The 144,179-nt window shown below is 39.9% G+C and overlaps 5 long non-coding RNA genes and 1 pseudogene across 8 annotated transcripts; 3 read left to right on the forward strand and 3 right to left on the reverse strand.

The window, feature by feature from the left end:
* Positions 1-7,699: 7,699 nt before the first annotated feature.
* Positions 7,700-11,678, forward strand: LOC121033366 (uncharacterized). Its single transcript, XR_005791854.1, has 3 exons — positions 7,700-9,130; positions 9,933-10,044; positions 11,481-11,678. It is a non-coding gene; the product is annotated as an uncharacterized LOC121033366 (long non-coding RNA).
* A 5,568-nt stretch (positions 11,679-17,246) lies between these two features.
* LOC121033367 (uncharacterized) lies at positions 17,247-18,405 on the forward strand. The gene is made up of 2 exons (XR_005791855.1): positions 17,247-17,346; positions 18,095-18,405. It is a non-coding gene; the product is annotated as an uncharacterized LOC121033367 (long non-coding RNA).
* Positions 18,406-24,583: 6,178 nt separating this feature from the next.
* Positions 24,584-81,153, forward strand: LOC121034046 (uncharacterized). 4 transcript variants are annotated; one of them, XR_005792260.1, is made up of 7 exons: positions 24,584-26,149; positions 26,574-26,653; positions 29,340-29,386; positions 31,355-31,460; positions 39,192-39,333; positions 68,183-68,393; positions 80,779-81,153. It is a non-coding gene; the product is annotated as an uncharacterized LOC121034046 (long non-coding RNA). The 4 variants fall into 4 exon arrangements; XR_005792261.1 differs by lacking the exon at positions 31,355-31,460; XR_005792262.1 differs by lacking the exon at positions 26,574-26,653.
* LOC121034044 (glyceraldehyde-3-phosphate dehydrogenase-like) lies at positions 69,799-71,930 on the reverse strand (annotated as a pseudogene).
* Positions 81,154-82,901: 1,748 nt separating the features above from the next.
* On the reverse strand, positions 82,902-85,590 carry LOC121033368 (uncharacterized). The gene is made up of 2 exons (XR_005791856.1): positions 85,235-85,590; positions 82,902-83,725 (listed from the first exon to the last, which is right to left on the reverse strand). It is a non-coding gene; the product is annotated as an uncharacterized LOC121033368 (long non-coding RNA).
* Positions 85,591-99,496: 13,906 nt separating this feature from the next.
* Positions 99,497-111,671, reverse strand: LOC121033369 (uncharacterized). The gene is made up of 3 exons (XR_005791857.1): positions 111,076-111,671; positions 101,767-101,904; positions 99,497-99,936 (listed from the first exon to the last, which is right to left on the reverse strand). It is a non-coding gene; the product is annotated as an uncharacterized LOC121033369 (long non-coding RNA).
* Positions 111,672-144,179: the final 32,508 nt, after the last annotated feature.

Consider the following 144,179-nt stretch of genomic DNA (forward strand, 5'->3'; position numbering starts at 1 on the left):
TTGATTATACGGTATAACTCAAGTAATTTTACATCACAGGAAGAGTTTTTGTTTAAGTGCTTGCAGGTATACAGTGACTCTAGAGCAACATTCCAGCTCACAGTACGGTCAAAAGGGAATTATACCAGTGTTTTAAAAAATATTTTAATTTTTGTTTTTAATTTTTTTCCTCAGAGGAATCTATCAAACATTTATTTTTATTTTTTAAATATAATTTATTGTCAAATTGGCTCACATACAGTGTATATACAGTGTGCTCTTGGTTTTGGGGGTAGATTCCTGTGATTCATTGTTTACATACAAGGCACAGTGCTCATCCCAACAAGTGCCCTCCTCAATGCCCAGCACCCATTTTTCCCCTCTCCCCCGCCCCCCTTCAGCCCTCTGTTTGTTCTCTGTATTTAGGAGTCTCTTATGGTTTGCCTCCCTCCCTCTCTGTTTGTAACTATATTTTTTCACTTCCTCTCCCCCATGGTCTTCTGTTCAGTTTCTCTTGGTCCACATACTCACAAGTATCTGCTAGACACTAACGATTTCTAGATTATAAGAATTTGGGGACACAGAAGGCATATTAGTGACTGAATGTGGCTAACACCCATTATCCTAAAATATTCCTACAGTCTTACTTCTACAGGTTTTGAGCTTTTTGGGGACATAATATAGGGCTCTACTGTGATGAGACACATTTAAAGGAGATAAATAGTTGGGTCGAAAGCCCAGTCCATGGCACGTAATTGACTTCACTGGAGTTCATGTAACCAAATTTCCTTGGTCACATGTAGCTCAGAATAACTGAGGCCAGCTACCTCCATATTCATATCGTGTTTTCTCTAAGAAAGATTCAGGATAGTGGCAGGAATATAAATAAATATGCTGTAACTTCATAAATCTATGTATGTGTATATATTTGTGTTCATTCAAGTTTGGATTAAAGTAGAAATTATTGCAGTAAATAAGTCCATCAGCAAAGGGTACCTTTCATCAAGTAACTGCAGCATTTAAAGAAGTTAAATATATTTAGGCTTCTATCCATTTGAAGGCAGATTCTGAAGTACTGACACGAGGCCCTAAAAATAAATGTGAAAAGACATATGTACTAAGTAAATAAGATTGCAAATTTAGTGAGATTTAACATAAGCATTTACAGAAGCTGATGTGGAAGGAGCAGAGGCAATCTATAACTCAGAATATGGAGGGAAATGTCTCTTAAGTGGTGTTATGGGCTGAACTGTGTTTCTCCAAAATTCGTATGTTGAAGCCCTAATCCCCAGGATGTGATTATATTTGAAGAGGTAAATTTTAAAAAGATAATTAAGTTAAAATGAGGTCATTAGGGTGGCCCTAATCCAACATGACTGATGTTCTTATAAAAACAGGAGATTATGATACATACATGTACAAAGAAAAGACCCAGGGGAAGACAAAGAGAGAAGACCATCTATGAGTCAAGGAGAAACGGTTCACAGGAAATCAACCCAACCAACAGATGCTTTGGTCTCAGACTTCTAGCATCTGGAATTGTGAGAAAATTCATTTCTGGTTTTTGGTTTTTGTTTTTAAAGCTACGCATTCTGGGGTACTTTGTTATGGCAGCCCTAGGAAACTATACAAGTGGTTTTTACCACTTCTCACCCCTTGACCCTCTTGCTTTGTTTTTGAAGACACAAGCATTGTTTCACTTCTACTTGATTTGGCTCTGAATATGATGTGACTCTCAGAATTGCTGATGAGGCACAAGAATTTCATTTCTACACGGAAATGCCGTGTTAGCTAAGTTTGATGCTGAGAGACCCTGTAAATATCTTCAAGTTTATCGTTGAATGGGAACAGAGAAAGATGCTTACTATATTTGTAGCTAACAAGAAACCAGACGGTACGGGCCAACCCGAATCATCTTGGTTGGTTGAACAAGGAGCTGAGCGGAAGTAGAGGAAAATTCAAAAAAGATAAGGATAAGCTCTTGAACTTGGATTTAAAAATGTCAATTGCAGGGGCACCTGGGTGGCGCAGTCGGTTAAGCGTCCGGCTTCAGCCAGGTCACGATCTCGCGGTCCGTGAGTTCGAGCCCCGCGTCAGGCTCTGGGCTGATGGCTCAGAGCCTGGAGCCTGTTTCCGATTCTGTGTCTCCCTCTCTCTCTGCCCCTCCCCCGTTCATGCTCTGTCTCTCTCTGTCCCAAAAAAAAAAAAAAAAAAGTTGAAAAAAAAAATAAAAATGTCAATTGCATAAGCACAAGGTAGGAGAGAAATTGTTAAGCAGTAGTATGTATTGAAAGCTCATTATGAGTCATCTGAATCATGAGAATGCCCTCATACCCAGTATTCTTATAAGCTATCATTTGTGGATTCCATGTTTTCAGGGGTGCCTAGTAAGAACATGAGCTGCCTTAGGAAGCAGGACTATGAATTTCATATGGCTGGAGGTGTCCAAGCAATAACTGGGGAGCCACAGGGATGTGGCAGAGGATACCTAGTTAACTTGACACACTGGTGGTTGAAGTTAGACTCACACTAATTGCTGCCTGAGGAATTCAAGACCACCTGCCCCCACATAATTCTGAGTTTTTGGCATTGCTATCTTTTAAATATTAGTGCTTGGGAAAGCTGGTGGAGAGAAATGGAGATAGCCCTGAAAGCCAATGACACCGATATTAATTGATTTTTAGCTCCGTTTGCTTACATCTTCCTTTGAGATAAATCATTTATTTAAATGGGGATTTGGAAACAGTGGTCTTTGACTGTATCGAGGGTCTGTCCAGCTTGACAACTCCAGATATTGGGTGAATTTGATTTATTTGGAGGTTAGTATCTTAAATGATGGTATGTTGATCTTGGTTTCACCTCTATCCTCTGTTGCTTTTAAGATAAGCAGAAACAGATTGATCCATAAACCATGTGTTTACCTGTATACACTAGTGAAATCTTATGCTGGGAAAAGTCCCCATTTTAATAAGCTTTAAACAAAAAATTCTACCTTAGGTGCTAATTAGAATCTAAATTCAGGTGTTAACCTCTTTGACTGAAAGTGCATGTTGAGTAATTGCAGGAAAGGGGCCAATTTCAGGCACAGCAGTAATTACTGAATTAGTAGAAAAGTTCAAGTAGGGCTTCGGATTTCAGATCATTACTGAGCTTTCTGAGGAACAGCTAATCCTGGAGTGGTTGGGCTTCTCACACCTGTGCGCGCGCACTTGTTTGTGTGTGTGTGAGCATGAGTGAGTGTGAAGGGAGCTCCACTTAGATTTCAAAGAAATAACCTCACAAATGACCACAGAATTGGATACCGATATTTCCTATTATTTAAAAATATAATTTTAAAGACCTCTGAGTTGACCTTTACTGCTTTTTTACCCTTTACTTCAAAAGCAGGGGGAAAAACAGAGTCTGTTTTATCTGATAAAATGGTTTTATTCTTAAATTTTAATCTGTTGCATTATTTACTTCCTTAATGTCCTGGGAATTAGCCTTTAATACGCCAGGGAGTATGAACCTCTGACGTACACTCTTCATTGAATTTAGTTGTTGCCAAGGGTTGATTAAGCCCTTAAACCTACTGTAGTGATACTCTCCAATGATGTAGAAGAGGAAAACGTGAGAGACTACAGTTGCCTTGTTGGTACATGGGGTGCTGTTCAATCACAACGTTATCTTCCACCTTCAAACAAAATCTAATGGTCCTAAGTAGAAACAAGATCCGTAAAGACAAAATCAACCCAAATCTTCAGGGCACAAAATAGCTTATGCCCTCCTTCACTATGGTGACTGTTTCTTTACCTTGGGTGTAATTTCAAGTGTTAGCTCTGATTTATAAAGTGTTAAATGGTCTGTAGTCTTGTAAAGAGCTTCTCGCTTACCCTAGGAACAATGGTGAATTATTAGCATCTATTCACTGACCTCAAAAGTCAAACTGTGGAAATTCGCGGTACCTAACTGTTTATGAGCATTTTTCAAGGAGACTCCGCACACATTATTTTTTAGTGTTTACAGCGTGTGATGTAGAAAAATATGCCATAGGCTTCATGCCCTGATGAAGAATTCATAATCAAATAAGATATAAATATGGGTAGAGTTAAATAGTAATACCAAATAGAATAAAACTGAAATAAGGGTAGCTATTCATCAATATGGAAATTGATAAATAAATTATGGGACATCCATATACTGAATGGGATACTGTGTACCCATTAAAAAATTTAGGTAGGTCTGCATTAGTATATAAAGAGCCTCAAGATCTATCTTTGAGATTAGAAAAAAAGCAGAATAAGGATATAGAATTAGCTTACCTGTACGGTTTTTTTTTAAAGAAAAGGATGTCTATAAATAATGTGTATGCTTATTACTTTTTCTTAATGTTCTATAAGAAATATGATAGTAGTTATTTTTAGGTGATTGGGGATAATTATGGGAGGACAGGAATGTGTGAATAAGGAAAGAATTACTTTAATTTGTATCTTTTGGTATGTTTTGATTTTTTTTACCATATATTTATTGATCTATTTTAAAAATATAAGTAATTTCTGAAAGGCATGCAAAGTCAGACTATATTTAAAATAAAATAAGGTGGTATATTATTCATTATCAAATGATGTTATACTCAGTGGGCATCACAGAAATTCAAGAGAGAGAGAGATCAGTAAATGAGCTCCTGCGTAATTACTCTAATAATTACTCCATTTATGGAACTGTGCTAACATCATATTTGATGTTTCTATCCATTACAGTTATTTTTTATTTATTATTTTTTAATTGATTAATTTTTTTAACGTTTATTCATTTTTGAGAGACAGAGAGAGACAGAGCATGAGCGGGGAAGGAGCAGAGAGAGGGAGACACAGAGTCTGAAACAGGCTCCAGGCTCTGAGCTGTCAGCACAGAGCCCAAAGCAGGGCTTGAACTCACGAGCCGCGAGAGCATGACCTGAGCCAAAGTTGGACGCTCAACCGACTGAGCCACCCAGGCACCCCCATTGCAGTTATTATCTTTATTGATTCTCAAATTATCTTTTCTTAAGCCAGTGGAAGCCTCTTCAAGTTGGGTCCCACATCCTTTTGATATAACCTTGGTAATCGTTGATAGTTTCTTGCAAGATATTCCAGGATCATCTTGTACATTTTCTACCCTACATCTGGAATTGGACTTCTCTCCAAAGAGCACTGGTCTGTTTTACTGAGACATGGTGTTTAGAGAAGATGTCTGGACACTAGTAGTACTTATTGCTACAGGGTTGGTCGCTTTTTCTAAGCCTTTTCAGTGAACATACTTAGGAAATTGGGTGTGTGTGTGTGTGTGTGTGTGTGTGTGTGTGTGTGTATAATACATATTTATTTACATGGTAAAATACACATGAGTTCATACTGATATTTTCTATCAATAATTGCTTTAAACGTAAATGGTTTAAATGCTCTAACCAAAAGACATAGGGTGGCAGAAAAGATAAAAAAACAAGACCCACTTATATGTTGCCTACAAGAGACTTATTTCCGACCTAAAGACATGGCAGAATGAAAATGAAACTATGGAAAAAGATACTGTATGCAAATGGAAAAAAAAAGTACCGATATTTTCAATTCAGATTCAGAAGTTTTTCTTAACCTCACTGATCTTACATATTTATCTCTTTTTATTCACACTGGAAATTCCAGTTCTCATAACATAATTACATAACAGTCTCACAATAACAATACCAACACTGCTACTACTAATGTAATTATGGAAAACAGAATTAGTGAAAACAGTTGTCTTTAGAGTATGTCCTCCCAAGAACATATGGTCAAATAGCTGTTGTAAAAGTCATTTGAACTAGCTCCTCTCTGTGATGTTAGGCTGTCAGCTGGCCACACAGTGAGGTTCATTTGTTTTACCTTACTTTTGATTCTTCAAAGATGGCATTTTAAAATTTAATTTTGTTTATTTATGCAAAATATTAACTTGGTGCCAAAGTCAAAGCTATAAAACAATATATATCCAAAAATGTTAAGCACTAATGTCCCCTGCCCTATAAGTAACCTTTAAATTTTTTTTATTTGCTGATTTGCTTTTCCTTTGTTTTATTTTTTAATTTTTAAAGTTTTGTGCCCTACCACCCGCCTGCCCCCCCCCCCGTTTTATTTTTAATATAATCAAATGGGTATTTTAGGGAAATGGAAGCACATAAAATATAATGGAGATCACACCATAGTAGGAGGTAAAGATATCCTTTATTTCTTTTTATAGCATCTTTCATAGCTTTTTGTTTTCTTTGAAGTTTTTAGTTCTCAATATTCCATTTTACCTATTTATTTTTTTACTTTGCTTACTTTTTCTAGGTATTTAACACCAATTTATATATCACACTCCCTAATTGTCTAAATCTTTCCTCAGTGTATTTGAGCACATCCAGTATTTCATCAAGTTCATCTCTGAGTCTTTCTCCCAGAGGCATCAGACTCTGATGGCTATCTGGTTGGGTAACTCCTCCAGCCTACTGCACAATTGCCAGCCCATCCTTTCCCATCTCGCTTCACTACCATCTTGGGAATTTCCTCCTTTTTATTGAGTAAAATCACCTGCTTATTGATTCCCCTGTCGCCTTCCTTCTTGTTTTCCTCCCTCATTTTGATAGTGTGTCGTTAACTCCTTTGGCTTGATATTGTGATGAGGTTCATAAGTATTGTTCACTCTGTTTCATCTCCCATCACCCAAAACTGGGGCTATCACTGGAGATTATCCCAAGGAATCATCTTGACCCATCCTGTGTTTTCATATGGCACTTAAATCATGTAATGTATAAATGTTTCACAACTTGATTTAGATTCTACCCTTGCTCCAGAAGGCCATTACTTAAGGCTGTGTCCATGACAATTAACTAGGGAGTCATTTGCTCTAAGTTCAGATAAGCTTCTTTGCCTACTGCTGAGCAGTTTCTGATATAATTGGTTGAAAGCTGTTTTATGTACATGGTAGAAGTATGTGACACAGCCTAAACAAAGCCTTGAATAAGTCCAAGGATCTCAGAGTGTGGTTGTTTGCATCAGATTATCAGTGTCTTTGTGGGGATGATGAGAGTCAATGATAGGTGTGATATCTTCATGCCCACAGAGCATGATTCTCTCATACAGGTACAGTGAAATTCCCAGGTTGAGTTTGAAATAACGAGAGGGCATAAGCTACTTGAATTTAAAGCAAGTAAGCAAACAAACAAATAACAGTAGCAAGATTATTGTAAAATGAGAGATGCATGCATGCATGGATGCTGCAGAAGAAAAGAGGAAAGACATTCATTGGTAGGCTTTTGGTTATGTATTTCAATAATGTACAGGGTTTGTGGCTTATAACATCATCAGAGTTATACAATAGCATTATATCCCTGAGAGTTGTGCAGTTATCTCTCCCTTTCTCTTTCTTTTCTTTGTATATAATGGGGGATCTAAGCCTGGATCCATGCCCTACCCAGGACATTTCCTCTTTGTGGCATGTGAGCCGTTACCAATGCTAAGATTTACTGCTTTGGGGATCGGTTCAGAACAAATGTTCCAAACAGCCGTCTGCCTCAGGCAAGGTAATTTTGGACAAATTCAACAAGACTTCAAAGGAAGCCACCTACTACAATGCCTAAGGAGGATAAAGACCTGATTTAAATGAATGTATTGCAATTAGTGGGTATTTACTTTATATGTTGCCAAGTTCTGATAGCTTTCTCTAACCCTCAGGGAAATAATATATATGTCTACTTCTGGTGAGCTGAAGAAACGGGATATGTGCTTTCCAGAGAGACAGGTGTTGTGAGCATACACAGATCTAAAGGAGAGAAAAGACAAAAAGTCCATGAAAGCTGGAGACAAAGAATAAATGCGATGTTTGTTTTGAACAGAAGCGGAAAAAAAAGGTGCGTGTAAGTGATGTGCTCCCAGCATCCCCTTCCCTGGAAAAGGGGTAGCCCGTCTTCCGCAAAATTCTGTTTTCTTTGAAAACAGCTTGTATTAACTAAAGAAGTAAGGAGGAGGAAACATTTATTATCGGCAAATGTGGAAAAGCCACGTATCAACTAAAGGAGTCTTGGACCACCACGCTGACTTAGGTCCATCCTGAAGGGCTGGAGTTTAATCCAATCATTCAGCATGAAGCATTCCAGTAGTGGAGGAAATGAAGGATTAAATAGTGGTGGAAGAATGAGAAAGTAAGACGTTGGATGTATAGCCAGAGTGGACTTTAATCAAATCAAGCCAGAAACAGACTGAAATGGAAATCTAATAGCCCCATGTTCTCAGATTCATGTTCCCAGTTTCATTCCAGATCTTATTCTTAAAAGGGAGGTTTAGCGTAAGAATTGTTACAGGAAGAGACTAGCATGTTCTCTCAGCATTTTTCGCAGAAGGGATGTTGAGAAGGTCAGTCCCAAGTTTTGTCAAGAAGTACAAATAATACTGTATAGATACTTCTATTTGGGGGTGAGGGGAAAGTAGAAGGGGCTCCATGCCAAAGTCTCCCAATCTGACTTCTCTTTGCCCCCAAAAGATCCCAGGAGAAGAGAAGCAAAATATACTCCCTCTCCTCTGTGCTTGTGTTTATTTCAGGCAGTACACAATTGAGCAAAGAATCTCTCACTAAGAAATCTACTCCAAGACACAGATTTAAAAGCAGATCTAGAGTTATTAGAAGTCTGTTAACCAGTAAGACTACCTTACTCAGATTTCCAAACCCTATTTATCTAGACAATTGTCAACCTTCTCTTCCACTGGAGATACAGCCATGTATTTCCATCATGTTTATCACTAAGCTCTTCCTGAGTTTTGGACTCAAACTCATACTCCGATGTTTAGAACTTATCTGACAGATGAAGACGCTTTGTAAAACTAGCCTCTAGAAAAGACTGCTCAAATATCGTTTTGATAATGGTGCTGTCTCTTGCTATCCGGAACACATTTCCTGATCTTTATCATTCGATATTCTGTGAACCAGCTGAATGTTTTTCAGTCGGTGGCATATGTCCTCCTTGATGTCCTGCACCATTCCTAGTCTGGGAGCTTTGCTGTTGCCCCTGAACTTTGGAGTTCTCTGAGAATGTTGACTCTGATTACTGGTGTTTCTGAGGAGGTGGAAAAACAGAGGAACCGTTTAGGAATGGAGAGTGGAACTTCAGGCGGCATGAGACGAGGTATTTCAATCAGTCTTAAACCATCTGACATGCGCTAATGGTTGAAACGGAGGTGTCTTTTAGGTGTGTGGCCTGGCGTTGCTCTCGCCTCCTGTTTACGTTAGCAGCTTGTCTGTCTGAAAGTTATGATACCACAAAGCCTCTTTAGGGTCTCAGAGCATGATGCGGCACGCTGGCTCCGAGAAACAGCCCCCAGGGCCAGCTCTCTAAGCCGCTGCAGGTAAACGTCAGAGGTGTGGGCAGGTAAGCGTTCAAGGGAACAATGAGGAGGAGAGCAGGTGAACGCAGCCTGGCTTCAGCTGGACGTCCTGAAACAATTAGGCAACTTCTATCAGAAAAGGCTCTCCTTTGGAAAGATAAAGGCAAATCTGTTAAGTGACTACTGTCACGTCCTGAAATGCCATGCGATGCTGATTTCTCACTTCCTGGGCCGGCCATTCCACCCAAATCAGATCTTGCTCAGCACACTTGTTAGCAAAGTCAATCCTGTTGATTGGTGCCTTTTAAGTAAGGAAACTTTCTAATTTTTAAAAACACATTAGCAAAGGAATTTATTCTCAGATAAGGCAGCTTGAAGTGGCAGTGTAAACATAATGAGCTAAAGGAAAGCAACCTTTAAACCACGGGGGGGGGGGGGGGATAAGAGATTTGAAATGATCAATTTCTTTAATCTGGCGGCCACACTTTGGCAAATATGTTTTTGACTGCATCATTTCTGAAACAATTACTTGTAACACAATTTAAATTGTTTATCCCCCCACCCCTTTGACAGTCTGTTCATTTTTTTTTTTTTATTATACAGGTAATACACAAATACAGCATTATTGTAAAAGATTCAAGGAATACTTCTATCCTGACCCCTTCCAGCCCTGCCCAGTCAGACATAATCATGCACCCTGTCTCTCCCCTTAGAGGTATGTGACTACTGCTAGAAGTTTGCTCTGTGTCATTTGAATTTCCTTTCACTATTTTTACATATAAATATAAATTCTTCAGAGGTTTAAAAAAATAAGCATAAATAGAAATGTATCTACTTTATTTGAAATTCTCTTTTTTTTTTTTTTTTTTTTTTTACTTTAAAACACGTATTGGAGAGTTTTCTAAGTCAGTGCATATTTGATCCTTTGCATTTTTTTTTAAATGTTTATTTTTGAGAGAGAGAGAGCATGTGAGAGCAGGGTAGGGGCAGAGAGAGAGAGAGAGGATCCGAAGCGGGCTCTATACTGACAGCAGAGAGCCTGATGTAAGGCTCGAACTCACAAACTGTGAGATCTGGACCGAGCTGAAGTCAGACACTTAATCAACTGAGCCACCCAGGTGCCCTGAGCCTCTGCATTTCTTAATGGCTGCATTAGTGTGGAGTTACCATTAACTCATTTACACCTCCCTCTGTTGATGGACAGTGAGGCTGTCTCTCTTTTTTTCTATTATAGTGAAACACTTTCTCTTCTCCCCCCCAACCCCTCCCACAGGTGTGAATGCATTTTTCGCGGAAATTTCTACAAGTAGAATCTTTGGGTCAAAGATGTCAATTTTGCTATCCTTTCCCAATAAAACTCATCTTTTAATTGATAAATCAATTACTAGCATATATTGTATACCTACTATGCTCATGGGGCTTTAGACAAGACATAAACATATATGTCTTAGTAGGGGATATGAATGACTCCCATATGAGGCCAAGGCCTTTTCAGACAAAAACCACCTTTTAATTAATTTTGCTTTCTTTGGTCACAAGACTGTCCTCTAATGTAATTAAAGACTGTGGGCCTTTGTTGTAAAGCCGACTGAGGCTACTTTATTATAACATAACAGTTTTCCATTTAGGACCTTGCATCGCAAGTTTTAATTGATATTTAAGTACAAGATTTCAAAGGACTAGTGGCTGTTTTTGTCTGGGGACTCCCAGTCTCTGAATATCTAACTATCCCTCATATATCTGGGCAGTGCAATCCTTAAAATACCTTGTGACCCCAAATCAGGGCTCAGGGACTAGACTGACAGCCCAGCCACGATGTGCAGCAGACTCAGATGGGGGTAGGAGGCGTGAGTCTGATGGTGTCCCTCCAGGACAGCTTGATATGATGGGACATCAGCTCTGGGTGAAGTGATCTGCCTTTAGCCAGTGAAGAGTACAGCAGAGACTAGAATTCAGGTATTCTGACACCACAGCCTGAACATTTCACTACTAGGTTATCCTGCAACTCCTCCGTTCAAAATGGGATTTTTGTCTCAACGGTGTGGCTGTATCCTTGTGTGCTTGCTTAGGGGGCCTCGTGCTCCAGCAAAAAGAGTCTGAGTTTGAAACCAGAAGGACCTGGATTCACATCTTGGCTCTGCCACTTTGTAGCTTGGAGCAAATTCCTGAATGAAGAGTCACTGGTCCCCGGGATCAAGCGGGGAGAGGCTGAGACCTGGTCATACTTGAATGCCTGGCTAATGAGCTTTGTAAGAATTTTTTGATTAATAAGTGAATGGAGTTTTCTGAGCCTTTATCTCTTCATCTGTAAAATGAGGATCATCAAGCTTATTGCATAAAGTCCTGCCTCCCATAAACCAAAAAATTGTGAATACTCTAGGCCCACACTAGAGACAGAGGCCTGTGCCACAGTATCTTGCTTTTCTAGGAGTTTGGTGATTAGGGGGGAATGATAATTCCTGGCTGGTTGTTATTTCAAAAGATGATTTTTTTTTTTTTTGATTATTGGAGTAGTACACATTCATTTTATAGAGAATTTGGAAAAACTCGGGGAAGTTAAGAATAGAAGATAGAAAGTAAAAATATGTCACTGTAGGGCACCTTTTGGGATGAGCACTGGGTGTTGTATGGAAACCAATTTGACAATAAATTTCATATATTGAAAAAAATAAAAATAAAAATAAAAATGAATGATTACAAAAAATAGAAAATAAAAAAATTAAAAATATGTCACTGTAAGATAATAGATATCAGCGTTACTGTTTTGGCCAATCTTCTTCCAAACTTTAATTATTGCTTTTCCTGTCTGAATCTATTTTATGTAATGTAAATGAATGAATAAATGAATATAATGAATATAAAACTTTCTAACCTGTTTTTTTCCAAGTACCGTTTTATTATGAGAATTTCCCCAGACCTTAACTAGTCATTGAAAACAGGATTTTGAATGTCTGTCTAAAATTTCATTATATAAAGTATCCTTACATCATTGAAACATTTTTTTATTATTGAGCCATTTCTTGTTTTACAGTTTTTCAGGATTGTCAAGAAATGGCAAGAAACCACCTCACTAGTGGTGCTCTGAGGTTGATTCCGGGCTGACAACATTAGAATTACCTGGGTAACTTTTGAACTGGACCTTTCTGTCTTCCACCCTGGGGATCCTGAGCAGTAGGCTTATGGGGAGGGAGGTGTTTTTTAAGGGGGTTAAATAAAAAGGTTAGTGTAGGGTACCTGAGTGGTTCAGTCGGTTGAGCATCTGACTTCAGCTCAGGTCATGATGGAGCGGTTCGTGAGTTCTAGTGCCACATCAGGCTTGCTGCTGTCAGCCTGTCTGCTCAGAGCTGGCTTTGGAACCTCTGTCCTCTGCCCCTCCCCAACTTGCACTACAAACAAACAAAAAGGGGTTGGTCTCTCTAGGTGTTCCTGTTAGAGATGAGGGACCACTGACCTTGAGTTCCCTGAAGACTGGCTCATGCACTGCTGGAGTCCCCATGTCCCAGGCAGTACCTGGCACATAGTGGGTACTTACTAAATCCACGTCAAACACATTGTTCAACACGTTTTGATATTGGTTACTATTTCTTTAACACAGAAACTTGAGAGAGAAATTAGCAGGTTAACATTTTAATTAAAAATATCTTGAGAGTTTATAGTGCCTTCTTAAGAAATCAACACATATTTCTTTTTCTTTTAAAATAAATAATTTTCAAGAGCAATATAGGTTCATCATAGGAAAATTATAAACTGCAGATAGGTAAAAAGGAAAAAAAAAACCTTTCTATAATTCTACATCTTGGGATGTAAACATTCTCCATCTAGTTCTTTTCCTCCATGGGTATATATATAGAATATTATATGAAAAATACATATTAGACACATATCTAAACATAGTGTTTTATAATCTGCTTTTCCCCCCCTCTTTATGGGTACCATAATCAGTGTTTTAAATCTTGGTTTCCAGTTTTTGTTACTAGCCTGTTCATAATTAATTCCTAGTCTATTAAATCTGCATTCAATAAGGATCTCCTTTGATGGCTGAATTTAAATATTTCCTAAACAATTAGCAAACACATTAAAAAATAATCAGTGAAACATTTTGTTTGGCAAGGTGTAGATTGAAAGTTTTCATAATTTTTGTACTTAAAAAACTGGTAAATACCTTTTTGGGACCAGTGTGGAATTGACATGAGTAAAGGTATTTAAATAACCTAACTACCATCTACTACTGTATCACCAAAGGAGTGACATTTCAATGTAAAAAAAAAAAAAAATTAAATACTGGGGCACATGGGTGGTTCAGTAGGTTGAGTGTCCGGCTTGGGCTCAGGTCTAGATCTTATGGTTCTTGGGTTCGAGCCCCACATCAGGTTCTGTGCTGACAGCTCAGAGCCTGGAGCCTGCTTTGGGTTCTGTGTGTCTCTCTCTCTGCCCCTTCCCTGCTTATGCTCTCTCTTTCTCTCAAAAAAATAAGTAAACATTAAAAAAATTGTTTTTTAAATATGGGGCACCTGGTTGGCTCAGTCAGTTAAACATCCAACTTTGGCTAAGGTCATGATCTCATATGTTCCTGAGTTCGAGCCCCACATCGGGCTCTGGGCAGACAGCTCAGAGCCTGGAGCCTGCTTTGGATTCTGTGTCTCCCTTCCTCTCTGCATCTCCCGTGCTCATGCTCTTTCTCTGTCTCTCAGGAATGAATAAATGTTAAAAAAAAATTAAAAAATAAAATACATTTACTTTTATGAAAATTAAGACATGCTCTCTGATGAGTGTCACCCTAGAATCACAGGCTTGTGCAGTGAGATGGTGTGTAGCCATTGCAAAAGATGAGTTGAGACTACGAAGGATAATATTGAGAAGTTTGCTCATTTTGCTTCAGACTGGCAAAAATATGGTCATTAAGCAGCTTTGGCCCCTCAGTGTCACCAAAGCAAACCCATGTTTTTTGCTTTTCAGCCATTTTTTTTTTTTTTTTTTTTTTGCTCGCTGATTTGTGGGCTCCTAGAAGGCAGAGACCATATCTACTTCATCTTTCTTAGTTTTAAACATTTAAAAAAAAAATCAGGCTCCAAGCTCTGAGTAGTCAGCACATAGCCCAATGTGGGGCTCGAACTTGTGAACTTCGAGATCATGACCTGAGCTGAAGTTGGATGCTTCACCAGCTGAGCCACCCAGGCACCCCTCTAACTCATCTTTCTAACCTCAGTGTTTAGGACCATGCAGTTAGAGTAAATGAAACAGTGGCTGAGGGGACGTGCTAAATAGTGGATTCCAATGAGAAAGCATCACTTGTTTCGGGAACTGCTTTCTTTTCACCTTATCTTTCAAGTTTCCTCAAGTTGCTGTTTAAATTGTTGTTAACAATTTGAGCAAAAGACGTAGGTGGTAGAGTTGGGCAATAGGAAGTTTTGATACAGTATAAACTTGATTTTCAAGCTCTGGCTGAATCAGGGAAAGGTGTTTGACATGTATTATCTTTGTAGCAACTTGAACCATTAAAGAAAGGGACGTCTTCAAGAAAGCATGAACACATTGCTATTGTGCATAGAAGGTTGAAAGTGCTTTGCCAATTTGGTCTCTGTTGCTTACACACTTCAATGTCTCCTTGCTATTTTGTTGTGTTTCCTCTGCCAGAGGGTCCAGGCTTTACCTTCCAAACTTCCTCCTCCTCCTTGAAAGCCCAGCTCAAATGACACTTCCTCCATGGAGCCTTTATCTCCTTCCCCTTCGGTGTCTCCAAACTGGCCAGATGTAGTCATTCTCATCTTTGTTCTCCCATAATGCTTTGTTCATGTCTTTGTTTTAACACATCACTGTGCTTTTTGTGTTAAGTGTATGTTTTAGTCCGTTTATGCTGCTATAACAGAATACCACAGACTGGGTGGCTTATAAACAGCAAACATTTATTTCTCACAGTTCTGGGAGCTGGAATTTCAAGCTCAGGGTGCCAGCATGTCCAGGGAGGGTTACAGACTTCTCATTGTATTGTATCCTTACAAGGTGGAAGGGAGCTCTCTGGACCTCTCTCTCTCTCTCTCATTCTCCCTCTCTCTTTTTTAAGTCTTTCTTTTGATTCTAGTTAGTTAACATACAGTGTTATAGTAGTTCCAGTTGTACAATATAGTGATTCAACACTTCCATGCCTCACCCGGTGCTCATCATGATAAGTGCACTCCTTAATTCTCAGGCTTCTTTTATAAAGGCATGAATCCCATTCATAAGAGCCTATCCTTATGACCTAATCACCTTCCAAATGCTCTACCTCCTAATACCGTCACACTAGGGACCAGAGTTTAATAGAGGAATTTTGGAGGACACGAACATTCAGTCTCTAGCAGTGTATATGGGTCTATCTTGGCTGCCAGGTAGAATTCCCTGAGGGCCAGGAGGGTTATTATTTATCTTTGTGTCCTCAATATCTGGCACAACACATGATATAGAGTAGGGACTCCTGAACTTTGACCTTTTCAGGGCTCTTCCATTCAGCATCACCAGCTGTAAATATACTCGCTTTTTTTTGTCCTCAGTGGTGGCTGAGCTGAACCTGCAATGATACACAGCAAAATCAGGATGTTCTTTGTGAATGGGCTCTGTTGGCTGGGTGGCTTCCCAGGCATCTTCTGCCCATTGTTAATCCCCATGAGAAGGCGCTGTGGGTGGGGTGGGATGGGACTCTTGAAGCAGATGCGGGGCTCAAAGTCTCTCTCCCCCTACACTGTTACCAAGCAGGGAGGCTTGCTTCTCACCCCATTGGTCTTCCAAACCCAAATGTGTTTAATCACCTACAAGTACCACTCATTAGCTGCCCCTAAAAACAATAATTAGGTAGCACTTTTTAATGTGAAGTGATCCATGTTACTATTGTTTCCTCCACATAGTGACTCTCCCACTGCTGGTATTGTGACAGCTAAATAAAAAGGCCAGTAATATGTGGGTTTCTGTTGTGTGTGTGTGTGAGTGTATGTGTGTGTGTGTGTGTGTTTTACCTTGAGGAAACAAAGACTACCCTGACGTAATGAGATACTAGGAATCTCAAAAGAGTCAAGCAGAACAATACAGATTCTTTTAAAAATGTTTTATAAAGCCACCAAGAAGGAATTATTCAGCAATAATATATTGGAGACTGGTTATTGTTAGAACTTACAGTCCATGGGGAAGGGTGGGGCTTGGGGAGAGAAACCAAGCTGTTCAAGGCAACCTGTGAAGGGCGGGTGACCACACACACATGCACATGTGTTGTTAGAGTTGACACTGTCTTCCAAGGACAGACTTGAAAAAAAAGCAAGATTGCTAATAGGAATTGGCCAATGCACCTTTTCAAGAAAGCTCTCTAGCTTTCTTGGTAAAATGTTAAACCAACATTTTTACAAGAAGCAAACCTCTTGATTAAAAAAAGTGCTCTGGCAGCTCCTGGGTGGCTCAGTCAGTTAAGCGTGGGACTTTGGATTTTGGCACAGGTCATGATCTCACGGTTTGTGAGTTCGAGCCCTGCCTCTGGCTCTGCACTGACAGCGTGGAGCCTGCTTGGGATTCACTGTCTCCCTTTCTCTGCCCCTCCCTTGCTCGTGCTCAGACTTTCTCTCTCTTTCAAAATAAATAAATAAATAAATAAACTTAAACAAAAAGTGTTCTGCCAAATGCCACTCTGTATAACATGAGTTTCAGAGTCCTCACTGGAAACCTGCTTGCCCTAATCTCCCTGGAATTTCTCCATTTCCTGGTTGGAAAGTTTGGAATATGTCAGCACCAAGATTCTAACTCATTGGTCTGAGGAGTATGCCCCTCTCCCTCAAGGTTCCTGCCTGTGCTCTATGGGGAAGACCCTCCTAACGGTCATAGAATGCTCGGGTGACAAAGCTGACATCTCACCATCTGATTGGCTTGGTGCCCAGAAGCACTCGGGGAAAGAATTTGAGTGTTCTAGGTGGTTGAGATTCAGACCCTGACAGTTGTAACTGATGGACTAGGCTGGGCACTGCTGATGAACCTCACATTCCTGAGAGAAAAATCATCCAAAGTAAGGCATTTTGCATGATAGACTAGACTCGGCATCAGAGCTTGTCACTGGAAAGATGTGGTATTTCCAAGGACTTGACCCTACCTAGACACCATACCTGAGAGGGCTCTGTGCCTTGTGAATGAGAGGATTACGAAATAAAACTGGAAAACAAAACAAAACAAATATCATTTGGGTTTCCAGTCACTTGAGAGAGTTTGGCACTAAAAGGGACAATGTTTCCATGTTGGATGGAGAGAGGTGTTAGGACTGGAGATTAGGTGGTGGGTGATGAAGAAATAAAGGCAGGGGGAGAACAGATAAAGCAAGGTCACTGGAGGTCAGGAGTGGGTCAGTACTCCCTCATGGGGCTTTCGGTTGGTACCAATCTTCACATTACAAGCCACTGCTCTGAGGGCTGTGGAAATTTTCTGGAATTAAGAGGACGTTCTTAATTTTAAAGTGAGAATAACCTATATGAAAGGGTGGGACATAATGACCAACATAGGGCATTGACATTTTATATTAGTACCAATGGTAAGAGCACTAAGGATCCAAAGGAAGAAGGGATTTCTGGGAAGTCATTTAGAGGGGGATTAGAGAGCCTTAATAAAAAATCAGAGACACCATTTAGGTAGTTGGAGGGAGAAACAAGGGGGGCAAGAAACTGTCCTAGGAGCTGAGATGTACCTTGATTCTGTGAGTGATTTGGGGTGCCTTCAATATCCCACCTATCTTAACCATTGTGTTTACTTTTTTTTTTTTTAAGAGTATTCTTCAACTTTCTAGAAGTCATTATGAGGGGCCCTGACTAACTGAGGAGACTCATACAGAAACCCTTGTCCCCATCACAGATACCTGGTTACCATGTTCCTTCAAGATGGCCATCCCTTGGGAGGATTACCCTTGGGCCTCAGAGAAGAAAGAAAACCAAAAGGCATAAACAATAAATTGAAAATTGAAGGTGAAAGTCAAGTCTAAAGATTTAGAAAGTCAAGTCTAAAGAGTTGTAGGTAGTATGAAGTTATATCCTCAAAGGGAATAAACTCTACCTGAGGTAGTAGGACATTAGTTAGTTAATGAATTTTGTCAGTGTGGTTATTCGTATAATTCATGTGAGTGCACATTTACAACCTGAGATGAATTCCTTTACCTTGGTCTGCTTTTGGCTCTATCTTGGTATACAAGGCTGCTATAAAATGGAAGATGCAAACTAATTACAAGATTAGGAGAATTTTCAGATAGGTGCTTATCCTTGACCTGGCCCTACTAGAAAATGAGGATCACTTCAACATGCATTGGAGAATTAATATTCCTGGCAGGCTAATTCTACTTCTTTGCTCAATCCAGGAGAAAAGAGAATAAAATGAAAATAACAAAAATAATTTTCTCTCAAGGCCATCATTGCACTTTGTCCAAGTCTAGCAAGCACCATGTGACAAGTAAGGGGTCAGGTATATGGCTTGACACCTGTTCCCAGGCAGCCTGCTTAGGTGCCCACACTGTCCTGCACTGGAAGTTTTTCTCCCTGAATGATCCAGGCCGGCTCTCAGTGCAACATGAACTCACTGATTCTTTGCCAACCTCTCAGTTCCCTTGAAGTGGCAGGTGCTTAAAAGCCTGCCTCCTGTTGCAAACCTCTGACTTCCAACAGCATCCCCTTCTTGGCTACACTTCTGAATCTGGAGTTTTAGCAACCAAATATCAGAGGCTGGCAGGTGGGTATTTTTGAGTTTTGACTTCATGTTTGGACCAAGATGTCATATTTGAAAGGAAAGGTGTTTCTTTGGTATTATTTTTTAAAAATAAAAACAGCATTACTAGCATCTCAACTCTGCCATTCCTGACTAAAGATTAGCCCCAAACAGGCTTCTGGGGTTTCCATCAGGTTTATCAAAGATACTGACAATATTAAGCTGTAATTTATGTTAATTTATTTCATATTCTGCCTTAAGATAGTTTAATCCATCCTTCCTCTCTCCCTCTCCCCTCCCTTCCTTCCTTCCATACTTTCCTTCAATTCTTTCTCCTTCCCTCCCTCCCTTTCCTCCTTCCTTTCCTCACCCTCTCTTTTTCTTTTTTGACAATCTGAAGAAATCTCAGACGACGTTCTCCTGGAGTCACCTAGCCTGAGGGGTGCGTCCTTATGAGGTCAAGGCTTTCAGAGGTATGTGTGGCCTATGACTTGGACCACCAGGTGAATATTGTTGAATGGGCCCTGACTCATTTCAGGTGGCCACCACATGGACAGTAGGTATTAGGAGGATCTTTTCTGTTCCAGCTGCTCCATGGACATAATTCCCCCCACCCCACTTTATACCCATTCAGCCTTTTATACCCGTTGCCTGAAGGTCAGATGTAGAACCCCAGGGGCAGAGGGGAATTTTGCCTTCCATTCTCCCTTCCCTCCCCCAAGGAGGTCATTAAGAGCTAAAGGAGAACTGTGTCCTGGGAATAACCTTGGACTCTGAAAATCCTGGGTCAAGTAGTTTAAGAAGGGTGACTACTGATTTCTCTGGAAATCCTTTACCCTCAAGACTTAGGAGATGGGCTGAGTGAAATGCGTGTCTGCTAGTGAATGGAGCCTAGAGCTACAAGCTTCAAGCTTGGCCACTGGCCGGGGGATGGGTTGTTGCTAAAATGTTAAGGGAAACAGTTTAACATCAGTAAGGAGTTCACTTCCACACAGAGGAACATGTATAGACAAAAGATCTAAAGTAAACTGAGGCATTTATAGCTGCATGTGAGATTATAGTTGATAGCTTCCTTCTTTGTGTTTTGTACTTCCCAACCCACAAAGAGCATTATGTAGGGAAACAATGTAGGGGTAGGAATTGTGCTTTTTCATTTCATTCTTGCGGTTAATGTCTTCTGCAGTGGACACCTGGCCTGGCACGTGGGTTGTGACTTACTATGGAGACAATCTGGGGTCTCCTCTAGTGCTCCTGGGGCAACAGAAACAGTGGTGTCTTGGAGACCTGGAAATGGTCCCAAGATAATTCCCCGAAATGAAGTCCTTAGCTAGGGAGTCCTATGGACTTGTCATGATAATGAAGTTACGCTGCCAGCTTGCTAATTGCAATGGTAGAATCATAAAGTGTTAGACCTAGAAGGATCTTGAAGAATCATCTACTATGTGTTCTCATTTTTGTGGCAAAACCAGGATGAGAGTTTGATAGTAATGTTATCTTTTAGTAAGCATCCACTATGTGCCAGGAATGGTACTGGGGACTTTATGCGGATTAATCTTTAGTCATACTACTAAGGTAGGTATGTAATACCCCTATCTTGATTTTTATAGAGGAAGTTGAGGAATAGAGATTTAGAAGTTTTCTATGTCTCAACTTCCTCATCTATGAAGTAGCTTGTTTCAAATTATCCAACCAGAGTCCAAGGCAGGCTACCTGTTTGGCTCCAAAATGGGCTCTTGTACATAGTTCTGCCTTATTTTCAGCATGGGTTACCTGATTCCCAGTCTTAGAACTTTATCTCTCCTAGCCACTTAATTATTTTAAATTATTATTAATTATTTTAAATAATACAAGTCTGTTTTTAACCTGTGTTAGCCGAACAGATCAATCCCCAGATTATAGTCCTCTTGTTGGGGTAGTCTGGTGCCATGAAGAAGCCCACTTCCAAATTTATAGGCAAATGCAATATGAGAACAGGCCTTCAGCCTGAGCTCAGATACACTTTCACTTGCTCACCCACTGCCTTTCGTTTGTGAGTGTTCCCATGTATAGGCTGTGGGAATGCCCAGCCAGAGTGAGGGTGTGGTGACCAGGAGATTTTCACCAGAGCCGGAGCTGTAGGAGGGGAGCTGGGAAGAAAGCCTCAAGGCTGTCGCACCCTAAGGCCTCTGTTGGCGGTAGTTCAGGCTGTCTCCTCCTGACCCTTCTGCCTTCCCACTGTTGGAAGGTTGGGCTGACGTGGTCTTTGGTGAAGAGAGAACTGAGGGTTTTCTGAGGTGAAGGTTGAGGGGAGGTAGGGCAGCGAGGTATTTTCTCTGTCAGAGGAAAGTAAAGACTTAAATCATGAAGTGAATCAATGTGGAGTAAGTTCTCCATGTTTCAGCCATGCCAGAGGCATTCTGGTTAATCACATATTCTGAACTAGGGTGATGGTGTGTGCTATGCGTGGCTGAAAACCTTTCCAGGGATTATAACACAATAAAGTATGGGTAAAACCCAAACTACACTAAATATAATTAAAACTTTCTTTGATGATTCATAAGTCCTTTAGGATCCTGTAGTGCCTCAGGGTCACCATTATGTATATATCATCATCCTTGATGAGGCAGGCAGCTGAATAAAAATATAAGATTTTACGTTATAGGCCTCATTCTCACTCTGCCTATCTGGGTGGTCTTGGGCAGTTCTTGACCTCTTGAGCTTCAGAATCCTGTCCAAAATAGGGGTGGCAACATCACATCATAGGGCTGTCGTAGTAGAAAACTATGTGCATGTTGTAATTATTATCATTACTGGTAAGCTACCAGGATATCAAAATGCTGGCTGATAGACAATTCTATTATATGCTTTTGTTTTTGTTATCCAACACGATTCAGAGTAATTTAGTCTCCTTTTAAGGAAAACATGGTTTTCCCAGAAGCAGGTATTTCTAAGAAATGATTATTTAGTCAAAGGCTAGCAGGTGCATTTAAACTGTGTTTTTAGATGGCAAAAGTGGTACATGTTTTTGTGAAAAAATTAGAATATTACAGAAGAACATATTAAAAAATAAAAGTCCACTCTGTCTTCATTGTCTCAATCTTCCCTAGAAGGAAACTTAATGTAGTTTAGTATATATATACTTGTGTGTGTATATTAGATGTAAATTATACTATTTGTTATTGTCCTTATGTCCCTATGACTATGCTTTTTTTCCCCCCACTTAACAGCATATCTTGGGGATCTTTTCATTGTTTTCATTACAGCTACATCTGCATGATCTTTCATAATATGGATGCTTCATCTTGTTTAACCATTGCTCTGTTGATAAACGTTAGTTATTTCTAGTTTCTTTTTCTTAAAAAAATTTTTTTTAATGTTTATTCATTTTTGAGAGATGGAGAGAGACAGAACATGAGTGGGGGAGGGGCAGAGAGATAGAGGGAGACACAGAATCCGAAGCAGGCTCCGGGCTCTGAGCTGTCAGCACAGAAGCTGATGTGGGGCTTGAACTCAGGAGCCATGAGATCATGACGTGGGCCGAAGTTGGACACTTAACCGACTGAGTCACCCAGGCGCCCCTATAAATATTTTTTTCTTAATCCATGGCTTATCTTTTCATTTCATTTCTTAAGTGCTGATTTTTGAAGAACACGAGTATTTAATTTTGATGAGTCTAAGTTTTTAAATTTTTTCTATTATGGATGATGCCTTGGGTATCATATCTAAGAAATCTTTGCTCACCTCAAACTCACAAAGATTTTCTCTTACATTTTCTTCTAGAAGTTTTATAAAAACAAGGTGATTTTATAAGTTATTTCAAAGACTAGATGAAACTAATGTTTTCTATCGGCTCTTTCTTGACTGAAATTAATGGGTCCATGGAGTTTAACCTACAGAGCAGGTCTTTGCTACTTTTTCACAGTTTTTACAATTTGGCTACATTGTGTATCTACAGAATCAACTACTGTGGCCTTTATTACTGACTCCTTAAAATGTTTTCCCAAGAGAAAATGTAAGATCATATTCATTTAGCAGGATCAGGATAGGTTTCCTTTGAGGAAATTGTATTTATTTCCTATACCATGAATAGAATATTCTCTCTGTTGCATCATTTAACAAATGTAGGGCAATATCTTTCAGTACCAAAGCAGTAAAGTCATTTCCTATTACTAGTTGTTTTGATATGGCATATTTCCACTTGCTTCTCTTTATTCCTTGGAACTCATTTTATTTCTCTGGGTAATGAAGCTATTATCTGTTAGCTCTTAACAAGGTTCTCTGTGTGTGTGTGTGTGTGTGTGTGTGTGTGTGTGTGCATGTGCATGTTCAAGCACTATATTGCTCTTGATTATTAGGAAAACTTCAATCTCATTTCTTTCAAAGCTTCGTTGATCAGAGCACATATAGTTCTTCATCCCTTATTGGAAACTCTTAGAGCCAGATATATTTAAAAATTAAAAAAAAATTTTTTTAACATTTATTTTTGAGACAGAGAGAGACAGAGCATGAATGGGGGAGGGTCAGAGAGAGAGGGAGACACAGAATCTGAAACAGGCTCCAGGCTCTGAGCGGTCAGCACAGAGCCCGACGCGGGGCTCGAACTCACAGACTGCGAGATCGTGACCTGAGCCGAAGTCGGCTGCTTAACCGAATGAGCCACTGAGGCGCCCCTTAAAAATTTTTTTAATGTTTATTTTTGAGAGACAGAGAGACAGAGCATGAGCGGGGGAGGGGCAGAGAGAGAGAGACACACACACAGAATCCAAAGCAGGCTCCAGGCTCTGAGCTGTCAGCACAGAGCCTGATGTGGGGCTTGAACTCCCAAGCCGTGAGATCATGACTTGAGCCCAAGTGGATGCCCAACCGACTGAGCCACCCAGGTGCCCTGAGCCAGATATATTTTTAAGTGAATAGTTAAAAAATTTTTTTCTTTGAAGATAGTATACTGAATCTCCAGAATGAATATAATTTCTCTTGAGGGTCAAGATAACTACTATTACATAACATGGATATATTAATATTTTAAACATACTGAATATTACAATATGTAAAATAAAGACTATAAATGGCTTCTATTAGTTCACATCGGGTTTTCTACCACTTGAATTCAGGTCTGGTTACTTCTGGGGGCAAATGAATTATTTACCAAGTTTCCATTTTAGAGCTTTTTTGGATTTCAAAATTGAGAGAGTAAGTGCTGGTGGATTTGTATCGCCTGGGAGCACACTACATCAGTGGCTCACTCCTTAGTAGTTGACCAATGCTGGTTCTGCACTTGGAGCCATGGTAAGTGGGTTCACATTCCAGGACACACGGGCAGACTTTGGCAAGCCTTGGTGAGGCTTTCAGCCTGAGTTTTCTGAATGAACATTTTAAGGAGAAAGAATTTCCACTGTGTACCACGTTATGGTTCAGATGATTTTCTAGGGGGAGGTATTTTGTCATTCAAATCAATATGTGCTAGAAAAAAAAAAAAAAAAAAAAAAAACAAAACCTTCTCATCTCCCACTAGTTCCAGTGCATTAATTCCATCTGCCTCACGGCACAGCCTCTCAGATCTGTTATCTAGGGGGTCTGGAGTCCTGGCTTGGGGTGAAATTGTATCCTATAAAATGGAATTGAGTCAAGCTGTGATATATTTGAATCCTATTGAGAACTAGATTATATGGTCAATGGCAGCTCAGTAGCATGTTTTAATCACCAAGCGCTGTGGTGCTGACCTGACAGCACTTGTGGAAATCTCTGGCCCATGTCCCTGGGGAAAACGAGAGCTTCATTGTGCCCACAATTTTTTTCCTCATGAATAGGACATGTCATAGTGACCCATCAAATGGCACTTTATGAAATAATTGTAGGAGTAGTACCTACCTGTCATGAAATATTTGTACAAGTAAAGGATAGACAAACACTTCCATAAGTATACGGAGCTAAAAAGCAAAGGAAAAGCCCCTTAATGCCACTGTCCCATTCCATCCCTTCTATCCTCCTCAAGGAGGAGGGGTGATACCAGTGATAGCAATTTGGTGTGTGTCACGCGAGACCTCTCCTTTGTCACCACGTGTGTACACACACAAACACACATGATCGTACCTATAAACAGATGGGTCATACTCTTCAGATTGTTTTTAGCAATTCCTCAGAGACATCTCTTGGACACTACTATCCTTTTGATGTCTGCAGAGCATTCAGTGTCCTAGTGAAAAACCTGTAGGTAATTTGGGGGGTGTTATAAACTATGCTTTAATAACCTCCCTTGTTCATTTATTTTTGGGCATATATGTGTGTTTTTATGGACTAGATAGAAAAAGGTTCATGGTTTTTGGTTTATCTCTAAGGTCTCACTCTCAACAATTGCTTTTAGTCAGCCTAAATGTCAGCATTGTCCTCTGTCCTTCTGCTTATCTAGAAAGCCATCTGGGGCACTGGTCATCTTTGCTGGACACATGGTGTCTCTTGCAGTGAGGATGGGGGGCATACAAAGAGGAGAGTTGTTTATGTTTACAGCCTTTGATACTTTTGATTTTGTCTGCCAGCTACTAACTGAGTGTTGTGTTCTTTTATTCCCATATATAGGACAGGTCAGATAAAGTAAGAACTTGCCTTCAGTTATGTACATTGTTACAAGCTTTTTGGAGAGCTCTTGACAATATCTACTGAAATTTAAAATGTTCATGCCTTTTGATCCTGCAATTCTGCTGCTACACGGTACTATAGAAATAACCTTATTTTGAGACCTGAAAGATTTTGTTCAGATATGAATCTCAGAAACTTACAGGAAACTTATTATTTAAATAGTTCCTTCAATGGAGTGAATGTTTGTGTCCCCCCCCCAAATTTGTATGTTGAAATGCTACCCCCTAATGTATGGTATTAGAAGCTTTAAAAATCCCGTGATCTGACCCTATTTTCATAGTTTTTACTAAACAAGTCAGTTGGTAGACATACAGCCAAACTAAGAAACAGGTTGTACTTCTGAACAGGAAAAAATGGCTATTAACTTTTAAATGTAAATATGCAGTATTTTCCCATAGAATTGATGCTACTAAATATTATTTAAGACAGTGTAGTACTTGTTGAACACAGGTGCTATAGTGGAAACTACGGGTCCGGAGAGAAATGAGGTAGAGCGCTTGTCCTCAAGGAAATTACCAGTAAGTAGATCATATTTTGGCTATTTTTTAAAAACCCAGTAATGCTGGGACAGAAACAGGGTCAAAGGATGAAATTCCATGGAGAAAGCTTTGGGCACAATTTATTATATTATATTATTTTATTTTATTTTAATTTTATTATTATTACTTTTTAAATATAACTTATTGTCAAGTTGGCTAACATACAGTGTGTACAGTGTGCTCTTGGTTTTGGGGGTAGATTCCCGTGATTCATTGTTTACATAGAAGACACAGTGCTCATCCCAACAAGTGGGCACAATTTATAGATCACCTAAATGGATCCAAACTCTGTCCACCTTTGAGTATAAGTGAGGCCTTACTAAGATTATGGACCAAATTGTGATGACCCTTGATGCGCCCTTCGATAACTGTAGAACCATACCTCCCTTAATGTCTCTTCCAGTTTCCAGAGTAGGAACAACTTCACGAATGTTTTCCTAGTCTGGTAACCTGTCACGTCACTTGTCTCTGGCCCAGCTGCAGGTACCTGTGATAGCATGCTTCATTGGCAAAAGGTTCTTCTGCTGAGATTCTAGGGTTCCACAGAGGCACAGAGTCTGTGGCAGTGTCTGGGGAGGAACTGTGTTCTCCCAAGCCCTCTAAGCACTTTGTTCCCTCGACCCCACAGGTGCTCTGCTTGTGCCTCGAGTGTTCCAATGAGTGACTTTCATGAGAAATGTTCTTCAAATTCCCACTCTAAAATCTCCCTCATCATGTGGATCTAAACCAGTGCCTGTGTGTGTGTGTGGGGGGGGGGGGGGGGTTGGGAGGGAGGTGGGATGGGGTAATGGACTGAAATTGAACTGACTTTTCATGTCCCTGACAGTATTTCCCCATTTTTCCTCTCCAGTCCCTGGTAGTTACTACTACTCTCTCCTTTAGAGAAACACACATTGTCCACACACATTCCTTAGGCAAAGATGCACCCAAGGATGTAACAAGCCCACCAGCTCCCCCAAACTACCTGACCCTGACACGGACCATGTCTTGTTTGACTTTGTATCCCTAGTGTCTAGCCTAGTGCTTGCCACAAAAGTGGACCTTTAATCCTTGTGGAATTAATGAATCCACGTTGTTAAAGGGGGTAGATTTAAGTATAATCTATGGATATCAAACAGAGGTTTCTCCAACTTCATGGTCACACCCATGGGAGATGTTAGCATATGTTTGTTAACTTAATGAACAAATTGGTATCTTTCATGTTCCAGATTTAATGACCTCATGATTTGTGCTGCTCTGTTTTCTATATTCTTACCCTGTCACCTTTGTGACCAAAGAGATATATTTGTAAACCGTTTGGCCAGGATTAAAGGAATATATTTTCTGTGTCTGTAAAATGATTTAAAAGGATTAATAGTAAGCGTTTATTAAGAACAACATGTGCAATTCAAATGCAGAACAACTGTTCTAGGCACTGGGGACTTACCCATATTATGGAAAGCAGCAGGCACAAAGGAATGAAAGGAAACAGGGAACCTGGGTTGGGGGTGGGGGAGGAAAGGAAGGAAGAAATAGAGAGAGGGTGGGAGGCAAGGCAAATGATGACCACAGATTCCTATCAGAACTCCTGGTTATCTAGATTCCAAGTTCTAATACTGGCACCGAGGTGAGCATGTTCACTTTTATTTTTAAAATGGAGTTTTTGAGGAATAAGTAATAGATTCACATGGTTTGACAATTAGAAGGTCTCAAAAAAAAAAAAAAATCCACTCATTTTTTTCTAGTCACTTGGCTCTTGGATAGACATCTTATCTCTCCCAATGCAAATGTAGCTCAGATTGAAGTCAAAGAGGAGATATAGAGAAACTTACAAAATTGTTTCGTCCCTTAGGCAATGTCAGAGCTGACAGACTTGTTTAGGAAGAATTTGTGATCTTGGTCTCATTAGTTTTATGTTCTAACATACGGAGCTTATTAGCCTGGAGAGGAGCCCCTGATTGTTCACAAACCAGCAAAACCTCAGAAGTCTTGCCCTTTGTTTTAAAATATTTCAGGGGTGTCTGAGTGGCTCAGTCAGTTGAGTGTATGACTTTGGCTGAGGTCATGATCTCGCTGTTTGTGAGTTTGAGCCCTGCATCTGACTCTGCTGTCAGCTTCAGATCATCTGTCTCCCTCTCTTGCCCCTCCCCATCTCGCTCTCTCTGTCTCCCTCTGTCTCAAAAAAAAAAAAAAATTATATATATATAAAATATATATTTATATAAAATAAATATTTGTATAAAATAAATATCATTTACATAAAATAAAAAATACATATACATCTATATAAACATTAAAAAAACCCAAAATATTTCAGTAACATTTGAATCTGGTGTTGGGTTGCGAGGAGGCTGTGACCATGCTAGGGACTCCCCCATGATAGTCCAGAAGCAGAGCAGAACCAAAGGCTAAGAAGGAGAGGGGAGGCTCAAATGCCGGAAGACCAAACATAAGCAGTCTGTGCACAGGGCCCCAGGCAGGTAAGTGGACAAGTGTGCAGGGCCAGAAGGTCAGAGGTAAAGGGTCAGAGGTCAGTGAGGAAAATACACCTCCAACATTTAACTTAACCAGTGAAAGAGCTAAGACAGCTGAAGTCACTGCTAACCCGGCAGCAGAGCTGGGTGTTTTGGTGTGACCAAAAAAATCTTTCGAGCTTCAATAAACATTTTAGCGAACTTTATGTAGTAATGTAGAAAAATGATCAGTTTAAAGGATTGCCACTAATTAGAAGGATTGACAGAAAAGTGACAGTCATGATTTTCTTCTAGTGAATACTTTGTTTTCTTCTTTCTGTGTGACATATTTTATTTTATTATTTAAGAAACAATTTTTTTAAGTTTATTTCTTTTGAGGGAGAGAGCAAGCAAGGGAGGGGCAGAGAGAGAAGGAGACAGAGACTTCCAAGGAGGCTCCACACTGTCAGTGCAGAGCCGGACGTGGGGCCCAATCTTTTGAACGGGTGAGATCGTGACCTGAGCTGAAATCGAGTCGGATGCTCAACCGACTGTGCCACCCAGGCACCCCCATGTGACATAATTTAGTAATTGTTGTTTGCCCTGCCTTATTTTCCGAAATACAAATTTATTTAGATATATAGCAATAGCCTGATTACATTTTAACTTTCAGTTAAATGTTTAAAATTTTACAGTGCAATTCAATTTTAAAAACCCCTGTTTTTGCCGTCACGTAGCTTACAGGATGATCCTGTACCTTCTCTTCCTGGCAATTACTGCATCTGTGAGTAGCTAATGTTTGGTTTCATTTGTGTTTCCCTCACTTATCTTGTAAGCATCCTCAGGACAGAGCCATATCGGTGTTGCTCATTCAGAAACAATTTCTAGCACCTTGCACGATGTCTGGCACACAATATGCATATAGTGTTTGCCAAATGATGAAGAGAAAGAGATCAGCTGCGGTGAAGTGGTTAAACCATGGAGGAACCCCTCATTAGAGGAGGTCCTGGTGTTACTGGCATACAGAACAGAGGCTGTTGACCCTGGCGGGAAGGCGGTCAGGGGAAACTTCTGAGAGGGCTGATGTCTGACTGAACCTTCGCCAGGTGGGGAAAAGCATGCCAGCGTGCAAAGGGAAGAATGGGAATATTGGGAATGCCACTCCTTTGACACTGGCTACAAGAGTGAGGCTCTGTGGTGAGAGGAGAGAGACAGCGGATGCAGTGAGCCACACTGTGGTGTAAAGGGACCCGTGTGTCAAGAAGCGTGGCATTCGCTGAGAGATGGTGGGGAGCCTGGAGGGCGCGGTGGCCAGGAAGGTCAGACTGAGGAGAGGGAGAGACTTTAGGGAGGCTGCTTAGAAGACCAGAGCCATACCAGACACCCTTTTTAACTTCTTCTAAGTCTCTCCCTGTCACCTCCTCACCTCTCACCGACGCTTCTCAGAGGAGCGCTCTGTCCCCACAATCTCTTTCCTCCGTCCATTCCCTCCTTCACCTGCTGCAAGGGGCTTCCCCTCCTCCCATTCCAGACCTGTAGCCCCTCTCTCCCCATGCCCCCTCCCCTTACACTGCTGTCACCACACTCACCAGTGACCTCCTTATCCAGCTGTAGTCTCAATCTTTGTTTTGTGGGACTTCTTGACCACCATATTCCCCTTAAAGTATCTTTTCTTTTTTAAAGCTTATTTATTTATTTTGAAAGAGAGAGAGAGAGACAGAGAGACAGAGAGACAGAGATAGACAGAGACAGAGAGAGCCAGCGGGAGGAGCAGAGAGAGAGGGAGAGAGAGAGAGAATCCCAGGCAGGCTCCACACTGCGAACACAGAGCTCGATGTGGGGCTTGATCTCACAAACCGTGAGATCATGACCTGGGCCGAAATCAAGAGTTACATGCTTAACCGACTGAGCCCCCAGGTGCCCCCAAGTATCTTTTGAATCATACTTCATTTATGATCCAAACCCAGAAAGCGTAAAAGGGAGTGAGTAGGGTCTTTCCCATCCTTGTCTCTCATTTCTCCACCGGCAGCCACTGCTCTTAGTTTCTTATGTATCTTTCCAGACATTCTTTATGCATATTTCAGCAAATCCAAATTTATTTGTATTTAGTGACAAATAGGAATGTGGGTTCTTATTTTTTCCCCTTCCTTACACAAAGAGTAGAATATTACACATCCTCTTCATCTCTGTGCTTTTTTCATTTAACAAACGAAAACAATACACATGCATGGATGCTGGGCATCTGATGCTTACCTTGTTCCAACTACTCATTACTTCCCAAACTTGCTTCTCCTACAGTCTTTCATACACTTGGTGTTGGTGGCGGTAGGGAGGGGTTAGGGCCATTCGCCGAGTCACTGAAGCCGGAAACCTGAGAGTCCTCTCTGACCACTCCTTCAGTGTCATCCAGAATATCCACAGGCCCATCATTTCCTTTTCTTCATTCCTACCACCACTGCCTGGATTGAAGAACTTTGTCCTTCAGGAACCCTTTGCCAAGATACTCATTATGATTCACCCAGTTGTTCATTGCCATAGCATTCTGTATATACCCACAACACTGAACATGTCATGATGACAGATTTGTCTGTTCTCTCACTAGACTGTGGGCCCTTGAGGGCAGAGATGTATTTATCTCACGTTTTACCCATAGAGACATAACGGATGCTAAATGAAAATATGAAAGAACAGATGTCCAGAAAAAAGTTCACTTGGTAAACTGTTTAGTGACTCTTTGTATGTTTTGGAGCAGTGAGGGAGATGGATGTATCTCAGAGGATCCCCGGTTTTGGGGCTGGACGCAATGAACAGAGATCCAGGTTCCAGGCAGAAGAACAGGTTTTCATTCTTCAGACCTGGTAATTTGTGGGTTATACATTCTGTAGTTACATATATGATTTGGTGGGTCATATACTTGTGTATGTATCAGTCACAGCTTAGAATAGTCTAGAGAAGTAAGTTCAGAGAGTTATAAACACAGAGTGGTTGAAGTCAGGGTGTGATGAGATCACCTAAAGGTAATCTATAGTAAGAAGATGGATAAAGAGAGAATCCCGGAAGGCACGATCATTACTTGGTGAGTGAGAAAGGGGAGAAGAACAAGCAGTAAGTGAAAGATAAAAGGTAGGAGTGTTGTCGTGGAATCCCAAGGAGGGAAGGGTTTCAAGCAGATGGCGTAGGGGCTGACAGTGTCACTTGCTGCCAAAATGTTCAGCCAGATGAGGACAGAGAAGTAACCATTGAATGTGACAACTCTGAGCTCTTTGGTGATGATAGCAAGGCCAATTTTAGTGCAGGGGGGTGACTCTCAGGGTGAGAAAAGGAAGGCCAGGGATTGGGAGGACGCTTCCTTGTAGGGAGAAGAGGTGCATGTATGTAGAGTAAATGTAGGGTTTTGTTTTTAAGCTTTCTTTTTTTTTAATTATAGGCAGAATATATATTCATTGCTGAATATTGGAGCGGTATGGGAGGGTAATAAAAAGCCAAAAAGATCTATAATCCTACCACTCTAAACACTGCTGCTCTTTAAAACAATTTTTTGGGAGGGCATGTGGGTGGCTCAGTAGGTGAAGCGTCCGACTTCGGCTCAGGTCATGATCTCACAGCTTGTGAGTTCCAGCCTTGTGTCAGGCTCTGTGCTGACAGCTCAGAGCCTGGAGCCTGCTTCGGATTCTGTGCCCCCGTCTCTCTCTGCCCTTCCCCTGCTCACACTCTGTCTCTCTCTTTCTCTGTGTCTTAAAAATAAATAAGCATTAAAAAATTTTTTAGAAATATTTTTTAAGTTTATTTATCCATTTTGAGAGAGAGACAGAGGGTGGGGCAGAGAGGGGGAGAGAGAGAATCCCAAGCGGCTGTGCACTATCAGTGTGGACCCCGATGTGGGACTCCTTGGGGGGGCTCCGTGTGGGGTTTGAACCCACCCATGAACCATGGGCTCATGACCTGAGTCAAAATCAAGAGTTGGAGACTCAGCTGAGTGGGCCACCCAGGCACCCCAACACTGATGCTTTTTTTAACCATTTCCTTCCAGTCTTTTCCATGCATTTTAACCAAGCTGGGAAGAGGCCAAATTAGTGATTACAGGTTCTGTTTTGCACATACAGAGGACTGGCGTTAGCATCTGTCCTTGCATTAATTACCAGGGTGGATTTGGCAAGTCTAATTGGCTAGACCGTTTTCCTCCCTCACTGCACCCTGGGTATTTCTCCATATGGAGTTATTTAATTAGACAGAGATAAAACTTCTCATTCATTCATTCAACAAATATTTGTTAGCTGTCTACCATGTGCACTGCGTTAGTTGCTGAGGGATGGAGCAGTGAAGCAGACAGACACTTATCTCATGATGCTTGAATAGTGTCACTTGCAGAGGACCTCTACTTCACCCTGTGGCATACCCCTATTGCACTCACCTGCTAGATCTTACAGACAGGCTTTCGATTTCTTTTGTATAACTTTTCCACTTGATATTTCCTCTAACATTAAAAAGTCTTTAGAAAGCTTCCTCTTAATGTTAAATATTTAGCTTTTCTTTTCATATTTCTCCTTATAATGACACCTCCAGAAGTGTATTTGAAGTTAAGCTTGGTCCATAATTTGTACCATTTTTCAAGAATTAATTTTTGGAAGAGGAATTTGTCGAGTCAGAAGACCTGAACTTTTTATGGTATTTAGATACTTATTGTGAGATTGCTTTCCAGAGAGGTTTCCACTAATTTAAACTTTTTTTTAATTATTTTTTTTATGTTTATTCATTTTTCAGAGACAAACAGAGAGAGACAGAGTGTGAGTGGGGGAGGCACAGAGAGAAGAGGAGACAGAATCTGAAGCAGGCTTCAGGCTCTGAGCTCCCAGCACAGATCCTGTCGCCAGGCTCCAACTCATGAACCGCAAGAATCATGACCTGAGTTGGGTGGGACGCTCAACCGACTGAATCACCCAGGCGCCCCTCCACTAATTTAAACTCTTAACAGTGGAAGACAAAGTTACCTTTTTCACCTGAGAGAGGGTTCATTTGTTTATATGCTAAGTTGACTCAGCCAGTATAAAGGGAAAGGTTGAAGATAAAGAAGAATGAACAAGTTTCCTGAGAAGTAGTGTTGATGAGATCTGGAGAAGGTGCTAGAAGGTACTCTTGAAGAAGAAAGCTCTCCTGTTGAGACAGGAGTTAAGAAGGGTGTTTGTATATGTGTTGTGTTGAGAAATGGGGAGCTGAGGGAGTTTCTATTAGATGGACTCCATTTTCTTTGTACGGTAGGAGGCAAGTGCATCTGTACAGAAAGGAGTAGGGATAAGAAGAATTAGGCTGATAGCTGTGGAGAATGAAGATGGCTTGGAAGGGCTATGTAGAAAATGGGACACCCCTAAATGGTGCAGTTGCCCAGATTATGTTGCATTTTGTTTATAATTGTAAGTGAAGGCTTGATGCTAGGACTTTGTTTACAGGGTATAGTGAAATTGAGAATTGGTGATTATTTGATTAATTTGATGAATGTTCCAAATTAGGAATACCAGGTCAGGGTATGTTTCCGACCTAAATTATACAACGCAGTTGTCTGCGATGATCAAATTAACCAGCTGATTGCCAAATCTCTATTTCTCTCTGTCCCCTGTGGACATAGCCTAAAGGACTAATAAGTGAACTGGACTCTGCCCCAATCTATTTTGGGATAATTGATGTCTTTGTACTTGCATCCCAGCAGCTTGGTATTAAACACTGAAGCTTTGTGGAGAATGTCAGTAGGCGATTTACTACCTCAAAAAGCAGCCTTTCTCTTAAAAAGCTTATCAATCAGAACTTTGGAGAGAATTTTCCAAGCTCCCTAAGGAAAATCATATTTTACTGCTATGGAAAAATATTTGATTCCATGTGTTTTGCTTCATAAAATGAATTTGTTTCAGATTCCGAATGCTTATTTGTGATTTTTATTTCTGCCTTCGTGAATCACTTCAAACCAATTTCAGTTTTACATTTAAGTGGTTTTTGTTCTTAAAAATATTTATGTTCACCGAAAGTTGCATTTGTTTTTTTTTCACTCACTGAAAAGTATCAGTGATTTTAACCTCTTGATAAGGAAAATCAATTGCGGTGAAGAAACATTTCATTTCTTACTGTTTAAATATTTCTTTCCTAAATTTGGTGGTTGATGTAATGCAGGTTATGAAATGCATGGAGCCGGTTACTAAGGTAATTTGGGCTCCGAAATCCATTTTGTGAAATAGCAATGTAATCTGAATATTTTAGGAATTGACCTCAGTGTTCAAATTTCCTTTGTATGTCCTTAAACGATGCTGCGACAAGTCATTCACTTATGCATGAAAACAAAAGTAACTGTAGTTGCTCCAACTTGGACTCTTCCCTCAGAGGCTCAGCCCACCTCCCCTTCTCCCATGTATTCATCACCCCACAGGGCTGTTGTGGTGTGAGGTGCTGGACGAATAGGCCTGGTGTAACGTTTCCCTCCTCTCAAAGATCTCCCAACCTGTTGAGGTTTGCTAGCAGACCAAACTTGAACAAAGAATAATTCTGTTTCAGTGTGAATATTGGGCTGATTAAAATGTGGCCATTTATGCTGAGAACAGCTTTTGGCATTTTAGAGATTTGTTATGTGCTCTTACCAATTGTAAAATGGATAAGTAAGCAAAAGTTCAAGATGGTAGAATTGTATCCTTTTGTATCTGGATTTTTCTCTGTTCCTGGTCTAGGTCTCAGGATTGACAAGAATGACAAGTTGGGCTTGGCCTACTTATTTCTACAGTAGCTTGAAGGAAATGTGTGTAACTGAAGATACCTGGGAACACCTAGGCTTCCTCAGTTTTGACCTCCCACCTAGAGGGGGGAAGCCTCCAGGTCTGAGGAGCCCAGAACCCACTTCTTCATTTGTTTTGTTTTTTGAGAAAGTAGTAGAAGTGTATAGTTTTTATAGAAAATCCATGATTTCTTTTTCTTTTTTTTTTTTAATTAATTTATTTATTTTGAGAGAAAGAGAGCATGCAGGGGAGGGGCAGAGAGAGACAGAGAGAGTGAGAATTCCAAGCAAGTTCCACACTGTCAGCACAGAGCCTGATGTGGGGCTCGAACTCATGAGTTGAGAGATCATGACCTGAGCCGAAACCAAGAGCTGGACGCTTAACCAACTGAGCCACCCAGGCTCTCTGGAAATCTATGATTTCTAAATATTGGTATCTCATATATACATGTTGGCCTGTTGTACCTGGGCCAGTTCAGCCTCAGGGTGTTGGTCTGTGACCTCTGAGTTTCCAAGCTCTCATTTTCTAGGTAAAAAGCTAGACTTCACTAGTCTCCTTAGAGGTCAATGCTTATGAAACACAAGGTGGAACATGCTCCTTTTCATTACTTAATCTGCTCAGCCTTTTTATGTTTTGAAGAATAAGAAGGGACCTGTACTTAAATAAAAAGGAAGGCATGACTAAAATGCATTACACTGTTTTATTTCAATTTTTTGGTTAAATTAAACTGAAAGAAAGCATTTACTACATAGTCCATGGCATTTTTTTTAATGAACATATATTGTGATTTTTAAAAATTTTTTATTTTTTTAATATAATTTATTGTCAAGTTAGCTAATATACAGTGTATACCGTGTGCTCTTGGTTTCGGGAATAGATTCTTATGATTCATTGCTTAACTACAACACCCAGTGCTTACCCCAACAAGTGCCCTCTCAATGTCCATCACCCATTTCCCCCTGCCCCCCATAAATCCTCAGTTTGTTCTCTGTATTTAAGAGTCTTTGATGGGTTTGCCTCCTTCTCTGTTTGAAACTACTTTTTTTTCCCCTTCTCTTGCCCCATGGTCTCCTGTTTCTCAAGTTTCTCAAGTTCCACATATGAGTAAAAACATATGATATCTGTCTTTCCCTGACTAATTTCACTTAACATAATACCCTTCAGTTCCATCCACATTGTTGCAAATGGCAGGATTTCATTCTTTCTTACTGCCAAGTAGTATTCCATTGCATATTTAAACCACATCTTCTTTATCCATTCATCAGTTGATGGACATTTGGGTTCTTTCCATGATTTGGCTATTGTTGAAAGCACTGCTATAAACATTGGGGTACAAGTGCCCCTATGAATCAGCATTCCTGTGTCCTTTGGATAAATTCCTAGTAGTGCTATTGCTGGGTCGTAAGGTAGTTCTATTTTTAATTTTTTGAGGAAACTCCACACTGTTTTCCAGAGCAGCTGCACCAGTTTGCATTCTCACCAACAGTGAAAAAGGGTTTCCATTTCTCCACGTCTTCACCAACATCTGTTGTTTCTTAAGTTGTTAATTTTAGCCACTCTGATTGGTGTGAGGTGATATCTCATTGTGGTTTTGATTTGTATTTCCCTGATGATGAGTGATGTGGAGCATCTTTTCATGTGTCTGTTGGCCATCTGGATGTCTTCTTAGGAAAAGTGCCTATTCATGTCCTCTGCCCATTTCTTCACTGGATTATTTGATTTTTGGGTGTTGAGTTTGGTAAGTTCTTTATAGATTTTGGATTCTAACCCTTTATCTGATATGTCACTTGCAAATATCTTTTCCCATTCTGTTGGTTGCCTTTTAGTTTTGTTGATTGTTTCCTTTGCAGTGCAGAAGATTTTTATCTTAATGAGGTCCCAATGGTTCATTTTTGCTTTTATTCCCTTGCCTTCAGAGACATGCCGAGTAAGAAGTTTCTGCAGCTGAGGTCAAAGAGGTTGTTGCCTGTTTTCTCCTCTAGAGTTTTGATGGTTTCCTGTCTCACATTTAGGTTTTTCATTCATTTTGAGTTTATTTTTGTGTATGGTGTAAGAAAGTGGTCCAGTTTCATTCTTCTGTATGTTGCTGTCCAGTTTTCCTAGTACCATTGGCTAAAGAGACTGTCTTTTTTTCCACTGGATACTCTTTCCTGCTTGGTCAAACATTAGTTGGCCATACATTTGTGGGTCCAATTCTGGATTCTCTGTTCTATTCCATTGGTCTATGTGTCTGATTTTGTGCCAATACTGTCTTGATGAGTATAGATTTATAGTAGAGGCTAACCTCCAAGATTGTGATGCTTCCCACTTTGGTTTTCTTTTTCAACATTACTTTGGCTATTTGGGGTCTTTTGTGGTTCCATATAAATTTTAAGATTGTTTGTTCTGGATTTGAGAATAATGCCAGCGCAATTTTGATTGGGATTGCATTGACTGTGTAGATTGCTTTGGGTAGTATTGAAATTTTAACAATATTTTCTCTTCCAATCCATGAGCATGGAATATTTTTCCATTTCTTTGTAACTTCTTCAATTTCTTTCATAAGTTTTCTTTAGTTCTCAGCATACAGATCTTTTACATCTTTGCTTAGGTTTATTCCTAGGTGTTTTATGGCTCTCAGTGCAATTATAAATGGGATCGATTTCTTCATTTCTCTCTCTCTCTCTTTTTTTTTTTTTTTGCTTTATTATTGGTGTATAGAAATGCAACTGATTTCTGTACATTGATTTTGTATCCTGCGACTTTGCTGAATATCTGTATCAGTTCTAGCAGCTTTTTGGTGGTATCTTTTGGGTTTCCTATGTGGAGTATCATGTCATCTGCAAAAACTGAAAGTTTGACTTCTTCTTTGCCAATTTGGATGCCTTTGATTTCAATATATTGCGATTTTTATTTGTTACTTTGCCTGTTGTTTTAGTTAAAAAGAAAGGAAATAACTTATTTTGGGTAGTATCTATTTAAGGAATAGTTAACTAAGTAATGGTGAAACTTTACAAAGTGGGGCCTTCATTTATCCTGGGAGGTATAACACTTGCCATAGGAGGGAACGGCTCTTTGATTTAGGTGTTGAGTAAAACGACCCTAACAGTAGGATCAAATCATATTGGAATGGACTTTAATGTCACTGTCCTCTCTGAACCATTCAGTTCCATAACTGATCCTGTTAAGATCATAGCCTGTATTTGCTTCAGGTGGTGAATACCTTAGAATGCTTGTTTCTCTCTGTTTGTGAAGTCGTATAAAGCAGTTGAAGTTCATGCAACAAACTTCCACTTATATTAGAATGATGCAAGATTAGATGTGCTGGTGAATGAAATCTGCTTTACTGACTTTGATTTATTTATGACATAAACATTTATTGAGAACCTACTATTGTATTGAGATTCAAGATCACCAAAATAGCTGATAGTTGTGCAATTTATAGCACATATATGATAATTAAAATTATATTTTCTCTCCTCTGCTCTCTTGCTGATAGCAAACTATGTGTCTCAGGTGCATGATTTGGGAATAAGAGAGATAGGAAAAGCGCTTTGTGGGAAGCTCTTCTTTCCTTGTCTAAGCCTGCTGAAGTCTCTTAAATAGTCTTCCACTGCCAGTTGGAGACTCATTTATAGGCTTGCAAGGGTGTCCTGAGAAAGTCTTCATGACAAGTTTGAGGAGCATCACTGCAAGGTGTCAGATGAGCTCATTCTGGGTGCAGAAATTTATATAACATTAATATCAGCGAAAAGAAAACCAGTGAATACATTATTATCATTAAGGTTAAAAAATCTAAATGTTTTGTTAATTGAATTCAGAGTATTTGCCTAGAGTGCTATGTGCTTTTTGATTTTCCAGTTCACACTTCAGTGGTGAATACAGAAGACAAAATTAGTACAGATCAAGTAACATGGAAAAGAAAAAAGAGACAACACTAGATACAGAAGCAGACAACAGGAGGAGAAAACTCAGGCCTTGGCAAAAGCCACATTACCGAACAGTAAGTCTTGCCCATGACACTCTGTGTTACAATAGTGAACTCTTACATGGCATGTAATAGATTCCAGGCAGTTCTACAACTTTATATTTGTCATGGGTGGATGCATAAAGAAAGGTACACAGGTAGATAGATAGATGAGAATTTAAGTTAGTTTTACAAGGGTTTTTTTCATTTTTTCCCAATAAAGTCCATTTAGAGATGAGTAAAGACCTCACTCAGGTGTCATTGAGAAATCTCAGTTCTCAAGCATCTGTGGACATTCAGTCACTAAGCATGTGCCTAGAAGGAGTTAAGCAGTTAACCATCTTTCAGGATTGAACTGCCAAATTTCACCTGATTCAAATCCATTGGCCATTAAAACTGTTCAGAAATGATTAATCTTTGCTCTACTGTAAAACACATGAATGTCTTGCATTGTCAAGGGCTGTCAATATGAATGGAAATCATCATAGTGCTGTACTATAACAAATAGTCATTTGAGTTTTTAGACATTTGATATCAGGGAAATGGTTTTTCAGCGTCCATAATTGGTTATGCAAGATGTGTGTGTATGTGTATGTGTGTCTCTGTATATGTACGTGTATACATTAACATGTATACCCATGCATATGCCCATGTGTGCATGTTTACATGTAGCTGATGACTTGACCAAAGAGATAAAGATGAGAAAACTGTTGTAGGGTCTTAAAATCATTCAAAACTTACTGTTGCCTTGTAGACAGAGCACTGACAAGAAAGCTGGAATTTCTTATGCCTAAGGTACCTAAAACAGGAAGAGGGAGGCAGCCTACATGTGAGGATCAAAAGGTTCTAGGTGGGGTGGAAGGAGAATGCAGAGACCCAAAGCTAAGCAAGGTGTGACACATTAGGTATAACAGTGAATGATGAGGGGAGAGTAGCAGGGCTTGCCAAAGGCTGTGAAAGGTGGGAGAATGACATTGGGCAAAGAGGGAAATAGAGGCGATTGACCAGCATGACCTTCTCGTACATGAGATTTGTTTTGTGTTCCTGGCTCTTTTCTCATTGTTTTCTTGGTCCTGTTAGGGCTTGACTTGGTAGATACTGGCCCCAGGTGATTCTGAGAACTCTGATGTACATATTTTAAAACGAAACATTATGAGGGAGATAACTTTATTAAGTAGACATTAACTACACATTGAATTGGGTTTTTGGACCATATTTTGACGTGTAGTCCCCTTTTCCCTCTTTTCCTCTTTGTGCTCACACGAGATTACACAGTTACAGACTGTATTTTTTTTTTAAAAAGAGCTTTAAATAAATTCTTCCAGATGCTAAAGCCTCTATGCTTCAAAAAAAAAAAAAAATACAAGTATACCAGGAAAATTCATACATCAATTCATTGATTCAATAAATATTTTCTTAGACTTTGCGCTAAGCCCGAGGGACATGGCTGTGAAGAAGTCAAGGGGCCTGTCCTCCTAGGGTTTACAATCCGGTGGGGGAGGGTGAACTTTCTATTTCTATTCTTTCCCAGGTCCTATCACACACACTATTTGAATCAGTCTTGCCTGTTTCAGAATCACACATCCAGTATGGGAAATTCAGAAATTCATTTGGGAGTAGCAGTATTAGAATTTGAATTTGTCTCTGCATCCAGTCAATCATAGAATTCCCAAATGTAGTGTCTCTTTTTGACAATGGGATAGGCTTTCAGGACCAGATGTCAGTGTTGATAAGCCTATAGGCAGTGACTCAAGACAGTGTCCTTCATATTTATGGGGGAACATAAATGTTACTTTATTCCCCCATCTTTAACGCACTCGACTGAATGAGGGGATACTTTAATAGCTAAAACAAAATTGTTTCCATACTTACCTCAGCTCTCATAAAAAGTTTGGGTCATTTTTATCAAACAACTATATTTCTTAATAATGTAAGTGAAGTATAGAAAATTTAGTTTTGAAGCAGGATAAGAAAGAAATATAATGCAGTTTTTGAAATCAAAGGAGATTTTCTTGTTTCTGTCTCTCGACCACGGCTCTCAACCCAAGTGTCTTGAAGGAACACATGATCAGCTTTTCCATCTCCACTTAGTTCAAAATCTACATGTAATTATTAATAATGATTTATAATTCTAAAGAAAATTTTTCTGATAGTTCAAGGTACTTTTAAAAGACAGGCAACTTGGGGCGCCTGGGTGGCTCAGTCGGTTGAGCGTCCGACTTCGCTCAGGTCACGATCTCACGGTCCGTGAGTTCGAGCCCCGCATCAGGCTCTGTGCCAACAGCTCAGAGCCTGGAGCCTGCTTTAGATTCTGTGTCTCCCTCTCTCTCTGGCCCTCCCCCCATTCATGCTCTGTCTCTCTCTGTCTCAAAAATAAATAAATGTTAAAAGATAGGCCACTTTCCAAAACCTGGGGAACCCCTTACTAGAAAGGATTATAGTTTAAGAGACCAACCTGCCTTACCCTAGTTGATCCATGTTTTCTCTTTATGTCCATGCCTGATTTTTAAGGCACAATAGATCTTCAAGGTCTCTAAACATAGCATACATTTATGATGATTCCTTCATCATAATTTGGGCCATATGACCCTTCTGCACCCATTGAGCTAATAGTTAACTGATCATTTGGCTTAAGAATTTCATTTAAAATAGTTCTGGGGTGCCTGAGTGGCTCTGGTTAAGTGTTAAGTGTTCGACTCTTGGTTTTGGCTCAGGTCATGAGCCCACAGTTTTGTGGGTTGTAGCCCCACATTGGACTGTGCACTGACAGTGTGGAGCCTGCTTGACAGTCTCTCTCTCTCTCTCTCTCTCTCTCTCTCTCTCTCTCTCCCTCTCCCTCTCTCTGCCCCTTCCCCACTCTCTCTGTCTCTGTCTCTCTCAAAATAAATAAATAAACTTAAAAAATTTTTAAATAGTTCTGAAGATAAAAAGGAATAGAAGGAGATGTTACTTGGCTCTTTTTGTCAGATATCCTCCATTTATTTTAGAAGTGCTTTTTCAAGGAATGGCACCAGGAGTGTGGCCACGAAAATGTATACAAGCATTGGCTGGTGGAACACTGAGGGGTTGAGGGAGGCAGGCTCTGACTCTGTGTCCTGCTTCTGCTACAACCTGGTCAGGCAGCCTTGGGCATACTTAACATCCCTCTTTCCTAGCAACTCATTTTGTTTGTCTTGACAATGTAGGCTTATGAAATGGGGTCCATCTATGGCTGTTAGTGTTTCAAGGATTGGGTTTTGGGTGATAGGTGTCTGTAAATCCCCATAAATAGCATGCATAATTCTGTTTTTGGACATTATTTTCTTCCCACTGGGTCCATAACTTTATTCAGAGTCTCCAAAGGCTCTGAGATCCTTAAAAGAACATTTAGAGGATCACTCAAATCTTTTCAGTAGGAACATTCTATGGCCATTGGCTGTCTGTGTTCATGTGTGTGCACGTTTTCTTCTAGACTATAAAAATGTGTTTGGCCTATTTGAAGGAAAGATTCTGATGAGGATATGGCTTAGAAATCCTTCTAGAAGGCCAAAAGCTCTGATGCTGAGACATGGCTGGAAATCCCAGTTCCATCATACATAGCATATATAGGTATATATATATACACGTGTATAGGTATATAAATATATATATACGTGTATATACTCATATATGTAAAAGTACTATATACATTGCATTAAAGGCAGCTCCAAGTTTTCCAAAGTGGTTGCTTAGAATGTCAGTGTCAGACCTGACAAAGCTTTAACAACTTCAGCCTCAGTATTAAGCCAGTATGTATTTAAAAATCTTTCCTAATAACAATTTGTTTTAGATATGTCTCTTATAAGTAGCATATAGCTGTTTTTCCCCCCAACTTGACAACCTCTGTGTTTTAACTGATTAATTTAATTACATTTGTAACTTATTTAATTATATTTATTTATTTAATTGCATTAAATGCATTTATTTAATTGCATTTATTTAAATTTATTTTTATTACTTGTATATCCTGTTTACTATGCTTTGTATGCTTTTTTCTAATTTCTTATTTCTTGCCCTCCTTTGAGTCGACTACATTTTTAAAATTCTTCTTACCTGGGTTAAAAGTTTTAGAATCTATTTCTAGAGTTTTAGTCACTACTCCTAAAATTTTAACACCCAATTTATATGCTTTTAGTTTACCTTTGGCATTCTACTTCTTCCATTTGTATTTCTTTTTATTTCAGTAGTTCTTTCAGATTTCTTTAGCATTTTTTGAGTGATGATTTTTGCATATTATGACCTCTTTAATCCTTATTTGTCTTTCACTTTTGAATGACAGTTTTGTTGGTTATAGAATTCTAGGTTGACAGAATTTTCTTTCAACACTTTGAAGATACTATTCAATGATTTTCTTTTGCTACTGATGAGCAGTCCATATAGTGCTAAGTAGCTAAGATGTCTATTTTCCCTGATTGCTTTTGATATTTGATCTTTTCCATCGCTTCTCGGCCTTTTGGCTAAGATCAAGTGATCTTTTCCTTTGACACTCTACAGTTGCACTCTGAAATGTTCTGGGTGCAAATTTGATTACATGTATATTGATATTGATATTTATTTATTTTTAATTAATTTACTTAGTTTTAAGTAGACTCCATGCCCAACATGGAGCTTGAACTCACGACCCCCATATTAAGAGTTGCATGCTCTACTGATTAAGCCAGTCAGATGCCCCTATGTATTTATATTTTCAGTAAAGTGCTATGCTGTATTAACTGTCTTGACATCTCCCCCAAACAATAAGTATTGATACAGAATATCTTCCCATGTCTATAAATATTTGACTACTCTGTCAATTTCAATTATTGCATTTCTGGGGCCCGTGGGTGACTTGGTCAGCTAAGCATCCGACTTTGACTCAGATCATGATCTCACAGTTCATGAGTTTGAGCCCCACATCAGGCTTTGCACTGTCAGTGCAGAACCTGTTTGGGATTCTCTTTCTTTGCTCCTTTCCCACTTGTGCTCTCTCTCTCTCTCAGAATAAAGAAATAAACTTAGAAAAAAGTTAAATCATTGCATTTCTGTATAGTTTGAGATTAAAGTATTTAATCTCATTTTTTATTTGCATGAAATCATACATACACATATGCCAGAAAAAGAGGTCATAATGTCTATGTAAGTATTGGACACTGCTGATGTGCTGAGTAGCTTACCCATTCACTGAAGCCACTCAGGCTGTGTTAAGGACTGCAGACTGTATGCATCTCCTCCCAACTCTATATTCAGTAATATCACTTTGGTCACAGTGGGAATATTTACACTATGAAAATCGACTAATGCTGCAAATCAGGGATTTTTTTTTCTGGAGAATTTTTTCTTTTTTTTAATTTATTTATTTTGAGAGCGAGAGAGAGAGAGAGCACATGCATGAGTGGGGGAGGGGTAGAGAGAGAGAAAGAGAGAGAGAGAGAGGGAGAATCCCAATCAGGCTCTGCACTGTCAGTACACAGCCCAACATGGGACTTGATCCCATGAACTGTAGGATCATTACCTGAGCCAAAACCAAGAGTCAGAGGCTTAACAGACTGAGCCACCCAGGTGCCCCCTGGCACATTAGTTCTTAAACTTTCACCAACACACCACTAGTTATCGTCCTTCTAGTAGAAACTTGTTACCTTTTGCCAGCATCGATCATACCCATCTTCTGTAAGCTCAGCCTTGCTGAGATCCAGAAACACTCATGACTTCTGCAAGAAGTCTGTTGGTAGTCTCAAAGTCTATTAACGAGTGGGCCTTAAAATCATTCATTCATCTGTTAGTACATTTGTCTAATGAATATTTTTGAAGGCCTAATATGGACCAAGGAGCACGGTGGGCAGGAAGAACACAGATGACCAAGAACAGGACATCTAACAAGTCAAAAGTCAGTTTTAATCGCCAGTGTACCTTCTCTCTACCACTTGGCATGATCATTCGTTGGGCTGTATTGCTAAGGCCTAATGTGCCTCAGCCTAATCTTCCTGCATTATGACATCCATGTCAACTAAATGGGGGGGAAGATGTGGCCAGAAGTATGGCATGGGTTGGTTGCTTTTGTTTATAGGCATGAACTTCTCTTAGCAAATACTGCTCTAGCCTTCCAGAATAAAGAGTAGCAGAACCCACTGTTTATCCATAAGCTCTTATAACCTCATCAGGCGTCTCCAAGTAAACAATTTTAATTAAGTTTTCATCTATAGAATTATACATTTTGAAATAAATTTTAGAGGTTTGGGAATTGATTCCTACTTACCATAATACCAAGAAGACTACTTAAAAATTTAAATTTTTGAGACATCAAGTACTCTTTCAAAGTTATATTTTGATGAGTTCAGGATAAATTAATAAAAAACAGATGAATGAAGTTATTCTGGAGTTCACATGGGCTTAAAAATTAAGCTAGATATATTGGCAAAATATGTTTTGGCTTTTGCCAACTTTCCAGATTTTTTTAAGAAGTTTGAAACATTTTGTTGAGCTGAAAATGTGACTGAAACTACTAATGGACTATTTAACCAGCATAGTGTCTGTTAAAACAATATTGAATTTTTAATTGAATTGATTATTCCACTTTTATGAAGATATGATAAAGTTAGTATCTTAGTTTACTAAATTAAAAACAAAAGGAATTACATGTTTCATAGATTAATTATAGGTGTCTCACAATTAATGTGTTAGTAACATAAAACATCAAAACTAAGATCCAAGTTTAGTTATTTATGAGGCCTTGTAAGCTCTTCAAAATATTAAGCCGTTATGTAAATGATTGCATAAATTAAGAAAACATGAAAATTCCAAGATGTATGTTACAATATTTCCTAAACATCCATAAACCTGTGAAGCAAATCTATCTTTCACATTCAAAGTGGTTTGAGACAAAAACACGAAAAATCTTGTTCAAAAATCTTGAAGAAGCCATTCAAAATATTAGGAGAGGTGTCAGAAGAGAAAAATGTGATTGCCCAGAGAGTTTTTCAGTGAGCTCAAATGGTAACGAGCCATGGAAGAATGGCCGAATAAATGAGGATTAATGCAAAAGGGGCACAGTTTTGTTTAGAGGCTAAAAGAAGGGTTAATTTTAAAATGCATTAAGCTTCATGAAACACTGAAGACCTCAAAAAGGACGTTGAAAGCAAGAAGAAAAAGATGTCTAGCTTGAGAATGACAGACTACCAGTGACCCTTGAACAGCATGGGTTTGAACTGCATGGCCCACTTATACACAGATTGTTTTATAGTACAGTACTATAAATATATTTTATCTTCCTCATGGTTTTCTTACTAACATGTCTTCTCTAGCTTATGTTATTGTAAGAATACAGTATATAATACGCATAACATACAAAATATGTGTTAATCGACTCTTTATGTTATTGGTAAGGTTTCTGGCTGACAGTAGCCTATTAGTAGTTAAAGGAGTCAAATGTTACATGTGGATTTTTGACTGTGGGGGGGGGGAGGGGTTGGGAGATGGTGTTGGCCTCCCTAACCCTTACATTGTTAAAAGTTCAACTGTAATATTTATAGAAGGTGGAAAGAAGACAGATAAAATAAATGCCTTTCTTCCTTATCAAAGAATATAGTATTCAGATTCAAAAATGTAGGGTAAATATTCTAGACAGAACACATGACTTAGGATAGGATAAAAAGTTTAAACAAGTCCATGCCTTTAAGTAGATTTGTGCCTCAATTTTTGAGTGATAATATGCAGGATGATCACTAGGTCTACAGATGTGACTACCAGTCCATTCTGACAGAAATTAAGGAGATGTTGCCAGGAGTGGGGCCAGGAGAGAAGAAATGAGCACATGCTGTTGTTGTTAACGAAAGGAGAAACTGTTGAGCTACGAAATTATAATGCTGATCCTGGGCAAGAATTGAAAACAAACTAGAAATCTAATGATTTCTAAGCACCTAATGGAAAAGCTGAGTTATTAGTTGTCAGAACCAAATACAGAAGAAACAAATACATTGACAAGCTGTTACCTTATTCTCCGCAAGATGATACAGTCTGTCATTAAAAACCTGGATGGCAGAAAAGTTGGCTGGATTAACAGCATGTCTCTGTGATTATGGAGAGAGATTCTTTAGAAGACGAAAGGGTCTTAACCTTGATCCTGTTCTGTTCAGTGTCTATTAATGACTTAAATGAGGGCATATATAATATTCATCACATTTGCAGAGAAGTCCAGATTGGGAGGGAAACAGATGACAAGTGTAAAAAGATAACCAATTCCTGGAACTATGGGTTTAAATTAACATGATGAAAATTAACAAAGAGTACTATAAAGTTATGGGTTTAGGTTAAAAAAAGAAAAAATCAAAGCCTAAAGGAGGGGTTGGGAGTTGGGCATGGCAACAGTTTGTGTGAAATGTGGCTGGACCATCTCAGTCACTCTGTTTCCTTATGAAAAGTCAAGTCACCCCGTGTTGCAATGGTCAGAAAGAACATTTTGATTAGGGTGTTCACTTTGGGGGAGGAAAGTAGTAAGGATGGGGATGATTCTTGTAGTTAACTAAAACTGGTGGCTGGTTGAATGAATGGTCGGACCTACATCCAACAGGCCAACTTACCTGTGAAAGCGTGGAACAGGCAAAGGATTTTGAACAAGTAATGTTCTGGAACAATTCCTGAATTAGACTGTTGGGTGCCTCTGTGTTTTTGAAGAAGTCCCATAACTTCTGTTAGCCTCAGTTTCCTTGGCTGAAAACTGAAGATAAAAATACCTGCTTTGAAGAGTTGCCATGAGGATTATTGACGTGTAAGAGACCTCTCTCGGGGTCTGCCAGGTGTGTGCTTGGGAAATAGTAGCTATTAGTATAATAATGACCACTTCACTGATTCTGGGCCATAGAATTATGTGTGGACTTCACAGATTAGGATGCCCTCATAGTTCACTGGTCCCCAGGAATAGGGTACATATAAACAAGATTAAGAAGAGTATGAGGACACCATCTTTATGAAGACTGCACTCAGTATCAGATTTTTAAATTTTGATGAAAGTGGTCTCTATTGGAAGCAAATGTTATTTGATACATATATCTTAAAGGAAGAGGACACCCAAACTCTGAGGTTTAAGGCTGCAGATGATGGCGACTGATTTGAGACTAGGTGCTAATGCTAATAGAGATTTAACTGCTAAGGATTTTTAAAGGACCATTAATGTTTTTATTAGTGCTCTGTTACAAAGCTCTACGGTTTTTGAGGGGTCTGCCTAACCTTATTTCCTGCATAGTCTGTTATTTTTCTTTTTTTCTTTTTTAAAAAAAATATTAAATTTTTTTCTTTTTTTTTTTTTTTTCGAGAGACAGAGAGACAGCACGAGCAGGGGAGGATCAGAGAGAGAGAGGGAGACACAGAATCTGAAGCAGGCTCCAGGCTCTGAGCTGTCAGCACAGAGCCTGATGCGGTGCTCAAAATCACAAACGGTGAGATCATGACCTGAGCCGAAGTTGGACGCTTAACTGACTGAGCCACCAGACGCCCCAAGTCTGTTATTTTTCACTTGCAATTTTGCAAAAAACAAAGTTTTCTTCAATTACACATACATTGTACTATAACAGAAATGCTGTAGATGGAACGTAGGAATGTAAGTGAAACCTGATATTTACCTGATACCTTACACAGAAAGTAGTGAGAGAGAACCTTGGTTTAAACCTTTGAGTAGCTGGGTTCTAATCTGAGCTCTTCTCCCCTTGGCTGTGTGTCATGGGCTGACTTGTGTATCCTGAAATTATAGTACTATCCCCAGTACCTCAGAATGTGACTGAATTTGGAGATAAGGCCTTTAAAGAGATATTTAAAGTTAAATTAGGTCGTTAGGGTGGTCCGCAATCCAATGTGACTGATGTCTTTAGAAGAAGAGATTAGCACACCTACAGGCTCAGAGGGAGGACCACGTGGAGACACAAGGGGAGGAAGGCGATCTAGAAGCCAAGGAGAGAGGCCTCAGAAGAAACCAACCCCTCCAGCAACTTGATCTCAGACTTTAGCTTCCAGAGCTGTGAAAAAATACATTTGTGTTGTTTAGCCTGAAAGGGCGGGCCTACGCCAGCTGACTCCATCTTGTTCCGTGTCCTTCACCTTGACCACACCTCCTCCCCTTGAGTAACCCCCCCTCACCTGCCTAACAGGACTCGGACCCTTCCCCAGGACCCTTCCCCAGCCAATCGGCTGAGGCCACAGCCATTACCTCACCAACTGCCCCTAGGCCCCAATAAAACCTTTGTCCTTTTGAAACTCGCTCTCTTTCCCTGGTATCTCACCGCTGCGTCGGTGCAGGTAGGGGATTGAGCTCGAGCTAGCTCGAATAAAGGCTCTTTTGCTTTTGCATCAGACTTGGCTCCCTAGTGGTCTTTGGGGATCACGAATTCTGGGCATAACAAGCCAACCAGCCCATGGTACTTTGTGATGGTGGCCCTAACAAACTAATGTACTGTGTAACTCTGTAAATTTAACCTCGTCGAATTTCATTTCCTCATCTTTAAAATGTAGATTATGACATAAAAATTGGTGGCATTTTATTTTTTTAGGTTTATTTATTTATTTTGAAAGGGAGAGAGAGCATGAGCAGGGAAGGGGCAGAGAGATAGGGAGAGAGGGAAAATCCCAAGCAGACTCCACACTGTCAGTGCAGAGCCCTACTCAGGGCTCAAACTCATAAAATCATGAGATCATGACCTGAGCTGAAATCAGGAGTCAGACGTTTAGCCGACTGAGTCACCCAGGCGCCCCTAAAATGGGTGGTACTTTAAAATAAACAAATAAAATAACCTATTTCATATGGGAGGAGGGAGGGGAGATGAGCAAAAAATAGTACTGAATCATGGTGGCTTTTATATTTTATTTCCCTAAATGTCTGAGAGGGAAAATATATGTATATCTTGACTTGAAAAGACCAAAAATGCTGTGTTAAAACTAACTAAATAAGTGAATGGTAATTATTTATAGGAAAAATTCCCAGTAGTGTGATGCCATCAATTAAAGAGTACTCCAAGGGAATTTCAATTATAATTTGATCCCCTCGCCCCCCCAAATTTCAATTTGCATAAATCAGCTCTTCAGAAACACACCTATTGCATAAATCAGGACACACCCGCACTTGTTAAATACTCGAGGTTTGATTTATTCAAAGATTTCAAATGCTAAGAGCGGTCTAGGCCTGCCATTATTGTGATGCATGCATCGGCTGCAGTTGATAATCAGAGCTGTGTTGGGCATTCCACTTTGCACCTCCTAGGGCACCAATTTTCAGCGACTGTTAGAACCCAATAGAAAAATCTCACCTAAGATTCATCTGTGAGCTAAATTACAGGGAAGCCATTATCATTCATTTTACATGCACTATTGTTCTGGGGTGTCAGCCGAGCACCTCTAGATCAGAGGGAAGAATTTTGCTAGCTTTGAGAATCCTGAGTTGAAATGGTCAACCAAGGTATTTCTTTGTTCTTCTGATCAAAAAATCTTCTTAATTGAACCAAAAGGGTAAATTGAATCCCCACTAGATGCCTCGCCCTGGATGCCTGAGTTCTGGAGTGGAGATGGAGGAGTAGATATTTAAAATCTGGTCGGAAGAGACCAAACAAATACCAAACAATTAGAAATCAATGAAATGTTAAGTTATATGGAATTAAGTGAAAAGGGATTTCAGAGAAGGGCAAGAACGGTGTAAACTTGAGGAAGTGGATGAGGCTGAGGGAGGAGGAAGAATTTGGATATGGAAATTTGAAGTAGAGGATACATTGGAGGTTATTTTGGGGTGGGTGCAATTTGAGGGGAAGGTTGTAAGCGTGTGTTGCATGTATGTGATCAGGCGCTGCTTTCTGCAGGGAGTGGTGAGGGAGCATGAGCAAAGGCATGTAAGTGAGGAACCTAGATTCCGTGCATAATGAACAAAGAAAAATCTGGCTGTGAGAAAAAGATGTGCAGTTCCATCCCATTTATTGCCAGGATTAAGAATGTGTTCTTTCTAAATCCTGAGAATAACCTACAATATTAAGCATTACCAGCCTCATTTTGCAGATAAAGGAACTGAGTCTTAGAGAAATTAAGTGACTTGCCTTCAGTCACACGTATTAAATGCACAGCCTCCAAAGTCTCCCAGAGGTTGTCTAGGCGTAGTGGAGCGTATGTAGGTCCGAGTGGGAATCACAAATGAATGGATGCTGCTGGTCCCCACGGTAGCATCCACTTTGCCAGCTGCATCCCTCAGCTGCATTCATTCCCCGGGAGGATACAGCCCTCGAGACCTTGGCTAATGACCATTATGCATGGGGTACAAAAGGCCGGCCCCTTTGTTCAAGCTGGAAACCACTTTGTGATGTGCTTTGTGCTCCAGAGCTTTTTCATGGGCTCCGACTGAAGCTCATCTGAAGCTGAGATCACATTCTTGTGTTCTTCTCCCTCCTCTCCATACACTCTGTATTTCATCCTTTACTCCCTTTCTGCTGAGAGCACTCCCCTGATATATCAAACCTTACTAAGACACAATCATTCAGCAGATAGGTCTCAAATCGTGTTTGGGATGCGCAGTGTTATCACTGCTGCAAGTGCTAACACTATGTTGTGCGACCATCACCTGTCCGGCAGCCTGTGCCGAGCAAACAGTGGGAGTGGTGATGGTGACCACCTACAGCCAGCATGGATATGTTAAGCACTGCACCTGCATCTTTGCACCTAAAGCTTACGACTAACCCTGCAAGTTAGGTTCTATGATAATGCCTGTATTCATATATATTCATAGATGAGGAAAATCTGGTCCACAGAGTATATGTATGTATGTATGTATGTATGTTACCTGCTTGTGATCACACAGCTTGTAAGTTGCACGGTCAGGATTCTAACACACTTGTGTTTAAAGTCAAAGTTATTTCCAAAAACTAGTTTGTGCACACTGGCACGTGTACCTTACTAAATGTGTAATTGACTGAAATGCTTAGGAACCATGGCTCAGCACAGACAGAAACAAGTAGTTCCACTCCGTATTGAAGGGAGCACCAAGTTATAATGGTGGGTCCAATCTAATCCCTGAAATGTGTCACTATAAATACAAAATGATTTGAAGTCTACAGAGCATAACAGAAGATGGTAAAGTGGGCAGAGGGGTATGAAGTAGTCAGGAGATACAGTGACCACATAACTGATTGTTCAAATTGGAACACTATTGAGGATGGTAGGAGAGGCCATTAGTAATCACACGAGGATAACAAGTGTAAGCCAAGACTGTAGCAAATGAGGATGTATGATCACCGCAGTAATAAGAGGCAACAGGGAGCTATAGTAGGTTCTTGAGCAGGGGCGTGAAAGAATTCTTCTGTCACTGGTATGCAACATGATGAAGACGAAGCCTTGGAGGTGAGAGAACAGCAGATAGTAGATTGTTCTAGCGCTACAGTGTGTGATGTGTCTGGGTTTCTGTCCTGGCTTCTCGTTTTTTCTCTAGTTCATCGTTATGAAAATAGTCATCCTTTCTGGACCTCAGCATGCTTGGCAGAAGCTATCAGCCAATTGTCTCCAGGTGATCAGAACTCTGTCCAGGTACTTCTGACCATTGGATCTAACCAGTGGACTCTGCCTTAGAACCAAAATATCCTGGCTCTGTTCCCTGGAACACTGCATCCCCATGGGGTGTCCCAGGCCCTGCAGGGACTTGTAATTGTCCCCACGGACACTTTTGCATGAACATGAAGGGGAGGATGTGTGAGGATGCACACCTGCCATGAGACACTCAGGGTTTCTGCCTGGATAGATTTGTCCTAAAGGTCATTTCCCTCTGGGCTAAAGCAAGAAAGTAAATGGAAAAGGTTTGTATGAAAGGTCTAGGGTTTTTGGCTTTATGTTCCTCAGAGTTTACAGCAATCCTGGGTTAAATGATGAGGCCTCCTACCCTCATGTAGGGCCTTATTGCTGTCTTTTCACCTGGGGTTTTAAATCCATTGTGTTACCTTTACAGAGTTAAGATTAAGGTCAAGAGTTCTAATCATGTGGGTTTCAGAGGGGGAAAATGAATAGAGGACCTGTTATTATCGATGGAGAACTCCTTTGTAAAAAGGTAGACTATGGACTTGCAGCATTAAAGAGAGAGAGAGAGAGAGAGAGAGAGAGAGAGAGAGAATGTATCTCCAGCAAATCTCCAGGGTCTGAAGAGATCAAAGGAAAAAAAAAATTAAACATGTAGCCTGTGTCATTTGGAATTGAAACACAGGGTTTTTCATGAAGCAGCATTCTGTGCCCTGGACCTTGGGAAAATACTGTCTCTTGGTCTGCTTTCAGGGAGAATAGAAGAAACAAGGAAACCGAGGAATAAATGAAGCAAATTTAGGGAAGTGCCCTTAGGGTGTGAACGTGGGAGTTTGCCTCTGAATGCAAGTTGATGGTCCAGGTATAAAGAACTTGAGCTTGCGAGATGGGCCTAGAGTGTATTCGTGTGATTTACAATGTAGTGAAATGCACCCAAAGCTTGGAATCCTACAGATGAGGGCTCAAATCCTAGAAATATCATTTAATGATCTTGGGACTTTGGATAAGATCCCTAACCTCTAAGCTCTATATTCTGTAGCTATAAACTGTCAGGGGCAAACAGCACCCCCGAGGTCATCAGGCCATGTAAATGAAGTGCTGTTTGTCACGTCTGGAGTGTGGAGCCTGGTGCTCAGTGAAGGGCAGCTTTTGCTCAGACAAGGCACTCATGGGCTGATTTCTGCCTCCTCTATGCTCCTGTACTACTCTGTATAGCCCACTCTTTTTTGTTTTTTAATTTTTTAATGTTTATTTATTTTTGAGAGAGAGAGAGAGAGAGACAGGGAACGGGAGAGGGGCAGAGAGAGATAGAGAGAGACACAGAATCCAAAGCAGGCTCCAGGCTCTGAGCTGTCAGCATAGAGGTGGACATGGGGCTCAAACTCACAAACCATGGGATCGTGACCTGGGCCAAAGTCAGGCATTTAACTGACTGAGCCACCCAGTTGCCCTTCACAACCCACTGTTAGGGCACGTATCATACCATCTTATACTAGTTGTCTTGTGCCTCCTCCATCATATCACTTGTTTCTCCTTGTATTCCAGAGCCTGGCATACAGGTGCTCAGAATATATTGCATACACATATATATATATATATTAATATATATGTATATTAATTATATATTATATATATGTATATTAATATATACATATGTAAATGCATATGTATATACATATAAAATATATATACATATATGTTTTAATAATAGCTTCAAGGCAATATTCTCTTTAAATCTTGAATCAATAAAGTTTTTGTTCCTTTTTTAAAGAAGAGGCTATCTAAAAGTATAATTGCATTTACACGTGTTTTTTTTTTTTTTTTTTAAGATGTACACTTCCAACGCCATTTCCCCATAAAAAACAGGAGAAACTCACAGAGCTCCTTTTCGTCTGGGGTCCCTGTGAGGATTAAATGACTCAGGGTCTGTGAGGGGCTCGGCACAGGCCTAGTTCTGAGCAGGTGCTCAGTAACCACTTGTGGTCATTTATGTTCAACTAGCTGTGTATTTGCTATTATAGAGAATAGCATTTGAGGTCGCTTGATTGTAATTTTTGTTTTTTAGAAGATACGTTTATGTTAAGAAACCTAATAACATGCTCACTACTGATTATTTGGAAAATATGGACAATACTGATTCCTCAGCTTACTGAAGGGCTTCTTTTTTGAGGCTCTCGTGGAGTGAGTTTGGTGAGCAACACTCATCTTAGAAGACACGAGAGAATCGGAGGCCAGAACTGGGATCCCCAGACAGACCTGTAGATGTAGAAGCCCTCTGGTCCAGGGCCTTGGTCTGGGCTTGGAGCACATTTTCTGCTGGGATTCCTGAATGGCTTTGGAGAACATTATCAGTGAGGGGCCCAGCTACATGATGTCTTTCAATCCAGTCTGTGTTTCCGAAGCTGTCTTAATGGAACCCGAGTGTTGCTCTGGAACCTCTGGTACGGGCCTGATTGTCCTGCCACTGCTAGAGTCCGCATCTGCACTCAGACTGCCTGGGTTGCCATCCAGCCGTCTGCTGCCTGACCCCTGGTTCGGGCGAGGTTAGTCGAATGTTGATTTGTAAAAGCCTGTAGGGTCAATTAGGCTATGCCCACATTTATGACCACTCTGTTGTCTCATCAGCTGTTTTAAACACATTCTCTCATTTTAAACCGCTCAACCAAATGGAGACCCTGCCCTCTCTCCCACTCATCAAACTGACCCTTTAGTAGCGGAACCAGTGACTGCATAGGAAATGTCCCATTTGGCTGTGTGGCTGCAACAAACCCTCACTGTCTTCTCATTCTTTCCACAAGTGAAGAGCATTACCAAGGATAAAACAACAATTACATTCTCTCAATTCAATCTCAGAAGGAGCTTCCAGGGGTGCCCGGGTGGCTCAGTCGGTTGAGCACCCAACTTTAGCTCAAGTCACGATCTCATGGTTCATGGGTTTGAACCCCGCATCCGGCTCTGTGCTGACAGCTCAGAGCCTGGAGCCTGCTTTGGATTCTGTGTCTCCCTCTCTCTCTGCCCCTCCCCTGCTTTCACTCTCTCTCTCTCTCTCTCTAAAACAAATAAACATTAAAAAAATTTTTAGAAGGAGCTTCCAGATTGGCCCTTCCCATCCATCCTTATTGTCTAGCCTTCTTGAAGCCGTATAAATGTGCTCATGCCACCTTACAAAGTACTGGCCATCTTGTCCCAGCTCACACTTCCCATCTCACTTCCTGGATGGAGATGTGGCCAGTATCCAGCTGCCCCAGGCATTTTGCTGCCCAGGAATTTATCACAGTTGTCCGTAAGTCCATGTCTTTCAAATGTTGTTCTCTTTGCCTAGAATATTCTTCCATTTTGGAAAAATCTTGCTCATCCTTCATTGCCAAACTTGAAAGTCATAGCCATGGCACTCTTTGTTGACTCTGGAAAAACAAAGAATTATCCACTCCTTCTCAATGCTCTCAGAGTTCTCTTTTTTGTCTCTGTTAGGGCCCTTATGGTGTATTTACACGTGTGCCTCCTCTCACTGAACTGTGGGATTGAGAATGGCAGAGATAGCTCAGATTCAGAAGGCCATCCCTAGAACCCAACACCTATTAGGTGCGGTGTTGGAGGAACAGCTACTGACTGGATAGAAGATTCTTTTGCTCATATAAAATGGGCTTTACACTGCTGTACTTTGTGATTTAATGTAAAATGGTAAACTTTAAAGAGGAAAAACTTTCCTGACCTGTTGCAACGTACAGCAAGAGATTTTATTGCTTATTTCTGTTCTCATCTGCCATATGGCTTTCCATTCACAAACTGCTCTAGTGAGAATTACTTTTGCAGGTAATTTTCTAATGATTGTCTTGGGATAAACAAATTTATCAGACTTGTTTGGCTAATGTATTCAAGGAGGTTCACAGGGGAAAAGATTAATCATCTAAGAAGCAAGCCGGTGTCTGTCATTAAGCGGAAGAGTCCAGAGATGATCAGAGCTGAGCGGGTGGTTGCTATGACTGCAGATACTTTTCTCTCCCTTTGTGAGGTCAACGGCAGCTCCCAAGCTGATTGGCTAAAATTAGATTATCCTGCTGACCAACCATGGGGAGTTAATTTCATCAGAAAGAGTGAAATGGTGGGAAATCCTGCCGTGATGCTACAAAGGAATTTTTTTTTCGAAACCCACAGAGTCCAAGTTTGCTTCTATTATAATTAATATGTACTTTGTAATAAAATAATTTAAGGAAAGCAGACAACAGCATTTGCCTATTATTTTGTATATCCATATAAGCTTTAATCTGGTTTGTCCTCAAACCAACTCTAAAAGCTAAAGTAACTTATTTTTTCCTGTATTACCTCCATAACCGAAGACAGTCATGATGTGTGTGTTTATATGATTGGAGATAAGCTAATTGCGGAAAACAAAAAAGGAGCTGGCACAGTTAAAGGTATTTGCTTACAGGGCTCTTGCCCTAGGGAAATAGCATCACAAAAAACTTTAAGCAGAAATACCTACCTTTGGATGGAGAGCATCATTCAAATCATTGAAGGGAATCCTACCCTCCAAAGGGTTCCCTCCTAGAAGTCCTATATGGCCTATCCTCCAGCTTTCCACTGGGTACATCTTTTTTCCTAGGAATTAATTACCATTGGCCTAGATTATTTATTTCTGTGCAGGAAAGATACAGAATGAATCTTAGAAACAAGACTAACTTCAGGTTCTGCTGAGCTGTAAAACTAAGTGGATGTGAAATACAAATCAAGGAAAACCACCCCAGCATTTATTTGTTTCTTTAGCTCCTGTGTGACTATGGAAATAAAATATGATTAAGGAAGAAATGGAAAAAGAACTAATGTTGAAATTATGGGCAATATGCATGCTTCTATCTGTGTGATTGTCAAATCAACATATTTTAAAAATCAAATTAGCTTGTGGCACATTCTGTGCCAAAGGGTCCATAAGGAGGGACCCAAAAGGCCATATTCCTAAGAGCCACGTTGTGGGGAGTCGGGGATCATTATGTACATATAAAATGTAATGAAGAACTCCAGGCAGCATAAAAACACTGTCAAGCAATAGCTTCAAGCAGGAAGCACTATAGGAATTTCTAGGAAGGAGAGGACAATAGCACCATGGCTGAAGTCATCCAGATCCAGGCATTTCTCCCAGGGAGAGAGGAGAAAGATAAATAGATCCCCATTCTGATGTGTGTACTATTAGCACGTCACTGAGGATTTAGAAAACAAAGACAGAGCACCACAGTTCCATCACCCTTATAGTAATCATTATAGTAAGCTTATCTGTTCGCTGCTTATGTGGTCAGCCATAGCACTCATTTACCTCCCTACAGCACTCCTAAGGCATCAGCTATTTTGTTGTTGTTATTAAATTTATCATCACATTATAGTTAATATGAGGAAATCGGTCAACAGAGATGAACCCACGTAACTTTACACAATTTACAATCTGGGAAGCCAGGATTGGGAAGCCAAGTTTCTCTTGTTAGCATTTTTCTGCATGTGTCTCTGAATGTTTGACATAGGTATTCATCACAATGTGCGTGTTTTGTTACTTTTTCCACTTGTCATTATATAAATTTAATAATCATTTTTGGTAACTGCACACAATTTCGTTGAGTGGCTGTACCACCATTACTGCACATTTCATGATCGCTGAACTTTTCATATTTTCATATTTGAAAAACATTTTCTATATAAAACTCTTTTATCTGTCCAATATTTAGGCCATTAAGGTTAATTAATTCCTAGGAAGGAAAGAGTATGAAGGCTTTTCAAAAAACTATGTTGTCAAATTCTCTTGTCAAGAATATAAGGATGCTCTCCGTTGACCACATCCCTGCCAGCACTGGGAAGAATCATTAATAAACAAAACCAAAGATGTAAATGGATAAGCAATAATGAACTTCCTGTTTTAATATGCTTTTCCTGACCACTGATTAATTCATTTATCTTGGAATATATCAGTGGGCAAAATAGGTAAGCGATCATTGTAATGCCCGAAGTTCCGAAACCTCCCACAAAAGTCCACCAGAGTGGTGAGTCAAAGCCAAGCGGCAAGGGTCGTTTATTGCAGGTTCCAACCTGGTCCCCTGCGCACTCGTCGCCGGTGACGCAAGAGGCCTCGATCAGGGTTGGTACAGCGTTTTTATAGACAGAGACAAATAGCACAGGGGAGGTTTCAAATTATGAGGGGCCTGATTGGTTGATTTTAAAGTAAGGACATTTGTTGTTCTCTGATTGGGCGTCCTTTGTCCGTCCTTTGGCGGGAAGGCTTTGTCCGTTACTTGTGGTGGGAGGAAAAAGGGGGAAGGGGGAAGAGGGTAGGGTAGGTGGGGAATGTGCTTAAGCAAGCAGGTTTACAGAAGCGAGAAATGCCGGCTAGTTTATGTACAATTACTCATTCCATTACCTATCAGACTACATTTAGGAAGGTTTACAACCCATTCTACTACACAGCGGGTTACATTCAGGAAAGGCTTCACAATGCTCGTAGCAAACAGCAAGCAAAACAGACTTCTCAGCAATTGTATTTCTTATCAAAGATCCATAATAAGCAGAAAAGAGAACCTAGCTTTAAACTAAGGCAGGGCTGTCATTTGGATTGTTCCTTTCAATCATAAGTCTGTTTACTAATTCCACTCAAGTATTTTTATTGGTCATACCACTCTGGCGGCATGTGGAAGGAAGACCAGTTAGAGGGGGGAAAGAGTTGAGGAAGGGAGGCTGGTTCCCATTCTATCTTAATAGGATGAATAATCTAAACGTTCAACTGAGTAATTTAAAAGTGACAACTGGTGCATAGAAAATATAGTGTCACAAGTTCCACGAGTTATTTAGATATTTAGTTCTAGTGGAATTTCCTTATGAGGAAGATATTATCCAAGTCCCCAACCCAGGCAGTTACATTTGATAAAATCTTTGTAGGTAGAAGTGAGAGATTTTCAAAGCTCATCTTCACACTCATTTCTCTTCCAAACTCTTAAGACTGAGGCTGTTGGGTTGTCATGTTGAGTAGCTTCAAACTGAGGTAGCGTGTCAAGCAGGAGTGATGTGGTTCTGGCGAGAGATGTTGAAATCTGAGTTTTGTAGCATAAGAATAAAATTGATGCAGCTCTGTCTCATGGCTCCCTCCCCGGGAGGGAGGGAGCTACATTTCTGGCTACAGTGCAAGCATCATACAGCCAGATGGTTTGTTAGAGTGTGGCTGTCACACAATGAGGGGCTACTTGAAAGCAGTCAGATGGTAACACAATCGATTATTGTCATCTTAGAGAGTAGACAGTATGAAACCAATCATACTCTGTTTCTAGACAAAAATAGCTCAGAAGATGTTTTTATTCTGAGATCATGCATGCTGGATACACACACACACACACGCACACACACACACACACACATATTTAGCTCAGTGCCTGGTACAAAGTAAATGCTCAGTAAATATTCACCACTTTTGTGATTTACATTATGATTGTTTTATTTTTAAATTGCTGAAGTGAGATTTCCCCCTCATACTCTAAAGGCACCTAGAAATGAAAGGAAAAAAGGAAGAGCACTGTGGAAGATCATGAAAGACCATGAATCAGCAGGCAGGATGAAGGGGGGGAGCTATTTTTAGGATGGGGTTGCTGCTGGAAAGCTCAGAGGAAGGAGCAAGAAGAATAAAGAGGCTGATGAGGAGGGCAGAGGGGAGATCAACGGTTAACTGTGTGGAGTTTCAAGAGCAAGGAAAGGTCCTGGACAGGAAGAGCACTTCTGTGGAAAAAGGAAAGAAATGTGAGCAAGTCAGAGCTCTGAAATCCCTAAGGACTCCAGCTGCCTCAGGCTAAGCCCTGGTCTGTTTCTGAAGCCACAAGGTGCTGAACCGGGCTCACAGGCTGCCTGCCAGGGTGTGTGCGGATTTGCAAATGAGAGCAGACCACTCTACTGTTATCAAGACTTTAAAGGCTGAAGCTTGGGGATGATGAGTTGATGGACCATTCTTTTGTTTCATTTAAAGCAAGATTTGCAACTTAATGCTGAGATTTCAGTTTGTTAACTGCACAGAGGATCATGTTCTGTTCCGCACAAAAACCGAACTACAGGTTCCAAGATTTGGGGGCTGGTCTAACGAGGTGGCCAGGACCAAGTAAGCTCAGATACTGAAGAGCACTCCCCAGGAAAAGATGCCTTCTGTCTTCCTTGGACAAGTTTGCTGACCTTTGCCCCTGCTGAGGGGAGAGGAGGTGGCATCTCACCTGCTGGTGGGCACACAGTTTATTCAGGGTCCCCAAAGAGATTTGGCAAGTGGAATCTCCACAGACCAAATTGTGTTTCAGCCAACGTCGCTGGCTTTGTGCTTGTAGTGTCGGCGTCTGCCAATGGAAGGGACACCATGATGGGTTCACGTAGGACATTGCCAACCACCCACATGGCTTGAAGCCAGCACCTTCACCCTGCTGTACTTCGGTTTCCACATCTGTAAGGTGAGGGGACTGGGGAAAGAGCTCCCTGGGTGTTCAGTCATGACCGAACTTACGCAGGTGTAAAGATACGCCTGCAAGATGTGGGCCTGGAGAACAGTTGAGAAATGTTCAACAGAAATGTTGGCTGAAATAGGAGGAATATGATCTTTTCCAATTGTATTTTTCCTGGCCCAGGACCAAGTATTTGTTAAACCCCTCTCTTACCTTCGTGTTATAGCCTATTAGATATTGTTAATGAGCTCTTGCCTGTTGTGCGTGTGTTTACAGTTTGGGCCGTGAGCTATTTAAGGACAGGGACGGTTTTGAATAGGTAACACATTTACATGATTCAAAAGGAGCAAAAGAGGAATATAGTGAAGCCTCCTTCCCCTGGCTACCCACTTCCTACTGGCTACCAAATATTATTGTTTTCTTGTGTCTCCTTCCAGAGTTGTTTTATGCACGCACACAAAATTACATATGTATTTCCCTTCCACTTGCTCCCAGTATCTTTCAGGGAAAAATGATAGTGTAGTATATGCACTGTTCTGCATTTTCTGCTCAATACTTTGTCTTGAAGCTCTTTTTACATAGTAAATAATGAGTTCCCTCAGCCTTTTTTATAGCTTCATGGTATTCCATTTTATATATATATATATATATATATATATATATATATGTATATGTGTGTATATATATACATATATATACAATTAATATATATATTTACCATAATTTATTTAAACAGTCCCAAACTGATAAATATTTAGGTTTTCATCTTGTGATAACTAATACTATAATGAATAATCTGATGTATAGGTGATATTGCATGTGTGTGTGTGTGTGTGTGTGTGTGTGTGTGTGAAATTTTGTGCTAATGAAAGAAATGGTAGATATCGTTTAGCGTGATTTGGGAAAGACCAATGGAGTCTCTCACATCTGGGCACTTAGCCCACCAACACCAATTTCATTTGATTTCTCCTAGTTCTACACTGGGACTCATTCTTTTGCTGAAGATTTTGTCTCTTATTGAAACACTAACCAGTTAAGCCTCAACAGTCATTTACAATCTATGATGAAATGACTAACCCCCTGAACAGCTTTGCTGTGGTTGTACCATGCTCCTGCTTAATACACTTATTTCTGTGGTTGTCCCCACCTTCGGTCAGACACATTTGGCAAAGCACGCAAGGCCTTTCACAGCTGGCCCCTGCTCATGTTTACAGACTTAGCCCTTCTGGTTGCCATCATACTTCACTTCTGTCGCCTCTCAAGTGAGTGATGGCTTTCTCATCTCCAGGCCTCTGCTCACCATGCACCTCTACTTGGATTATTTTCCCTACTACCTCTAGACCTGCCAGTGCCTTAGCTCAGTCATCGCTTCCCCTGGCTATCCTTTGCCATCTTGCCTGGTTTCAGCTCTTGAGGGTCATCCCGTGGACTCTTACTTCCATCCAAACAGAAGTTCCCTAGCATTGCAATTGCTTTTAATAGTTTTTTTTTAATTCCTGTAACTTAATAGGCAATAAGTTCCTTATAATTAAGAACTTTTTTTTGTGATCCTTTTATTTCTAGTGCCTATAGCACAACAGGGACTCAGAATGTTTTGGGGATGATAAATGAATAGATTATCTTTCAGTCCAAGGGATGAATTAACAGTCAACTGATCAAAAGGAATATGGGTAGAGGAACTAAAAATCGAATTAGATTGCCATCTGGATTATTGGACCTGGAGTGTCCAAAATCTGACTGTATAGTTAAACATATACACTGGCTGGAATCCCTTACAGAACTAGCACAAGAGAGTCGTGTTTTACCAGTTCCTGCATAGACTCACTCAGTCAGGGGATTGACTGTGTCCTTTAACCACAGCTGTCCGAGGTAGATGGCGTAGAAGTTGTCCTTTTGGGCTGCATTGATACTGTCAAGATGAAGATGCAACCGGATCGTTTCCCTTGTGGTCACATCGAGGGAATGAGGCTGAGGGGGGGTAGAGCACAGACATGAGCTGGCCTCATCTGGCATGACAGAGACATAGCTGAAGGAGTCACTCTGGTGTCTCTCCCAGGATATTTGGCTTTGAGATGTGGGTTTGAGTTGGGGAAGTTTGTTTTTATAGCCCTTGGAACTAGGCCTTGGAACTATAAGGTGGAAGTAGGCATCCCTAAGCAACTTACTGTAGGAAGATGTTTAATTTGCATGTGCTGAGGGTTGGGATGACCTTCTACCTTGGATATGAGAGTTGTGTAAGTTTCAGTAACAGAGCATCACTTCCAAGTAGACCCATGGGACCAGCCCCTGTCATAATTCTTAAGCCATCTTTTCCTAGATATTATTTCCTTGATTCTTGGAAAGCTGGATAGTTCCTTAGATTTTTGTACAACTTACGTGGCTTTCGGTTAAAACTAGGCAAGCTAAGGCCCCAAACATCTTTAATTTGCTTATGTAAGCCCACAGGACCTCATATCATGTTGGTACTAGGATAAAGTGTTTGTTAATCTCATAAAATATTGGTGAGATTTCCCTGTATTACAGTGTGTGTATATGTGTGTACATGCATGTGATATATGTAACCTGAGTGGTGGCCAGGATATCTGCTGAAGATTACAGCAATTTTCAGGGTTGGGTTAGGTTGATATATAGTTGACTTTCAGTCCTGGCTTCATATTGGCATTATATGACCCATGGCAAATTATTTAACATTTCTGTCACTTGTGTTGTCATCTGTAGAAGAGGTTGATGATAATAATACCTTCTTGAGACATTTTGAAGATGAAATGAGGAAGTAGACGTAAAGTGCTTCAACTGGTGCTTGGCACACAGTAAACATTCAATACGTGAGAGCGATTATTATTATCAAGGCACTTTACGTGATCTCGGGCATGCTTAGTGGAGAAGACACAGTGGCCTGTAGAGATCCTGGTAGGGGTCTGGTGTTGAGAATATGCACCAGCTCTCACCATTCTCTTACTTCCTCACCTCTTCAGAGGAGCTTGGAGATGCAATAGCCAGATCACGGTGACTTGGACATCCGTTGGACAAGAATAGGCCCTGGGGGATGAACCCAAGATGTGGATGGGAGCTTGGCAAGGCCACAAGTAGATTTCAGGAGAGTTCAGGTGCGGATGGGTCAACATGGGTCAGCATGGGGACAGTCAGGCTGCCAGTGCCATGCTGCCACTGTGGGGCTGGGTTTCTCAGTGGAAACTGACGGGAGAAGGCAGACTGGTGGGTGAGGGGAAACTGTGTGGCTCAAGTCTCCGACAAAGGGCTGGTTTCTGTACTCTATAAAGAACTCTGCAAGCCAATGAAAAAAAGCCCCAAACCCTATAAAAAGTAGGCAAAGGATATGGACAGTTTGCAGACACTAAAAGAGAAATGGCTTTTAAGGACATGGAAAAGCTACTCAGCCCCACCCATAGGAAGAAAAATGCAAATTACAACAACAGTGAAATTTCATTTTTCACCTGTCAGATTGGCAAACTGAAAAGAGTTTGATAATACTGAGAAATGGCTTTCTGCCAATTGGTACAACTTCCAGAGAAAGAAATTTGTTAATATCTGTCAAAATGTAAATGCAAATGCCTTTGACCTAGCAGCTCTACTTGTGGCCATGCATCCCACATACATATTGTCAAATGTGTGAAACGATCCATGTAAAGGATTATTAATTGAGGCATTGTTTGTAGTAGCAAAGTTTCAGAACATTCTGAGAGTCCACTAATAGGATTGGTTAAATAAATAATGAGGCATCAATTTAATGAAATACTAACAGCTGTCAACAAGAATGAGGGAGTTGTTTATAGATATGAACTCCAAGGTTTCCTGTTTAATGAAAAAGAGCAATGTGCAGAAAAACACGTCTAGTGGGCTACTATTTGCTTAAAAAAGAAAAAAAATTACTATATATATACTTGCTATCATATATATATATACATATATATATGTATATGCATATGCCTAAAATAGGTAATAATTTGCTTAGTGAGTAGGGAATTGGGAATTGGGGGCTTGGGGATGAGGGAGGGAGAAACTTTCCACTTTGTATTATTGATAGTGTTTGAATTTGAATCATATTAGTTCATTACCTATTCAATCTTTTTTAAAAATAGCAATATTGCATCTTGCTCCCTAATACAGCCATTGGATTTAATGTGAAAAATGTTATAAAATATTGATTAATGCAATTACTTAATCCCCCACCACCTTACTCCTCCTGTTCCATTTGACACTCACTAATATTTGAACAGGTTTGATGTCCCAGGAAAATGCTACAGGTTTATCCCATAGCTCCCCTCATCCCCTGCATCCATACTCAACTATTGCTGGACGTGCCCCCTCCCCAGGGAGAAGAGGTTGTGGCGGCACGAGCACAGCTTTGCGAAAGACAAAGCTGGATTTGAATCCTGCCTGTGTTATTCACTGGCTATGTTAACTTGGTTGAGTTGCTTTACTTCTCTAAACCTCAGTTTCTGACCTGTAAGTAAAGTAAAAAAAAAAAATTAAGAAAAAAAGGCGTGTTTACTGTTGCATCCGAAATCGATCGTGGCTATAGGATTTCAAGTATTTAAGGATCAAATTCATTAATAACAACAACTTTATTGTGGCCCGCCGCACCCATATCCCAATTGGCCTTTGCCAGAGTCATGGTGGAGCTGGCCAAACTCGGCGCTGCCCCTGGTTTCACTAACGCACTCCATAATGACCTGGGACCACTGCTATCCTGCTGGAGTTGGTCTCTGTCCTTCCCAGCTCAGCCGGTTCCCCCTCTAAGGTACCGTCGCCACCTTGGCCCTAAGAGTTCCTCTTTTGTGTCCAAAGTCTCTGGCTGCTTTTGGACAGACTTGGTTATTTTCTCATGGTTGAGAGAAAGTTCCTAAAGTTCCTTTAGTATTGGGGTATGGGGGCCAGTGTGTGATGTCCGCAGCACCAGGGACCTGGTGACAACCACACTTCTCTTGTGGGGATTTGTGCCTGGTGCATAGGCGTAGGCATTTCAGGGGGGTGAATTTCAGACCCCTATGTGAACTTTTCATCTGCGTACGTACCTGTGTCTTGCCAACTGTTTATTTAAGCAACTACTGAGCCCTGTTAGTAAGTGATATCAAAAACTCTGAGGTGGTTGTTTTATAGTCAGTCTAAGCAATGGTAGAAGGTTCAGGTTTACATGTGCTCATATACTTGAATGGGGAGGAAAATTCATATAGGGTCAATAGCTTAGTTGCTATGGTGAGATAGAATGCTTTTTGAGAAAGTTTCTCTTTAAAGTCGAAGCTTAATCACGTTTAAGGCGGAGGAAAAACAGGAGAAAAAAAAAACCAGACTGTGGTAGGCTAGATTTCCCCCAGATATTATTGCTGCTTCTGTCTCTACAGCCGAACATAACAGCTGGTGAGTAGAGAGAAACTGGAGAAAGATCTTTTTTGCCTTTAATCCAGTATGCTGTTTTCCTGTGCCCGTTTTACTGTAATTCTCAGCGGCTGCAGGACAAAAGCTGTTGACTGATACATGCAATTACCTCCTCTAATATTGCTCTCAACTGTCGGCCCTGACTGACAAAAGTGGATGAGGTTTAGTTAAGGTCTGGGAAAACACTCTTTTAATAAAAGCCATTCCCATCTCTATGATCACCTCCCTCCCTCAGACCTTTTCATCTGTTTTCTGGAAAGATAAGGCCTGGTGATGGAAAGTTAAAAAGTGGTGCTGAACTTGGATGATCACGACACCACCATTTACCTCATAAAAACTCTCACAGTGTGTGTCTCTGTGTGTGCCTGTGTGTGTGTGTGTGTGTGTGTGTGCAATTTGCATTTGAAATAAGGAAAATCAGTTTGGGTCTCTGGGCAAGTCTTTTCCCAAAAAGAATAGGAGGTGAATTTAGGAAATTACACCACATCCTTTTTGGGCTCAGACCTCTTTTGGTTTTTGTAGGCAAAAGTAAGCCCTGAGGAGGTACTTTCCTCAGGGTCCTTTGGCGGATTGCTGGACTTGGATGCTCTACTTCCTAATGGAGGATGTGCACAGCAAAACCGTGTTTAATGAACTGTAGGTGGAAACCTTCTCCTTCCCGCTGATGCAATGCTGTACGTTGAATGCTCACAGAGCACCACAATCCGAAGGAGTCAAGGCCCTCCCAAGGAGCCCTGGGCAACCCCAAGGAGGAAGAGGGGCAAATCTAGGGAGAGGGTTCCCCCGCCCATTCTCGGCTTAGAAGAATTTATAGTTCACACAGGAGGAGTGTGAGACACAAAAGTGAGGATGACACCCTATTTACAGGTGTGGTCTGGGAGACTGAAGTGGAAAGTACGGGAAGACGTCCTTATACAAAGCGAACACTGTGTGGATTGGGCTGTGTCCCTGTGTTTTGAAAGGCCTGCTGGTTGTTCTGAATGCAAACTGCTGGCCATGGTGCAGGCATAGGGGGTTCTTTAGGAGGCAGCACTTGGCACAAAGTCCTCACTGATCCCTTTGATTGGTGAGAGCAGAGCAGACGGAGGGGGTTGGGGCTGAGGAGGCTGCAGTTTGTTCCCATGCCCAGAAGGGACCTAACTTCGGTCCGAAGGAAGTCTGCTCCCTTATCAACAGAATGAGGTAGCTTTGTCCTATCAGTTTTCCCCTGTGTTGGCACTCAATTTTCATAATACAGTTTGTAATGTGATAAGGTCTACACATTATTAATAGTAGCAATAGTATGGCAAGATTATTCCTATGCAGTTTTGGTAAAGAACAAAGGGCCGGGCTGCCGATGAAGTATAATTACCTAGGATTTTAGAACCAGGGCACAACATGTTCCTCTTTTTCAAGTATCTGCAGACTGTTTACTAAAAAAATGCTTCTCTTGGAGAGAAACCCACTTTCTACCTCCACCCCACCCCACCCCACCCCACCCACATTGATATGGAGACTATACATCAAGTTAACACCTTGGTTGCTTTCTGTAGGGGTTGCAGAGAGTGTCAGCTGGGGTCAGATGAGAACAGCAGTCTGACTCAACAGACATTTATTGTACTCCTGCTGTATGCCAAGAAATGCACCGAAATCTGGAAGTGTGTAACACAGGAGAAGAAAAGGCTTATCGCCAAGGAGCCCTCACCTGGAAAGAGAGATGGCATCTCAGCCTAAGGTGGTGAAATGTTGACATGCTACCAGGAGGTGAGTCCATGGACAGAGAGCAGGAGATAGTTAAACTCAGCTAGGTCAAGAATGGCTTTCTGGAAGAAAGGGATGCTGGAGCTTTGTAACTAAGTGGCTACTTCCTTGGCATGCTTTACAGGCACTCAAAGGCCACTGCTCTATGTCCAAGGGACAACAAAATATTAAAGGGGCAGCAGGGTCTCCCTTAGGGCAGTAACATCCCAGTAATGCAGACAGGCATATAACCAAACAATGGCATTATGGTGTGATTCCACAGGGCAGCAATATGGCACCACAGGGGCACAGATGACGAAGGGGGTGATCTGCTTCAACTTTCATGATAACGAGGGGCTCACCTGTCACCTGTTTGTGCTAATAGTGATTGCACTGTGCTTTTCCCATGCCAAGCCTGGCTCTAAGTACTCTGGATATAGCAACATGTGTCATGTTCACACAACACTAAATGAGGACACGAAGGCAGAGAGAAGTTCCTGGATGCACAGTTAGGGCCAGGACTTAAACATGGGTTGCCTGGCTCCTGAGTCCACACTTGTCACCATTCACTACTCGCCCTCCAATAGGGAGCAAGCTTCATTCTGGCCTTTCCTTAGGGGGAAGCAATTGAGCCCACTGTCTCATCTGGCTTCTGGGGAGAAGGCTGAGGAAACTTCTAGGCAAGGAATATTGAAGGAATTTTTCAGTTGTGGAATCCTGCCCCCAACCCCCTCCCTGCCACACAGAATCACATGTGCATTCACACCTACACAACACACATACACCCTCTTTCTCTCCCTTGGGCCCCAATTCTGCCTTTGCATAAAAATCACCCAAATTTTGGGGCGCCTGGGTGGCACAGTCGGTTAAGCGTCCGACTTCAGCCAGGTCACGATCTCGCGGTCCGGGAGTTCGAGCCCCGCGTCAGGCTCTGGGCTGATGGCTCAGAGCCTGGAGCCTGTTTCTGATTCTGTGTCTCCCTCTCTCTCTGCCCCTCCCCCGTTCATGCTCTGTCTCTCTCTGTCCCAAAAATAAATAAATGTTGAAAAAAAATTAAAAAAAAAATCACCCAAATTTTAAATAAAATACCGATGCCAAGGCCCTTTCCTGGATATACTAAATAATCGTATCTGGGAATAGACCTTGAGGATCTGTTTTTTCCATTTTTAAGAAAATTAAATGACATGCATGCCCAAAGTAAAAATTCACAGTACAGAAAAGAAAGTGTCTGCCCCTTCCATCCAGCTTTCAGTCCTTCCTTCCACAGACAAACACTTCCAACAGTGACTTGTGATCTGTTTCCTTCTAGAAAGCAATGATCTCACATGCCCATCTGTTATTTTCCTCTCTCTCTCTCTCTTTCTTTTTGGCTGGGTATTTATTAATGGCACATGACAAGGCAGGTCTCCCCAAGCCCCTCCCCTTTATCAAGGGGTCTGGGATGGAAACCATATAGAGGTCAGGATATTCTCAGTGTGTTGGGGGATGAGTTGGGGCAAGGACACCCCAGCAGCTGAGGGCTTCTTTTTCCTCTTACTCTTGCTGGGACTGGTGATCCAGGGGGCTCTTACTCTTTGGAGGCCATCTGGACCACAAAATCTACCACCCAGTTGCCTTAGCCAAATTCATTATTATACCAGGAAATGAACTTGACAAAGTGGCCATTGAGGGCAATGCAGCCCCGGCATCAAAGGTGGAAGAGTGGGTGTCACTGTTGAACTTGCAAGAGACAACCTGGCCAGTGTAGCCCAGGATGCCCTTGAGGGAGCCCTCCGATGCCTGCTCCACCATCTCTTGATGTCATTGTATTTGGCATCTTTCTCCAGGTGGCAGGTCCGATCCACAACTGACATGTTGAGGGTGGAGGCATGGAAAGCCATGTCAGTGAGCTTCCCATTCAGCTCAAGGATGATCTTGCCCACAGCCATGGCGGTGCCAGTAGAAGCAGGGATGCCGTGCTGGGCCCCTCCTCAGTCATCACACCACAGCTTCCCAGAGGGGCCATTGACAGTCTTCTGGGTGGCACTGATGGCATGGACTGTGGTCATGAGTCCCTCCACGGTGCCAGAGTTGCCATGGATGAACATGGCCTGAGGGTCCAAGCAGTTGGTGGTACGGGAGACATTGCTGACAATCTTGAGAGAGTTGTCATACTTCTCATGGCTCATGCCCATCACAAGCATGAGGGCATCAGCAGGATGGGCAGAGATGATGACCCTCTTAGCTCTACCTTTCAAGTGAGCTCCAGCTTCCTCCATGGTAGTGAAGACACCAGCAGACTCCACAACATATGCAGCACCAGCATCACCCCATGATGTTGTCGGGAACTTTCTCCTAGAAGACGGAGATGGGCTTTCTGTTGATGACGGGTTCCACATTCTCAGCCTTGACTGTGCCATTGAATTTGTCATGGGTGAAATCATACTGGAACACATAGACCATGTAGTTGAGGTCAACGAAAAAGTCATTTGTGATGACAATATTTACTTTGCCAGATTTAAAAGCAGCCCTGGTAACAAGGTACCCAATAAGGTCAAATCTGTTCACTCTGACCTCCACCATCATGTCTTGAGGATGCAGCCGGCACTGCACAAGAAGATGCTGCAGTCTATTGAATGGGGAGGTGCAGAGAGCCCCTGTCTGTTATTTTTTAACCTCTGTAGATGATTCTGATGAATAGTCGGGTGAGAATCTCTGACCTGTGCCCTGCTCTGTCCACCTCAAAGATGTTTCATCTGTGGGAAAGGAGGGCAGGAAGAAGGAGGCTTAAGAAGTGGGGACTTTTTGAGTAGATGAAGTAGAAGGAGAGCCAAAAGGGCAAAGCTCAGAGAGAGCCTACTCAATGTAGCACATTGCTTCAGAGTGAAAGAGGTGAGAATTCCTGTAACACACATTGAGTGCTAACTGCTGAGAGAGGCACAGTGGCGAGACACAGTCAGAAGTGAGTGGGGATCAATAAGGAAATGCCTTCCAGAGGAGACTTGAGAAGTCTCAAAAATGAAAGGAAAGGGTATTTGGTGTGGAAAGAATGGCATGGGATGTGAATGCTCATTCGCTCATGTATTCCGGGTATTTTTTCCTTCAGTCCTTTGGGATGCGGTAGGTGTAATTGCAAGAATATGCACTGTGGTTTCAGGCTGCCCTGGATCACAGGGGTTGAAAATATAGTAGGTATGGTGACGGTCATACAGGAGGCACTGGGAGTGAAACATGAAGTAGATATATCCTTATGTTCAGTCTCCGGGGAGACAGACATCTAGAAACCCACTAGTGTGATAAATGTTTTCCTAATGGTGGGTAAGTAAGGTATGTGAAGGGTGGAATAGGACTAGTAACACTTGGTAATTTTTTTTTTACTCTTGGGATTTTTTTTTTTTTTAAGAACTTAAACAGGACCTTCTTGGTCAGAGTCTTGAAATAGATCATCTTTTTGGTTCTCAGATTCTGGAAGGGGTCAAAACTGACCTGTCACAGACAAATTTGGGGACATATAAGGTTTGGTGGACTTGAGCAAGCACTTGGTTATAGTTTTGTGGTCTGTTTGCTTTCCAGAGTCTCCATGAGTCATGGGAAGACACAAGTGGTGTGCCTGCATACCTGTTTGATAGCCCTTCCTCTTCTAAACGCAGGCCAAGTCTGAGTTAGAAATCAAAGGCTTAACTGAGTTTTATTATTTCCAAGACTTTTACAATTTCTTTTCTAACTTCCTAATGATACATTTTCATTTTCTGAAGACAATCTGGAAAGGATCATTAAGGATGCAATTTTTTTTTTTAATGGATCAGAAGGAAATTTTCATGTTGTACCCCAGACTAGCCCAGATTAGGTTCCAGGATTTTTTCTGAATAGGATAGGACTGTCATAGGAGGGACTGTGAATCTTTTTTTTTTTTTTTTCTTTTTAAGCTGGAAGGACTTTTAACAGTCAGATCTTTTCCTTTTTAAATTCCTATCTCATGCCAATATGGTTGTCTATGCTTTGTCTTTGCAGCAGCACCATAAGGAAAGTAGGGCCCTTGCCATCATTTTACAGATGAGGGAAATGAAGACATCAAAATATTCAAGACTTTACCCAAGATCTTTTTGTTCTGATAAGTGGCCAGGCTGGTATTTGAACTTGGGTAACTCCACAGGAAAGTCCAGCTTTTCATTTTGCCAATGAGCCAACTGAAGTCCCAAGATGGCTCACTTCATTGGTTGCAGATCTTGGAGCTCAGGGCTTCCGATTTTGTGTGTTTTGTATGACACGAGGGTCACCCCTGAGGAGCGACCTGTATCTTGGGTCTCTTTCTTCCCAATGCATCTCATATACAGTCACCCTACAGCCTGCTCCCCCCTCCCCTACCCCCACAAATCCATGCTTGTGGCTTCCCTGAAACTGCAGATGATGGTCCCAGCCTCTGTCTATCTTGACCTCTAATATCTCTGGCATTGACCCCACCATCCAGCCAAACCAGAGACCCTACATTCCCCTACAAGAACTCTAGAGACATACTTTCCTGTCTCTGTCTTTATTCACCATTTCCCACTTTCTGGTATGCCCTCTTCTTGTCAGATCCACAGATCCCAAGGCTACTTGTCTTTTAGACCCATCATCCAAGTCACCTCCTCTATGAAGCTTGTGAGGTCCTACAGTTATATAGGATCTGTCACTGTTGCTGAAGGATAAGGGACAGGTTGGAGAGGAGAGGGAGGGGAGAAAATTGTTGGAACTCAAAAGACAGTAGATATGAAGCTTGGAGGTGGATGCAATGATGGATGACCCCAAGGCTAATCAACAGCCACGGGAGTTGTGGATTGTTGAGTGCTTGCCATGTCTTGGAGCAGTTAAATGCTGTCATCTCCTTCAATTCACAGCAAGTCATTGGGTTGCTGCAGCTGGGAGGCAAGTCTAGCTCTGGGTGAAGTCACAGCTTGTGCTCTTTCTTGTTATCATGTTGTTTCTGGACAGCTGGTTGTGGGGCAGGAGAAGAACAGAGCAATCTCCGAGATGGAGGAGTAAAGGGATGAAACAAAATTGAGGTCATGGATTGAGACAACGCAGTGAGAGATACTGGAATCAAAAGGGTTGATTGAGGGCCATGGCAGAGTGGAGCTCTCTTAAGGATACGGCTCTCGGTCCCTGCACCTTTGTCATAACAAGCCAGCTCAGCTTGTGGTGATCATCTGGGCACTGGGGGCTGCACTTGTGGCTTGGGTCTTGCTCTGTGTTTCAGGGCTTTTGGTTCCCAAACTCCTTGAAGGCAGGGACTGTGTCTATGCCTTTTTAAAGTAGAAACATAGTCCATCCTACCAAGTGGCCAAAAGGAGGTGGGCAGAGGGACAGAAGGACAAGCACCTTGCTCTGCCCAAGGATGTGGGGAGGCTTCACACAGAGATGAAATGTCCAGGCAGAGAAGGGAACAGGGTGAGGGAAATTGGAGGCAGAGGGCAGGGCACGTGTTCAGGAGGGAAGGCCCAGAAAGGCCTGGGAGTGGTGTTTAGGGATGTGAGAGTGAGTCAGGAGCAGCCAGAGGGGGAAACACACACACAGGAAGCAGCCAGTGTGTGTATCTGACACACACACTGCAGACTACTCCCAGCAACTTGTCGTTTGACACATTACCTTGTTTGTGAGCCTTGTGTAGGCCCAGGAGAGACCCTTCTTACTCCTCTTTCAAGGCATTTTAAGCACGCGTCCTGTGAGGCCTGCGTCAGCACTCTCAGCTAGAATTCACTGTCTTCTGGCAAGTGTCTTTTCTCCCTCTCTGTTTTAGCGCTGGTCACGCTGTTTTGTCTATCTTCCCTACTATTGGGAGAGCTATTTCCGGGGGAGGAATTTTGTCTTCTCTTTGCACCCCCGATGCTAGCGCATAGTAGGTACTCAGCACGTTTTGATGATCGAATGGCTCTGGACTAGCATTCATGTTTTTCCCATAGACAGTGTAAGCGGTCAGTGGGGCCCCACAACTCCGGGAACAGTAGAGGGGAATTTCCCTATTTGCTCCGTGAAGGCTAGTGGGCGGCCAGCATCCCGCTCACCCTGACTCCCTTCAGCCTCCGGTACCTGCCTACCCCGCCATGTCATTGCTCTGCATTTTCTCCTTTATCACTTTTTTTTTCTTTCCTTCAAGGAGTGTAGCAACCCCTCAGGAGTTGGATTATATTGCAACATGAATAAGATATTTGAATTATGCTGTTTAAATGAGTCATCGCACCCCTAGTGTAATTGTTCGCCCCCTGTCCCGCTAAAGGTGATCTGCATTCCCAAAAGAATGCTTTGGGCCTGAATAGGGAATTGCTGAAATGGTGTGTTCCAGTTCTCTGGCTTATCTTGTGCATTGCAGGGTGTGTCATTTGTTTTACCCCTGGGCAGATGTGAACTTTTAAATGGTTACTCAGTGGAGCTGCTGCTATTTACAGAAAGACGTTGAATGGTAGGTAGCGTCCAATGTTCGTATATGTGTGGTGTGTGTGGAGGGGACAGAGAACAGCAGAGCACAGGCTGGTGTGGAAGATGGTGTCCGATCTCCGCGAGGCAGTTTCTCAACATAGAGGAAAGCTTAAGCGGAACCGATTTAGGTTTTGGATTTGTGGTCTGAAGTCTCCCTGTTCCACATTTCCTTCATACGAATTTTGGTCACTCTAAAATATTAGCCTGCCCTGATGTCCTCACGCTGGATGGATCACCGAGGTAGCTCGCTATGCCTTAGCACTTCTTCATGTCGAAGCTGAGTTATAGGATAGGATTCATCTACTCCCCAAATGGAGTGGGCACATTTCCCTCCATTGTTCATTTCTTTTAATGAAGAGAACATGATTGATTGTCAGACTGTCAAACATAACTAACTCCAGAGCCACCACTCATAGTCTGTGAAGGTCTCAGGAACTGGTGGTTATGTTGTCTCAGACATTTCAATTACTCAGACCTCTGTGCATTTGAGTCGGGGCAAGGCCCACACTGAGATAGACAGGAATTAAACTTTCCAAATTAAGGGTGAGCTCTATTCCTAAAATGATAGGTAAAGTCAGGTGTTACATTCATTCAGCATGCCCATGAGTCAGAAATATGCTCAGGGACTGGTAATATAAGAGAAACAGGCCCTGGAGGCCCCTGCCCTCAAGAAGTTCACAGTCTAGTGTGGTCGACTGGCATGCAAATGGTAACAATATAATGGAGGCATGTACGAAACACTGCTGGAAATCGGTACAGCAGAGCTGACCGAGGAAGTTAAGCAAAATTTTAAAAAGGAGGAGATACTTTTGTTGGAACTTGAAAGATGAGTAGTGGTGTTTATGAGGGTGCACAATTTGGAGGTGGGCATGCTAGGCATAGGCTAGGGTGACTAGAGCCTCATGGATGGTGACTGAGATGAGGCAATTAGATCATGAAGGGCTATGTGTACCAAAAACTATATGCTAGTTTTGCACTGTAGATGTATTAGCATGTGTTCATCTGCACGAATGGAAACCTCCAACACTACTGACTTAAACACTGAAGAAAATTGATTAGCATATATAATGTGCTTAAAGGCAGGAGGTTCTAAGATGGCTGAATTCAGTGGCTCAACTCTGTCATTAAGGACCTAGGCTCTTTCCACTTTTTTGCTCTGCCATTCTTGGTATGATCCTTTATCCTCAGACTGCTTCTTCTTTGGATCGCAAGATGACCAAAGAGGAAGAGAGGTTTGTTTGTTTGCTTTCTGACTTGATCTGTGTCTTTCTAATCAGGGAGGAAAATCTTTCTTAAGATGCTCCCCTGGCAGACTAATCCCCATGCCTCAGTGGCCAAAACTGCATTACATGCCCAACCCTAAACCATTCACTGGCAAGGGGAATGCAACCACCATGACTGGCTCAGACAGACCTGGACTCACCCCCTGGAGGAGATAGACCCACTTCTTCTGAAGTACATGGCCAGGTAGAGAATACTGGAACAAATTTGGGCCTCTGAGAAAAAGTAGGGGGAACAGGACAAATGGCTGCTGAGTTGGCAACTGACAGTGTTTGCTACAGTAGGTGAAGAGAAACTACCAGATGATTGAGCAGGGGGTGGCATGGTCAGCTTTTCATATTTAAAAAGATCACCCTGTCGGGGCGCCTGGGTGGCTCAGTCGGTTAAGCGTCAGACTTCAGCTCAGGTCACGATCTCGCGGTCCGTGAGTTCGAGCCCTGCGTCGGGCTCTGGGCTGATGGCTCAGAGCCTGGAGCCTGCTTCCGATTCTGTGTCTCCCTCTCTCTCTGCCCCTCCCCCGTTCATGCTCTGTCTCTCTCTGTCTCAAAAATAAACAAACGTTAAAAAAAAATTATAAAAAAAAAAGATCACCCTGTCATTAGTGTAAACTTTGTTTTTATAGACAGAAAACTGAGAACAAGTGGAACAGTCTTATGAGATAGAACGTCATTGGTCAACACTTGTGTTGAACTGGAGTTCAAATTTTCCTTGAGTCACGCTCTCCACCTTAAGGGTGGGAGGGGGTGGAGGGGTGGGTTCCGTGCAGAAAAGAAGCTTTCCATTCTGGATTTGCCAAGAAGTCCTTTATGGTATCATGGCAAGCATGCCATCTCTTTTAAATCCAGATAATGTGGTCCACTCAAAAGGGCCATTATAATCCTAGAATCCCAGCATGTTGGAGCTGGAAGTGACTTTGAAGTGATCTAGTTCAAGACCTTCACTTTACAAATGAGGAAACTGGGGCCTAGACAGTGAAGTGACTTGTTAAGTTCCAATGTCTGGTGCATGGCTGAGCTGGAACCACGCCCGCAGCTTTTCTTGACTCTAGCCCTGTGCTCTTCGTAATGGTTTCTCAGGGCCACCTTCTATGGAGGCTTATGTATGCGCTCAGGAGTGCCAGAAAGGCTCTGCAGGACTTCTTCCTGTGTTTCTATTATCCTTAAAACTACCCTATTGGATTTTTCTTTTTAAAAATAATGCTTTGGTTTTTATAAAATTGCAAACAATACTGGTACGTATGTTGAAGTTCTCTTATTATTCATTTATGATATGATATTAGTGTGAATGTGTCCCTCTGGTTTTTTCTTTGAAGCAGTTTTAATGGGGGATGAGGAGAGACCTTCTGGGCCCTGGCAACCTCAGAGAGGAAAGGAGACCCTAAGAAGAAGCTTTAAGGTGTGAAGTGGGAGGGGCACCTGGGTGGCTTAGTCAGTTAAGGGACCAACTTCGGCTCAGGTCATGATTTCACGGTTCGTGGGTTTGAGCCCTGCATCGGACTCTGTGCTGACAGAGCCTGCTTCGGATTCTGTGTCCCCTCTCCGTCTGCACACTCCATCTTTATTTCTTTTAAAAATGAATAAATGTTAAAAAAAAAAACAAGAAATGATTTTTTTAAAAAGATATGAAGCGGGAGACTTGAGGGGCTCATTACTTCGCTGGGACTTTTCTTATGACACTAAGCCAAATAAGGCACTAAATAAGATCTTTGATGTCAACTGAGACATTAATACGTGGCAATTGGTTTGCAGGTGTTGGATGGAACCTCTGGCCCATTTTTCTTGGTAACTCAAACATCCATTCACGGTGGCCGATAGCACCCTGCCTCCACTCTTTCCTTTGACCTTCAGGGTGTATGTGCCCACCCCCCCCCCCCCCCCAGAACATACACATGTCTTGGCTAAAATTTTTACCCAGAAACCTCTGAAAATTCATCCCTGTAGACAGAGTGGTACCAAGAAGGGGGGCGGGGGGTGGGGGAAACAAGTAAAAACTAGAAATAGTTCCAGAATCAAGATTTTACTGACAACGTGCTACATGCAAAGCACCAAGCTTAACCAAAGACTGATAAGTCCATTTATCTCAACTTCGCTTTTGAAAATGGTTCTACAGTATATTGGTTTATCTTTCTAGTAGCATGTCGAACATCATACAACTTAGTTCTTGATGTAGAAGGTGGAGAAAGATTAGGCTGAAGCTGTAGAGACCAGGGCATCTTTGGATTTTGTGTAAGGTGGTCTCATTTATAGAAGGATAGATGGAGTTGCTAACCTAAGTTATTTTGTTGAGCAAAGTGGGCGGGAGACAAGGGCTGGCACAGGCCATAATGTAAGAGAAGAAAGGGACTGAAGACACATGTGTATGGTGCCATTTATATCAATTTATCTTTATATGTGGGTATGTATACAAAAAAGTAAATAAAATGCTTTTAAAAAGTGACCTGGGTAATCCGGAAACAAGTGACTGTAATCTTCACGTGCATCTAAAGTGATGACATGCTTCAGGTGATTGGCCGGACTGTGGGATTGTTAAGGGGGCCTCGCTCAAACTGGCAACGTTACAATTCTCTAAAATCGGAAGTGTGAACATGTGGCTGGGGATGCTGCTCCAGCTTGATTTACATTTTTGTTCTACTTTCACCTACCGATTAAACAGTTTTTCATTTCATTTCATTTTTGCCATCTTTGTATCAGTAAAGGCTGAATTATAATAAAAACGTGAATTGCAGATATAATTATATACATAGTTATATCTAAGTTTATTTCAAAATTGGGTATACTTTGTTCTACAGTGTGAATTTGTCCATCGTAAAAATCCTCTAGTATTTTTATAATGTCCTGATTTAAAGGAACCCCTCAAAGTGTTATGGAGAGATCCCTGAACAAGCTGGTATCATCTGACATTTTTAATTGAGCTCTTGTGAACCCCTTTCACAAAGTGTGCCTAATGAACTGAAACTGCCTTTGGGATCACCCAGGACATTCATCTGACACCGTGACTGGGCAGAGGCTAGAGGCAAAGCTCCCTTTCCTCCCAGCCACAACCTAAACCACCTCCCAGAACACACAGGAAGGCCAACACCATTTATTAAGCACTTATGTGTCAGATACTTTCCTCAGGGTAAACCAGCAAGGACGTATATTTTATGCCCATTTAACAGATCAGGAACCCGAGGCCCGAGGGGTTTAGTAATTTATTCAGGGACAAATGAACTGAGCCAGTGTTTAAATCCTTAGCTCTTTAATTGAATAGGACAGTTTTGTTGTTTTCTTTTTCTCTTCCCAAACCAACTCAGCCAATCAGGAAAAAAAGCAAACTGGAAGGGTTTCCTTGCTCTGAAGACTTCCCCTTTTTTTGAGGTTTTTTTTCCCAGCCACGGCTTTCAAGAGGTGGAAGAAGAGATGGGAAGTGAAAGAACAGGTGGGGACAGATGGGAACAATCTCTCTCCATTCAAAGGTTAGGTTTTGCTAGGAGAAATGCCAGTCTAGAAATGACTGTTCTAGAATAGCTCAAACTTGGGGTAACTTCCCTCTGAGAACCACATCCATTCATTTCTGGAACCAATGCCTGGTATCAGTGACCTGGCTTCCAGAGCTTTCTGATCTTACTTAATACCATTTCATTCTTAGTGTGTTGGACAGGGAGTAGAGCTTCTGAGTGTTCAAAGACAGAAAAAATAAGAATAAAACAAGGGAGGGGGTCTTGATGTGAGCAGACAAACCTTTCCCAAATCTTGGCTTCTTAGAGGTAAGCTTCCTTTTGTTAAGTAGCAAGAGTTGAAAGAAACTTCCACTAAAAGGAACATTCACTATAATCTCCTATGGCCTACCATATATTTTTAAATTTATTTATTGTTTAATTTACACCCAGGTTAGTTAGCAAGTGGTGCAACAGTGATTTCAGGAATAGATTCCTTAATGCCTGTTGCCCATTTAGCCCAACCCCCCCTCCCACAACCCCTCCAGCAACCCTCTGTTTATTCTCCATATTTAAGAGTCTCTTATGTTTTTGTCTCCTCCCTGTTTTTATATTATTTTTGCTTCCCTTCTCTTGTGTTTGTCTGTTCTGTGTCCTAAAGTCCTCATATGAGTGAAATCATATGATATTTGTCTTTCTCTGACTAATTTCGCTTAGCGTAATACCCTCTAGTTCCATCCATGTAGTTGCAAATAGCAAGAGTTCCTTCTTTTTGATTGCTGAGTAATACTCCATTGTGTATATATATACCACATCTTCTTTATCCATTCATCCATCAATGGACATTTGGGCTCTTTCCATACTTTGGCTATTGTTGATAGCACTGCTATAAACATTGGGGTGCATTTGCCCCTTCGAAACAGCATACCCGTATCCCTTGGATAAATACCTTGTAGTGCAATTGCTGGGTCGTAGGGTAGTTTATTTTTAATTTTTTGAGGAATCTTATGGACTACAATAAAGTGGAAACAGGGCAATATGGATATTTTTTCTCTACCAGTTTGGACCCTCTATCAACCCTCAGATTCAACTGAGCACGTGTTTATTCCTCTCTGATACATGCACTTTAGGATTAAACTACTCTGAGTTTGTTAAGGGGAAAAAATCCATTTAACATTTTAAGTCATTACTTATCGTGTAGGTTTTATCAGTTGTTTTAGCAGAAGGCTTTTGGTTGCTTCCCACATATATGATTTTTTTTTTTTTTTAACCTTTAAATAGGACAAAACAGCAGAGGACTAATTTTTACTTCCTGTTGGCTCAAGCAGGAAACCCAAGCCAGACTGATTCCTCCATGTTTGACTTACAACTTCGAGAGTGTCTAGCCAGGTATTCTGAGTGCCATCAAGCAAGTAACAGCTGGAGAACGTGCAGCGAAAGAAACCACACAACAAGGAGCCAAATCACATTTTTCACTTATTACGGAACAACTTTAGGATAAGTTGACACTTAACACATTGCAGTCCGATGTTTGCCACCGTGTCTGATACACGGCACTGTGTGTATATCATGCAATTATGTTCTTCACGTGATTGTTCACATAAACTTATTACATTTTGGAACAGATACAGCTAAAATAAATCTCTTTTGAATTTTCAGCAGAAAAATGCTATTGGTTAATACCAATTAATATACGATTAGACTATGTGTAGTTGTTTTGGGCATATGACACTAAGGGTTCTGCACCTAGTTCCAACGTGTGAATTTTTCCCCTCACACCAAGCAATGCTCCAACACCCACTAGGCATCTTACAATTCAACTCAATAGGTTTCTCATGCTGTCTCTACAGAGATAGTCCCACAAGACTGCCCTCCACTTCGAATAGCTTTTGGCAAGCCTAGGCTTGCTACTTTTGCTTCTGACAGACTCAGAGGTTCCCATGACACCCTCATTTTTTCATTCTATTTTATTTTAATATTTATTTTTGAGAGAGAGCGAGAGAGCGAGAGAGAGCAAGTGCACAAGTGAGGGAGAGGCAGAGAGAGAGGGAGACAGAATCTGAAGCAGGCTCTGGGCTCTCAGCTGTCAGCACAGAGCCTGATGCGAGGCTTGATCTCACGAACCGGAAGATCCTGACCTGAGCCGAAGTGGGACGCTTCACCGACTGAGCCACCCAGGTGTCCCCCCTCCTTGGTTTTGATTAATTTGCTGGAGCTGCTCATAGAAGTCAGAAACATTTTACTTACTAGGTTACCACTTTATCAAGAAAGGTACAACTCAGTAGCAGCCAGATGGAAAGACCTACAGGACGAGGTTCGGAAAAAAGGCTTAAAGCTTCCGTGTCCTTCCAGAGCAAGTCACCCACCCCAAACTGCCATGGTTCACACACCCGGAAGCTCTTCGGACCTAGTCCTTTTGGATTTTTATGGAGGCCTCATTACACAGGCATGATTGATTAAGTCATTGGCCTTTGGTGATTGAACTCGATCTCCAGCCCCTCCCCTCTCCTGGAGGTGGGGGGGGGGGTGGGGGGGTGGGGGGAGTGGGACTAAAAGTTGTAACCCTGGAATCACAGGGTTGATTCCACAGGCAACGAGCCCTGATTCACAGGGCAGTCCAAAAGTCCCTTCATTAATATAACAAAAGATACCTTTGTCACTGTCCTCACTTCTGAAATGCCATGGGTTTTAGGAGCTCTGTGTCAAGAACCAAATATGTATGTCTAATTATAAAATTGCAATATCACAGATACCCATTCTCTGACCATTTCATACTGAAATAACTAAATTATGCAGTAATAAATTATTTGTTCAGACATTTGGAAGGACAAGAGAAAGGTAACCTAAGATATTTTAAAAGGTAGCATCAGAAAAAAAAGTAATTATAAAGTAGAAACATAGTTAAGCTGGTGGTGGTCCGACCTTCAACTGCCTTCTTTTGCTTTCTGATTGAGTAGTTAAGGGACCTTGTAAAGGTATCTCTACCTTCTTTACCCAAGGAATTATCAGCTTTTATGTGAATAATATCAAGGTGCTGTGATCTGTTGCCCTCTGCTATGATATGCTCTCAGCAACTCCTAAGACACTGTTAAGCATGAAACAGACCCAGGCTCATTGAAAATAGTGATCTTTATACTTTTTAATTCAAGGAAACGAATAGCTAATTTGGGGTAGGAAAGCATAACAAGACATGTTTACAGTTTCTTCTTGATGATAGGGGCAATTGGTACCAAAATTTATTCAACCACTCTCCTAGCTTCTGAATTTGGGGCTGAGTCACATGCAAAAGTAAAATATTAGAGCCTTTGAATAAATTCCTTATTTAACCTTCCCTTAGAATTTGCTTAATTGGCATGGGTTCTAAATTATAAGCCACAGAAAAGAATATACTTCTAATTTTCTTCTTTAGATGTGATTCACATATAAAATTCACCCCTTTGAAATGCACAACTTAGTGATTTTATGTATATTTACTAAGTAGTACCACTATCACCACTATTTAAGTGTATAATATTTTCTTTACTCCCCAAAGAAATCCCATACCCATTAGCAGTTGCTTTTCGTTCCCCCTTCCCCCGTCTCTGGCAACAATTACTTCATAGTCTATTCCCTATGGATATGGCTATTCTGGACATCCCCACTTTTTGATAAACCAAGTCATGTTGATTATTCTTGTCTCACTTCTATCAAGAGTCCTCTGCACTCTCCTAGAATGTACTCTTTCTATATGGAAAGCCTTCCCTGTGAAAATATCTGCATAAAGAACTTATGATTTTATTCTTATATCTTATTGTCATATCCAGGTTATTAGTTCCAGGAGATCAGGGAAAATATCTTAAGGTTTAGCGTTTACTGGGGACTTCTGTGTTATCAGGACTTCAGCGAGCTTACATATTTATCGGGCACCTACCGCATGTTAGGCCCTGTGCTGTGTGCTAAGGATACAGTCTCTGCCTCAGAGTTACCTAAGCCTCATCACAACCTTTGATGTTTTATACTGTTCATGCAATCTTATACACAATGGACTTGAAGTCCAGGTTTTCCCAACAGGCAAGTGAAGAAGAAAGATATGAACCCAGGTTTGGACAGCCTTTCCAACTCACACTCTCCCCATCATGGTCCCCATCACAATCTTCATATGAAGATTCACCACATGGACCTAATTCAGTACTTATCACTCACTGTGTTGATCCATGTTATTGTTGGTGTTGGTCCTCTTAACACAGCCCTGTGGTAGACAATTTAAGAGTTAATAAACTTGTTTTAGAAAGAAGTAGAAAAATGTTTGACCTCACAAATTATTAGAGAAATGCAAAGCTAAAGAAGAAGGAGGCACTATTTTATATGTGCTAATAAACATTTTTAAAGTAACAATATGCAAGTGTTTGCAATATCTTTACATTTGATGAAAACGTGAATTCTTAAAGTCCTTTGGAAGACAATAGCTGCCCAAAACAAACAAAAAAAGTTCAGTCCCCTGACTTAAAGGAATTTAATGTTAAGAAATAATCCAACAGATGAGAAGAGTTTTATTTATGAAGATATTCACTATAGCATTCTTTCCAATGGTAATGCATTATTTAAATGTCCAAGAATAGTTTAATAAGTGGCATAGTATGGCAGATATTTTTAATGGAACATTATACAGCCACCAAAAGTGATAATTATGAAGACCTGAAAAATGTTTTAAAATAATGGAAAAAAATGGTGTTTTAAAAAACATATATATAAAACATATATACTTACATTTAAACCTTGAATACGATTATATAACAATTGCATGTACAAACAAGTTTTAAAAACTGAGGACAATATCTGGCACATGGTAAATAGTAAATATTGGTTGAATGAATGACTGCCTGAACAGAAATAGGGAAACACTCTGCATGGTATGTAATGTCCTTTTCACAAATTACAAAATTTGAATAGTGTATTCTGGTTGAAGAAAGACTTTTAATAAGACTAAAGGCTATGTAGTGACTCAGGAAATGTCAATTATAAAATATCATTGCAGGTCTAGAAAACATGTAATATTTTAAATGATGCATGCATACAAATGATTTATAACAAAACTTTAGAACATGTAGAGAATGTTAGTGAATATATCAATAATCATAATAGTTTCATTAATGTGGTATAATAGTGTTTTTGTATTTTTAAAATAATTTATCATCTAATTCCAAAAATAAGATAGATTGGCTAAGAGTAATAATTAAGAACACAAAGCCATCTGCTAGTGGAGAAAGGAACCACGTAGGAGAAAGGAACAGAGACAAGCTCTGTTCTGCAAAGCTCTGTTCTGCAAGCTGTGAAGTTGAGCTTGTTGCTACAATAGACAGTCAGAAGGGAGAGAGATCTGTGGTGGGTTTCATAACAATCGCTACCATTTATTGGATGATGACTCTGCCGGGTTTATGCTAGAAACATTCCATATGCTATCTTGTATCCTCATGGAAGAGTCTGGTAGATATGGAGGCCACCTCCCACTTACTGTATGACCTTGGATAACTTCATCTGTAAAATGGGAATAATAACAGTATCCACCGCACAGAGTTGTTGTAAAGCCCAGTGCCTGGCAGACAAAATGTTCAACGGTAGCTATTCCCATCGTAACTCGGAAAGATATTATTATTCCTTTCTTACAGGAGAGTAAACTGAGGTTTATAAATATCAAAAAGAGAAGATTCAAACCCAAACACATCTGCCAAACACAGAACCCAAACATTTCCCACCGTACCTTGTCAAGTATATTGCTGATGGGAGGGAATGTTCATTTCGAGGAGACCTCAAAGGGAAGCACATCCTCCGCTCACAATTTTACACGTTTGACAATTGGAAAATTTCCCACAGACCACGTTCTAGTTTCATAAATTTGAAACTGTGTTACTCCTCCGTTGCACAGGTAATGCTGGGGCCAGCTGCTACAAGACACATTCATGTAACAATATCTGCCTCGTAACTTTTCTTTGTGATGTGGGGTGAGTCAGCACAGTAGTGGTAGGCATCAACTGGGAAGCCCCTCTTTATACCGTGATGGCCACCAAACCATATAAATACATCCTATTAAAATGAAACAAAATATTTCCCCAGATTAACTTCCCCTTAACTGGATCTCAAAAATACACGTACTCTAAGGCCAGCTGAATGAAACAAGGAGAAGCATGACAGAAAGGAGGTCAGAGTGGAAAGACACCAGGGTGTTAACTGATCAAGATTAGATATCTTTTTTTGAAATTGCCCAAAGCACATGACCACCTGAACACTACCAGGGCCGCTCCCAGAGCCTTCGAAGGGGCCTGTGCAAATGAGGGGTCCTGGAGCTCAAACCTCATTAGCATCATGATACACCTGCCTTTGACTGTCACTCCCTCAATGAAAGGAAAGAAAGTTTTAGAGAGACAGAGACAGAGCCATGAGTGGGGGAGGGGCAGAGAGAGAGGGAGCCACAAAATCTGAAGCAGGCTCCAGGCTCTGAGCTGTCAGCACAGAGCCTGACATGGGGCTCGAACACAGGAAGGGTGAGATCGTGACCTGAACAGAAGTCAGATGCTTAACCGACCGAACCACCCAAGCGCCCCAACGCTTGTAATTTTGAATGGTATAATCTAAAAACATTTTATTGTATATAAAAAAAGACATGCACGTATAATGCACATTCCAAAAAAAAAAAAAGGCCTTATTTCCGGGGTACTGGAAAGGTTAGATAGTACATTAACTAGCTCTGGCAGGAGGAGAAGCTTATTGGTCATCACAGCCTCTGGTTCTTCTTTTATCCTACATCTTGGAAGTCCACTCCTGGGCCTTTCCCCACTGTCACCACTGCGGAACACGTCTCCACATCTCTTCAGTTCTCTAGTTGCCATTGCTAGGATGCTCATAACCCAGGGGTGCCTCAGTCACTAGAAACAGCCAGAAAGCGACTCTGCCTTTCTTTGCTGTTGCACTTTTACCTACCCAGATCTATCTCAATCCATAGCTTTGCTTTAGCTTCTTTGCTTCTGACTTTTTGCAGAGTAGAAATTAACTCAAGTTGTTAGAGGGGGAAGAACTGTAAATTGTAGCACAAAAATAGTCTGTCAAATCAAAGGAAAAGGAAGCCGTTCTAATTTTGGCCACTGCAAATACATTAAACCACTTATTGAAGTTTTCTTGGTGCCTTAATATTACATGACCTCATGGCCTTCATTCCAGGCACCCGAGATTAATCAGCTCTGTAAGGAAGGTAGACAGTGTCAGAAACTAAACAGGAAATAGGGCACCCCAAATCTGGGGACAGTCACTGTGAGACTAGAACATAACAGCACATCTGAATTTTGTAAGGTCACAGAATAGACGATTCTATTCAGGAATCCTTTAGTAACAAAAGAAGGCTGTGCGCAGCAAGTGGAGGAGGAGGATAAAGTGGATAAGACCCTTCGCCTACATTAATTGGGAAGATATGTGGACTCTGGGAGTAAGACATGTCTACAGTAGTTTTTTGAGGGGATTAGTTACCTCTCTAAAGTTATGACTTTGGGAAGAAATCAGTAGGAAGTTTTGGTGACCAAGTGGCAGTTAATTATGACATTTCTTATGTGGCAATAGTTGTTTTTAAGCTTGAATTTTATTTGTACTTAGTTATTTTAAAATGCAAAGTAACTTTCGTTGTTACTTGGAATGTTACAACAGGGACCTTAGTTAAGCAACTATAGGTATTTCGCTTTTTAGATATTGTCCGATAACACACACACCATAAAACAAAAACTCTCTGGCTTCACCTCTCACCTGGGTTAGCAGGGGAGATATTTTCAGTAACTTCTGGTATCTGGCCATATACCTTAGGGCCCCCCACCTCCTCCCCCTCACCCCAGAGGAAAGAATCACCTAGATTTTCCTCTCGGATTTGATATGTGGATATGTAACCGAGCAGGTCTCGGGGGCCTGTGGCTTGCTCGGTTTCTAGCAGAGCATGCCATCTTTTCAGTTTGGGGTTCAACATCAAGCTTCAGGATGATAATTTCTGGGTGAAAATGTCACCAATCAAGATACTGAATTTTTCTGATCACAGTATAATGTTTTATCCTGGCTCTCACCACTCCCAGGTTTTTACTACTCTATGAAAGCTCTGAATTTGGGAAAAGGAAACAGAAGACTCTTGTAGCAGAGCTAAGACTGGGGCTGCTGCATTGACAAAGTAGAAACCATGTTTGTGAGTATGGAGAAAGGAGGACACTAATATGTGGTCAAGACATGGGGGCACAGCACACGATTCTTGTCTGGGACTGAATTTATAGCACGCCTAGTGGAAAGCATATAGGCCTTTAGATCAGACTAAACCTTGGTTTTATTGCTTAGATAAAAGCTGTATAGCTTTGGGCAAGTTGATTTATCCATTTGTTCTCAAATTTTAGCATGCATTAGAATCCCCTAGAGAGGGCTATATGCATACAGATTACAGGGACTTGTCCCAAAGTTTCTGATTTAGTGTTGGGTGGGGTCAGGAATTTCCACTTGTAGCAAGTTCCCAGAGGCCGGACTTTGAAAACCATCCGAGTAACCCAAGCTTAGTCTCAATCTTTTCATTTGTGAAATGGTGCTAAGGCTTAAAATAATATCTAACTTGTATTGAGTGCTTACCATATGCCAGCCAAACACTATGCTAACTATGTCACAAGTTTATATCATTTAGTTCTCAAAGAAACTTCACGAGAGTTGGTTTTCTCTCACAGAAGTGGTAACTGAGACATGGAGAGTTTGCTTAAGGTTAAACACCTAAGAAGCAGTTGAGGCAGAATTTAAACCCAGGAAGTCTTGGGACCAGAGCCTATGCTCTTAACCACGCCTCTGTACCAACTTTTGAAATGAAATGAGATCATATGTAAGGTATCTATTATGGTGTTTGGCTCACTTCATACACGTAGCGACTGGTGGTAATTTTGAATTGTTCTTTCTTGAACTAACCCAGGGGTGGTAATAATAATAATAATAATAACAACAATCAACAGAGTACAGGAAGATGAAGTGCCTGTGTTCTCAGTGGCTTCTTCTATCATAAGGTGCCAGGCTGGTGGCTTGGCTCCCTGAGCCTCTTTTCTTCCTTTGCTTAATAGAAATAGGTATGTCAGAGAGAGACATGGGAGACTCAGCTTTCAGAGGCTCCACCCTACCGTTTTGTCTGGTGTGACGTGCCACAGTTAAAAAGCCCTAGATTTTACTCTCTTGGGTTGAGACAAACCCACAACCCCAAAGCAGTTTCTACCATCATCCGGATTGGCTCAGGGATTGGCCAGAAGGGAGTGTGTTATCTGGAGCCAAGCTTTGGCATTCTTACTGGAACCTGAAACCACTCAAGTTCAAATATATCCCCATGAGCCAACTTTGACTATCTGGCTAAAGTAATGATAACATTTAACAAATATCACCAGATAGGGCATGTAACTGCTCTGAAGATAAAAACTGATGAAGAGCATGAGAAGATCCTGCTTATTTGTTGTATCATTTTATCTTTTTTTTTTTGAATGTTTATTTTTGAGAGAATGTGAGTAGGGGAGGGGCAGAGAGAGGGGGACCGAGGATTGGAAGAGGGCTCTGCAATGAGCCTGATGTGGGGCTCCACGCCTCAAACCATGAGATCATGGCCTGAGCTACAGTTGGACGCTCAACTGACTGAGCCACCCCAGATGCCCCTGCATCATTTTGCCTTTAATGAAAGTCAGTGGAATGATTTTTGGGAGAGTGGAAGTCACTTCCAGGACTGGTGCCCCAAGTTGTCACTAACTCTTCCTAAGAAGAAATCATAACCTTGATGTTTCTAAGCTTATAGACCTCAACAAACACCAAACTAAACTTTGAATTAAGAAAGATTTCCCTGGTTCAATGCTTTGTTAATTAGCAGCAGCAGCAGGAGAAATGGTGACTTATCATGGGGGATACTGTGATGTATATTTTCTATATTTGGCTCTATTTGGAAAAAAATCCTTTTAAAAAAACTGGGTTTTTAAAAATGTTTATTTCTGAGAGAGAGAGAGAGTGAGAGAGCAGGTGAGGGGTAGAGAGACGGGGGACAGAGGACCTGAGGCAGGCGCCACACCAACAGCTGAGACCTGGTGTGGGACTCAAACCCATGAGCCATGAGATCGTGACCTGAGCTGAAGTCGAATGCTCAACCTACTGAGACACCCAGGTGCCCCTGGAATAGAATGCCTTTAAAATCAAACCAGGCCTGCCGCTTTGCTTTTCTGATATTTCTTCATTTACATCTTTAAAAAGGTTAGTCATACAGTGCAAACAAATTTAGTGACACTTATATTGCAAAAATCTGACATGTATAAAAAGAAGGAAATAAACCAAAATCCAATTATTTGCTGTTGTAATTGGAACTAGTCCAGTCCCTCAGGATTGAACTACCATTCCCTTGAGAAGGCAATATGGATTACCAAAGATAAGAACGTGATGAATGGGGATGTGGCTTTTATTTCTGTGACTGTGACTATTAAAACAAACATACGTGTACATACATTCATACATACATATGTTTATGTATATCTATAGCACACATTTTTCTTTTGGTTATTACATCTTGAAAACAAAGAGGAGAAATTCAGAATGGAAAATGTAGTTGACAAAATTGGACCCTTTTCATCAAGAAGAACAATGCATCTTTCTGGCTCTGTTACAATGCTCTGAGCGAGTTGTCCTAGTCCTGCACGGACTGCATTTTCCCATCGACACCCCTGACCTCTAGAAGGGGACCTTATGAGGATTATCAGGACAGTGTTAGCAAATGCACGCAGAGTTCCCTGGTTAGGAGGCAGCATTGGAAATCAAAGCACCATTATGTTTGGCACTTTTGATAATCTAAGGTCTATCTGACTTCTCTAAGGCTTCCTATACATAAAACCATAAATATCGGATCTTAGTGCCTGTAAAAATTCCATTGCCAGTTACTGCCCTGCATTCATGAGCTGGGGACCTTTGATGTTTTCAGTCTACAGAGTTTCTAATCTTTCTGCGAAGTAAACGGAGCACTCATTCTTTTACCGTTTACATTCGGTGCTTTAATTTTGTAATTCCACCTTCCCTTCCCCCTTCCTTCCTACTTTGCAGATCTCACAGGTGTCTGGTCAGACCTGTCAGGTGGGTCTCTGTTTGCCTGTCATTTGGGAAGCTGATGGTCTTACCTGGGCATGGCTGATTGCACAAAGCGGAACAGGGGTTAGTTTGAATTGCAGGTGTGAGCAATCAGTGTAGATCAGCACTAATCCTTCAGATATTAGAACTGCCAAGCTGTTGCAGACACTGCAGAAAGAGCCAAATGCTGAGTGTGACTGGAGGTGTCTATGTGTGTAGCCAATGGTTTCCAGTGTTGAGGGATTTTGTGTTTTTAGAGCATGCTCTCCCTGACTTTTACGACGACACTTCCTTATTGGGGCCCCATTCTGTTCATGGATGCGTGAGAAATCATGGTGACCGGAGAGAATTAAGAAACTGATTACATCTTTGGGTAGTTTGTAACCCAAGGGAGAGACAATGATGCGCAGCCTAATGGTACAAGCTCAGGCTACAGAATTCTGAGTTCAAATACCCATTCTGTCATTTATTGTCTGCTTGCCCTTGTGCAAATTTCTTGTTCTCACTGGGCTTCATTTCGTCATGTACAAAATAGGGATAATACCTACTTGGAAGAGTTATTGTCTCTGGCACATAGTAAGTGCTAAATACACGTTAATTGTCGTTATTGCTATTTTTTACTAGTATCATTAGAATGTGGTCAAAAACCTGAGTGGTACATATGGAGTGAGAACAGGAAGGTACCACTCCCGGTCCGGGAGCACAAGGAAACTTACAGGAGGGTTGGGATGCCAGGAACCGGAGCCTTGAAGATCCAGACAGGATCACAAGGAATGGCCTTAACAAAGCCTGGTGTGTGGGCTCTGGGACCAGCAACAAGTTCATTTGGATTGGTGTGATAGAGACAACTGTCCAAAGGGTCCAGTTTGTCAAGGACTGGCTCATAAGGGGTTTGTCCTTTCAAAACCAGTTCTGAGATATGAGACCTCTAGCAGTCATTTGTCCAAAGGTTTGGTTGTAAATACTATCGCTGTGATACACCTGTTGTCAAAAAGCCAGGGCACATCGGAGGCACACTTTCCTTCTTGCCAGTGACTTTGATTGACTATGTGCGCATTCCTCAGCCGAGGGATGTTAGAAGTAACTGCTCCATCTGGAAGCATTTGCCTTTGATAATTTTAAGACTGCAAACATGAGGGGGAGGTTGCCCTTGGGATCCTTTAGTGCCTTTAAGCTTCATATAAAAATATAGGGTCATAAACCCATGAGGTCCAGGAAGCCAAAGACAGCTTAAGACTGAGATACACATTATGAGATAATGGATGTTAACCAAACTTATTTTGGTAATCATTTCATAGTACACATAAGTCAAGTCATTGTGCTGCACAAAGTGCTGTATGCTAGTTATAGCTCAACAGAACCAGAAAGAAATGTTTTTAGATAAAAACTTGAGATATGTAGAAAGGTGAGTTGTGAACAGAAGGATTGGTCACAGTATCAGGTGGAGTGTAACAGGTGAAGTCAGGAAGTCTCTGTCATTTATTAATGGGGAGACTCTGGGGCAAGTCACCTCACCTTCCAGGGCCTCAGTTGCCTACAGAAAATTAGAGTGTCATCCTGATCATTAGCGGAAATAAATTTTTTACTTTAAGTCTTTCTTAGGCAGCAGCAAAAGCCCTTTCGAAACCGATAAATCCACTCCAGAAGAGCAAGGCATACGTGATATAAATGCAGAGCCGCTCCGGCTGGTGGGTTCAGGGCCCTGCCAAGGCCTCAGGGTTCTCTCTTGCAGACTGGGGGCAGCAAAGGACACCTGGGTTTCTGTGCCGATGGACTGCAGGATCACTGAGATTCCTCATACTTCCAGCGTGCTACAAACCTCCCATAGCTTAAATTTATGTGGCAGTGTATGTGTGTGTGGGGGGGGGGCGGTTGGGGGTTTTAACTGAACTGAAAAGTTTTGTAGAAAATAAACTCATAAAAAGCTTCTCTTGTAGCAGATTGCATATTTACGTATGCAATGGTTTTCATTCACAAGACATATTTTGTTTTATTAATGATGCCAGAGCTCCAACACCAAGTGCCCTGATAAGAAGGGCTTTGAAAAGCTGCATCTTATTGCAACTTAGAGATATGCTTATTCATATGGGAAGTTGTCTTTGTTAGGAATGATACCCAAGTGTATGCAGTGAAACTCTTGCCTGGCATTGAAATAGAGGTGAGGAAACTTAAAGGAAGAGATTTTTTCTTTGCAGCAGAAGAGGCTTCCCCTGGAGTTGGTTGATGCTTGTCTATTGATTATTTGCCAAGCAAGAGTAGCATGGTGGTACAGAAGGGTAAATGCTCTATCCTGGAGAAGTCTGGGCATAAAGGAGAGTGGCTGAAAGACACGGTCATCTTAAGCATTCAAAAGTTTCCTAGTCCACTCCTGCCTCTGTTGGAACAGTCAACACTCGGCTGGAGAAAATGATGCCTTAAAGCTTGGACATTATGTAGCTCCTGGCACTGTTATCCCCTGGCAGCAAAGCATCTGTGGAGAAATCAGATAGTGTACCTATAGTGTCTCTAATGCGACAAAAACTTGGACTGTACGATAAGCAGGATGATTATGTACACACCTGAGGATTAATGCATCATAGAGAGAAATCATATCCGATACTCAGTCACCAACTGCTGTCATAGAATACCCGTGGTCAGTTGGCATGCTCCATCTCAGAGGAGCAGCTGTATAGATCAGAGGATTCCTATGACCTTCCTGCGCCACTCAAACACCTTTGCAGCTGGGAAGCCTCTGTGGCTAGCAAAGGGGTGTCACGTTCTCCGCTGTGCCTCCCGCCTCATTCCCATCATGTATTCAACGAGTAGGTTTCCTCCTAGAAGATTTTATCTTTAGAAAGTTCCAGGTTTATCAATAATTCCTCGAGAGTTATGCTTGAAATTCTATGCTAATTTCAAATTCTATACTAATATTGAATTACTATGCTAATTTTTTCATGCATCTAAATGCACATTATTATACACATTATAAAAGGAAATCAAAGAAACAAGTCCTACCAAACATAAAAGCCAATAATAGCGAGCTGAAGTCTGTGTGTTGGCTCTCCCAGAAGGGATAGCTGTATAGCTGTATTATTCCTACTGCGTAAGGATATTTTAATTCAAACCTTACCACCATGAAAAGTTCCTCTGTAGTCTTCCCGTAGGAAGTAATAAATGGTATTTTTATTATTGTCATTTTTAGTCTCTATTTGTTAACTGATTGATCCTGTTGATGATTGTGTCTGAACCATGAACTCATTAAATACAAATTACTTATCTGAAATTCTCTAGAAGAGTTACCTTGTCTAGGACTGGGTATTAGTTGTCCATACCAAGAGCACACTCAAGAAGTGGCCCACAGTCAACCAGCTAATGATACATTGACTTTCTGTAAATGGGAACCCATTATAAATGAATTCATTATAAATTTTAAACAAATAATAAATTATTGTAACAAATAGTTTAAGATGCTCCTGAGGCATGATTAAGCCTTTTTGGAGGCAATTCCAATACAACTCGGTTCAGACCAATTCCTAAAACACATGGGATTAATATTAAATAAACACACTGGCAAAGTGATAGGAGTTAAGTCACTTTCTAGACTTGCTAGCTTAATGCTAATGTGGACAAAGCTTAAATGGCTAATTCTACCTAGAAAGGAAGGTTTGAAGAGCTATCGCCTCTCTATTCTTTTTGACCCCTTTGCTAGTTAGGGTGTTTTTCTTAGCTTGAGTGGAAAAAAAAATACCCCCAAAAGATTGCTAGGTATTTCTTTCCTTCGGTTTACTGTTTCAGCCAAAGTATAAGACCTTACTTAGATGACTAGCAATTAAGGAATTTTTGTGGTTTATTTCCTGATCTAACTGCTTACTTCTGAAGAAAGCAATTCTGACAAGTTTGTGTTAACCTGGATCTGACCAAAACTGTAGATCCAACAACATTTTTGAAAGATTTAGTAGAAGAGTTGGCCTGGAATTTTAACAGTAACATCCTTCTTAATGTTGCTCTACCTTGATCACATGGACTTTATTTTCTCTCCTTAGATACTGATTTTGTAGAAAATGTATTTCCTGTGCATTAACTTAATATTTTAATAACATTGGAGACCTGCAGCTGAACTAGAAGTCAGGTGACTAGTAAATCAATGATGGTAATTCTACTTACAATAGTATTTTGAGTTAATAAAACCCTTCACTTATAAAGATCTCAATACTGTTTTTATAAATTTGATTCATTGTTTTGTTAGCACTAACTGAATATGGACTTAACTTTTAATTATTTTTCAAAGCATTATTATAAGGAAGAAAAAAAAAAACGTTTTAAAATCCACTTTCCAGGGCCTCCTGGGTGGTTCAGTCAGTTGAGTCTCAGATTGCTGATTTCGGCTCAGGTCATGATCTCACAAACCATGAGATAGAGCCCTGTGTCAAGCTCTGTACTGACAGCATGGAGCCTGCTTGGGATTCTGAATCTCTCTCCTCCCCTGTTCTCTCACTCTCAAAATACATAAATATTAAAATAAAATCCATTTTCGAGGAGGAGAAACCCAGAGGTGTCACATTCCGTGTCAAGATTCAGAACTACATCTTTCTGATTGTTGGTTATGATGGATAGTTGTAGTGTCAACTGAGGCATGCATCAGCAGCTTGAGAATACCCCAAGGACCAGACACTTTCATGTCTCTGTTTGCTGATAGACGCATTGACTTCATCCTAGGATGCTTCGCTAACAATTGCAAGATGGCTGCTGGCAACGCCTATAGTTGTTTGCTGCCTGGTTGACACAGCAGATGAGCATGGCCATTTTTGCTTCAGTATTCCCTGCAGAGATTCTGAGGTCACCCTTACTAGACTGGCTTAATCACAGTTTAGGGAGCCTCACGCACCATGTCCACTGGTTATGAGACTGCAAGGTGCTCATTGGCCTTGTTAGAGTCACAGGCTCTATGTCTGTGGTCCCAAGGCAGAGTTAGCAGCATCCAGAGCACATGGTCTAAGACTGGGGGAAGAAGCTCCCCTGGAGCAAATGTCCATGAGATTGATTACCACTTTACACAGCCACACTTTGAGAAACACTGTGGAAGGTGAAGGGGGGTGGGTGTGGAGAGGTGGTAAGAGAGTGAAGGTGCTGGGGGCTCTTGAGCAGGAATGTGGCAGAGTCAAAACGGCAATCTAGGCATTTGAGAATTATGATGATAATGATAATATCTTATATAACTAGTGCTTTGTATTTTCTAACGTGCTTTCACTTACCTGATTCAGGTCTCAATTTTTGATATACTTTCTTTTTACTGTATTATCATTTACAATAGAAGTTATTGCTCCATCAGCTTCATCAAAGAAGACTACTCATTTCAAAGGTCCCTAATTCGCTCACAGAATATTTCTTGAATTCCTGCTATGTGCCAGGCATCACATTAGATGTAATAAATTTTTTGAATTTATTAAGAGGTAATAACAAACAAGCCACTATGTTGAGTCATTAGTTACATGAAAGCACAGGGTGGCAAATCACTAATCTAGTCTAGAAAGAGAGGAGCTGTCAAGGAAGATTCTCAGAGTAGATGATATCTCAACGAAAATCTCCAAGAAGGATGGAAGGCCAAGAGTGGAGAGAGAGTAAAACCTCCCAAAAGAGGGAACAACATGTGCAAAGTTCCTGGGGTGAGAGCATGGTGTGTAGAAAAACTGCATGCGGTTGAGTATGGCTGGAACACCAAGAAGTGGGTGCTTCAGTTGCGGAGATGAAGGAGGCTGGAGAGATTGGTTATGGACACAGTGTGGGGTGTCTTGAATGCTTTGCGATTTACCCAAGGGAATGCAGGGACATGGAAAGCTTTTAGAAAGGTCAGTCAGCATATAGAATGGAAAATGGATGGGAGCAGGAGGGTGGGGGGAAAGAAATGGGACAGGAAGACCACCATGACTGTTTTAGTCACTGAGGAGTGAGGTGATGATGGTCTGACGTAAGCTGGTATTAGAGGAAGGAAAATAAGTATTTTGATTTGTGTGATATTAAAATGGCAAACGCACAAAACATTATTTTACCTCAAGAAATAATAAGTGGTCAGATTCAGAACTTTTCTCTCCTCATTCAAGTTTCTCTTAAAACAAATCCCATGGGACCTCCTTCATTCAGCAAGCATTAATTGAGCACCTGGTGTAAGCAGATTATAGCAAATATTCTACCACTGTTCAGATGTGGGCATTTTTGTCAGCTTAAGTTGTTTAAAATATGTACATTTGCAGCTTTCAGATATATCACAAAGTCAGTTTCTGTCCTGTTTTACTTCATTTCAGATTGTTCTGAATTCATATTATTTTGAGTGCAAGAGAAAATGTTTTCAAAGGGAGCTGCGGGATAACTTGTTTTTTAGCAACTTTTCCTAAGCTAAAAAAATCTTGTTCATTTTTCTGATAGTATCTGGGAAAGAAAGATAAAGAAGTGTATCCAGAAGATCACTTTATCACTTTGTAAAACTGTGCAAAATCACTACAGAAATCACTCCCAATGCATTTTGTGGGGCTTGCTTGAATTTCAAAATTAGGACAATTCTGTATTCCAACAGATGCAAATGAGGAAAGGTATTTAGCTCCTTCAGGGAATAAAAGGATTTAGGCAAACATGCAGGATGTGTTTACCAATTAATTCAGCTAAATTTTGATGATGTCCGATGCTTAAAAACATTCTATTTACTTACAGAATTAAAAGTCTCTACACTTCTTCATTATCAGCAGTCTGGTATATTCCTCACCCACGTATCAAGCTCCCCTAGTAATCTCTAAGCTGTTGCAATGCTTTACAACTTGGGCTGATAAAGGCAATTCTAATTTAGTGCTCACGTTAATTATCAGTAATATTAAATGAATATATTGGAGCTATTTACATGTGTCATTCATAGTTGCTGTATTCTAAAGAAAATGATTATAATTGTTCTTACTAGTTATCATATTTCATGCTTCTACAGTGAAGTTCTTCTTTTTCTCTCTCTCTTTCGTTCTTTCTTTGTTTTTGTTTGGGGGGGGGATATCTTAATGAGGAAAAAGGCTTACAATATTTTGAAATGTTCACAAAGCACCAAATAGCACTTTCTAATTCATTAGTCATAATTTGTTGGACAATTCCTTTGTGTTATTTTATTTATTTCTGAGCTCATGTAAACCAGATTAAAAAAGAAAAATGGGGCAGTCAGTCAATCTTCTTTAACTGATAACTGGCAAAGAGATGAGAATACAGAACAAAAAACAGAATACCTCTGAGATTTCAAAAAGTTTACATTTCTCTGCATTTTGTTCTTAGTTTCATTATAAATTAAAATATGAAACATGAAGCATAACTTTTGTTCCCTAAATATTACCCAATTAGAATCCTGACTCATAGTAAACCTGAGGATAACTTGTTTTGATAGTACCTTTCCCCTAAGCCAAAGCATTTCACTCTACCTATATTGAACAAAAACTTATAATTTCTAATATGTAATTACCTGCCTGCTACAGATGGTTGATTAAATTTCAAAGTTGATTCAATATTCCGAACTTTGCTATGACAATAAAAGTTGCAGGATGTTCACTTGAATTGACTTACATAGAATAAAATCTGTTATTTAGTGCAATTGGGGGAACAAGGTGTTTTCAAAAAATGGATTGTTTCCAAATAGCTGAAGTTCAAATCTTTAAATTGTTTTTCACCCTGAGCACTCCTATTTATCATTCAAGGCTCAACTCAACATTGCCTTTTCTGGAAAGCTTTCCCTAATCTCTCTGCCAGCCACAGTCAGAGTTTATGCTCCCTTTTTTGTGACCGCACACCATTTTGTATTGTAAGCATCTGTTTTACTCAACTGTCCTTATCAGCCTCCTTTCTCCTCCCCCTCCATTAACTGTAAACTCAGTGTGAGTTGAGACTGTCCTGCTCATCTTTGTATTTCCAATGCCTCACACCATGTCTCATGTATAGCCGGTAGATTCTTACCATGAGATGGAAGCCATTTGTGAATAGACCATACATTTCCTTACCTTCTTAAACAGAGTTTATAATGAATAATAATCATAAAATTTTTAATTACTTAGACTTGTCACCACAGGCCCAAAATGTTTGTAAACCCTGCAAATATGTGTCTGTCAGTCTCACAGTACACGGCTGAGCTGCCTCGGGTCTGTGTGCCCTCTACGAGCTCCTGGGATGAGATGGGCTCTTGGTGCCAGATCTCTAGAGTTATCGAAGAATCCTGTGGGGTCCGTTGAGGTAACTCCTAACAGCAGGGTGTCTGCTCCTCAATGCTTTAATTGACCTTCATCTCTGTGTTATGTCGGTCTCAGCCTCTTGATAGTGATGCTACGGCTAGAAATGTCAGAGGCACTTGCCAGACCCGTATTTCTGGTAGCGAGCCCCCACAGACATGTGCCTCACGGGCCCTTGTGGTTGCAGGATGCATTTCAGTAAAAACCATGAAGGAACTTTGAGGAATGAGATTTATTATTCACAAGTCCTGGAAGGTATAAGACACACCCAAGGATTGCACAGTGAAGTCTGGGGTAGAGAAAGAGAGAAAGCTTGGACCCAGGGCTCTGCCTTTAGCAGGGCCCCAAGGTAGCAGTCTCAGGTTTCACAGGTACACTCTATTGGCTAGTTTGTTTATCTATCTATCTATCTATCTATCCATCTATCTATCATCAATTTTTATTTGAGAGAGAGCACATGCACATGCACAAGCAAGGGAAGAGACAGAGAGAAAGAGAGAGAGAGAATCTTAAGCAGGCTCCAGCCCTGCACTGAGCCGTGCTCAGTCTCACCATCCTGGGATCATGACTTGAGCCAAAATCAAGAGTCTGATGCTCAACTGACTGAGCCACCCAGGGGCTCTCTATTGGCTAGTTTAAAGCATAAGAGTGGGACTTAGGGCACAGGAAGGGGATGTGGGGTCACTTGGGTGGTCAGTTCTGTAGGTCACCCAGGGCTTTCTGAAGGAGGGAACTTCATGGGTGGGGGCAGGCCCATTCCTTAGATGGTTGTTTTGCTAGTAGCTTCATCACACAGCTAGCTGTATGTTTATTCAAGATGGATGTCATTTGAGTTGGATGCAATTAAAAGCTTAATGCCAGGTACTTATACTACACTCTGCTACTTCCGATGGTCCCTTTGTCTCTCTTTTCTCTTCTTTTTAGTTTAAGCAATTGTTGGCTCTTGAGCCAAATGTCCTGGTTTTCAGAGCAATCACCATCCTTTCCTCACAATGTGGAAGCCAACACTCCCATTCCATCTTACGGCATCTTTCTGGTTAGTTTCATTAATGTTTGTTTTTCGAATTTTCAATTACTCGTTTACCTTTTCTTCTCTCCTGATAGAGAAAGCCTAATTAAAAAACAAACAAACAGACAAGAAAACCAAAGAAACAATCAAAACTCCAGACTCATTTTCATTCTGAATGTTTAAGCTGAATGTTTAATGTTTACAGAAATCTGTTTTCTAGAAGATAGAGGTGTGACTACAACTGATTCCCATCTCAAATGATTCCTTACAATTTAATTTGTATCTAGCAGAAAAATAAATGTAATTCTGCTTGGCATATGCAAGTAGAATATTCTAAAGGTATCAAACTCATTTCAAGTAATTCTATAAACTTTTTGCTTGGATGAGTTCTTTGTCCATTTCCTTTAAATTCTTTCAAGACTCTCAATGGTCTTTATTTTTGTAACTCACAACTCTTACATCAGAACATGTTTTAGATAGTTAACCCAAATATTTCTGAGAGTGATTTTGCCTTTTCTTTACTGCATGATTCTCAGTGAAAACACAGATTCTTCATTTAGTACCAATCTAGTGCAGCCCTTTAAAAACTTAATGACTCCTCTAGCCTATAATTGTTAGAGCCAAAAAACTCATTAGTTTTTAGCATTTACTTTTAGGACTTACATACAAGTCTGCTAATTTTTCCCCTTAATTGTCCCACCTTTCTTAAAATAAGATCCTTAGATCACTTGCATCAGAATCAGACTTACTCAATAGTATTTACTGTAAAGGAAAAGTACCTCAAAATCGCACTCCACATACTCATTTATACAGTATCTCACTTTGTATAAAAATAGAAGTAACAACAACAAGGTGAGTATTCCACTGATAACTAAATCCGGATTGTAGTCTACTGTGAGCCCCTAACCACCACCCCCTTTATCTATTCAAAGCCAGCTTGTTTTATTTTAATTTGTGTTGAAAAGGCCCCATAGAGGTCAAGTAATCTCTGTCAGTTCCTTTTGAGGAATTCTCCCCCCTTTTCTAATCTCAGTTTTGATTCTCCTTTCTATCCATACTCTCTCTGGTTAGCTGCACCCAGTCTCATGGCTTTCAATGACATCTATAAGCTAATGGCTTCCAAATTTATAACTCTGGCCCAAACTTCCTCCTGGACTCAGGACCATATAGTTAATTATCTACTTGTCATCTAATGGGCATCTCACATTTAACATGACTAAAGTTTAATTTTCGATTCCCATCTCAATATCCGGAGCCCATATTTTTCAAGTCTTCCCCATTCCAATGAATGGCATTACCTTCATTCATTTTCTCAGCCAAAAACCTAGGAGTCATTTCAGATTATTCTCTCTCTCTGGTCCCTTGCATCCAGTCTTTAGCAAGCCCTGTTCGTACAATATCCAACATACATTCTGAATCTGACACTTCTTGCCCCCTTCATGAGTACCATGATGGTCTAAAGCCACTATTATCCTTTGGCTAGTTGTACAACAGCCTCACCACTGTTCTCGTGACTTTCACTCTTACTCTCTACCCAGTGGCAGAATCACCTTTTAGCTGTAGTCAGATTGCATTGCTCCACTGCTCAAAACTCTCCTTGGGCTTCCCACTGTACTTAAAACAAAACCTAAAGTCCCTGCCATGGCCCGCAAGGCCTCTCTCCCATCTCATCTCCTGCTACTCTATCCTAACATGTTCCTATGTCAGGGTCTTTGCAGTCGCTATTTCTTCTGTCTGGAATGCCCCTGCTCCACAGATCCACCCAAATTCCTCCATCACTTTTCAAGTCTCTGCCCACCTATCACCCTATTCAGGGTGGGGGTGGGGGCTTTTCTGTCTAAACTGCCACCCTTCCATCACTCTTCATTGCCTTACCCTGCTTGACTTTCCTTCAAGACATGTATACTATGTGTCATTATATTACATACTTACTTTTTACGTGTCTGTTGTCTGTTTTATTTCTGTCTGTGTGACTCTACTGTATGCACTCCTTGCTCACAGCTGTTCAGGGCCTACAGCAGGACCAGCACATAATATCTGTCGAAGGTATGAATGTAATCCAGCTCCCTTCTTCCTATAATAATTCAGATAAACTATGGCTGAGAGTTTGAAAGAAACCATTTTGAAAATGTTCTATGATCTAAAATAACAATGAGATGACTCAGCATTGGCCGATCGTTAAAATAGCATGTTAACCTTTCCTTTCCTTTCTTGTTTCAAAGTATTTCCTTAAGTCTGATCAGCTTTGTTCTCTTATTGAGATTCCTCTCTTTATATCAGCTGAGTCTCTTAGGCCCTCTGCCAATCTAACCCAAATCGAAATTATAGCACAGTCATAACTGTTTTTATTCTTTGATCTGGCACGTGAATCTGGATAGAAGTTATCCACAGCATTTCCTCGAACAAATTTCTTGATCTTGTTTCCTAATTTTATAAGTTACATGTATTTTGGACATGTATAGTCATATTTTTACTCCCGAAGTAGCAAAGACATATGTTAAATTGGTATTAGGGATATTAAAAGCTCTTTTTTCTTAGTTTGGCATTATTAGCCATGCTTATGTAGGTAGTTGAATAATTATGCCCAGAATTTAGTATATGCATTAACTATGATAGAGTTCACCAGGAAATGTAAAAATAGAATAAAATACAACACTTTACTTGCAGATTGGAGGTGAGGTGATTGGTATGTTAATTAAAGGTGACCTCAGCACTCTTAACATTAACCTCCTGATTTTCTCCAGTGTTTCAGGTAGAAAAAAAAATTATTCTTCAATATTCCTAAGAATGAGATTGGATAAAGGACACAAATGAAGTCCAGACCAAGTACAAAAACATGAGCTCCTTCTTCTGGCTGCTCAACTAATGCAGACTTAGTCTGGGGATGAGATAACTATCTCAGCAGCCATTCCATCGCTCAGACTTCAAATTATAGTAATTATGACAATTTGTGCCAATAGCCATGAGGTGGGATTTTTGATGTGGTTAAAAATAACATCTGTAAAACCCAATAAAAATTACATTTTGCTAATTTTCTGATAAGATACTGTTTTAACTATACTGTGTCTTCTGCTGCTGCCAGTTTTCAATTAGAGCATTCCTTTAAAAAAATTTTTTTTAACCCATTTTGTCTCCTGGATCCAGTGCCATCCTCAGCAATGCATTTGTTTTAATGCTGTTAATTAATTGTTTTGTGTGCATTTTCCCTTTCAAACTGATACTAATCTTTGAGACTTTATTAACTGGCTGATTGCTAAATCTTGATACAAAAGGACCAAGCACAGGACCCAGTTTGTTCTTTCTGGCTTAGACAATGGAGTTCCCCTAGAGGCCTGCTCAGCCAAGTCAGTGCCAATGATGCAGTGAATAATGGGCCTACTAAGACAGGTTGGGTCTGCGGTTCTGTCCACCTCAGAAATTGCTGGCCTACCCAAGAAACATAGTCATTGGTGATAGCTCACAAGCAGTTCCCCTCAAATGCATTGTAACAGTGCCTTGTGAGTCTTCCTGTGTGGGTTTCCTTAAACCCTTTTCCTCTTGGTCAGCTTCTGATGAACCAATTACGTATTTTCTCATCTTCATACTACATAGATATAAATCCGAGGTTCAGAGAGCTCAAGTGGCCTGTCCAAGCTCACCCACTTGGAAATGAATACTAAAGGCAGGGCTAGCACAGGGTCCTTTAGATTCTTCTTCCACTGGTCTTTCAATCAAATTGTGTCTTTTCTAAGCTATATAAATGTGTGTGGGTAGGACCCACCACTGGTTCTTCAGAAATCATTCCCCTTTATCTTTGCCCTTGTGTCTACTCCTTCTAAACAAGCCAATGAAACTCTTCCTTGATCCAGCACCTCCTCCAGCCACCACCTCAGCTCTTCCCTTCCCTTTGCTTTCCTTTCTTTTCCTTCACGTCTATACTTTTTTTTTTAATTTTTAAAAAAAATTTTTTATGTTTATTTATTTTTGAGACAGAGAGAGACAGAGCATGAACGGGGGAGGGTCAGAGAGAGAGGGAGACACAGAATCTGAAACAGGCTCCAGGCTCTGAGCTGTCAGCACAGAGCCCAACGCGGGGCTCGAACTCACGGACCGCAAGATCATGACCTGAGCCGAAGTCAGTCGCCCAACCGACTGAGCCACCCAGGCGCCCCACATCTATACTTTTAAAAAGGATCAACTACTCTTGTTGACTCCATGTTCTCGCAATCACTGGACAGCATACTGCTATTCAATTGAGACTAGTAGGTGACAACATTTCTCAATTCCAATCTTTCTTCTCTACTTGTACCTTAATTGCTCCATTTCTGGTTCTTATCATCTCTCTTCTGATCAAGCGGGAATTGGGTAAGATGGGAAATGGGAGTTTATTCATTCACCCATTTATCAACTGCTGAGGTCATTAAAGTTAGCAAGAGAAACACAGATCCTGTCCTCACTGAGCTTACAATTATCTTGGGTCTGTCCTGAGATGAATGACTAAGCTTCCTTCTCATTTTCTTTGATTTTCTGTCTTTCTGCCTCAAGTTGTGTATATAATCCTCTCACTCAAAAAGAAAACTTCATTTTACTATAAAGACCATAGGTCAATAATTATATTCTCCTATATCAACTTCTGAAATATATCAGCTAAAATAATAGCCTAGTTAGGTATCGAAACTTAAGTCATATTCTCTAGCAAAATTTTTGACCTCCAAGATTGGTGAACATGTATGTGTATATGTGCACACATGTGCATGGTCAGAGTGTACATGTACTATTTCATGTGATAACTTCTCTAGTTGCTATTTATATATGAAGACATTTTCTTTGTCATTACTGACTACTTTCAAACACTCAAGGGTGTCTTTTTAAATATCAATATTCAGGTTTTACCTTTTCATTCACTTTCTCCTACTTGCAATAGGTAATCTCTTGCTGACTGGGAAAAACCTAGATTTTAATACATTGCATTATCATCTAATTCTTCAGCAATCATTTTCTGTTAACTAATCCATACCCTTTGTTACTTTAAACTTTATCATTGGCAACAGATAAACACTTCCAGTTTATTTTAGTTTAAGTCCAAAATACAAATAGTATCTTTGGAGTGACTCAACATTTTGTTATTGTTTCATTTATGTTTTTGCTCACTCTACTTAGAGCTTGAAGATTCAGATATGCTGAGAAATCAGCCTTTCCTGAAGGTTTGAATGGCTTGTTAGGGAACCTGGCTCTGTCTGTGCCTGGCAGATAAATGAATATAGCTTGAACAGTCCTGATAATTTTAGGAACCACTAGAGCCCTAAAGGATCCTTCCATATCAATCTTAAAGATACCGAGAAAGAAATAGCCATCTTCCGTTCTTATCTCACTGACCTGCCACACTGAGATTTGATTTCTGGAGGAAGAATGAACATGAGCCATTGTTTTTCAATCTCAGTCAATCCAGGGCTCACCTGAAATCTTTTGAGAGTAGAGTTTAGGGAACAAAAGGAGACAGTGAAGAACAGTGGGAAGAGAGTGCTTAGAGATTCGTTCCCCAAAATTGGCCCAGGGGATCAAGACTTAAGGGCAAGTAGGCCACAGAAATATGAGGACAGGGGCCAAGTGTGCTTTGTTTTCTGTCACATCCTTTCACTTGATGAACATTTACCAGGGAGAGGGGTTTCAGTGCTTTGTGTTACAAAGTCAGTGGGAGGTGAAAATGAGGACAATCGTGATCTGTTCTTTAATGATATTTGTTTGAGTAGGAATGAAATGATGGCTAGAGAAGCTGTGGAATCAGATGAGGTATTTGTTTTTGGTGGGAGGGGGGTGGTTGAAAGCATCTTACACATGTTTCTGAGAGTAGCAAAGAAGTAGAGGAGAGGCTGAAGATAAGGAGAAAATGGTGATAGATCAAGACCCAAGAGGAGCAATGTAGGATGTGCTCACACACTCTCTTCCACACACCTTAACAAACATATGCGTCTCTTTCCCGTATGGTTTAAGAGTATTAGACTTTGGGATCTTTTGACTCTCATAGGAAAGTCTTTTCTCTTGCTTTTATTTCTTAAGACATCCTGGTGTAAAATTCCTAATTCTGGAAAAATGAAGGAAAAGGGAAAGAGAATTCCACCAAAGCACCAAACAGAAGAAATAAAGGTAGATGCACATATATATTAATTATATATGAATACATAATATATATATAAATTATACATATGAATTACATAGAAATTTATAAAATATATATCTATTAATATGAGTATCTCTAGGCAGAGATATATACTGAAATAGTATATTATGCCTGTATTTTGTTTAAAATAATCTAGGTTGGGAGAGACCAGAAGGGGCATAGATGAAACAAGATTGATCATAAGAACCCTCCACTATTGTATATATTTTAAATTTTATGTAATGAAACATTTTTTATAAAGCAAAAGTCAAATGTCCATTATTCACTCACTCCTTGAGATTTATTTTGAAGATACCATATTTTCCTGAAGAAAGTAAAGTGTATTTGCTTGTAAGACCTTGGCTAGTCTATAATGATAGTTCATTGGGTGTTTTGATATCTTTGGTAAAAACTGCACCAGGGGACTTAAAACATTCTCAATCCCTTTAATTTCATGATCTGATAGAAAACCGGTAAGTTAACTGTTTTTTTTTTAATTTTTTTTTTTTAATTTTTTTTCAACGTTTATTTATTTTTGGGACAGAGAGAGACAGAGCATGAACGGGGGAGGGGCAGAGAGAGAGGGAGACACAGAATCGGAAACAGGCTCCAGGCTCTGAGCCATCAGCCCAGAGCCCGACGCGGGGCTCGAACTCAGGGACCACGAGATCGTGACCTGGCTGAAGTCGGACGCTTAACCGACTGCGCCACCCAGGCGCCCCTAAATTTTTTTTTTTTAACATTCATTCATTTTAACATTATTCATTTTAATGGAGAGAGACAGGGCCTGAGCAAGGGAGCAGCAAAGTGAGAGAGAGAGAGAGAGAGAGAGAGAGAAAGAAAGAGAGAGAAAGAGAGAGAGAGAGAAAGAGAGAGAGAGAGAGAGAGAGAGAGAGAGAGACAGAATCCAAAGAAGCCTCCAGGCTCTGAGCTGTCAGCACAGAGTTTGACACAGGACTTGAACCCACGAACCATGAGATCATGACCTGAGCCAAAGTCAGACGCTCAACTGACTGAGCCACCCAGGCACCCCGATTAATTGCTTTAATTGTTTAATTATTAGTAACATTGAATATCTGTCATATGCTTATTGGCTATCTGTATTTCTCCTGCAGTTGGCTTTCTATTTTTTGCCAATCATACTAGTTTCCTGTGGCTGCTCTACCAAATGACCACAAACCTGGTGGCTTAAAACAACTCAGAAAGGTATTTTCTCACAGTTCTATAGGCCAGAAGTTAAAATCAGTATCACTGGACAGAAGTCAAGGTGTCAGCATGGAAACTTGCAGGGCGAATGTGTTCCTTATCTCTTCCAGCTTCCAATGGCTGCAATACTCCTTGGCTTGTGGCTGTTATCACTTCAGTCTTCAAGGTCGACATCTCCAAATCTCTCTCTGCTCTGTGTTCACACCATATTCTCCTGTCTATAAAATTCTTCTGCCTCTTTCTTATAAGAATATATCTGATCAAATTTAGGGTCTACCCAGATATCTATGATAATCTTCCTATTTCAAGATCCTTAATCATACTCTCTGAGAGCACGTCGCCCCTCCCCCCCAAAGTAATACTCAGTTGCGGATATCTTTGGGTGGCTAGTTTTCAGACTACCACAAAGTTTTACATTGTCTTTTTTAAAAAAGTCTTTTTTTTTTTTTAAATTTTAGACTAATTTTAAGTTTAGAGAAACATTGCAATGACAGTACAGTGTTCCCGTACATCTTTACCCCAGCTTCCCTAGGATGGTTTTTAAAATGTTTTCTTTCTTAAGAATTTGTTTTTGCATTAGGTGCTAATAAGACTGGGTACAGTGTTTGTTTTTAGAGCAAAATATGTTGAAAAAAGCCTATGTGGTACTTTTTGTTTGTTTCAAATGAGATCCTCATTATTCATATCCTACTTTTCCAAAGAAGGAGGGAGAAGACCATGATTCTGGCTAACAAATGAATTGATTAATACAAGCATGGATCCACACAGTTCCACTTAGAGTAATAATTGGGAAGAGTCATGATTGTCAATTATGAGTAAGATTTATAGTAATTTTAATAGGGTATACCCCAAATTTATTTTTTTACCTTAATAATAAATTTCCATAAATATTTTGTTTCATATATATCCAAGAACAGCTTCAGATATTTCAAGATTTCTTTTTATTAGAAGAGGAAATGAAAAATAAAAGTTCATTTTGTGAGTCAGTGAACAGTGAGACAAAAGAACATCTTAAGTGTCCCGTTCACTGGGCCGACGCTAGTCAATTAAATTATACATTGAACAGTACATTGAACAGAGTGAATTAAGTGTATATTGTTTATTGGGAATTATCCAGTGTGATCTGATCTAAACTCTAAACAACGTTAGTACATCTAGGGAGGTTAGCTAAGTCCGTATAAATTTCATTCAATGGAAGCCATTTGAAGGTGTGGGCAAATGAGCCACTGCTTTCCTTTTCCTTTTCATTTGATTTCTGAGACCAGATGTTTGTCATGATACATATTTGGCCATGGAGATCTGGGGATCAGATCTTTGATCTCATTTGATAGGATCACATAAACAGAAGGCAAAATTCTACCTGAAGACTGGGATTTGGTGATGATGATATTTTTAGCTTCTTTATGACCATTTAGTTGATACTGTGGAGAATCCAGCTGATGCTCTTATTGTAGGTAGCAAAACACCCCATTTTCATTGGGACATCTGGAGAGAGATATTGGCTCCATTGCATTTTACCCGATATACAGAAGACTAATGAGAGAAGCAAACATTTTATTAAAGTTTGAGATCTCAGGGCTCCTCAGGCCACCACCGTCTTCAGATATTGTTTTCTTGATGGCTTTGGGCCAATTACTTAGCCTCTTTACCTCAGCTTCTCAATTGGTAAAATGGGAACTGTTATAGTGTGATTAATTTATCTCCTAAGGGGGTTGTTTATATTAATTAACTGCTGTTAAGAGCTTTGAAGATGAAAAGTGCTAACTGCTTATGCCATGATTAGCCATGGAAGAGTGGAATATGATAACTGCTTCACTAGATAAATGACTAAACCTGATACACACAAACTGTGAAATCTGTGGGAGGAGTTAAGACCCAGGGCAATGAGACAGCTGATGAACCAACCTCATCAGGGAATATATTAGTTACACTTGAGCCTTGGTTTAAACGGTTTAAACCCACTTCTGAAATATATGTTTAAAATGTCATAACAGAGGCACCACAGTTTGCTTTCTGAGTGCCTGTTACTGATATTTCTTTCCTGGATATATGTTCCCCACAAACCCAACTAAATCTACCCTCACTCATATTCTAAAGAGTATCGATTATTTTCAAATACCCTTTACTTCTGCACTTACATACAACCCCAGACAACATGCAAATTCTATGGTTGACAAGGTAGAACATTCTGCCTTTTATTTGTATTGTTCAAACTAACGCAAACATGTTAGTGGAACATAAACTGCCATTCCTTTGAGCCAATGAATATTTAAGGATATTAATTTACTTCCTTTAATAGACTTTAAGAAATTTTAAAAATAAACATATGGAACAAAGGAATAAGATGTCACTTTAAGCTTGAGCTGTGGCTGAGGACTGTGTGTTTTGCCATTGACCGTATCATTACCTACCTAGTTATGAGGTCATACCTCTGCACAGTTCATTAGAATTTATCTTTGATTTTATGGCAAACCGTAAGTGCAAAGCCAAGATACTTTGGTCAACATTTATTGCATTGGTATATTTATCTCAAAGGCGTATGCTAAAAAAAAACAAACAAAAAACAAAAAACCAACAACAACAACAAAAAACTAAAGGGACAGGGTCTCTCCAAAGTTCTTGGCATTAGGATTCTTGGTAATACTCTAAAATGATATTTCATTTGGGATAGCATTTTGGGAACCTCCTCTAGCATTCTCATGATTCACAGATAATATGTAATCCCATTTTGTTTTAGGACAACTTATAAACTTTAATTAATTAAAAAAATTATTTCCTTGCTTATTTATGGATATGCCACATTATTTTAAAGGGGGATTTAAAAGCAGTCTCCTTTATTAGGGGAAACACCTTTTCTATATTATAGTTTGATCTTTAAAGCTTGTATCTGGAGTAGGATATGGGAAAGTGCAAACTCAAGTAATTCTCATTTTAAAAACAACCACTAGAATCCTTAATATTCATGTCCAAGGGGTGTCACAGTGTAGTGGAAAGAATACCAAATTTTGAGTCAGAAAACCAAATTTTACATCCTTGCCCCAGCACTTCCTCAGCAGTGCAATTTTGACAAATCATTTACTTTCAGTATTTCTATCTATGAACTGGAAATAGTACCTTTGTCATAGATTTACTCTATGGCCGGAATGACCCATGTTTATGAGAGAGTACCTGGTATCTGGTAGGGACTAGGTAACGTTTTACTTATCCTCTTTGGCCCGTTAGAATCCAGTAGAGAGTCTTGCCAAAGAGCCATTATAGACTTTTATCTAAAAGCTCCCGTTTGCATCATTTCTGTTTCTGAGAATAGTGTATTCTTGAAAAATTTCCACAACTATAATGTGGCTGGAGCTTTCTTATGCTGAGTCATAAGATTCATATTAAAAGCTAATTTGCTTTTAAAGAATTTAATCTTAAGAAAAAAAAAAAAAAAAAAAAACAAAACCCAGATGTATCCCAAATGATTCTTCAAGTGAGAAATCAAGGATGTGAAATCTCACAGGGTATTTTGTTATTATTAAAAGAAAACAGATACGTTTTCAGAATGGTCTGTTAAAGATTTGACTACGCAATTTGGGTTTAACAATTTAAATTGTTACAACTTTATGTGTCCCCAAATTCACCATTTTCAGGCTCCAGCTACTATTTCAATAAATAAAACATCAGTCCCTTAGGACAAATGACAAGGAAATCCTCATATAACCTTAAACAGAAGTAGAAGGGAACGGGGAAGTGCTTAAACCTAACAGAGGAAGAAGTCTTTTCGGAATACAAGCCCAAATAAATATTTGAACAGGAATGGTATCTTCATGCGTGGTGAAAAATAGTCCTTTTCAGGCTGTACAGTTTGGCAGGCTGGCATGTTGACTTTATCACCTCGGGATCTCTGGGGTTTCAGACACCTTCCCGCAGGCGTCATCACGAGCATGCGCACACCCCTGCCCAGGGGCCTGAGGCTGCAGGCTGGGGCCTGTGAGCCGCTCCCAGGAACATCCCCGGGGCCCAGCCCTCCAGTGCCAGGGCGAAGTTCTTTATCCCGCCTTCGACACGACCAACGCCATCGAATGCCATTTTAGTTGCGTCTACTTCATATCCCTGGAATTCAGAACTCTGGTATAATAGGTAGAAGTGACAACCTTTCTATTCCGGGATGAGTTCTGCTTCTCTCATTTCACTTTTACGATAAAACTCCACACATTTGGATTGAGAGGGAAGGCAAGAAGCAGTTAAAATTTTTGAGAGTTTGGATGGCAGACTATACTAAAAGGAAGCATAGAGCCTAGCAGCCTGGTAAGTAAGGATCTTTAACAAGTTCGGTTTCTTTATGTAATGCAGGGGGCAGGTTCAAATGCCGTTTTGGAGGTAACTTAATACAAAGTGTGGAGACTGCCCAGGTTGTTCTTTTTATTGGTTGGCATTTAAGAAGAAGGTGGGTTCAAGAGATTATTTCTGAGGGTAGAAACTCTGCTTGACGGACAGTATTGAAATGCCCACCAGGAGTGGTCCCAACCCCATGACCTGATGTGACAAATGCCCAAAAGTTAGTTGGAAAATTTTATTATACTCTGCTAGGAAATAAAAATGCCAGAAATAAAGTACCGTCCAAATGAAAACCATCAGTTGTTTATAAGTATTTTTAGGTATTTGCTGTGTTTTCAGAAAATAGTTTTGTTTGCTTTTTGAAAGTCATTCCATGATGAAAATGGTTATGTCACATGTTCTTAGCTCAACATCCATTCACTATTAAAGCTTAATATTTCTAATTATTATGACTATTATTTTTAAATAACATAACAAATCATTGTGTATCATTAGTACTTTGATCTCCTTGCCTTCCTTAATGGAATGTCTTTACTCACAGTATACTTTGTTCTTTCAGGTTGACCTTGGGAGAGTTGGCAAGGCCTGGGTCTTCAAAGTCAGATGATTGTCAAAAAGTGAATATGATGTACCAGTACCTAGTTTATTACTTAGAGTAGAGGCTGGAATACATAACTGATTTTAAAATAAGAAGAGTGGTTAAAAAAAAAATAAGACTCTTAAACACAGAAAACAAACTGATGGTTGCCAGAGGGGAGATTGGTGAGGAGATGGATGAAATAGATAAAGGGGATTAACAGTTACAAACTTTCAGTTATAAAATAAATACGTCACAGGATGAAACGTACAGCACAGAGAATACGGTCAATAATATTGTTATAACATTGGTGACAGATGGTGGCTACACTTATTGGGTGAGCACTGTGTAATATATGGAATTGTTGTATCAGTATGTTGTACACCTGAAACCAATACAACACTGTGTGTTAATTACACTTCAACAAAAATAAAAATTAAAAAAAAAAAAAGAAGAATGGTTTAATTTTTACAAAGTATTCACCCAGATTTGCAAAGCTAAGCTCTAATGAACCTTTTCTTGACTTCATGGACAAATTCTGGAATAGTTTCCAAAGGCTGATAGAAATAACCAGATAATGTCCATAAAGTGCTGAGCACAGGGTCAGGCACACATGAGGCGGTAAATAAATAAAAGCAGTTATCATACTGTTAAGAAAAGCCTCCAGATATCATTCGAATCAGCACACGAGAGAAGTAGAAGACCATGTCAACCATTGCTCATGTAGCTCTCTGCTGTGCTCCAGTGTGTAATACACAATGTAGTCTGGAACTTCTTGGGTCACTATGGAAAGATTTCCCTTCTTTATACGATTCCAGCACAGCACTTCTCAAAGGGCATTGGCTTGCCTTGTTCTGGCACCAACTATATGCCAGCAAGAATAGTGGAAGTTTAACTGACAGAAGGGTAAAGTTCAGGGGGCATGTTATCATTCGTGTCCTTAAAAAGTCAACATCAGTCTCAGCTGACAGCTTCCCTCCAAGCTTAAGTATACAGTCTGGGTTTTCCAGGATATTGTCATGAGTTCACAGCTTACTTCATTTCCCTGACCCTATCCTTGACCAACCTGCTATGTTAGAACTATGGCTTCCAGTGGTTGCTCAACACTTGGCAGATGGGCTGAACTTTGAAATGGTGTTTTACATGAGGGCAGCCCTTGCTCTGGCTGGATCTGTATGCAGAAGCTTCAGTGGGGAAGCAAATTATTTGAACATGTATATGTGTGTGTATAGAGGAGTGGAGGCAGGACTATGGCTGCCCAGCCTGAAACTAGCCCATATCCCAGACTTCCATTAACTTTTCCAAAAGTGGACTCCAATTCAGTGACCAACAACCTCAAGCTGACCTTTAAGACATGACAACAATATCAAAGCTCTAGTTCCCACCAGAACCTGAATCACCGCCAGAGGCATTTGGCCTGCAAAGTACCCATCCATTCCACTTTTGGAGCCATTTTGATTTCAGAAGACCAGTATGCCAAGGTCTGAGGGAGGCAGATGGCTCCAACAGTCTTTTTTTTTTTTTTTTTTTTCCTTTCTTTTCCTCAGAGAATAACAGCATGAGAGCCATCTTTTATCACTTGTACCTTCTGGTTTTATGTCTTCATGGGTAGTGTAGGGCAGTAGTAGGTGAATGTGTGGAATGGGGTGGGAATAGGGAGTAGGGGAAAACAGAGATTAGATAGGGAGAAAATGGGCTTAAATGGAGAGTACAGATTTCATGAGCCTATACCAGGGTAAGTGGGGAAATGAGGCTAACCTAGAAAACTGAAATTGCTGCCTTCCCAACATAGAATTATCATCCTAGTCACGCCTGAGGCCAGTTTGAGGGCAAGTTGTTGGGGGGGGGGGTGGTGACTCTCCTATCCTTTTCCCTAAACCTAAATCCTTTTCTTTCCGCCTGACTTCCTTCACTTCCACTATTCTCTATATATACATATTTTTGTGGTCTTTTAAAAAACTAAAAAGATATGCACCAGCCCGTTAATACTAACTAATGTTGGAGGCAAGAGGGATGATATTCACTTTATTTTTTTTTATTCTTTTTTTTTTATATTCACTTTAAAAACTATATATTTTTGGATTATAGTACTTGTTGCTTTACACATTTAATATTTTTAAAATTAAGAAATAAAAACGTTGATAAACATATTTTCCTTCCTCTACTGCTCCCCTTCCCCAAATCTTCTGGCTCAAAAGTGAGTCTTCCTTCCATTCCAGCCCAATCAAAATTTCTTTTTATTTTATTTTATTTTGTTTTTATTTTTGGAGAGAGAGAGACAGGCTCAAACTCACAAACTGTGAGATCATGACCTGAGCCTAAGTTGGGTGCTCAACTGACTGAGCCACCCAGGGCCCCTCCCCTCAATCAAAATTTCTATTTCCCCAATGTTAGGTAGCTAGGCAGTGATCAAACTGTTTGGTTAAAGTAATTCCACTAATGTGTGTTCAAGAAGTGCTGTTGGGCATTATTGACATTGTCGATCAGGCAATAAGTGGGTGAGGGTATCAGAAGAGTGGTCGACCTGGGTGATAATCCCATCACCACCACGAGCTTCGTCTAAGACTTTGAGCATATCATTTCAAATGCCCATATCTTCGGCCTATTTTTTTTTTTTTTTTTTTTTACTAGCAGCAAAAAAAAGAAAGCAATACTACCATTCTTGTACCCTGAAAGTTTTGAAGAGTCATTTTGGGCTTAGTCTGTGAGTTTTCACTGCATTGTCTCCTAGGTCCGGTGGCAGTGGTGGTGGTGGTGATGAGGTGCAGGGAGATGGAGAGAAGAAAATACCATTTCTCTTTACAAAGGAGAAAAGATATGCCCCCATTGACCTAGATGTCATGAGTCTTTTTTTCTCAAAGAGAAATGCAGGTTCCAGAAGCACCTTGTAGTTGGGAACCACTAAAACTTAAAACACAAACTACTTTGCTTTGTACTCTTTATAGACGGATATGACCTAAAAATGGTTCCGTACTGTCATTGCACTTTCCATAGAACACCATGAGGAAGAACTGGCTTCCTCAAGGACATGCTTTCCTTTGCCACACTGAGTACCTACCTTGTGCTTAGATTGTTCTTATACTGGGCTCTGTGGACAAAACAGAATTTCTTAACATGAGAAATGCTCAGTTAAATGCTCATTTAAGAAGTGAAATGAGAATGAAATTTCAGTCGCAAGCGAAGCCTATAGTATTTTTAAAAACAAGGAATAAAATGAGGGAAATGAAATCATAACCTTTACCTGAACCAGTTCATCCTCTTTTTTTTTTTTTTAACTTTATTTCTCTAGTAGGAAAATAATTCATCTGGCCTGACTGTGTTCGTTACCACATAGCCGGCACAGTTGTCTCATGCCAGCACCAAGACCATATGAAGCTAAATCAACAGACCCTGATTTGTTGGCTCAACCAAGTATAAACTAGCCACTGGAAAATCGAGTTGAAAACATAGGACAAATATATGAAAGAGACAAGCCACAGCTTGCAGGAGAGAAAATGTTTGCAGAAAACTCCAGCATTACAGGTTTATCTAAGGTGTGGTCTCAGGTAAGCTGCAGTAATTACCCCAGGATACCACAGCTAGTGGCTGAAAAATGAAGTGCTTCACAAACTTAACCCTTTCATTTCTCCCCAGACAAGCTTTTAGAGGAATTCACTCGATAGCCAGCTTATAGTAAACTAGAAGAATCGTTTTTATTGTGATTGAAATTGTTTTTAATCATTCCTATATCCAAAGATATTTCTTAACTGTGGCCTTTCATTTGTTCTTTCTACATTTAGCTTTACAAATGTACAGGACTTCATTTTTTGGTGCAACGTAGTTGAAGATCTTACACCACTGGGGGCTTTGTGGTTTAAGGATGATGTGGTTAAAGAAGCACAAAGAAGGTTAAAAATTGCATTCTGGTAAAGGCCAGTCCCTTTACAACTAGGATCTCAGTTTCCTCATCCTATACAAGGCATAACATCACATGGTCTCTGAAGGCCCTTTTTAGCTCTGACCCTTCATTTTTCTATTTTGTAGAAAGTGTGGCATCAAGAAGCAGTTCTCCAATCAATCCACAAGACACATCTAAATTATTGATTAATTATAACATCTGAATTTAGAAAAGCCATTATGTATTGAAATTGCTTCATTTTTGTTAAGAATGAGAAAAATTTTAAAGTGCCTGGTTTAGTTTGAATTGTGTACAAGCTAAAGCTCTTCTACCTACTTAACTTCCCTTGAAAATGATCTGGTTATATTGTGTTTTACTATGTATTTTGGATTTTCACATAACATTAGCACTCTATGTCCCTTGAATATATTTTCATGCTTTTTTTCAGATGGTTTTATCTTTGCATCACATTTAGAATTTAAGAGAGAAGATGCCTATACCTATAGCTATATTCCTTATAGAATCTGTATTTCATTTTGCCTTCGCACAGTAAATAACCCATTCCCAACAGAAACTATGCAAATACCTGTGGCTAGTGGTCCATCAAATCCTATAGTTGGAAGAAAAATTAGGCATAATCTTATCCAGCCTCTCACTATTTTTATGATAATAATAGTAATATAATAATGAATAGCTATCATTCTTTCAGTACTTACTATAAGAATATAAAGCCAGATACTGTGCTGGGTTTGTTATGTTCATTATTCATTCAGTTCTTAACACAGCATTGTGAAATAGTAGTTATTATTCCCATTTTGCATATTAGAAAGCCAGAGCAAACAGTTTAAGTAACTTGCTCCCAAGTCCATACACTATTGGTACTGAGACTTGAACTCAGGCCTGTCAGACATTAAAGTCCCTTGATTTTCAGCCGTAGAATAGAGGGAGGAAATCGAGGCCAGCCAGAGACATTAAGTATAGCTCAGGGTAAGAAAACTGCACATGCTGCTTCCTTTGTGTGGAGTACTTTTCTCTCCTGCTCTCCACCCCCTTCTTCAAACTTCAACACCCCTTTGGAGAGAATGGTCTTTTTTAAGATTGCTATCCCTTCCTAACAGATGGTGTCAGTCTCCCAGCCACCATTTTGTTCTCTCAGGACTGCTTTACTTTTCCTCCATGGCACTTGCCACAGTTTGCAGGGAAACATTTTTATGACTATTTTATTGGTGTCGAGTTCATAGCACTTCTCACCATCTAACATATTATACAGTTATGTGTTTCATTTATTGTCTATATCTCCACTAGAATGTGAGCTAGATATCTCTTGAAGATACTGGGTATCTATCATCTATCTCTCTATCTATCAATCTATCATCTATCTGTTATTTATCTTGAAATCTCTAAAGATGGGTAGTTCTAAAGAGTCATACTTGATGTATGTTAGGACAACAATGATTATTGCAAAAGAGTCTGCCATTTATTCACTAATCCTTCTTGATAAGAATTTCATTGAGACATGCAAATGCTGCAAAATATTTCTTATATCTGCTTCTGATTTAAAAAATTCTTCACGTACATAATCTTATTTAATCCTCCAAGACCCTGTCACATAGGCAGGATAAAATGCCCCTGGATGAGGAATTGAGGTTCAGAGAAATTAAATAATGTATCTCAGATCACATGGTTTAAGTGGTGGAAGTTGGGATTCTTCTCTTAGACACTGTATCTCCCTGGAGCGTGGACAAAAGGCATCTGGAGTTCATGGAAGCGGGGGTGAGATGGCAATTACTCCAGTGAAGTTAGACATAGCAACCAGGGCCCTGAGGCACCCTGCACCTCAACACACACACGCACACACACACACACACACCCCTGGGAGAATCCCTACTACTGGACAGAATGAGTATGACTTTGTAAAGAATAAATTCATGTCTTTGATATAATTCACCCTACATCAGTGGCAAGTATGGCTGTCATAAGGACAGAAACAAGAAAAAATCCCATGCCTCTTAGCCATCACCACTGGGGAATCACTCTAGAGCAATTGTCCATAAGCCCACACGGTTTGGCCTTCTTCTCTTTTAGGCAGATGAAAGAGTATAAGCGGGGTCCAGATACCACTGGAGGGCCCCTCATGAGCAAATTCATGCAGGGGGAGGGTATGGAGAGAAGCAAAGGGGGAAGATCAAGGGATGTTAAGGGGGCTTTACTTTTAAGGACTATTAGGTGAACTGTTCTGTGGGTATTGGAGAGCAGGGTTAGGGAGTAAGTGGTAGGGTAATCTGACTGGCAGTGTGTATTCAAATATGCATAATGATAGATTATCTTGCCTGTTATAAGGAAAATTTAGATTCAACTTTATAAAACACATTAATTAATAAATATAACTTTGTTCAGACTTCCATTATGTAAATATTCAAATGATTCTTGAATCAGTTCCAATGAGATTATGAGTTGTCCTTAAAAGCCCAGAGTGCAAATTAAAATTGTATCTCCCCAACTTCCACAACACCTGCCAGCCTCCTACCACGAATGCCTTTAAATAAGTTTATAACTATTTTATTTGGAAACGTTTTGGAGGATTCTCAGGGACATTTTAGCTTGGCCCAGAAGTTGCTGTGGTCTTGACAAAGTTTAGGCCGCTGATTTTGACAGAACTAAGCTGCCTATTTTCTTAAGTAGCTTCCTATAATTTTGTTCTCTTCAAGATGATGTGAATGGAATGATTTGCCAGCCAGAAGAGGCTGTAGTGAGGGAAACTGGGTTAATATTGAACACACATGACACAATGTATTCCCATCTACATTTACTACACACATACCACAAGTTTCTTTGGTAGAAATAGGGGGGTTAGGGTAGATGATAAAGAAGGGGAAAAATGAGAAAGAAGATTAAGGATTGACATTTCTGAGTCTTGGAGTTTTAGTTATCTATTATTACAGAATGATTTGTCCCCAAACTTAGCAGCCTAAAACAATAAACATGTATTATCTCAGTGTTGGTAAATCAAGAATTCAGGAGCTTATCAGGGTAGTTGTGGCTCAGGCTTTCTTACAAGGTAGTAACCAAGGTGTTATCCAGGACTGGAGTCATCTGAAGGCTGGATTGGGGCTGAAGAATCTATTTCCAAGATTCTACTTACATGGTTGGTATGAGGCTGCTGACAGGCAGCCTCAGTTTTTCCCACAGGCTTCCCAGGGCTGATTGAGTGTCCTCATGGCATGGCAGTTTGTTATCCCCAGTGTGAGTGATCTAAGAAGGTGAGACAGAAGCCTCAATGTCTTTAATGACCTCACCTTGGAAGACACACTTCATCATTTTGGCCTTATCTTATTAGTTGTATATGTCAGTACTATTTGATGTGGGAGGAGACTACACCCAGTGGGACTACCAGGACCTCAGTTACCCCACTTAGTTTCTGTGTTCAAAGATAATATTTGCCCAGCCTGCCTCATCGTGCGGTTGTGAGAATCACATGACATAGTCGATATAACACCTAGACACAAAAGAGCATAAAAGTATCATGTGTCATTATAAATGTTATTTTAAATGATGGAGAAAAGATTTATTGAGCACCTGCCATATTCCAGGCCCTTGGTAAATGGTAGTGAATAAGATGGACATGGTCCTGGCTTTAGAGCTTACCTTCTGGGAGGAAGAAGAGAGTGTAAGAAATAAAAGAACAAACAATACTTATGATATTGTGTTGTTTCTATGGAAGAAGAAACAGCATTCTCTGATGGAGAGAAGTTGGGCACCAAAGCTAATGGGGCACTATGGAATGCTCCCTCAGGATTTGACCTTTCAGGTGAGATTGGAAGGATAAGATGGACACAGTCATACAGTGAGGGCTCAGATATCCCTGGAATAGGGCTCACCAGCTGAACAGACTTGTAGAGCTCCTAGGGTGAATCCCATAAACACCAAACCATGTAAAAACCCAAATGAGCATGAGTTGCCCATAATGCAGGGTATTAGTCATCCTCTCAAACGCTAGAATTATAAAGTGTACTCATTGTGTTTCCCATTTAGGGAGAACTGTCGCCTGCCCTGTCAACTAGAGGGGTGGCACCTAAAAGAAACAACCCAAAAGATGGTATTTACATGGCTTAAGAAACATCTGAGTATCGGGACCCCCCCACCTCACCCCTGCCCCACTGCAATGTTGCCAGCTTTAGAGTTTGCAGAAAAATAGATTACAATATAATAAGCACAACAGTACTGGTTTCTGGGTTCTTTCCTAGTTAATTTTTAAAGACCATGCTCTTGCTTTAATTGTTTTGTTATTTTTTGATCAGAGCAATAGAAGTAATTCTTCCAATTCTCAGCCTTACTAAGTAAACACAGACCTGAGTGGAGAGAAGGCTACCTGTAGTTTTGGGGGAGAATAAAAGATAAAATGAAGTATTTCTATCAAGTCTTGGCTCAGAATTGTTTTTTTTTAAAGGTTTGTTTATTTATTTTAAGAGAGAGAGAGAGGGAAAGAGAGAGAAGGAATCCCAAGCAGACTCTGTGCTGTCAGTGCAGAGACCTACACAGGACTCAGTCTCACCAACCATGAGATCAGGACCTGAGCTGAAATCAAGAGTCGGATGCTCAAATGGCAGCCACCCATTTGGCCAAGGCACCCCTTGGCTTAGAATTGTTCTGACTGAAGTCTCACAGAATTGTCTTTTGCATAGGAAGATTTCACAAATGGATCACTCAAAGCAGAAAACATTTTGGGGTTCCTCGTGAATGTTTGTCCAACAATTCACCCCACCTGTATCAGAACAAGCTGAATGATAATATAAAACAACACCTGAGCAGCTGGTAAAAGGCGGGCTTTGGGGCCACAGAGGCTTTAAAAAGAAACGCAAAACCTTACAAAACAATTTTGTTTTAAATATGTTTCTCATGTTAATCTCAGTCACAAAAGATCCAAATCAAAAGAACGCACTATGGAAAATTGCTGTAAAGCACAATGCAACAAGGTGCTGCTTGGCCAAGAGACATACCTGACAAATTGTTTCAGGATCATGCTGGATGAAGCCTCATGGTGGTTATTAGACATACGATTTAGGGCCATGTACCACTTTTGATCTAGCCTACCACTGTCACTGTTTGCAAACAGAAGTCCCGGTTACTGCCACCCAGATCCCAGAGCTCACACTCATTAGAAGCCTGACAGTCCGGCATCGCGTCATGGGCATGGACATTGATGTCAAAGGGGCTGGAATCTCAGCTTTGCTGCTTCCTATCTTTGGAACTTTGGGCAACTGAAATGTCTCTGAGACTCACTTTCCAATGGGAAAAGATGTAATATATACTGCCCGGGCATGTTGAAGATTCAGTAAGATAATGTTGATAAAACATCTTTCATAGTAAGCGTTGGATTACTATTATTGTTATTATTTTTTGTGCATTATTTATTATGTAGAATTGTTAACACCACATATTTATTATTCACCGTCTTTCTGTTCACCGTCCTACATTTCGAGGGGCCAGTTATGGCCTCTGGCAGATAAATTCTACATCTGCTATCATTTGCATCTCTAACACTCCTTTTCCAAGTGAGTTTCATTGTTTTCTTTTTAGAGTTGATAATAACAAATCTATCCAGCAGAAGACTATAGTTTTGCCTCAAACCTCTATTCTATAGGCCGTAGTGCTGGAGTTATACTGCTATTATGTATTTGGACAACCTCAATAAAACTGTTAATGAATGAACATAGACCAGTGCTGAAGTCCAGTGCTAACAATTCCATTCAGGTGGGATGTTTTTCAGGCCAATAGTGTACAATTTTGCAGTCATTTCAGCTGTGTGACACTCTTCCTATGAGCTATTTTATTAGTGTAGCCATCATTTTTAGAGACATTACCAAAAGATTTTGCATTATTTAAAATTCACCTTAGACTATCTAGGAAGAGTTGAGCTGATTGGAAAGGCAATGGGCTCTTCAAGTTCAATGTAAATTGGCAATGTGGTTTAGACAAATTAAAGACCTCTTTAACTTCCCTGTGCTTAATAGGAAAAGCATCCAGACTAATACAATAGGTCACACTTAAATGATCCTCTCCTTAAGAATTAAACTGTCTTTGCACCATGCATTGGTGGCAGAAGATAATAAGATGCAGCTCCCCTAACTGAATCTTTCTTAAAGGAACTGACCAGGTAAAAGAATGGAGTTACTGTGCATGAAAAAAGAAAAATACAAAAATAATTTGACCTGCTAAAAGAATCAATTTTTCTGTGTACTGGAGCAAGACGCTAACAAGCATGACAGTAGCCCTTCGGCTATTGAAACACTCTGTAAAGGCTTTGCTTCAGCACGGAAGGTATCCGCAGACCCGATTTCAATGTGGGTGCTTCTAGCTGCCTAGGTCTGAATTCATAAAAGAGTCTTAGATAGAATGTGTCTGTAACTGCCAGGGGTTGGGGTTAGTTGCAAGATTTTATGTGGTGGGGAGAGGGGTTATTAGGATACTGAAGATTTAACCCCGTAGAGAAGCAGACTATCACTTCTATCGGAGCCTGCCAACCGCTCCTGAACACTTAAAAAATGTTTTTAAAAAGTGGGCATGTTTGTTAGCATTAACATAGAAAGAGCGCAGTACTAAATGGGGTTAAAACATTTAATTTCTTCCGAATCAGGTAGTATTTCACCTGCATCAGGTGATAGTGGGTGGGGACGGAGTTGGGAAGGGACTCTATTTTTGTAATGGGATTGCAGAAAGCTTTCTGAAAAATTGTATCATATTCTTTGGTGAATGAGCCTCTTAAGTTCTTTATAAATTTGAAATTATTTCATTCCAGCAAATAAATTATAGCTATAGGTTTGCATTGACTGTGTGAGGGGCACTCTTCTTCTTTTTTTAAAAATTTTATTTTAGGGAGAGAGAGTGTGCATACAAACGTGGGAGAAACACAGAAAGAGAGAGAGAGAGAGAGAGAGAGAGAGAGAGAGAGAGAGAATCTTAAGCAGGCTCCAAGCTCAGCGTGGAGCCATCCCCAGGCTGGATCTCACACCCTGGGATCCTGATCTGAGGGGAAATCAGAAAAGTCTGGAGCTTAATGTTTAACCAACTGAGTCACCTAGGTGTCCTGAGGCACTGTTCTTTTATCCACATTTTTAGACAATGCCCATAATAACCCCCTAAGGCAGAAGTAGGTTTTCCCAAACAACAGATCAACAAACAAAGCCACAGTAAGTAACAAGGCCAAGTTCACACAACACTAAGTGGAAAATAGAGATTTGAACCCAGGTCCTCCAATTCTAAGATGCTTTTATGATGCTCCTCACCATGATGTAATTATTTCAATTCCTTCTGGTCCTCTGTGTTCCATGGTGAACTACAGGATCCCCGTAGTTGTTTCTCAAGGGAGAAGATTTCCTTCATGTTATGGCACTACTCAATTTAAAGAGCTAAAGTGTGTGTCATTTTTGTATGTTTTGAAATGTTAATCGTAAAAGTGCTTATGGAGACACAGAATAAACTATTTTAAATTGGAACTAGCAGACAATACTGAATGCCTGGTCACTCTAATTTCAAGACATGTAACACAATGCTCAGTGAATGGTACTGCAGTTCCTGGGACCACAGCAGCCAAAGTGGGATAGGTGGTTGAGGACATATTGAGTATTAGATGAATCTCTTTTCTTGTATATGGTCAGCACCACTTAAGATTTGAGTATGGAACAAGGGACTCCGAGCCTTAATAAGGCCTGTCCACCCTCAAAGACCTTTAGACAGCATCGTCCCTGGCTTCTTGGCTTTAATGGCAGTGCGTGACTGAAACCAGACAATGTGAAAATGCTGATTGACAAAATAAATACTGTGAGCCCATCAGAGAAACTGCCAGATCCGTATAGTGACCCAGGCGACTGAGAAGCACGAAGCCTCCTGTGTTTAGCCCCTCCCTCCACATCAGTACCTGAGGGCCTCCCCTCTGGGGCCAAGTTTTCCTCATTTCCCATCCCTGAATGAAATGTCTACCATCTAGTTAGCTAGACTCCGTCTGAAAAATGAATTCATCTGTTCCTGCCAAGAATATTTTAAATCCAACAGGTTCCAATGAACCCAAATTCTCTTTGCAAAGAAGAAAAACAAAGTATAAAAAAACATATGTTTATTTAAAATCTTTCACATAAGGGCTGAGTGGCAGAAGGAATAGAAAGCAGAAGCCAAAATGAATACGATCAGGCTCAGTATCTTATTAGGACCATTTGTTTGGAGAAGTGCAGTAGGGAAAAAGCCTAGACCTAGATGGTGATAATAACTTTTTACTAAGTGTTAAAAAATAAAGAAAAAAGAGAGGAGAAGGAAGGAGAGGAAGGAGAGTAAGGAAGGGAGGGAGGGAGGAAGGGAGGAAGGAAAAGGAACAAGAAAACATGTCAATTCAGTAGGTGCCACGAACCATGTACTTGTAGCAAGTTAGTACAAAATATGCATTGGATTAAATCTAGGTTGGCACCTAAAAATGTCAAATCACCATACACTCAAATGCCTTCAAACTTTGTGAGCTTCATGGCAGAATCTTGGAGGGAGAAGGAAATTAACCAAAGTTGTTATTGTCATTTATAGTAAGTCTGATGTTAGAGACCAGCACAAATCTCTGAAAATAGACTGGATTTGCTTAAAAGCAAATGGTTTTTGTTAGGGGTTATTTTTCTCATGTCAAAAATATGAAGTCACACCATAAAAGGAAGTGGTAAAACCTATATCACTCAAAGCCTTGAGGATGTATCCACGTGTTCCCACATGCTCAACAGTTATTGAAAGTGTGATTCTCATTTTACCTGTTAATCCAATACTTGGAAGTATTCAACAAGCAGCTTAGCCTTCTCCTCAGTTCTGATTTCTGAGCAATTGCAGAGAACACATTGGCCTGTAAAAAAAATCTCAAAAGTTTACAATCCCGGAAATCGTTTTTATGACCAACAGTGTGTTACGTGACTCATCCACTGTGAGAACGAAGCACCAATTTCCAATTAATATCCAATTAATATTATATATAATATAATATTAATATTCAATTAATAAACCTGACTTCAGGTTTCTCTGAAAGGAATTCAGGAAATAGCCAATGAATTTATTCATTTATCTATATGCATCTGTTGAGAGGCTCTGTGATATAGGGTAGTAATGAAAACAGATTTTTCTGGATGAAATAAATCATGGGGACAGGTGTGAGAAATAAGAGAGAAGCAACTCTGTTCTGAAATTTTCCAGATAACTGAGTCAAGTCTGCCTTTCTTTTCTGCGATCTCACACAGCTTTTTGGACTTTTGAATGAAAGATGGGGAGAAACATGCACATTTTCACTGAGATCATGAAAGATCTCAAAATAGAAATTGATCTTTAATTTTTTAATGGTACTCTTTAAAAAGTTTAAACGTATTAGCATTTAAAACTATTTAAATATAGGGGCGCCTGGGTGGCTCAGTCGGTTAAGTGTCCGACTTGGGCTCAGGTCATGATCTCACGGTTAGCAGGTTTGACAGTTTTTGGGTTTGAGCCCCGTGTCATGGGGCTCTGTACTGACAGCTCGGAGCCTGGAGCCTGCCACGGATTCTGTCTCCCTCTCTCTTTGCCCGTCCCCTGTTCACGCTCACTCTCAAAAATAAGTAAATAAATGTAAAATAAATGTAAAAATGTAAATGTAAAATATGTAAATAAATGTAAAAATGTAAATAAATGTAAAAAAATTTAAATATAAAAAAGGTATCAATTACTTCTGCTGTATAAGGAGAGCAGGAATACTGAGTCACTCTTTATTAAGCCACTTTTCGCACTATATATGTACACACACATGTATACATATATACATATATATTAGTTTTTTCATTAAAAAAATTTTTTTAGTGTTTATTTTTGAGAGAGAGAGAGACAGGGCATGAGTAGGGGAGGGGCAGAGCAAGAGGGAGACAGAATCCGAAGCGGGCTCCAGGCTTTGAGCTGTCAGCACAGAGCCTGACATGGGGCTCAAACTTATGAATTGCAAGGCCATTACCTGAGCCGAAGTCAGACGCTCAACTGACTGAGCCACCCAGGTGCCCCTTATATATATTATTTTTAAGGCAGTATCAGGGAGCAGTTGATATCCTTTGAAATTTCTATATAGGCAAAACTCATTGACTTCAAAGTCATAGTTGTCCCTTGCTGATTCCTGGGTCTGGGATTGAAGGGCTAAGTGGAGCCTGGAGAAATGGAAGCACCAGTAAGACAGGGCTGACCTGGCTCTTAACATGACTCTTCTATACTGATTTGGAAGGGAACCTCAAGGTCTTTTGAGAAAAGTAGCAATGGTATTAGTTACAATAAAAGGCATTGACTATGCTTTACATGGATGGAGTACCCAGAATTTCTGTGGGCTTGCATTTGTGTTACCTAATTTCTGAATTCAAGTGGTGGGTAGTGTGCCTTAAACTGTCTACCTAGCTGCGAGACTAAAACAAAAAGAAAAAAAAATAAGCTGTCAATTGTCTTGAACCAAACAGCCATTCTAACTGAATTCTAGTTTTCTTCTAGTACTAAGAAACACTGGTGAATGGATCATGCTTTTTGCATACAATTTCCCTAAAAGAGAAAATAAAGATGGCTATTTCTGCTTATTTGGAGCTTTGTCATGGAAACATGCTGTAAAAATAGGCCCTAACCACTTGGGACCAATCTTCCCAAATGGATATACTGAACATACTGTGGATTCAGGCTGAAGCATTCACTCAGCTTAGTGATTATCTAGCATTATCTCAGTGGATAATGATTTTAATACTTCATAACACTCATTATGGCATTAGTGGTTTCATATTAATAAGATATTAGTTTTGTTATTCAGGGAATCTAATACATGAAAGTGAAAAAATAAAAATCACCTTAAAGCCTTTGTTACCCAATGGGATTTTTATTTGTTTGCTAATATCAAAATGCCTTTCCTTTTTGAAACAATTATTTGAGCTTTCCATAATTCTATCTCACTATTCTTAGCATTAATATGTGACTGCCATACTTTGCATTTGGCTATAGTTGATCTGGGGGAACATGTTTAGATTATCTCATTTTAACTTTTTACTGAGTTTTTTTTTTTTTTTAATGTGAAATGACTTGATCTTAATGCTTATCTTTCATTCTGTGCAGATTAATTATAAAATATACTGTACACCAAAAAGCAATGTTTTAATGATAAATATCATTCTATTTGGGACCCAGTGGATTTCAGAGGTTATGAATTAACAGAAAGTCTTTTAATATAACATCACCCATCTTGTTCTCATGATGAAGCATGAAAATTGACACAGAAGAGTGCCATGTCAAGGTTTATGAAAGGTCTGGTGAAGTGGATGAGGACTTTTACTATAAAGACTTGGGAAAATTGCCTGAGGAGAAGTCTTCCTTTAAAACCATAATGTTTTCCAAGGATTTTGAGAGTTTTGAATTTAATTCCAAATCAAGAAAATGTGAGATCTGTAGAAAATCTTGGAAGAAAAACATAAATATATGTAGCTCAAATACGAGGTTAGCTCTAACAATTAGGTTAAGATGTCTAATACACACTTATAAATAAAAATGGGACTGACTCATTCAACAAGTATCTCTTGCAGGCTTACTGCTTGTCTGACACCAGGCTAAAAGTTAGGGATAGGATTACAGTTATGAATAAAACAGAGTTCCTACCCCAAGGAAATGTTTATTCATATAGTTGTTTGTCGGATGCCACTGGCGTAAACCTCATTTTTCAGTACACATGGTAATTACAGAATCTGTTTTATTCATGATACGTCATCATCCCACAATGAGCACACACACACACACACACACACACACACAAAGAATTTGAGTGGAAGAAAAGGAAGTCTAACATAAAAAACAATATCATTAATAACACCTGCAAATTATGAAGTCATATGAAGGATATACTAGATGTGTTATTTCTCATGTAATGGAAAGTAAAGAACTTATGCTTCCTGCAAAATTTTTGGAAATGCATTCTAAAAAATTTATGGTTTCATAAAACTAATTTCAGTTATTTTGATTCCCCCCTGCAATGTCTTATTTTACCCATTTCTCCCAAGAACAATGGAGAAAATACACTCTCAGGGAAATTGATTCTGTTTCAAGTGACTCATGATGGAGCCTAAGGGGATTTATAAAAAGGACTTATTTTTTCAATGCATTTTTTGGGCAACTAAACCAAAAGCTTTGAAAATGCAGAGTGAGCAACAAATTTAAAACTATGAGAGTTGAAGGGAATGCCACCAACTCAGAAATTATGGTTTTCAATTTCTTGCATTTGGGGAAATTCTAATTTTTAGGAGATTTTAATGTGTTCAAATGACAAAACCATTGTTGATGGTGATGTTTTTACTAAAGAACACAAAATAGATATTTTAAATCTTGAATTTTGTGGAAAGTAATGACTTAAAATTTAAATTGTAAGTGTGGGATGTGTGGGAATAAGGGATGGGGCTCAGAAGAATCTCATAGGAAGAACCCATTTCATGGAAGCTCTAAAAAGAGGCTGAAGCTTCTAAATGCAATGTCAGATAACTTTTGATATATTGAATGCACTTTGGAGATCACATGAAATAAAGGCAAAAGGTGGGTCTTAAATGTTTTCTGTAGCATTTTTGCTGTTTTTCTCAGTCTAGTCACTGAAGACATTATAAAGATCATACCGTTTCAAGAGCATATGAGAGCATTTATATACCCCAAGGTGAGCCCCAGAATGAATACAATTCACTTCTTTTGCAAGTTTAAAGTTACATATATCAGACGTTGACTTTTGGACCTTTTGCCACTAGACACAAGTGATCTTTGAGATGAACTGATGCCACTCAGTACTTCAAAGAATATTGGACAGTTTCTCAGAATTCTCGAACAAAGCCAGCCCAGTAACACCAACAAAAGTGCACCATGTTCTTCAGTATCTAGTAGACCAAACAACAGGATTTGACAATTCTGTGTGAGTAGTGTGGATCACAACTCAGCTTCATTTCTATTTGTAACTTAGCCTCTAATTTTGAGTTTCCTTTTTCCAGACTGTAACAGATTTCTCTGTTGGCAGAGAAAGGGTGCATGTATATTTCAGCAATATTAACTCTTTTAGTGATCTCAAAACTTTTGTGAATGAACACACACACACACACACACACACACACACACACAAATGATCCTACAATTCCTGCCACCTGGAAGTCTCCCAAAATGTCTCAACACTAAAGTAAATGGCAAGTTTAAAGAATTGCACCTTCTTACCACAAATGTGACAAAAACCATCTTTGTAAATATCATACATGCTCTTGTCTCTGGCACTTAATAAAGTTTTCTGCATAAAACAGGATGGTGTAATGGTGTATATTAAAACTCCATATTAGTACCAAATCATTCTTTGGCCTAAAATTATCATACCAAAGCCTCAGAATTAAATATCTGGAGATTCATACAGTTTTCCATTTTTGGAAAGCAAAAACATCCTAAAGGGCAATTTGGATGGCACACGCATGCACAAATATTCTCTTATTTTCTTGTAGTTATTTTTCACATAAGTCTTCTCTATTAGGTATACTAGACATATATAAGTGAGCCCTGAAATCTAAAAATTGGGTTGCCCTTTGCGATTGGAAATCAGTTATGATAATGTGGGAATTATACCACAGGAAGGTAAGGTTTCAGTGAACAACCCTGGCTGTTGAATTCTGATCTAGTTGCAACCTGAGCTCAATGGCTTGGAAAATAACAAACCAGTAATTGCGTGAATCCAATCAGGGAACAAAATCACAGAATATTTCAGTAAGTAAGAAAATGGAGTTGTAAATATCAGCCTTGTTTATTTCCCATTACCACAGCTGGAAGCAAGAAAAGAACATGGTTTAATAGAATACAGTCAGGTAGGAATTATCACATAAAATGGAGTTGAAAATTCTAGAGAAATACTGGAAGAAGAAAGCACGGCACCTTCATGAAACATACTTGGGTGTGGTTACCCTGTCCCACTTCCCCATTTAAAAATCACATCTGGTTTAAGACAAAATTAGTTTGAAGTTTATAGCAGTAGCAAACCTGCCCCTTTTTACCAAGAATAAATTATCAGAACATTCCTGTGAGTCAATACATATATATTTTTAAACAAGAATATCTTTTTCACACTGTATGCCTTGATTATAGTTTTTTTCAGAATACTAATGGCTGGGTTGTTAGTAATAAACAGCAATAGCTGTTCGGAGGAGAACTTTTATGTTACTCAGCAAATACCTTGGGACTGAATTTGTGTAACAGCACACAAAAAATATGCTCCACATAGATCTCTGTACTTGCTAAGGGTATGTATTAGTCAAGGTTCTCCAGAGAAATAGAACCATTAGGCTCTACTCTTATCAGTTATTTATTTATTTGAAGGAATTGGCTAACATGACTATGGAGGCTGGCAAATCCGAAGTTTTCAGGGTGAGCCATCAGGCTGGACACCTAAGGAAAATCTGATGCTGCAGCTGGAGTCCAATAGCCTTCCTTCACTCTGTCCCATCTCTGCCCCCTTTAGTACAGGCTGACAGTGTTTCCGCAGGTGTATCCCGTCTCTGTTCCTGACAGCTGCAGAGGTGGCCGATTGAATCCATGCATCACACCCTTAGTCTCTATGGAGTCTACTAACACTACGGTGTTCCCCCCAAACACACTTTCCTTTTTGCAATATAGAAAGATGAATTTTTCAGTCTTCAAGTTCTGGTCCCTCTTTGCTTAACAATTCCTTCCAGGGGCGCCTGTGGCTCAGTTGGCTGAGCATCTGGCTCAGGGCATGATCTCACGGTTGGTGAGTTAAAGCACCGAGTTGGGCTCTGCACTGGCAGTGCTTGGGATTCTCTCTCCCTCTCTCTCTGCCCCTCCCTGGCTTGTACTCTCTCTCTCTCTCTCTCTCTCTCTCTCTCTCTCTGTCTCAAATAAATAAAAACTTTGAAACAACACCAAGAAACACAGTTCCTTCCATCTGTCTCTCTCCGTTTGCATTTTGCTATAGGTAGTAAGGAGGACCCAGGCCACACCTTCAGTACCTTGTATAGATCTCCTCAGCTACATAATCAGCTTCGTCACTCACAAATCCTACCTTCCACAACACATGGGAGAACAATTCAGCTAAGTTCTTTGCCACTTTGTAACACGAATAACTTTTCCTCCAGTGCCCAGTAACATGGTCCTCACTTCTGTCTGAGACCTCACCACAGTCACCTTTAATGCCTACATATCCAGTAATAATAATCTCTTCAAGGCAGTCTTGACTTTTCTAGCATGCAGCTCAAAACTCTTCCAACTTCTGAACATCATCCATTTCTAAAACCACTTCCACATTTTTAGGCGTTTGTTACCAGCAGTGCCCCACTTCTTAGAACCAAAATTTGTATTAATTTGCTAGAGCAGCTATCACAAAACGCCACACACTGGGTGGGTTAAACAACAGACATTTATTCTCTTAACAGTGCTAGAGGCTGGAAGTAGAAGATCAAGATGCCAACAAGGTTGGTTTCCTCTGTGACCACTCTCTGTGGTTTGCAGATGGCACTCTCTTGCTACCTCTTCACGTGGTCTTTTCTCTAGGCACGAAGAGCCCGTATCTCTCTACATGGGTCTTTATCACCTCTTCTTATAAGGACACCGGTCAGATCAGATTAAGGCCAACCTTAATGGCCTTATTTTAATTATCTGTTTAGAAGCACTCTTTCCAAACACAGTCACATTCTGAAGTACTGGGGTTTAGGCTTCAACATACGAATTTGGGGAAAACAGTTCAGTTCATAACATCGGGGCTGGGAGAAAATTTGGTCTGAGTTTTCCTCCCACGAAAATGAACAGGAAAAGCTCATCTACTGCACGATTCGTATGTCCATGAGACAAAAACAGAACAATTTCTGAGGAGACCACAACGCTTTCTGACATTAAGACGTGGCAGTCTTGAAGTCTTGACGTGGAGCAATCTGCAGGGCTGCCTCAATGGACAGAAGATGGGAGCAAACTGGAGTAATTTTACTGAGGAGCAAACTCTCCCCAAATCACTGTGGTATCTGGGTGTGTTTAGGAAACTCGAGGCAGAGAAAAGTGGAATTTTAATTAGATGCAGATGTGCTAATATTCTAGTTAAGGTTCTCTGAGAAAAAATAATGGGTTAGAGACCCAGGCAAAGAAATGGGTCTCTGTGAGAAAAAGGGACAGAGGAGACCTCCCCGTAGGAACAGAGCCTCTCCCTCTAGGAGAGGAGTCAGATTTCAAAGACAGAGGCTTTTGAAGGATGCATGAGGAACCTCAAAGACCAGAGAGAGGTTCTGCTCAGAGGGCTGAGTTTCCCAAGATGGAAAATTCTGCAGATGAAGTCTGGGTCGAGCGGCTGAGATGGTGGTTCAGGAGATGAGAGGACAAGTAAGTGTGGCCAGAAGCTGAAGTTAAAGTCCTTTACAAGGTCAGAAAAATGTACTCTTTTTTACTCTTTTTTTTTCTTTTTAGTGAAATGGTGCATGTGTGTGTGAGAGAGAGTGGGAGAGAGAGAGAGAGAGAGGGAGGGAGGGAGAGAGATTGAGATTGGTTAGGTCTGGAGTCATCCTTCAAATAATAGAGTCCAGAATATTGGATAGCAGGTGACTGGGAGATTGATTAGCACTTCAATTTGGAATTTCTAGAGAAAACCGCAGAAACCACAATAACAATACTTTGGGTTTAGCAATTTTGAGCATGCAGCATACACATTAGCTCATTTGAGTCATGCCAAAATTTTTTGAGGTCCGGTGGGCAGAGAATATTCTGTTTGATTTACATGCGAAGAGACTGAGACTCAGAGGAGTTAAATGACTTGCCCAGGATCGTAACGGTGATGGTGCAATGGACCTCCATGCAGACTAGGTCTTCCAAGGCCACACCAGGCCCTCGTTCTTCTGTGCTCAGCTGCAGTTCTCTTGAACGGATAGTTGACCGTAGTGTGACATATCACGAGAACATGCTAGGAAGCTAGTGAGTGTGCCTTTTGGGAGAAAACTAGCTCTTTTACTATCTATCCCTACCCCCGCTTCGATGCATACGTTCTTTTTCGATACTTGCTGGCAGCAGAAAATAACCCAGAGTGAGTGGCATTTGGAGAATGGCTGGAGGGTGACTGTCTGACGGGTCCTTGCTTCATCACAGTGACCACACTGAAAAATAAATGAAACTAATCAGATGAATTTTTTTTTTTTTTGGCCTGAAAGGCAGAAGTAAGGAGAAGCTGATTCAACTGTTTAATAGTGATTTACAGTAGATGCACGTAAGAGTAAATTCCCCTCTTGCCTTAACAATAACAATAAAGTAGAAATGAATATCCTCAGGGATATTTTAAATTCAGTACTCAATTTTCAAATGGAACTCTTCTTTTCTCAGGGCCCAAGGCTCAGCCCACCATGACAGAAGTCCACTGTCAAGCACTAAGGAGATCATATTTAAAGTGCAGAGGTTTTTTTTGTTTTTGTTTTTGTTTTTTTTCATTATTAGAACTTATGTAAACCCACAATCAGAAATATATTGTGTCTTTGGAGAAGAGGAAAAAGGCAGACTTTAAAACTATTACTTAATTTAGTTCAGACTCAGATAAAGCTATTCATATTTAAAAGATTTGTAGAGATAAGAGGTAGTAAAATCATCTAGAATGTTACACATAGAGCAAAGATTAGATTAATTTCATGGAATTAGTTCCAGGTTCTACCATTCTTCTTAAAGGGTGGGCCTTTATACATTCAATGGAGATTTCACAACCTAGGAATGAAACTGAATATCTGGATACAGAATACACCATCCTCAGTTTGTCCATTCTTTTTTTTTTTTTTTAAGTTTGTTTGTTTATTTATTTAGAGTCAGAGCATGAGTTTGTGAGATGAGAAGGGGCAGAGAGAGAGAGAGGGAGAGAGAGAATCCCAAGCAGGTTCCGCACTGTCAGTGCAGAGCCCTACCTGGGGCTCGAACTCATCACCTGTGACATCATGACCCAAACTGACATCAAGAGTCGGATACTTAACCAACTGAGCGACCCAGGTGCCCCAGTTTGTCCATTCTTATTGACGTGAATGAAAATTACTACGCCAGGTATAAACAAAATCCTAATGGCATTACAAAAATTAGAAATGTGTACGCTTCATCTCTATTTTAGTCATATTTTCTCTCACCTTCTGCGACAAAATCATGGCAGGTTAAGTAAGTCAAGGATTTGTGACAATGTCCAAGCTAGGAGCACTTCACTTCTCCAGGGTTTTCTGGCCTGGTTTATCAGTGAGTGTCCCAAAAGGAAACATAGGTCTCATCTATAAAGGGTAATTAAGGAGAATGTAACAAAGAGAATATTCACAAAGGCGTGGACAGGTCTAAATAGGGAGGCCAACAAAGTATGGTGAAGAATCCTGGGGCTAACTGTAGTGGGGAGTTCTTATCAGCACCCCTAAGCATGAAGAGGTAAGCAGAGAGAGCAATTCCAGGACTCCAGAGAAAGCTGTGGCCATATCAGTAGCCTGTACACATGCCTCAGGCAGCCTGGGCAATAGGAAAAGCAAAACTTTCGTATTTAATGCATTATCTAAAATAAGTGTGCAAATGAAACATATAAAATCCAAACCATGGGCTTAAATGTTATAGGAGAGTTTCCATTCTCTGAGAGCTCAAAAATAAATGTGGACACAAATTGTAGGTGTAATTTCTAGCATTTCACATATAGTTTTAATTTTGTTCATTTCCTTCACAGTTGAGTGCCTTAACTCCTTTAAGTATTCAATTGATGCCAAAGCTTCCCTCTCTTTGACATGCCTAATGATTTCCATCTTTTTATCATCTGAATTGCACTTATGAAATCTACACATCTTATCACTAGCATCAGCACTTTCACTCTCCCATTTTCAGACGTCTAAATGAAATCATAAGTGCCAAATACAATAAAATTTTCAAATAATTGAATAAGCCTCTACCATACAAAGATGGCAATGCTGCAGAAACTCCGTTCTTTCTCAGTAGGTAATACCACCACACGGAAATAGTTCGCTACCTGAGGTATAAAAGTCCAGATTAAGCATACGGTCAGTGTATACTCATGGAAGATAGTAACTGTAGAAACAATAAGCATAACAAAACTGGAGGGCCACCAAGATTTGCTACTCAGGTTCACAGTAGATTAAAAATCAAAAGTGAAAGCTGACAGACAGCCTAATATCAGGGGTTGAAAGAGAGAAGCTACAAAAATCAAACACAAAAAAGCAAAAATCCTATCAGTCTAGACAAATTCTCCTACAGATCTGAACCAACCCTGAGGGCAACTCTAATACTCACTATTTATAAGAAGAGTTCTGTTATATGAAAGCACTGTTAATTTTTGTTTGTTTAGCCTAAAATAGCACAGTATGTTGAAGAAATTCCTGTTTAATACTCTGTTTAAAATGCCCTTAGAAAGTTGCTATCAAAAGAATAAATTAATGAGATTGATCACCTAAAAAGGTAAACTCCAGTTACTAAGAAAATTCATGTAGACAGGAGGATAAAGAGAAGGATAAGAAGTAATTTCCAGAACTGCTAATTCTACCTTCTGCATACAGAAGGTACTTTCTAACAAATTGATTTCCTATACTTCAAATGCCCCAAAGATACAGGGAATCTAGTAAGAAAACATTAGTTTGGGACGACTCACTGAGGGTTATGAGAGCTGACTTTGTCAATCATGATTTTGCCCATCGCAGAAATTAGCCAACACTGCAAATCAGTTAAAAATTTACTAGTACATTGTTGATTAGGATTTCTTTGTATTTTTTTTTCTGATCTTACCTCACATAATGATTTTATTAAAAGAAATTTTTGGGGGGTGCCTACATGGCTCGGTTGGTTGAGCATTGCACTCTTGATTTTGGATCAGGTCATGATCCCAGGGTTGTGAAATCAAGTCCTGTGTCAAACACGGGATCTCTCTCTTTCTCTCTCTCCCTCTTCCCCCTCACCGCATCCCCACTTGCTCTCCCTTGCTTTAAAAAAAATTAAAAAAGGAAGCTTTTTGATTTTGGAAAATTTCAAATATATATATGCAAAAATAGGTAGAAAAGTGTAATAAAATCCAGGTATCCATCACCCAAATTTTAATCATTGTTAATTCATAATCAATTTTTTTCATTTTAGTCCCTACTTCTCCCTCCCTCAAATTATTTTGAAATAAAGCCTAAATATTGTATCATTTCATCTGTGAATATATCAGTGTATATCTCTAAAAGATAAAAACATTTTATTTTAAATTTTAATTTTTTTACAGGTTTATTGAGATAAAATTGACCTACAATATTGTGTAAGTATAAGGGGAATAATATGTTGATTTGATACACTTATATATTGTGAAATGATTACCACAGTAGGGTTAGTTAGCACCTCCATCACCTCACATAATTATCTTTGTGTGTGTGTGTGTGTGTGTGTGTGTGTGTGTGTGGTGAAAACATGTAAGAACTACCCTCTTAGAAATTTTCAAGTGTATAATACAGTAATGCTAACTATAATCACCACACTGTACCTTAGATTTCCAGAACTTACTTATCATATAACTGGAAGTTTGTACCTTGACTACCATCTCCCAATTTCCCTCACTTTCTAGCTTCTGGCAACCACCATTATACTCTGTTCCTATAAATTTGGCTTTTTTAGATTCCACGTGTAAGGGACAAGATACAGTATTTGTCTTTCTCAGTCTGACATTTCACTTAGCATGCCCTTAATGTTCATTTATATTTATGCAAAAGACAGAATTTCCTTCTTTCTCATGGTTGAAAAATATACCATTGTGTGTGTGTGTGGGTGTGTGTGTGTGTGTATGGATATCATATACATCATTTGGATATATAACCAGAAGTGGGATTTTTGATTATATGGTTGTTCTATTTTTAATTTTTTAGAAAGCTCCTTATTGTTTTCCATGGTGACTGAACAAATTACACTCCCACCAACAGTGCACAAGTGTTTCTTATTCTCCACATCTTCACCGATACTTGTTATTTCTTGTCTTTTTGATAATCAAGTCATTCTAGCAGGTGTGAGGTCATATCTCACTGTGATTTTGATTTGCATTTCCCTGATGACCAGTAATGTTCAGTGCTTTTTCATGTATCTGTTGACCATTTGCATGCTTTTGAAAAAAAAAAAATCTGTTCAGTTCCTCTGCCCATTTCTTAATTGTATTTGTTTTTGTTTTGTTTTGTTGGATTGTAAGCCCTTATCTGATATATGATTTATGAATATTTTCTACCATTCCATAGTTACCTTTTCACTTTGTTGATTATTTCTTTTTTGCTTTTGTTGCTTGTGCTTTTGGTGTCATATCTAAAAAAAATCATTGCCAAGATTAATGTCAAGAAGTGTTTTATGGTGTCAGATCTTATGTTTAAGGTTTTAGTCCTTTTGTTTTGTTTTGTTTTGTTTTGTTGCTTTTGAGAGAGAGAGAGAGTGTATGAGCGGGAGAGAGGGGAAGAAAGGGAGAGAGAGAGAGAATTTTTTTTGAAGTTTATTTATTTATTTTGAGAGAGATCACAAGAGAGTATGAGTGGGGGAAGGGTAGAGAGAGAGAGGGAGAGAGAGAGAGAATCCCAAGCAGTCTGTCACTGACAGACCCAAGCCTGATGTGGGGCTCAAACTCATGAACCATGAGATCATGGCCTGAGCTGAAGTCAGACACTTAACCAACTGAGCCACCCAGATGCCCCAAGGTTTTAATCCATTTGAATTAATTTTGGTGACTGATATAAGACAGGGGTTCAATTTCATTCTTGTACGTGTGTTTTTCCTGTTTTCCTAATACCGGTTATTGAAGATACTATCCTTTATCTATTATTGAGTGTTCTTGGCTCCCATGTCAAGTATTAGTTGACCATATATGCCAGGGTTTTATTTCTGGGCTCTCAATATGTCCCATTGGTCTATTTGTTTATTTTTATACCAGTTCCATACTGTTTTGGTACTACTGATTTGTAGTAAGTTTGAAATCAGAAGTGTGAAGCCTCCAGCTTTATTCTTTCTCAAGATTGCTTTGGCTTTTTGGAGCCGTTTGTGGTTCCACACAAGTTTGAGGATTGTTTGTTCTATATCTGTGAAAAATGCCATTGGGATGTTGGTAGGAATTGCATTGAATCTGTAGATGGCTTTGGATAGTATGGACATTTTATCAATATTAGTTCTTTCCATTCATGAACGTGAATATCTTTACATTTATTTGTGTCTTCTTCAGTTTCTTTCATCAAAGCCTTAGAGCTTTTAATGTACAGATCTTTTACCTCCTTGGTTTAATTTATTTCTACATATGTTATTGTTTTTGATTCTATTGGGAGTAGAATTGTTTTATTTTTCTTTCAGGTATTTCATTGGTAGTGTATAGAAATGCAACTGATTTCTGTATGTTGATTTTGTATCTTGCAAATTTACTGAATTTATTAACTAGTTCTAATAGTTTTTTTTTCCCATGGCATCTTTAGGATATGTATATTCATACATATTTTATATATAAGATCATATCATCTGCAAGCACAATTTTACTTCTTTTATTTCTTTTTCTTGCTTGATTGCTCTGCCTAGGATTTCTAGTACTATATTAAATATGAGTGGTGAGAGTGGGCACCCTTGTCTTCTTTATGATCTTAGAAGAAAAGCTTTCAACCTTTTACCATTGAGTAGGATATTAGCTGTGGGCATTTTACATATGGCCTTTAATATGTTGAGATATGTTCCTTCTGCACCCAATTTGTTGAAAGTTGTTATCATCAAAGGATATTGTAATTTGTCAAATGATTTTTCTATCTATTTAGATGATCATAATTTTTATCTTTCATACCATTAATGTGGTATATCCCTTTTATTAATTTGCATGTGTTGAACCATCCTTGCATGCCAGGGATAAATCCCATTTGATCATGGTATATGATCCTTTTAATGTGCCATTGAATTCAGTTTGCTATTATTTTGTCAAGGATTTTTACATCTATACTCCTCTGGGAAATTGACTTGTAGTTTTGTTTGTTTGTTTTTTCTTGTAGTATCCTTATCTAACTTTGGTATCAGGGTAATATTGGCCTAATAAAATTAGTTTGGGAGCAATCCTTCTTTCAAATGTTTGAAAGAGCATGAGAAGGATTGGAGTTCTTTTTTAACTAGCTGATAGAATTCACCAAGGAAACTATCTAGTCCTGGGCTTTTCTTTGTTGGGAGATTTTTGATTCCTGATACAATCTCTTAATATGTTACTGGTGTTTTCAGATTTTCTATTTCTTTGTCATTCAGTATTGGTAGGTTGTCTGTTTCTAGGAATTTATCCATTTCTTCTAGATTATCCAATTTATTGGTGTCTGTTCATAGTAGTCTTTTATGATCCTTTGTATTTTTGTGGTATCAATTATTATGTCTCCTCTTTCATTTCTGACTTTATTTATTTGCATCTTTTTTCTCTTTTTCTTAGCATAGCTAAAGATTTACCAGTTTTGTTTACCTTTTTTTTTTTTTTAAATTAGCTCATGGTTTTGTTGATCTTTTCTATTATTCTTCTGGTCTCTGTTTCTTCTATTTCTGCTCTGATGTTTGTCATTTTCTTCCTTTTGTTAATTTGGGGCTTAGTTTGTTCTTCTTCTAGTTCTTTAAGGTTTAAAATTATATATGATATTTCTTCTTTTTCTTAATGTAGGTATTTATTACTGCAAACTTCCCTCTTAGAACTGCTTTTGTTGTACCTCAGAACTTTTACATGATATGTTTCCATCTTTGTTTGTTTTAAGATATTTTTTGATTTCCCTTTCATTTCTTTTTTGACTTATGGTTGTTCAGAAAGTATGCTGTCTAATGTTCACATATTTGTGAAATTTACAATTTTTCTCCTCTTACTGACTTCTAGTTTCATACCGTTATTGTTGGAAAAGATACTTCGTATAATTTCAATCTTAAATTTGCTTAGACTTGTCTTATGACTTATCATATGATCTATCTTGGAGAATGCTTCTTTTGTGTTTGAGAATATGTATTCCACTGCTATTGAATGAAATGTTTTGTATATGTCTGTTAGGTCCATTTGTTCTAAAGTTTAGTTCAAGTCAAATGTTTCCTTATTGATTTTCTGGTTGGATTATCTATCCATTGTTGGAAGTGGTGTATTAACATCACCTATTATTATTTCATTCTTGTCCATCTCCTCCCTTTAGATTTCTTAGTATTTGCTTAATATATTTTGATGCTCTGATATTGGGTGCATATGTATGCATGATTGTTATATCCTTTTGATCACTTAACCTTGTTTTATTATATAATGACCTTCTTTGTTTCTTATTACTGCTTTTGGCTTAGTCTATTTTGCCTGATATAAGTATAGCTACCCCTTCCTCCTTTTTGTTTTCACATGCACAGAACATTTTTTTTGCATCACTGTGCTTTGAACCTATGTGTGTCCTTAAAGCTGAAGTGTCTCATGTAGGCAGTATATAGTTGGCTCTTGTGGGGTTTTTTGTTTGTTTGTTTTTTTGTTTGTTTGGTTTTTTTTTTTTTTTTTTTTTGTCCATCCAGCTGCTCTATACCTATTGATTGGAGATTTAATCTATTTACATTCAGAGTAATTATTGATAGGTAAGGACTTACTAATGACTTTGTATTAATTGTATTCTGGCTGTCTTATATTTCCCTTGTTCCTTTGTCCCTCTTGTTGCCTTTCTTCGTGAATGTGGTATGCTTCGAATCTCTTTGTATTTTTTGTGTGTCTACTGTAGGTTTTTGCTTTGTGATTACCATAAGCCTTCCACAAAACATCTTACAATGATTTGTTTTACACTAATAACTTAACTTCCCTTGCATATAAACACTATCTTTTTACTTCCCTCCTTATATGTTTTTGATATCATAATTTATCTTGTTTTTTATTGTGTATTCATTAACAAATTATTGCAGTGATAGTTTTTTTTAATACTTTTGTCCTTTAACCTTTACAGTAAAGTGGTTAACCGTACTATAATTTTATATGACACCATATTATAATTTTACACAATTCTGAATTTGTCTACATACTTACCTTTACCAGCATGTTTTTTCATATGTTTTCATGTTACTAATAGTGTCCTTTCATTTCAACTTGAAGAACTCATTTCAACATTTCTTATAAAACAGATCTACATGTGATGAACTCCCTTAGCTTTTGCTTCTCAGGAAAAGTCTTTATCCTTCCCCTGTTTCTGAAGGACAACTTTGTTAAATGAAGTATTGTTGGTTGTTATAGTTTTTCTCTTTTTTCTTTTTTTCTTTCTTTTTTTTTTTAGTGTTTACTTATTTTTGACAGAGAGAGACACAGAGTGCGATCAGGGGAAGGGCAGAGAGAAGAGGATACACAGAATCTGAAGCAGGCTCCAGGCTCTGGGCTGTCAGCACAGAGCCTGATGCAGGGCTTGAACTCCTGAACCCTGAGATCATGACCTGAGCCAAAATCAGATGCTCAACTGACTAAGCCACCCAGGAGCCCCTGTTGTAGTTTTTTTCTTTTAGCATTTTGAATATATCATCCTACTCTCTCCTAGCCTGTAAAGTTTCTGTTGAACAATTCACTGATAGCCCTATAGGGGTTCCCTTGTAAGTTTACAAGCTTGTTTTCTCTTGCTGATTTTAATATTCTCTCTTTATCTTTGATTTTTGACAAGTTTATTATAATTTATCTTATAGAAGTTCTCTAAGTTGAATTTGTAAGCTTTGGGAACTTGGGTGTCCATATTTGTCTCCAGATTTGAGAAGTTCTCAGCCATTATTTCTTTAAATAAGCTGTTTGCACTTGTCTTCCTCTCATTTCCTTCTGGAACTAAAATAAATCACAAATTGCTCCTTTCATGGTGTCCTATAGATCATATAAGCTTTCTTCACACTTATTTATTCTTTTTCCTTTGTTCTCTTCTAACTGCGTAATTTCAAACTTTCTGTCTTCTAACTCACAGATTCTTCTGTTTGATTCATTCTAATGTGGATGCTCTCTATTGAATTCTTAATTTTATTCACTGTATTCTTCAGCTCTAGGATTTCTATTTGTTTCTTCCTTTATGATTTCTATCTCTTGTTATACTTCTCATTTTATTCTTGTATTGTTTTTCTGATTTCACTGAATTTTCTTTCTGTGTTTTCTTGTAACTCTTTGAGCCTCTTTAAAACAGTCATTTTGATTTCTTTATTGGATAAAGATTTCTATGTCTTTAGAATCAGTTATTGGAAGACTTTCGGGATCCTTTGGTGATGTTTCCTTGCTTTCTCATGTTTCTTGAAGTTTTGCATTGCTCTGTTTGCATTTGAAGTGACAGTCACCTCCTTCTGTTTCTACTAACTGCCCTTCCCAAAATCATGTGGGCTACTTTTTTTTTTTCCTATTGATATGCTGAAACTTCTTTGTTGGATACCTGAACTTCACAATGGGTCTTTCATTCCTGGTGATTGTCTAAGATATTATTTTCTAAGGGCTCTAGGACCATGGCTGAGAGTCAGTTCATGGGGCACAGTAGTGCCCATAGCTTGGACTGAGAGTTCTATATGTTTATTGCCCAACACGTAGGTGGGTGAAATTCCTCTTGGGTCCCTTGGTGTACGGTTCTGGATCGCACAGCTCACACAAATGCATTTCTGTCCAGGGATGGATGATAAGATTTTCATTGTTGAGATAGAGGTGGGAGCATGATGAAGGATGTCTTATTTAGCCATACTGCTCAGATAAAGACTTTTTAAAAATCCTAAGTACATGCCATTATTAACGTTAAAAAATGACAATTTTTAATATGATTGAATATCTCTTCAGCATCAAATTCACAAATGTTGCATAAATGTCAATTTTTATGAACAATTTTGTATTTAATCAGGAATTAAAAATAATGTCTACATGTTGTGATGTGTTGTATCTATTTAAGGTCCCTTTTAATCCATAGGTTTCCTCTCTATGCTACCTTTTTTTTTTTTAACCTTCTTTACATTTCTTTGTTGAAGAAGGGTTGTTTTGTTCTGCAGTTTCCCACACTCAGGATTTTGCTGATTGTATCTCCAGAATTCTCTGTATTTGCTCCAAAATGGTAGTTGTACCTAGAGGTTTGAAAAGATGTCGTGTAGATTTTTGTAACAAGGATACTTCAGAGAATGGCATGTGCTTCCATCAGGAGGCATGTAATACCCAGTCCCATCTCTTTCTGATTTTAACATGAATTAATGTGCATCACTTAGATTTGTTATTTAATTAGGGATTGCAAAGTGGATATTATAATTATCTTATTCCTTCTCCATTTAGTAGTAGCTGAAATACCCCCATACACAGAAATCTGTTCTCACTTGGTTAGGAAAGGGAGGATTCTACTCAATACTTTTCTTCCTAGTGCTTTTTAAAGTGAGTAAACCACTGCCCTTTTCATTTACTTGTTCTGATCAGAGGTATTCCATGCTTCTTTTGTTCTAAGCATCCTTTTAAAAAACATTTAGTCATATAATTGTTTCCCTGCTGAATGATATTCTCCAAGACACTTACCAATCCTCTTTATTAGAAGAACACACCCAATTTTGAAGTGTATTGGATGATATGAAGACAAGAATTGTGACTTCAGAAAATACCCCAAAATTCAATTACTTATCTAAAACCTATGAAAATTGTTTGGTTACAGCAGAGGGCCAGAAACCACATGAGAACAGAGAGGAGAAATTTGGAATTGATTTAACCTGTTTTGTCATTATTGATATATTGGACAGAAAAATTTAAATATAATAAATAACTTATATTTTAACTTAGATCTCTAAGAAAATTTGGTTTTGTCAGAAATATGTAAATGAAATTTATTATTGTCAGAAAACCTGACACGTGTTTGTTTGATTTGGCTTTCTAATTCCTAACAATACTCCAGAGACAACTTATTGTTTTTGAGAAGGGGCCATTGTTCTTGTTCCAATCTCTTTAACATCCCCTTATTTGCAAGCCTTGTACAGGATACTGACCAATATGGTCACTTGAGACCCTTCCTTCTTCTGAATGTTGATTCTTTATACTTATGGTCCAGAAGTAGTGTCCTTGAACTTGGAATGTATGAGTAGATTACTCTAAGCATCAACTTCAATGTCAAATATTTTATCCTATTATTTCATGAATTTGCTTTCCAAGTAAAAGGTATAATTTATGGGAGAGGTAGTTTTGTCAATATTATAAACATTCAGCAAACAGTAAACAGGTCATCATTGCTGTTTGTCAAATTACAATGTATCTTTCTCGTGTT

This window comes from Herpailurus yagouaroundi, unplaced genomic scaffold (assembly GCF_014898765.1).
Source record: "Herpailurus yagouaroundi ecotype Mexico unplaced genomic scaffold, PumYag 159, whole genome shotgun sequence".
NCBI classification, from domain to species: domain Eukaryota; kingdom Metazoa; phylum Chordata; class Mammalia; order Carnivora; family Felidae; genus Herpailurus; species Herpailurus yagouaroundi.